The following is a 139,476-nucleotide window of genomic DNA, read 5'->3' on the forward strand; positions in this document are numbered from 1 at the left end:
AATGCTTGTATCACCTTGGAATTTTGTCTGGTGCTCACAAAGTAAGACAAGATACTTGCTCAGAGGAACTGAATGTTAAATACTACCATCTGCAAGGTAGAATGGCATTATGAATACTAGCACATGAAACAAAGCCTGTCCAGCTCTTGCAAGGCAGATCTGACCCCCAGGACAATTTTCCACAATCATGTAAAATTATACATCTCATTTGACAACCAGCCCTAGTGTAAATGGGACTAATGTAATACACTCCTAGTTGCCAAGAAGTGGAAAAGTCTTGCATTAGATTTATAACTTGTTTATTCTTACCAATTACGGAGGCCAAGGCATACTTCTGGTCCCATAAATCCTTATATAATACCCATGTTCAAGCCGAGGACATGAAAATAAGCAAAGCAAAGTGCTGGATATAAAACTCTACGAGTTACAGAAAAAATATGCACGTACAGCTCTTTGAGGAAGCATCTACAGCACAGCTAGTTTGTCCCATGCTAACTGTAATTGAACAGCAACAAAGTAATATCAGTGAAGACACATCACAAAATAGGCATTAACCAGCAGAACCTCCATGTCAGCAGCATTCATCCCTAATTGTATGTGCTCTCTAAGTGAACTCCTGCCTGATTTTCCTTGAAATAGTTTGTATGTACAACGTGCAGGGTATGACACAAGCACAAATGTTGTTGTATGTCCTTGGCGTACCATCTACTAATTTAATATTTCATGTGATTTATTTTGTATGATTACATACAAAATTGTGATTGTGATTTATTTGCAGGATTACACACGCAAGTGTGCTAAATAAGTGGATTTTCTTTAACAGTGAAATTTGTAAATTGTCAGCTTCTGCAAGCCCAACTGGCACCAGTAGTCCCAGGAAAGTTTGTGGAATGACAAGAGGAATGACTGATTGCTAATGTAAGTAAATCTTGCAGGATAAAAACCTTAAACTGCAGCATGTATGTCATTCTTCCAAGTGTAGAACAACTTTGAAATAACTATTAACCCTCTTATCATCATTAACAAGGAGTTGTAGGTTTCAAAATCAAACTGTTCTTTTTCCAACTGTGTGACTTAAGAACAGTGTCCTGTTTAATTATGCAGATTCCTTCCATTTGTGCCTCTTCTATCTTTGAGGTTTTGTTTCCTTGCCTTTGTTAAACTGATTATTTCATAACACACATACTTTAAGTGGTATATATTAAAAAAAAAAAAGAAGAAAGAACATCAGTGTGCTGATCATACTTTATTTTATTAAAATAAGTTACAAGACCACAAAGTACTTTCCATTTTAATGGACAAATGCCAGAGGCACGTTTTTTACTCTGCCTAGCCATTTCACAGTTTTATATGATGTGAATACTTTTCCATTCCTTTCTTTCCTGTATTTACTTTTAAATAAGAGAATAAGAATGCAGTTACTGCAGAATAACGGTACCTGCTGTACTACTTGCAGTACAGACCAAAGCACAGCAGGTATAGGTAGCTTTATGGTTACAAAGTGACTGTACATGAAGATCCTCAGGTTATATTTTCAAGAGGGTTGTCTTCCTGAAGTCTTCTTGACACTTGTAAATAATAACAAACCAAATGCTGTTCTGTAAGCTGTGCAACAAAATAAAGCTTGCTGAACACAATAAAAAATAATTGCTTCTGAAATATTATTTTGGGATCTAAGTAGAATGGTAGCTCAGACAACCTGCTGTCTCTCTTGATATGCTTGCAGCTTCTCAGACACTTCGTCTAGTGGTCCATTGTTAAGGGCAATACAATAGGTGGCTATGAGGTTTGGTTTACTTATGTTTCTCATTACTGCATTTTACACAGAAAATCAGATTCTAAATGAGATCAATACATGCTTGAACAAGAACTTTCAAAACATTTTAGAGAGCTGTCAAGGTCTGTTAACTTCCCAAATTTTCTCTACAACCCCAATTTCTTACAAGAAGTTGGAGCGAGTGACATTCAGGGCTGAGGAGCAGCAGATGCTGCTGCTTTTTCCAGTTTGTTTTGAAGGGAAGCTAGGGATACAAATTGCCCAGCAAAGAAGGACTTTGAAAGAAAGCATCAGTTCTTTGTAATGAAGTATACTGCTAACTTGAAACTACTACCATCTCATTTAATATTAGTGCTTTGGGGTAGAGAGATAGTCTGTTCTTTTGAGATAGATATTGTGCTACTGTCAAGATGGCATTACAGGGTTAATTAACTTGGCACTCAGTTTTAATTACTTAGACTCCCTGGAATGGTGTATGATCCAAGGAAAATTAGATTCTCCCCTTCACCCTTCCCAGGCAGATAAAGTGAATTCAAGGGACCCTACAAGGAGAGGGATTTACACTTAGACCTATAAAAATAACTTTAAATTTATTCAAGAACTGGGAAAGTTATGTCTATGGTAGAAGACTTCATTTGGCTTTCAGAAACCTTGGTGAACTGAAGAAACCATTTATCTGTATAAATGATGAGTTAATATACAAAACTTACTAGTCTCCCGCGTTGATTAATCTGAAATATCCCCCTTCATTGATTTTGAAGCCCCAGGGCTCAGGATGACAACCACAGACCTAGTACTCCCCTACATTAATTCCTATTTGAACAAGAGCACCTTTCACAGAAGAAAAGCATGTAGTCTCAGAAATTTCCAGCACTGAAAACCTACCACAACCTTTGGTAAACGGTCAACCGTGATCAACCACTCTCACTTTTAAAAATTGTGCCTGATGCTGAATCACAGCTTGTCCAACATCCAGTTATTAGTTCTTCTCATTCCATCTGAGGACATTTATGCCAGCATTCAGGTTTGCTACCACACCACAGAATTCACCATTTTTATTTTTCCTCCCACATGTTTGTGAAACGTCTAATCTGGGGGCCAGCTACATTTCTGTTTGCTGCCGCAATGCAATGAATGAAGCCAGTGAACCCTGCAGCCCACGCCTGAGAAGCGCTGCAGCCTGGATGCTCGCCCAGTACCCCACGCTCAGCACCCTGCCCCGCAGCCCTCCCACTCTGCCTGATATCTGCCTGATATATCCCAGCAGCTGGGTAGTAATAGGCTAGCGGTTTTTCACACAAGAGAACTTGCATGAAAACTATTTGGGACCCTGCCTGCCTGCAGAGTTGGAAGCCTAACCACAGCTAGTCAGACAACTGTCATGCTGCCTATGAAGGTGTCTTGAAAATTTGGGGACGTATACAGGCTACTAATAGCAGAGCTCAAAAGTGAGCATGTGCTGTAAACGCCATCTGAAAAAATTACAAATAGAGCAACTTTTGATGTTCAACATAACACATATTATCCTGGTGATGTGGGGATGTGCATTTTATCTGCACCTTGATATGAAAACACTTCAAGGAAATGTGAAAACGTAACAGTATTGGCAACATGCAAAATTTCACTCCTTGACATTAATAAAATCACCAAGAAAATACTTTCTGTTGAGAGGCATGTTTCCCCCTGGCTTGTATCAAAACAGCTACCTCCAAAATACCAGTAAAGAGCTGAACACATAAGAAAAAGGATATGTTTTGTGGACAGAGCTTGGAGGCGTGAAGTGACTGAGTCCTGCAGTGCAGCTATGGCTTCACACTTACAGGCCTCCTCAGTTGTTACAAGACTGCTTGTTGAGGCTCCTAAGAGAGAAAACAGCATTTAGAATACTTACAAAAATATTTAAAAGCCAAGAAAGTGCATGATTCTGCAAGGGGAGTTGAAGCCAGGCTGTAAGACTGAAGCCCAGGGCAGTTGGGAGGGAAAGGTGGCAGAGATGGTGGCCAACGTGTAGCTGGAGGCACACGTGTCCTATCTCCAAGAGCAGGACAAGCAAGGTACCACTTTTACCACTTTGTAAATAATACAAAATAGCAGGAACACATGCATTAGTTTGAAATAGTAAGCAATAGAGGTTCAGCTGTGTCATCAGTGTGTTTCACCTCCCAAGTACTCTTGGTTTATAACAGTGGCAATAAACATGCATAGGGAATATCGTTCCTCATTCATCAGGAGGTGTGGACATGAGCCCATCCAATGTCACATCAATATATATGGAGGGAACAACAATGGTCAAATGGGTTCAAATGAATTTCAAATCTAGTAGGAAAGCACAACAGTATTAATGGAGGAGTCAGTATGGAAGAGAAGTGATCAGCCTCTTAGGAAAGAGGAAGCAAACATTGCCATCCTTTGCAGTGATTCCATTTAATTTGTTCCTAGTTCTTGCCCTCAGACTTGCAGGCTTAACAAGGACCAGGGCCTCAACTGTCCTCAAGAATTCTTTTTTCTCCGTAATCCGCCACAAAACTAGGGATGTTCATAAACAAAGGGCTCAGAAATGTGATAATTTGACAGTGGCATAATGACATGTCAAGCATCAGCTGATGACTGTGAATTCTTATCTCTGTGAAAGGCAAGTTAACTTCACCTACTCCATAAAGAAAATACACAAGCTGCACCAGTTGCTTCAGGTTAAGAACAAACAATACCAACAACTACTGAAGCGCTGCTACTATAGTCAGATTACCATGTATGTCTGAGGCCAGAATACTAAGCTTCCAAAGGCAGCGCCTCTTTAAAAGATCTACAATTATGAAATGCCCTTTCAACAAGAGATAACCTGTATGCAATTGCTGTTTCCTTATACATGTTTTTTGCATTGCTTGGCAGAAGATTATTCAATTGTTTTTTCTCCAGATATATAAATGCATAGCTAATCAATGCTAAGCAAATTATGAGACCATTTTAACAGTAAAACAATAGAAATACTATACCTGGAGATAGTTTCTCTTTTTTTCTTAATTATTTTGGTTTATCTCTTTATTTATCATGCCACTGATACTTCCATTTTACATGGAAACTGATGGCTGCTTCAATTATAAAAAATGACTGAAATATGAATTTTAACTTTTCTTCATTCAGTGTTTCACTGAAAAAAAAAATCTATGAACAGATTCATTTCAAGCAGAGCAAAAATTCATTTGCGAATTTCACCACAGAAACTGGTGTCTTCTTGATTCCACTGAACCTGTATTTGTTCAGCTCCCTATTTTGAAACATCCTGCTGGCGTTATGGCCGATGTACAAAGAAGAGCTGTTCAAGATTCAGCTGGAGGAAGGCCAGTTCAAAATATCACACCAACGTGGTTGGTTTCCAACTGACTGCCAGTGAAGTCTGCATGTTTGCATTTAAATTCTTCAGTGACAGATACAGATCTTCCTTGAGTTATGTCTGCTTTAGCCAAATTACTTTTACATATGGCAACTGTCCAAGGGTATCCTGAAGTCTTCTACAGAGCTTCTGTGAAATTTAGAGTCTTCCAGTATTTGATATGCAAAATCATGGGCAACTCCACTGCTACTGGGACGCCCAACAAGTCACACAAAACATGCTAGAGTTGTGGTTTTTTTACACTGTTTAAGTCCAGACCTACAAAAATTACTATTTTGGTAGATGGTGTTTAGCTATACTCAACGCTTTTATATTTTGCTTTTACACAGGTCAACTTCATGTAATGTCAAATCATCCTTGCTCCGAGAAGTAGCAGATCAGACAAGACACCTCTTCAGGTACTTTCACTCTGAACAATTTATACCATTATAGCCCATGCAGTTGGAGGAGTGGAAAAGAGCATGGGGCCTAGCATTGCAGTTGTTCTTCTGACACCAGTTGTGTTCCCTTCCAGGCCCCCACTCTCCTCTATATGCTGGTACACAGTTGAGTCCTCTGCCCCAAAGACAGATGCCCCAACCTTGCCAGTACTCCTAGTTATTCAGATTTCATAAGGAAATGTATATTATAACAGATTAAAATAAAATAAAATACAATGAAATCCTTAAATGTGTGGTGACAGGTAAGAGTCGAGTGTAGTTTTAAATACAGTAAGTGCTATAACTAAAGAAGTATCAAACTAGCTCAAAACATTATTGGAAATGGACAGAAAAGAATGAAAAGGGATTGTACTTCTAGGGAGTTAGTGAGTTGATAAAAAGTTTCTTGTGGAGATTGAAAGGATTTAACACATTAAAGAGAGGTACTTTAATAAACATGTTCAGAATAAAAATAATAAATTATTACTTGAGCATGTTTTCTCATCTGGATTTAAGGTAAAGCCTTCGTAGCAGTCACAGGTGTACGACCCCTCGTTACTCACACAGACCTGCTCACAGTCATGGGTTCCTGGTGCACATACATCGATTCCTACAAAATGCATTTTGGAGAAGCAGTTATCCAAAAACAAGAAAACCTTTTAAAATGTTTCCCAATGGCAGTGCTTTTCCATGCTGGGAACTTACACTGCATGAACTCTCACTAGCAGCTACTGAGATGTGTAACTGATGTTGCCTTGGGGCAGTGATCTAAAACCAGTTGTTTTACTGGGGTCTCTCTCGGTCCTTACTTTTACAGCCTGTGATGCTGACCACAGCTGTCTGACCTGACCAGATGTGAAGCACCAGCTCACCTCCAAAGGCATGCTAGGAAAGGTTTCCAGTACACCGTAGCTTTACAGTGAGGATGCTGGGAAGGAAAGGAAGGCTTTTACAATAATAGCAATTTTAGCGTAACACAAAGCCACTGGGAAGCTAAAGAAACAAACAGCAAAATGAAATTCGGCCTGGAGGGAGGACATCACCCCAGGCTGTCTCCTGCATGATGGTATGCAGTTTCCGCAGCGCTGTGAAGTGTGTGACTGTGACTAACCCCAGCTCTTGTCTTTTCAATTATTTCTCAGTTCTGGGTTTGCTGATTGTTGCATAATTGCACTTAGTGAAATACAATGAAGGCCTTCATGACAGGGTGATAAGGAAGAAGCAAATGCTAGACAGTTAATGGCACTGGTGCACATGAAGCACCTTATGTATCTAAATGATGCTCAAAGAGGAAAAGGCAGAGAGACATAGAACTGTCTTATAATGCTTAAATGCACGTGTAAGTTTCTTAAATAGATACAAATACATTAACCTGCTAACGAGAGTGATTTCAATACATCTGCCTGGTTGGGGAGGGCATGGGGGGACAGGGGACAGCAATCTGGTCTTACTTGAGCACGTCTTCTTGTCTGGGTTCAGGGTGTAGCCCTGATAGCAGTCACAGGTATAGAAGAGATCGTCTCTCACACAGACCTGCTCGCAGTCATGCCTTCCAGGTGCACACATGTCGACAGCTAAGGAAGGCATTGGAGAAGAACATTAACCAATACCCAAACTTCAGACTGTTTATTTGGCATCAGTAGTTCCCATCTGGATTCAAACCAGGACGTTTTCATTGCACATCAGCACGCTATTAGCTGTAGTAAGGTATACAGAGTGTGTTCTTATCTGTCTGTCAACATCACGAAGTTCATATGATTTTTGGAACTGCAGCAACGCTTTTTTTGTGTTGTAACAGATTGCAGAGGAACTGAACTAGCAGTGACCCAGTTACAAAATAATTATCCAAAGGAATTCAGAGAACAAATATCTGGATTTTAAGAGAGCATTTGGCATTTTTTCAACTCTGATGGAGTTGGATAAGACACTGTTTTATTGGAGTGAAAAGACCATAAACAGAAGAGTATACATGGCTGCTAAAAAAAAGAAAGACGTGGCACCCGCTGCCAGTTACAAAGTGGGCACTTTATGTGTGAGGCAGAGGTTTTCTGCCAAATTTAACACATCAACTCCAAAAAAGCAAGTTGAGGAGTTCCTATATTTGGATATTTTTGCAGTAAGGAGGTCCTGTAAGGCAAAAGCAACTGAAGAAAGAAAGGAGAGAAATAAAGAAATAGAAAAAGGAAGAAAGAAGCAAGTAAACAAGAAAGAAAAGAGCCCCTCCTGGATCTGTGCTATTTTTATTATATCACAGAGACCTGGAGATTGTTGAGAAATCACAAGCAGCCTCATGCAAAATGAGATTCAAAAGAAAAAAAAAAAGGCAAGCATATTGGAGAAATAATCTGAAATTTGAGTATGCAGGGGGGTAATCATTGCTATGAAAGGAGATTGAGGACTGGACTCACAAAAGGGATGCCTCACTGAATTCACATTCCTTCACAGATGTTTGCAGTCTCTATGTAATACCAGCTGAGAGTTAATCTTAGGATCTGATTTACAAAATCAACTCCTAAACTAGGCAGGAGGAAATATCGAGAAAATGGTTTTGCCTCTTTGAGATGCAAGAACTGTGAATTAATTGGAGGGATTTGCGTACGAATTTCCTGGATTTGGAAGCCTGGGTTTGTCACACAAAATATAGTAAGGAAAGGGATTGTGATGAAAGTGGAAAAAAGGGTTTTATATAAATAAATCATCAGTGAGACATACAAGGAAATGAAGGGTGAACTTCAAATGCTAATCAAGTGAAAATGATACAGAATACATATTAAGCCATATGTACCATATATTTATATATACATCCTTATGTACCAACCATGTCAATGCTTCTGTTCTCCACAAGAGACCAGCACTGGGAAAGAACATTTCTCCCCAGTCCCTAGAGCTCTAAAGCCAGAGTGTTTTTTAAGTTTCAAACACATCCACCAGGAAGAGTGATTACACTCATGGTGTGATTACACAGGCTGTACTCTGTCCTCCAGCACAGACCCTGCTCTTCTTTGTCTCATTCCCACATCTTCGTTATGCTGGTTTGCTGAAGAGCTTCCTGACACAGGTAGTGCATGTCACATATCCCCACCAAATATATTATCCTTCCCCTCTCTCAGGTGGATATGGCAATTTGTGCCCCTTGAGAGTGAAAATATTGTGAAGTCCCCAGGGAAATGCCAAATGGCATTTTAATTACAGCAATTACAAGCTTCACACAACTGTAGAAGAGTCACAAGTCTCAAATTATTACTGGAAACATGAAGAAAAACCTGAAGTTGCACTGTGCTTTCAGGAGTTGTACAAACTCTTGCATAAGGTATTAGAAAAAGAACATAAGTTAACCTGACTTAGAAGAGTTATTTGATTTTAGCTGAACACAGTATTTCCTTGACCAGGTCCTACCTGAGCAAGTCTTCTTATCTGGATTCAGAGTGAATCCTTCAAAGCAGTCGCAGCTGTAGGATCCATCAGTTTGCCGACAGACTTGTGCACAGTCATGCCTCCCAGGTGCACACAAGTCCATGGCTGTGGAGGACCATGTTTTAGAGAAGAAACCAATTAATCCCTCACTGACACTCAAGCATTTTAAATACTTCAACATTTATAAACACAATTTAATTAGGATTCAAAATAGGATCCGACCAGCGCCTTACTGCATTATTATATTATGCTGCAGACAACTGAATTCGGTTACTGATCATTTAATGCAGGAGGCAGATATCTGGGCTCCAGGACATCACTATACCATGTCTCGCACAGTCTGATTTTCATCTGCAATTCTGGCTGCCCTGAATAACCCCACAAAGGCTGAAGCTAAAGCACCGCACTGAGACGGGCAATAACCTACCATGTTGTTGTTTCGTGCAATATTAGCGGTAACTATGATGAATCCAAATTCATACTCTCATCTGAAGGCAGGCACAAAAAGCTAGGAATGTCATGTACGAGTACTATTAAATGGCAAGGAGATATGAAACCTAGTTAGAAAAACAACAATGCCAAAAACGAAGCAGAAGCACTGGGAGGTTATAGTCTCTCTTCAGACATGAGAGGTATGAAAACTTCAGTGAGAGGAGTGCTTGTCTGTTCTCCAAAGGAGGGAGGCCCTTACCAGGTACAAAATAGCTGCTTCAATGCTGGTTCTGCTCAAAACTTCTGGATTTAAAAGAGCAACTCCAGAATATATATAAATATATATATATATATATATATATATTTGGGGAAAAAAAATCATAATAAGCTAACTTTTCAGAGTGACAATTCAAAGAGGAAGAAAGGACGAAAGTGCTTATGGTGAAAGGTTGGGGTTGCTATATTGTGGAGTCCTGCATAGCTTAGAAACAGAAGCAGCAAGTTGTAAAAAAAAACAAGCAAAAAACATCAAACAAACAAAACCACTGACTTTTGACAGGGGAGATGGAGGGGATATGGAAAAATCATCAGGTTTTAAGTTCTCTATGGACCAGTGGCACTCGGTCTCCAGTGGAGACACAGTGCTGGTGGGCATCTCTGGCATAGGTTCCTCCTCTCCCAGGGACTATGTTTATGAAGTACTATGAAGATCATAAAATGGTAGGTCGATGGCAATTTATTTATTTATTTATTTATTTTAACTCAAGATATTTAAAGAAAAGTACAATTTTATTGGTATTTGAGCCAAGGGGAAAGGCTACAGGTGCATTCTCATTTTAAGAGTTGATACCTGCAAGCAGTTTTTCAACTAGAAGCAATGAAGATAACTCAGAAAATATGTCCATGTCTCCATAAGTGTCATGTATTAAAGTAGCCTTTAATTCTTACCTGAGCAAGTCTTTTTATCTGGGTTCAGGGTGTAGCCTTCGTAGCATTCACAGACATAGGACCCGTTGTTACTCACGCAGATCTGATCACATTCATGCTTCCCAGGTGCACACACATCCACAACTGCAAAACACACGTGAGAGGAACATTTTCAAGTGCATTTCTATTTGGAATCAACTCAGAAATGGCAAGAGTAATTGAAGGAATTAGAGTAAATGGTAGGAGAAAATATCTATATGGTGTCCACATCTGGAGACTTTGTTTTGGCATCTGGCCCTAATGAACGGTTCTGCAGGCATAATAAAAAGGATGGTGAGGCAATCAAACTACTTCTCACCATTGCTTCCAGAAGACTTATTTATTAATTATTTATTATTAGATTTATTATTAAAGGGGATACAGACATTCACTGTTTCAACAGAAGTACAAAATAGATTCTGAAGTCCAACTGTGTTATTAAAAAAGAGATTTATTTTTGTTTTCTAATTTAATACATTTACCAAAGGAGTAATACCTGAGCAAGTTCTCTTATCTGGATTCAGCGTGTAGCCTTCAAAGCAATCACAGAGGTAGGATCCACCGTTACTCACGCAGACCTGCTCACAGTCATGGGTCCCAAGCGCGCATGTATTCGCAGCTACAGAGGGCGTTTACACAAAAAGCATTTCAGTCATCCCAAAGGAAAGAAACGTTCATTAATAATTTACTCTTACAAAAGTACTTCACATCTAGCACGGTTTGCTGGATCAGTAGTAGGAAATTTCAGTACTGAGTCACTATCACAGAAGTTGCAGTCATCTTTTGCATCATTTTGTAGCCAGAAGAAAGAGGCCATAAATGACCCTGAAATAGCTCCCCACCTGAGGGGGCAGAAAGACAAGACTGATCTGCAAAAGAAGTGTGACGGGGAGAGAGAGATTTTAAGCATTTAGGACCATTACGTTGGAAATGGGAACTCGGCAATGAAAAAGACCTGGTTTAACTTGCTAAACTCTGCTTACTGGCATACAAGCTGATTTATGAATTCCTGCTGTATTGTAGAAAGCCTCTCATGTAAAATGAAATGTGACGGCACAATAAAATAAACTAAGTTACAACAGAAGGAGCATCGAGACTAGGAGGAACAGAAAAACAACTCAGAGGCACTAGGATAACAGGCTGTCTCCTCAGGGATAAAAGGAGTGTCTGTGAGCACCGGTCCAGGCGGATCAGCCACCAAAGAACGCAGGCAGTGCACGATGGGCACGTGAGAGCTGCAGCTGCCTTGCTCCATCAGGTTTAAAAAGTCACATCCAAAAGAGGATACGGAGGAAAGCCTACAGTAAGGCAGCTTTACAGGCACGGCAACCTCCTGACTGAAAGACAATACAGAAATAATGCCCGAGCCTTAGAGAAAATGAAACTGCATGCTACAAAATGAGATGAAATTTGAGCAGACTGGCTAATTCCCCAGCAGACAGTAATGTTATCTCATCGGAATGAGAAAACAGTGATATGAAAAGCAGCGTGATGGATGGCAGCTGGATATAAGTTTGCTGTTATGACAGGGCAGACAAAATGCCTGTGATAACACTGGGCTGTCTCTGCAATGAGCTACATGTGCTGACAGTCTTTTCATTCACAAGTCTGACCACCAATCTAATTAACTTCTGTCCAATTTTTCTCAAGTGTATTTAGCTTTGGATATGCTGCCTCTGTGGATCACCTCAAGATGTGCCTGTAAAGAAAACCTAGATACTCACTTAAATTTATATAATTTATAAGTGACTACATTTAAATGAGATGAAAACAGGAAGAAGAAAGGGAAGAGGGAAAGCTGAGAAAATGAGGGAAGGCAAAAATGGGAGTGAAAAGGAAGAAGGAAGCAAAGGAGAGAAGAAAAATGGAGAGACAAGCCTGTTGAGTTATTACCTGAGATTTTACTTAGATGAGTAGCTACAATGTGGATATGGCATAATGGTAAAATCAAACTTAAAAGCAGTAGTGGTGAGATAAGAAATGACAAACAAGGGTTCTTGAATGTTCTCATTATTTCTGAATGTGAGGCAACATTTCTTGTTTTCTAAAAAGTGGAAGATTTAGATATCCCCTTGTGAGACAGAAAGTGTGTCTTGTCTTTCTATAGGCAAAAAAAAATAAAAATAAAAAAATCTGAAACCAAGCCAGTGTCTTTTCATTCTGTTATATTCTTGGGAATAAGAGAATTCATATGAATGATTTATGAACAAAATCTGTGTGTGATACTTTCAAGCAAACTGAGAAGCTCAGATTCAGCTGGTCAGATTTTTGTGGTAGGAAAGGCAAGCTTCCACTGACTTTGACACCAATTCAAGGCTAAGATTTTCCATCTCCAGGATGGTCTCACCATCCTGGTGATGCTCTAAATGCATCAAGGACCTGATCTTAGCCAACTATTTTGCCCCTGAACATTAGTTTTCCTGTTTTCAGTTCACACCACAAACAAACTTGTTTGGCTTGGCCAATGCAAAGAACATCCTAATTGTCACTGGTGAGTCCAGATTTCTGCCTGTCCAAAAAACAGTTCAGAGCTGGAAAAGACTCGGTTTGACCACACTATATAACAAGACTGTCTTAGATTCGTTTGGTTTGTAAGAGCCTTTTGAAATAGCATGCCCTTTACCCCGTTTTTGTTCATGAATCCTACAGATTCTGGCTAACTGCATGTAGGAAACTCAGAGTTACGCTGGAAATACGTAAGTATGAGCTCTCTTTGGTATATCCTCCAGCTTAACAGGAGAATAATTCCTATGCCTCATCACAATAAACAGCAGTATTGCATTTCAGAACAAGAGATTTTTCTTTGGTGCTATGAAAAGACTCGCTTTCACTAGAACATAGGTGAAAAATAAATGCTATTTTCACAGCACTCATACCTGTGCAGCTAGGTGGGGGCTTGCACCCGCTTCCAGCTAACAGAAAGAGGATGTGGTCACATCAGCAACACAACATGATGTCAAGCCAGACCTCAAGCATTTCCTATGTTAATTATTGGGCAAAGTGTCCTGCCTACAGATGGTCCTACACATTTATTTCATACCTAGAGAAAGAAGTCTATTCACTCTAAATGTATTCAAAAGGTACGGTGGTAATTTTTAGCAAGGCTCTGAAATAACGAAGTAACACATTCTTGCCAGCCAAGTTCCTGAGGCAATGGCTGCTACTTGAATTCTCTCACAATGTTCTTTGCACCTGATTTTATTTGCCAGAGACTTATTTTACAAGGCATTTCCTTAGAATTTTACTGGAAAAATCTACTTAATACAAATTGCTTTAATTGTCAAGAAGTCATTGTTTCTTTGTGGGTAGGGCTGTGGCATAGCTGTTTATAGGCAAACCTCAATTCTCCAGGTACACCATAGATGTTTGTCAATGACAATGACAACCCACGCTGGTCTAGCATTGTTAGTGGTGTTCTAGCCCAAACCATACACACATCCAGCACTCTTCGAAGACCAGCCCTCAAAGAGCAAAGCCCAGCCCCCAGGAGCTGCTGAAGCAGCTCTCTGTCAAAATCTAGTGGCAGAGGAACAGGGAAAGGTTGGCACACCAAAAAAGCCCAGGAACGCCTGCCCAGTGAAAGCCCATCCTGAGAGAACACGCCGTTGTGTTCAGGCACTTTGTCCTGCATCAAATTTCTCAAGCTAGTGTGGCAGTTCACCTGATTTTTGTAGTCTGAACCTATAAGGAGCTCTTCAGAACCACACTTCCACCCTCCTTCCTTCCTACCCAGATGGGAACAGAAATGAGCAGCCTGCACAGCTCCAGCGTGGGCTCTCAGCATGTCAGTAACAGGACGTAGCTGAATCCCAGCCAGGCTGCAGTGCCTTCTCATGCACTAAATCATGCCAACTGCACAAGAACATCCCCTGAAATCGGTCCTGTTCCTTGCACGGTGAGGTTACTATTCAAAGTGAAAGGCGATTACTCGGCCTCCACTGAATAAAAGGGTTGACTTGTTTGCCCAACCGATGGCAATGGAAATATGTAAATGCGATACATAACACTTCTCGAAATAAAAACTTCTTTCTTAGGGAGTGGAACCACAGTTGGAGCCAAAAGGAGCCAAATTACACTACCGTCTTGGACTGACCACCTTACCGCAGAAAGTCTCTCTGAACTTGGATGTCAGCTTTTCGATCACACCATAGGTCTCCACATAAAAGACGTGTTCATCCAGCGGCTCGCTGGCCATCACCCTCAGGGACTGCATGTCGGCACGATCTACCCCAACTGCGTAGATCTCAATGCCAGCTGTCCGGGCGCTCGCTGCCACATCTTGAACCTGGTCTTGTGGCCGTCCATCTGTCACAACAATGACCACCTTGGGGATATTGAAGTTTGCTGGCCGGGTACCCATCTCCTCGGTGAAGACTTCATCCATGGCAGTTTGGATGGCAAGGCCAGTCATTGTGCCAGCAGACAAAGGCTGAATGTGAGAGATGGCCTCCTTCATAGAGGCTTTATCAAAGTAGGTCCGGAGGGGAAACTCTACCTTGACAGTGCTGGCGTAATTCATGACTGCCACGCGGGTTGTTCTTTCACCAACGTCCAGAGTGTCAATCATTTTTGACAGAAAGACTTTCACTTTCTCAAACTCTTCAGGTCGGACACTACGGGAGCTGTCTATGATGAAGACAAGGTCTAGGGGCCGGTTCTTGCAAGCAGAGTCTGTCAGGAGGGAAGGAAAGCACATCAGTCATCTTCACAGGACTGTGAAGGCAAACTACCTCCACCAGATAAACACAGGCACCCTTCATTCTCTAGGAAGAGTCTTAAAATTATAGGGGCAACACACTGGAAATTCTTAAGTAGTCCTTTTGACAAGTAATACATGATTGAGCACTTTTAAGCTTTAAAAGATGGTCACATTGAGCCCCCAAAATAATGCCTGGCTATCCTTGAAACAAGGGGGTTGCAGTTCGCATGCAGCATCCTACACGGAAGTGTTTTAATATGTAAATGAACTTACTTTTTCTTCTTACAGATAAAGCTTGAATTCATTTTTATAACAACAGAAATGAAGCAGTAAAACAATGGGACAGATTACATAGTGAACAGATGTTAACAATATTTGTTAGCAGTAGCTGTTATAGCAGACTGACGACTGGAAATTATTTCTTGTTTGTAATTCACAATCCAAAGTACACAACAAGAAAAAATAAAGGCCAACAGGAACAAGATGCAGACCATGCTGTGATAAATGCTTCTTAAGCAGTTGTTACTGCGTTAAAGCTTCTATAGCAGTTATTATATATAGAAGTCATTATTCATGAAGCAATTTTACATGTCAAAATGAACATTTACACACATATTTGTAGCTTCTAAAGTTCCTCACTGACATAGAAATCTAGACTGAACATAAAAGCCATAGCTCAGAGCAAAGACAAGCATCTCTTCAAGGAAAACTAAAAAGAATCGAGACAGCAGCAGCAGGCAACCAAAGCTGAACACTCCCTGTCCTGGGAGCCTTGACCTTGATGCCACCATGAACTTAGTTTCTATCATCAAGGTATGGATTTGTAATACTGGTTTAAGAAAAACAGACTGCCCAAAAGCAGAGTGTTCTGTTCCTCCAAAGGAGATGCTCCTGCTCAAGTATCATTGTCTAGCAAAAAGTGTTCAGTCAGCTTGAATATACTCCATGAAGAGTAGCTTTTAGAGCCTGACACACCTCTTCCAGCTACTATCAGGTTGACTTATTATGCCATTCCAGCTTTAAAGTAAAAAATAAAAAGTAAAAATAATTTTAAAAAAATCATTTTCTTCAGAAGTCTCTTAAAAGCAGAGATGAAAACAACGCCTTTTTTCCAATATGTTAAAGAACTTCTTTCTCTTGCGCAAGTGAAAAAGGAGGGAAAATAACAAATTGCACAGATACATCTTACTTTGATCACGAAGCACAGTAGTAGAGTTGATTTTGCTTTGGGACAGGGAAATGGACTGCATGAATCTAAGATCCCATCCAGGTATATTATATATAATTCTACATGCATCCCATAACTCAGAGTTTGCATAAGCATTTAGAAGAATGGCTTTGTGCTCCTCGTGAAGCTTGGAAATATGAGGAAATATTTGTACATGCAGGTGTATCTGAAGACATAAAAGAAGAAAGATGCAAAATGGTCATCCTAAAAAAAAATGTATAAAAATGATCTTTTTTAGATTAGGGAACAAAACTTTTCAGGAGCCTAGTATTGCTATGAGTCTGAAGCAGAGATGGTTTGAAAACTAAACAGGTAGCTAGGGAGAAAAGAGGGGAAGGGAAGGGAAGGGAAGGGAAGGGAAGGGAAGGGAAGGGAAGGGAAGGGAAGGGAAGGGAAGGGAAGGGAAGGGAAGGGAAGGGAAGGGAAGGGAAGGGAAGGGAAGGGAAGGGAAGGGAAGGGAAGGGAAGGGAAGGGAAGGGAAGGGAAGGGAAGGGAAGGGAAGGGAAGGGAAGGGAAGGGAAGGGAAGGGAAGGGAAGGGAAGGGAAGGGAAGGGAATCACAGGATGGCCGAGGTTGGAAGGGACCTCTGGAGGTCAGCCGGTCCAAATAGTTGCCACTTCTGCCTACAAGCACACCCTTGGACCGCTGCAGCTCCAGCAAGACGTCCCCAGCACACACCTTTCCAGTCCCCCTTTGCAAAAGCAAGCAGGGAAGAAATCCCAAAGAGCAGCCGGGGCAGGTAGCACCCGGAGAGGCCGGGTAGCAGCGAGCAAAGCAGGCAGCGAGCGAGCTCCAGGCATCATCCCCGGGGCAGGGCAGCCCCCAGCAGCGGGCAGAGGAGGCAGCTCCGGCCGGGGGGGACCCGGGGGGCAGCGGGGCCGGTACCTGCCGCGCCGTGGCTCCCGGAGAAGCCGCTGCCCAGCGGCTGCCGGCGGAGGCGGTGCGGGACGCTCCGTGCCCCGGGCTGCAGGAGCAGCAGGAGGAGCGGGAGAAGAACCGGGCAGCAGCCGAGGATGCCGAGCGGCCGCCGCATGGTGCCCGCTGCCCGCCCGCCCCGCCGGCCGGCATTTAAAGCCGCCGGGAGGTGGCGGCTGCCCCCGCCTCGAACGGGGCGTGCGGCCCCGGGAGGGAAGGGAAGGGCAGGGCTGCGGGCACCGGCCTCGCCAGCGGGGAGCGGAGGGTGCAGATGGAAAGGGAGCCGTGTGCCCGCCGCCGAAATCTTCTGGCACGGGTCTGCTAACTTCACGCTGCGAGGCTCGAGTGAGTCCCCAAGGCAGAATTTGCAAAGAACGGGAGAGAAAGCTCACAGCAAGGCACACAAAGATGCCTTTGTTCTCAGTCCCAAACCCTAGCCGCCTAAGTCCTACCGTTTTCTGTGGGAAGCTGAGCAAGGTTTGGCAGAACCATAGAACCATTAAGGTTGGAAGAGACCTCCGAGGTCATCTGGTCCAACCACCCCCTACCACCAATGTCACCCACTGAACCATGTCCCTGAGCACCACGTCCAGCCTTTCCTTGAACACCCCCAGGGACGGGGACTCCACCACCTCCCTGGGCAACCCATCCCAATGCCTGACTGCTCTTTCTGAGAAGAAATGTCTCCTCATGTCCAACCCCAACCTCCCCCAGTGCAACTTGAGGCCATTCCCTCTAGCCGTAAGAACTATGGCTTAGGGCACAAACCTGCTCACAACACGCCTGAGCTGAGCCACAGTCGATGTGCAGGACTGCCAGCCCTTTCCTCCTTTAGCTGAAATGGGAACAGGAAGCTCCAATGCAGAACAGGAACAGGCCACCACACCCTCACAGCCCACCACACCCTCACAGCCCACCAGCAACAATCTTTGCTAAGAATTAATTCACTCCAGCCAGTGCCATCTTGACAACACCCTAGGAGAGGCCACTGTCACACCTGCAACACCCAGCTCAAGTTCTCTGTCCCCATCCAGCCCTTCCAAGGCCTTTCAGTGTCTGCTCACAGGGTACAAAGCTAACGAGGAAATTTTTGGCTTCATTCTGTTAACACCCACTGAATCTCCCCAGTGGTGATGGATCCAGGCCAGAATATATATGCTGGGATCAATATTGAGAGGTTATCGATACTGAGAGCTTGTGTAATACACAAAGTTTCAGCTGTGTGATTCTTAGACCATTCCAAACTACAGGAAGGAGATGAGAGCAAGGAAGGTGTCACTCTCTTTTCTCAGGTGACAAGTAATAGGACACAGTCTCAAGTTGTACAGGGGAGGTTTAGAGTAGTTATTAGGATGAATTTCTTCACAGAGAGTGGTCACACATGGGAATAGGCTGCCCAAGAAAGTGGCGGAGCCTCCGTCCCTGAAGGTATGTAAGGTGTGTGGGCACAGCCCTAAGGGACATGGTGATTTAGCATGGTGGGACTTGGTAGGTCAGGCTGAGAGTTGGGCTTGATGATTTAGAAGATCGTTTCCAACCTAAAATGACAGATTCTTTCAGTTTCCCTGCAGAAACTGAAACTGACTGCATTTTAGCAGTCTGCAAGCACCTGAAGACTCTCCTTTCTGGAGTCCAGACACACAAGAACGCAGAAACTGGGTGCAGTTCGGACACTTGTGTGCACAGGGTAACTGGAAACGCAGGGTGCAGGACAGCAGCACAGGACATTCATGCACTGGTACAATTCAAGGTGCTCTCACAGACTGCAGCTATGGTAAAGAGAAAACTAAGGAACCTATGGCTGATATTTGGTAATGACCAAAGGCATTTTTAAACTTCAAAGGGACAAGAAGGAGGTACGTACTTCAGGTGAGTAGAATAATCAACAGCCTGCATGCTCCAGTGTTAATCCTTTCCCCTAGTTTAATTACAGATCCCTTTCATCTGCCATAGTAGGAAGCCAGTTTCTCTTCAGCTGTATTAGCAGATCATTAAAATAGCTTTTATCTGTAACCACAAAGAAGGAAGAGCAGAAAGATATTTTTTTAAAAGGAGAACACTACTGATGTTATGGCATATGTCCAGCAACTTTGGACATTTTCCAGTGGAAATACTTTTTAGTCCTACTGGGTGTCTGTCCTGCTCTTAACATCTGAGCTTATCAGACATCGAATTTGCCCAGAGGGCTGGACACCTTGAGTACAATTCCCTCTTCCCAGCTTATGTGAGTAGCAATCAAAGAAGTAGAAGACAGTACTTAAACTGCAACAAAAGCTGCAAAATAAGCTTGTACACTGAAGGGAATCCATGTTCTCCACCTAAAGGAGGACTTCTACTGGAGAACACGGATCAACCACCAAACAACCCCATAGGAAATCAGGGTTCACTAAGCTGTATATATATGGGATTATTTTAAGTGCTTCAGTGTACTGCAGATAAGTTTTTTTAAACAGGAAAAAAGGCAGGCCAGTCGAGGCTACTGGTAAACATTTCGTAAAAGATTTATTTAAGTATCATTTATCACAAAGAAGAAAATACATATAAGATTAGAAGCATGCAACCATCATCTACATTTCTATTTATTTTTCTTGCACTCACAGCACATTGTAATACAACTCCTGTGCCAACCTCGCTTCTTCCTGAAAATACTATGTTTCAGGACATGGGATAAACAAAAAAACAACACAGGAAGGTAAGATAACATATGAGAAAAGTGCAAAGTAAAAAAATTCACGTATATACCACATTCAAACCCCTCCCCCTCCAAAAACTGGATAAAGGCAAACTGTCATTTTGCTGCACAATCAGATTGTCTTTATGAACTACTTTACAAAAAAATTAATATAAATTAAGGGCACGATCCTGCAGACACTTATATTTGTAGCTAACTTTAATCATATATTGGCTCAGTTGATATTAAAAGCCACAAGTTAGTCACACGAATAAGTTCTTGCAGTATAAAGCCCTCAGGCAATAAAATGTTTAAGAGCATTAAGGAGAACAAAAATTAAAGCAAACAAAATCACTCCCAGATGTTTTGCTTAGTAAGTTTATATCAAACATTTTAAACAGAACAGTTTGCTCCTAAAGCCCTGAATATTTCTATTACTTAAGCAGTTTTGCAAGATTAAAAGACAAAACCCCCAAGAAGCTGGTACAGATGTTAATTAACATAAAAGTTGCTTCAGGCAGGTATGTAGGGAGGTGGAGGTTCCTTCTCAGGCATCTTCACTGCCATTTCATAGGTTGGCAGAACATACTGGAGAGAAGACATTTTGAAGTGATTAATGCCGAAGGTTGAGGAAAAAAGCATAATAAAAACATGCATACCACATCAGCAATTTAATTCTCTGTTGCAGGCAAATATTTTTAAGAACTTACTGATACTTCTAGTAAGCTACTGAGGAAGTGAAAGGCACACAGTTTACTGCTTCACTGAAGCTAACCCTAGGTCATTAATTCTACCCCTCTCTCTTGGTTTTGCAAGACAGCAAGGAAGGTTTTGATGCATGCAATCAGAAAGCTTCCCTCTGTTACAAAACACTCTAAGACGTCTCTCTATAAAAACTCCTATTTTATGAATTATAAGGTAACTCAATCTATCTTAACGAAGTCAAAGCAGCTGACGTTAATCTTTCCAGTCTTAGTTTAGAAAACTGGACCAGATGTGTAAACATCCATGAATACTGCGTTTTTCTACTCCAGAATTAAATGTTTCTGGTTCCTTTCACCTCAAAAAGGTTTTACCTGTGGAGGAGCTTCAAATGCAGGGTACACAGCTATCTCCGGCAAATTTCTGTTGCTGATGTATTTATAACAGTTCCATACACAGTTGATTAGATACGCCTGAAAGAAAAGAGATTTCTCTTCTTAAAAACCTCACATACATTAGCCGATTCAGAAATTAGATACTGGATTACATTTTGATGACAAAAAAGGAGCATAAATCAACTAAGTCAATATATATCCAAGGGATGGTTGCTTATTAACAGATTTAGTCACATGTATATTGTTGCTGTTCAGTCTTGCTATCATAGTGACTCAGAGAGGATGAACCCCACACGTTTCAGCAAAAGAATTCACAGATCCATCCAATTAATCTGTGTGCCTCAGCACAGCTAGTCAAATTAATCCCTAATTGGCTTATGTTTCTGCGGATCTCAGTCCAAACTTGCTTGCAGGAGGATGGGCCAATGGCACAATCCCACTCATCCCTAAATTAGCATTGTTATTTGTCCTACGCGCTGTGCGAAGGAGAGAACACAGCCTGAGGTGCCAAGACAGCAGAGCAGAGCAGCCCAAACGTTGGGTTAATGTTAGCTGCTCTACAAGGACGTACCATCTAATAGAGCGTGATTATTTTTATTGCTATTAATCTGTATAGTATCACTCTATGTAGTTTTCACCAGCAAATTAGTACCTAGTTAATATATAAGGTACCAAATTAAGGTCCCAATAAATATAAAAATATTATCTACTATGTTAGGCTTCCACTGCCTTCCTCCTCTCAGACACTCCTCTGGGAGAAAACATTCTTTTTCATGACTTGTGTTCTTTTTCTTGAAATTTAATCTAAATGCAATAAAAGAATATTGTCATGGCCGATGTGTACCACGAACTCATTTGTTTAACTAATATGTTTTGCCTGCATATCATTTTTTTGTAATGCAAATGAATTAATCTATATTTAGATCTTCAAAAAAGGTAGTAACTGGTAATATCACCCTTCTATAGAAGGACAGTGCAGCTCTGAATTAATTACTATTTCCTCCTTCCATCATCTCCCTCCCAAAGCATGTGCACTGGTTTATTAGGCACAGTAAGAGATTTTTAAAGTTTTGTTTAGAAACCTTGTATGCAATAACTCAGTTCTGTTTCACTACAAGCTTATTTATAAATATAAGTAACTCCACACATGCAAAAAGGTGGTATTTGAAGTCTTTGTGTATTTCTACTCTCTACTCAGAAAGAGTAGAGCTGCACACAACATACAAGCTAGTTCAAGACACCTGTATGAGTGAAATCATATTTTAATTAAATATCCTAGCAATTCTGCTCAAAGAAGTTCTTAATTCAATACATTCACGTATGTTGATAGCATCTTAATATAGCAACTCATAAAATGGGCACAGTTAAATTGTAACTTACCTTTAGAATGATAAATAAAGCAAAGAATACCAGAACAATAAACAAGAGACAGCTGGAATCCAGTGAAAGAAGGTCATCTTTGTAAGGGAAATCCGGCTAGTGGAAACAAATAGGGTGGGGGGAGAGAAAGGGAGAATATGAGTATGAACAGCGTACATTGACAAATATGAAAGACACCCAAACTTCACACCAAGTGAATTGAGGCCTTGTGTAAACAACTCTTCCAGAAACAATGAAAAGTTCAGTTTTTCTGTAGCTTCTTTTCTTAATCCTCCCACGAATCACACTATTCATCCTGCCTCTGTCCTGCAAAAACAGATGACTACAGAAAAGGGCTACCTGTAAGGAAGCCTTGTAACTTCTACACTACAAGTCATTTCCTCAATCTCATGCTAATACAAACAGCCATGAAATTCCCTTTTTAACAGCTGCAGCACATTTGGCCCCCCACCTGACAACTCTTTACTTCTTATCAGTCCAACCAGTTACATGCACACATGCAAATTAGAAAGCAAAAAATTTGCCCCTAAACTTCACAAGGAGCCAAAACACACCAAAAAGTTTCTGCAAATTTCAGACTCTTCTCATTCCCTCACCACAATAACAAAGCCTCTCCCCAGCATCAAGCCATTTTTTCTGTTTTGTTTTCAGAAGAGTTTTTAAGCATCTACTTGCACAGATCTAAACACCAGCCAGAAAGAGTTTGTGATCCAAGCAAACTGCTGGTACATTCTACCCACTGAGTCTCCTAACAGTTAGGAAACAAAACAAAAATAGGCAGCACTAATGACTACTCCATTGCAGTCTCATCAGAAGGCCTTGCTGCAAAACAAGAGCCATATAGGATGTGAAAAGGAACCCGATTCCACCCCAACACGTTGCAGACCATACATCATATCACACTTGTGCCAAGTGTAAATTAACTACGGGCAGATTAAACCAACATCTCCCTTCACAACTATTTCTCTCCTCTCCCTAACTTTCCATTTAGGGAACACCACCACCTTTGCTCCTTCCATCTCTGATAAGCTCTCATTCTCACAACCATCCCAGAAGGTATCTTCTACGGCTGCTGCAGTCCGAGCTCCTCTTTTAGGGACAGGAGGATGAATACAGCTCTTATAGCACTCATCAAACTAAAGTTTAATTTCAAATGTAAATGCTAGCACGAGCTGAACAAGTACTTACCAACTGATCCAGGTAATCCTTGATTCTGGGCAAGTAGGTTAGAGAACTGATTGCAACCAGACAACTGAGCACAAAGTCAAAGAGCTGGTAACAGAAGAATGGGATCAGCCAGCCTACACGATGCTAAAAAAAAAAAAAGAAAAAAGCTGCTTATGAAGTATTTAGTTAAACTGAAGTAGCAAGTTAAAAACCATAGACTATAAGTATACTTACAGCAATTGCACCGTACACCATCATTGCACTGATTGTGAACATGAGGAGGGAGATGGCAAATAGAACGCAGGCATTTTCTGCATCAAAAAAATGCACAAAATTAAGTATCAGTCATTTCCTAAAGTTACCACACTGCAGCTGACAAGCACACAAGTTTTATCCATTATTATGATCTGTTCTCACTCAACTGTTTCCCCTGTGCAAAATGGAAGCTGTGGGTTTGAGTAACTCTGTCTTCTACTGAAGGAAAAAGAGCTGGTTCAAGAAAACCAGCAGGCATTCAGAAAAAAAATCTCTGCCTTAATCGAAAGCCTGAATAAAGCTCACACACATCAATTAGAAGCCTGAGAAAGTTCGACTGTAATGCAACATAATGATGCTTATTTGCAGTATATGTCAGTGTTGAAAGTATGTGGGTGATTAATTTTACAATTGGAAAGAATTTTAAGTGAAGTCAGCACACTATCAACCTTTCTACTTTAAAACGGTTTGATTATATAATTTGGTCATTGGCAGTGGGAACAGCACTGCTCCTTAAGTACCAGCAAGGAAAATAGGAAATCACTGGGTGGAAGGTATCCCACTATTTACAAGAAAAAGCAGCTGAAAAGAAGCCAAGTGCTAGCAGAATCCAGGACACTCATGAAAATTGAATGATAAAGATTCCCCTCGAGCATCAGGGTCACTGATGACAGAAGCACAGCTGCTTTCCACAAGTTAGATTATACTCACTCTCCTACAGCAGGCACACTTTACATTTTTAAGCACAGAAAAAAAAACCAGCTTGTGAGTCTATAGATGCTGTAAGCTCATGTTTTTTAATGAAGCTGAAGCCAAACTCTTGTGGTTCACATGCTTGAAAGAGTTGATCTGCAACCGATCTGAAAATTACACTACAGAAACATTTGCATGCCTAATTCATTACACGGTCTACATACACAGATGGCATCAAGGAGGCCCTCCTGTGTCGAGGCATCGCCTCGATCAGAGATCCTGAAGTACTCGTGAATAACCAACAAGTGTCATACCAGTAGTGACAGATTCTCAGAAGAAAACCCACACAATACGATTTTAATTGTGAGTATGAATGAAGTCCCTCCATACACACAAAAACTTTTAGCCCATATCAGAACATGGGGAACAGGAGTCTACGTCAAGGAAAAGGGAACAGCCATTTTACACTAAAAAGTACTGAAAGCACCTTCAGAAGCATCATATAAGCTTAAGGCTACTACATATTTCAATATTCACTACAGAACATACAACATTTTTTACAAATATCTGTTGTGATTTTACTTAATGTTAGCTTTATGAAGGATTTGGTCCCTGTCCCCTCATTTCATTACAAACGAACATGAGTCACAGTTACAGAAGTGACAGTTCCTCAAGTCAGATCATGAATGAGGAACGAAGATCGTAAACTGGAACTCTCAAAATCCAGACCTGTGCTGTGCATCTTCACTCCAACCCTTGCTAAGTTTTAGTATAATTTAACAGGAGACTAGACGTATTAGAAGTACCACTCATCGTATTGCTGCACGCTTAAAAACAAGCAAAAACCACATTAAAAAAGAGGAAAGTACACAAGATTACACATCATATACTACATTTATAAACCTTGGTCATTAAAGACAAGGGTTTGACAGCAGCTACACTTGTAGACATCATACACTTCATCTGTAACAATACACCAGGAAGTTTAATTTTGCTCGTAATGCAAAGTACTTCAAGTACTTGGCATTCTAATTTTTCCACTCAGAAAGATGGCAAGCTTTTCTCTTAGTAGGCTTACACACAACAGCTGTAAAGCTCTTTCCTCAGATCTGTGACAACCACTTATAAAACCCAGACACTTCTGAAAAATAAGCTCTATTTTTGGTTTTATTGACCCAGCAGGAATAGTAAATGTTCGTAGATAGTGCAAATTGTTGATGTTCCACATGTACTAACACTGAGTGTTGATGAAGGCCAAGAAATTTTTAGCAATCTTATCATTCAAGATGCTTAATAATACGAGGTAAAAGTAATATTGCACTAAGTTTCTTTCATATTCATAGTAGAACTCAGTAATAATTGGAAAAACATTCAGAAAACAAGAAAGCCATAATAAAAAGCTGCATGCATATATTACAGCTATGGTAAAGGCACACACTATGATACTGCACAGTTTGTTTTTTAATAGGACAAACGAGCCATGCACCTACCAGCCATTCTCTCGGAAGCATAGTAGTTCCCGATGACTTCATACTGGATATCAACAGTTGGCACTATGTTCGGATGAGTCACTTCCACAGTCAGCAAGATGCCCATCAGCAAATTCACCACCTGAGAAAGATCACAGTTACCTAGAAGTTCTTCACACAGCAACAGCTATGATTGTTTTAAGGACAGTATTAGATCTTTCATTTCAATTAGAAGTAAGCTCTTTGATTGGTGGGAGGGGGAGGGGGGCAGACAACAGAACCATTTAAGATTAAGTTTCAAGCTGATTTAGTTAAAACCCTACCAAAAAAATGCACTACACGGATGCTAGTTTTAATGAATCGTCATGAAGTAAAGCTGCAAATGAAGAGGACAGATAGGGTTTGTAGGGATTCAAGTGCCATGAGCTGATACTGCAACGATCAATACACAGCCATGTGGACTGGAAACTGGGAACAGTTAAAAGAAGCAGGAAGGAAAAGGTACAATGACGAACTAGGCACATTTGCAAAGAGTTTCTGCTTCCTCCAACAATCTGAAAGGCGGAGTTGATTTAATGCACAACTAAGGTACTGCACCCTACTCTTCAGGGCAAGCAGTGCAAGGGGAAGTGCAAACACAACGCAGTAAATACCGACCGTGAGAGAAAACTTAGGTTACAGCTCGAATCCTCAGCCGTAGCTTGCTTCCTGTTTCTCCCCCATATTAGATTTAATAGCCTAGATCATTTATTAAAACCTCCTCAGACTGCCTAAGCAAAATTAAAGAAATTTCACACAGAGACAGAACTCCAAAATCCGTAAGCATCCTGCACTGGCTACATGCACACCAGTCCCTTTTCTTACCCTGCTGTTGAAGACTATTTCTGTTTCTCCATTTTGGTACATACCAGAAATGCTTTCAGTAACAGTAAGAGCTCAAAGAATCAAAAGCTGCTGAAACCTCTGGAAAATTGCCTTCACAGCATTTAGAGCCTATTCAGGACTTACAGGGGCATAGTTTCTGTTACTAGTATCTGGAGAGACAGGCCAAAGAAAAAGGTTTCATAATAATAATAAAAAAAAAAACCTTCACAATGGTATTTTCAAGCCACAGTCATTTCTCCAATCAGTATTCAGCACAGTCACCACCACCAGCAGGATCTTTTACAATTAGGCTCCAAGGGGAAAAAAAAAAAAACAACAAAAACACCAAACCACCACAAACTGGTTTGCAGTTTCTCATGACGTAAGAACATTTGCCAGACATTTCTTCTTCTACTGCCATGGTTCCAGGGGTCTACAATACTAACAGTGGCAACTCTATGCACAGCTACTGAAGTTTTAAGTAAAATAGTTTTTGAATGTTTTAAAGGAGTTTTTTTTTAAAAGGAGTTTGAGCTTTTAAGACTCGCAGTTCACACTAGTTTCGTTATTGTTCCCCCTTGTCCTTTTTAAGTTTGAGATATCCTAGAGATAAGTTTACTTACACTTTCTCCAGAAAGAACCCTTCATTGAAAGCTGACAGCTTTGTAGAAATAGCACCATGTCATCATGTATTAGACAAACTTATTAGAAGCTCCAGCTACTTGTATCCTCAATTTTGTGCCGTGGAAGGCCAAATATTGTGACTAGTACAGCCAGCAGTAAATAATCACATTTAGCCACTAATACCTTCGGTCTTGAAGTACACTTATTTTTCCCCTCACAAGTCACTTCCCACAGGGCAAACTGTAAAGCTGCTCACCTGCCCTTTGCTTAAATCTTATTTTGTTTCACCATTGTTCAAAGGTAGAGAATATGATCTCTCACCACTCGTTTCCTGCTTCTCCACTCTGGCTTTCAATGCCTTTTCAAGCTTTTTATTTCCTCCTCCCTGCGAATGAATCAGAGGTATCAACCTATACTTTGGAAAATTACTTTTGTCTCTACTTATTTTAAGAAGCTTATGTCGAGGTCCAGGTATCTATCTGGCTGTTGAAACATGAATTTCTACTTTGTAAAACACAAACAGACTTGTTCAGTTATTGCCAATTCAATTATACGCAGTCACCATTTTAACTTAAATAGTGAAACAGTTCAGGAGCTTGAGCTGCTAGCTCTATCTTTACAATTGTAAGCTTCAGTGCCTTAGAATCGTGTCTCTGTCATCCTACGACTGTCACTGGTTTTTATTTTCATCCTACCCACAGTCCCAATTTAGCATACATAATTCTTAGTAATTTCACTAGTTAACGAGCACAGTTCAGAGCATCAAAGCTTTGTTTTCTCATCCGGAAATGGTGTGCAAGGAAAAATACAAAATTAGAGTCATTTGAAATCCAGCCTATGCGAATAGTATTTTTACTGTCTCATTGATCCTAACTTGAAACAAACAAACACCTCTGCCAATTAACGCCCCGAGGCTTCCAGGACGCCATCGCTGCTCTTTGTGAATCATATCACAGCGCTGAGCAATTCATCACGTACAACATATGGATCGCAATTAGGAGGTACTGACAACTCCAAATTAGCAGTGCTTTCAAGCAAGAAGCCAAAGCTTGTATTTAACTGCAACCATTCCTCTTTCACAGAAGCTTGATAACAGCAAGACCACAAGCCTTGTTTCAACTCTGCAGTCAGCACGAACAACTGCAAGAGCATGGTTTGGATTGCAAAGCATCTTCACAGTTTTTAACTGAATTTACTCACTGTGAATAAGATAAACGTTCACAAGCAGTCTGCACAGAACAGAAAATGTGGTCTGAAAACACACATAACACAGATAAGCCTGAGAGCAATCTAAATGTCAATAAATTAAAAAAAAAAGTAAGCCAACAGCCCTGACAAGCCAGCCCTCAATGGATGGCACACCATTTGGAGGTGACACCTCAGAAATCCCAGCAGCCCCCCTTGCTAGGCTTTTTAGTTAGAAAGTCCAAAAAAAAAAAAAGAAAAAGAGTTCAAATTCTTAATCAAAAGATGGTGTCTATTAAGGTAAAAAAAATGAATTTAGTTTTGTAGCGAGTACTACACTGAGCAGTTGGAGAAGTGTATTTTGCTTTTAAAACCAGGATAACTGAGCTCAACAGAAGTTTGGTATAGCTTATATCAACATAAAAAAAAATACAGTAGCTGGTATTGAAGTAAAAAGTCAACAAACAAGTAACAGAAATACTAGCTCTCCATACGATCAGAACTCAAAAGACTACAGAACTATGAAGAGCAATTAGCAAGCTCTTATCTCCATAGTGAATATATATATATATGGCTAATCATGCAAGTGCTTCCTATCTCTGGAGGCCTGAACATGAAGCCAGAGTTTCTCCAAGCACCCTAAAAGTGGAAATGCCTAAAAGTCTTGTACAGAAACAAGAATTCCTACTGACAATCTGCTTCTATAAACAAGAAGGGTTGCAAGAAAATGTAGTTGAGCCTTGCAACAACTACACTTTCCCAGTATTTTTCTTTAAATGCAGTCTTGAAGAAACAAACCAAGGTGGCTTTGTTTTGTTTTTCTTGCTGGTATACTGAAAACAGAGTATTCCAGAGCTTCTAGCACTGTCAGGATCTGATAGAAACCAGTTATATTTCTTTTCTTTTGGAAGTTTTGTTCAGTGAACAAACGTCTCCAGAGATCATCCTGACCCTCCCCGTAACCAGTAGCAATTGCATCACTTTGATTCCATCCCTGAAGTTTGCTGCCAGAACGCAACAGCCACTCCCTCCAAAACAATGCTCGTACTTTTAAGACTGTTTATTGAACTCTGATCTGATTTTGCCAATGTGTTCACGTTTCCGGTTTCTGGAAAGCACTGTGCCTAATAAGAAAGTTTACAGGAAGAAAACTTCAAAGCCACATGTTTGCAATTACGAAGCTGGGAATAGGAGGTTTCTTTTCCTTCCTACACAGGCCAGCAGCGAGCGTTACAGGGTAAACCAAACTATACCAGCCCTGAAACTCAAGTATGAGTCCTCTAGGAACACTCTGAACCCATTTTTTCGCTTAGTTTATCTACTTATCAGAAACAGTGGCAGAAGAGGACGGAAGCATGCTTAAAAGACTTAAAAGAGGGAGTTTAATCACAGAGCACCTACAGACTGTGAAGATAACGCTGTTGTTCTCTCTAGACTCTCAGAAGTACACAGAAAAGATGGTGATACAGAACTTTTAATGAGGAGCTAAGTTCAACTGATGCAAGATTTAGAAGTATACACATAAGCAAAGAACAGGAAAATGCCTAAAGGAACAGTTACATAAGAATAACGCACATGTATAATGGCCAGAACCCTTATCTTACTGAAACATCTGGAGTAGATTGCTACAAGACTCCATTTTATGCTTGGTATCAAATTCCTTCAGGACTGCAGAGCACGAGAACAGTGTATTCAGTAAATACAGGCTGGCCAAGATCTTCACTAACACGGAACTGTTGTGGAGCTAAGTATTCTCCTCCACAAAGGACTACCTCCCTCAAAAATGAAAAATGTTATTACCCTCTTGCCACCATAATTTACAGGTCTAGATTATTAAATTGACTTAGAAACATTAATTTCAGTCTTTCAGATGCTAGCTTGTGATAAACAATATGCATATATGGTTTGCTAATTAACATGTCTGAACAAACTGACACACCACAACCCATTTCATTTATTTAGGAAAAGTTTATCAGCAGAAACATTAGTTTTATTTTCACCGTCTGAATTGTAGTCAGCCTTCAAAAGGGATAAATTATAATTGTTTTGATTTAAAGCAACAGGCAGGACAAGACCACTTAGGAAATGGAACCTTCTTTCAGCTCAGACAGCTAACAGGTGGCAGACAGGTGTCTGTCACCTTTTCCCAGCTGACATCCCAGAAGAACAGGATAAAAGCTCCAAGTAAGGGCCTGTTGCGACAGAAAGCACAGCCATGCCCTTCCAAGTTCCTGGGTTTCCACATGATCCTGCTAACAGGAAACGAAAGTGGGGAACGCAGCAAGGTGCGTTTGTTTCATGACAAGCACGAGCGTCTCCTGACTGTTAAGGATTTCTGCTTTTCCTTGATGTACCAGAAGCATACAGTTGATCTCCTTCAATCAGCACAGGGATCTAATTCCCCAGGTTTTACAGGATTCCAGAATAAGCCAGATATTCAATACAGCAAAGGACTAAGTTCTAATATTAGCTCATGTAAGACAGAAATTAATCAACACTAGGTCAGCTTTCCAGTTTTTCAAACTTAATTTTTTACTCAAAAATATTAAGATATCCCTTTCCTTGAGTTTTGTTATACTTTTCACACCCTGCCGTGACTTTTCTTACATTGCTTTCTCCTGGCATTTTATCACTTCCCAGAACCACTTTCTATCACTGGAAGAACTGAGAGAGGGGCAGAAAAAAAGAGGTAAAAATTAAAGAGTTAATCTCTCAGTACTTGCTGAAGAGAGACCATAATCTCTCTAAAAGTAAATCCTCACTTATTTCTCCTACTGTAACAGCAGTTTCTGTGCATGGTTCCTCCGCACCAAGGCATAAAAATGCAACATTCGCTATTTTTACTATCTGGAGAAGGGTAAAAGAAAATACAGGCTTTGGTTACAGTTTTGGAGAATAGAAAAGCTAAGATGCAACATGTTTAAATCATCCTCACATTTTTACCACCCATGGGGGTAACAGGAAGGAAAGATGACTAAAGGATTTCAATAAAGGGGAACTTGCTCGGTCCACGTCTTAACTCAATGTTACTGCTTTCACATTTTTATTTCACTCTAGCTCAAAACCGTCTTTAATAGACGGGCTCTCTCAGTAAAAAAAGAGTCAGAAAACAGGAAGTGTTTTGGAAAAAACAGACCTGTTTCTATAGCTCCCCAACAGCCGTGCTGGACGACAGAGAGCTCCCCTTTGCCACCAAGGTGCTCGGGACGGCCTCGGTACCGGCTTGCTTAAGACCCTCACCTCCCTCTCAGGGGTTACATTCAGGTCAGGAAGGACGTTTCTTATCGCTTTCCTCCCCACATGCCCCACATTCCAGCCTCCCACAGCACTTTATCAGCTCTCCTGCCAAGGACACCCTCAGCACTGCCTGAAACGCGTCAAGACGCTACCCCCCCAGCCTCAGGAAGGGGACAGGAGCCAGGACCAGCACCAGGAACCCAAGCATGACGCCCCAGGGCTCTGCTTCCCTTTCCTTTCCCCAGCCACTCGCCGAGCCCTGAGGAGGCCCAACACCCCCCTCTCAGTGCCCCCCACCCCTCAGGAGCCCCCCCCCCCCAAGTGCGCATGCGCGCTGCCCCCTCCTCACACCCCCCCCACCCACCCCGGACCCGAAGCGCCGCGCATGCGCGCTCGCTCCGCCGCTGCCCCCCGCGCCGGGCGCAGCCTCTCACCATGTACCAGGTGCCCAGGATGATGGTGCCGGTCCGCACATGGCAGCAGCCGCAGCAGCGGGTGCTGTAGAAGCGGTCCCGGCTCCGCTTGAACGTCATGGTGGCAGCGACACCGCCGGCCTCCCTCCCGCCTACCGGGCCCGCCGCCGCCGCCGCCGCTCGCTCTGGCCGGGCGCTTCCCCTCAGCTGGGGGCCGGAAAACCCCCGCTCGCGCGTCACCGCCGCTCCGGCCAATCACGAGTAGGCAGAGGGGGCGCGGGGGGCGGGGCCTGCGGGAGGGCATACGCGTTGCCTCGGCGACGGGAGATTGGCGGCGCGTTGGGCCAATCGGCGTGCACAGGGTGCGGCGCCCTGGCGTTCACCTGCGGAGGGGCGGGGCGGGGCTTACCTGAAGCACGGTGTGCGCCGCCCCCCCACACCCCTCGTCCGCCATTTTGGGGCGGGTCGGGCGCCCCCCGGCCGCCATTTTGGGGCGGGACCCCCCGCCCCCTGGGCTCACCTCAGCGCCCAGGCTGGCCGTGGTACGGGGCGGGTTCCTCAGTTTCCCCTGAAATTCAGCCAGAGTTGTAGCGCGTTTAATTCGCTTAAACCTTTTTTTGTTATTTTTTTTTTTTTTGCACGAAATCCTCGGATTAAATCACTGATGTTGTGCATTACGTGCTAAGAGGGTATGGGATCAGGGTGTAAACAGAAGAGGCACGTGTTAGTTCACAGAGATGCTTTACTCTTTTTTTTTCTTTTTTTTTGAGTCAAAGTCCCTGTTCCTGAGCGTATAATATTAATCACAGAACCATAAAGGTTGGAAAAGCCCTCCAAGATCAAGTGGTCCAGCCATCCCCCTACCACCAATGTCACCCACTAAACCATGTCCCTAAGCACCACGTCCAACCTTCCTTTGAACACCCCCAGGGACGGTGACTCCACCACCTCCCTGGGCAGCCTGTTCCAATAATACTTCATTAGTCTCACTGAAAATTGCAGGTGCTACCAGACACACGTGTTAATTAGAAATAATGTGTATAAATCTGGGTGCTGCCTCTGTACGTGCGGTAAGAGGCTGCTCCTGCATTTAGGAGCAAAAGCTCCTGTTCACATGCAGAGGGGGACCCATAAACTTCCCCTGACCCAGTGACATCAGTGGGTTTTGCAGCCTTGCACTGTTGATACAGATACGCACACAGTTTATTTTAACCCTGGTGCAGCTGCGAGTATTTCCTTCTTGGCAGCATACAACTGATTTGAGACACTCATAGAACATAAATATTTGCTGTATGTGTATATACCAAGATGTATGTTATCTGCCAGTATTAATACAGTTTTTTTCACTCTGAACAATGAGAAGGTAACGAGGGTGACTGTACTTGTCCTATTGATATATTCCAGGTCCTACAATTAACGCATGTTATTGTTTTAGCTACTTAGTCTATTTTTAAACATGAACTGTTGCTGAGTCGTTTGAAATGATTTACTTAAAGGCTTTAAAACTGACCTTTTTATTTTAAATCCCCTGTGTTCCATAATTGGTGTTTTTCTTCCTGAGGGCATATTTCATTTTTGAATAAACATATTGTAAGTGCTGCTAAGACTGCTCTAATGGTCCTATTACAAGCTATTGTTTGTTTCGTTAGTGCTCCTAATGTTGCCTGTGCACAGATGCTTCGTAATCAACAGACTGATTTAATGTAACAAAACCGGACTAATTTTAATCAATAAACATGTACATATGTAAATAAATATAAAAAGAATGTGCATTTTGTTGGAATCAGTCATTTAAAAAATCATTCTCCTCACAGATGGCATGTTGGGAAGCCTAAGCCTACTATTTCTGCAGCATTCACGTCTGAACTGATCACATCGTTGCTGCAGAGCTGAGAGAGACTTTGCTTCCTGTCGGTCTCTCCCTGCATGAAAGACGAAATCACGGGACTAGAGTGAGTCACAAGAGAAAGCAGTAGTTTCTTGCTTGGGTTAGGACATTCACTCGGAAGCACCAAGATCCCATTCTCAGTTTAAAGAGGTGTTACGGTTTGTGAGGGCAAGTTCTTGAACAAGGATTTTCCAGATGGACACTTTGCCTTCACCAGTATCACTGGCAGCTCTCATGTCAGGCTCGGATCTTCAGGGCTATTTTCATGAGATGAAAGAAATCTTAATTAAGTTCATATCTTTGTCAGCCAGGCTTGGAATAAAAACTGATGCTATTCCCATGAGCTTCACTGCTTGTTATACCCTGCAGACAACAAAGATACTGAAAAGAATAATGTGAATGTCATTTAACATCACAAAGCAGTTTTCCACAGCTGGATAGACTGATGTAGAACTATTGAGTGGGCAAAAAATATCTAATATCTCTTCCCCTCCAAAAAAAAAAAAAAGATTAAAAGACTATTTTGAGAATGATAATGATTGCATTATTTTCTGTAAATGGAGGAAGAGAGGATAGGTTAATGACTTTAGTCCTACTCTCTGTGAAAGATACTCGTTCTTCCATGCCACAGGCAGCCCAGATGACCTCAGGCAAGACGCTTCCTTCTCTTTGAGCCTTAATTCTCTTCTTTTGCTAGTTCAGAGAGGATTTGTGAGGCTAAATGTATTAATAATTCTGAAGGCTCAGCTTACAGCCATGGCAGCCAGAGCAAAACTCAGAGAGACAGAAGGAATTCATGATAAATTTTTCTTCCTAATTAGCAAAAAGACCGTGACATTGTGGGAGCAAATTATCCACTTCCACAACGGTAAGAGCAAAAAGCATTACACGTGCTAGCTAGTCAGAAGCCGCTGCGAAAGGATTCTGATTCCTTTACCAGTGTGACACTCCTTCTCTCTCAGCAGGTATGGAGGGAAGGAGTTTTGAGATCACAGCATGGCTCATTAGCCAGACTAGTAAGGTGTTTCAAAATCTGTGTCTAGACAGGAGATTTTAACTTCTATCTTGAGAATGCATGGCGATGTTTTACTAAATGTAAAGTATTATTTTTGAATAATCATATTCATAGGTATATGTATTTGGATATAATCATATTAAAAATCATATAAAAACATAGCAGTATAGCTAGGATCATGTAAATGAGACGCCAGGTTTCATTCTCCTTCAATCTTTGTGATTCAGCTTCTTCAGAAAAGTAAATCCAACATCTGTAAGCTGCCAAAAGATCACTAAGACTGTTTCATGCAGATCTTTGTGAATCCAAGGTTTCTCCCTTCTGTTCCATTCTTCAGTCTATCCCTGGCTAAAAGATGTTAGTTTAGAGTTATGTTGTAATCATTATTTTTCATCTGCATGCACTGAATTACTGGATTATTGTCAAGTTGCTTATGAAAGATGTCGTGCTATTCTGCTTCAACATTTTCGGTTAATGTTTGTGTGAGGGAAAACCTGCAGACCATGATCTGATAATTATGTAGCCTCCATGGACATTGTTCATATCTCCTTATAATGAACATATTGTGCTACTTGGGGTTGGGGAAACTGAGGAACAGTGAGATGAGGTGATGTCACCAATAACACAACGGCTGGTGAAGGTGATAGGTACATCAAGCAAATCTCTTTTCCAGTGGCTTCTTTACCAAGGAAAAACGTTGCAGTGAAGGACATGTTGTAAGTCTTTGTTCCCCAAAGGAGGAAGGCGCTTCATTACAAGGGCAGTAACAGCCTAACTTTTTTTTTTTTCCATATCTTGACTCTGTGTTTGTGTTTGCTACTCTACCTTGTCAAAAAAAAAGAAAGAAAACAAAACAAAAAAACAAAACAAAACAAAACAAAAAAACAGGAAAGGTGCTTCTGAGACTTGGTTATACTAACATAACTAACATCTTTATGTAGATGCTGCAGTATAAAACAATGGATCCCTTCGACAGAATTTAGAAAAATCGATAGAACTAGTGCAGAAGATGTGAAAATACCTGGGCTGAGAGCATGGATTGGCTTTTTGCTTCTTTAAAAAGGATGAGAATGTATTGGAGTAAAAGCAGAGCCTTAACATATCAATGGGGAAAAAATAAATAAATAAAAAAACAAATTAGTCAGGAGGAAGGCTTTCGTATTGGTAACTCACACGGTGAAATCCTAGATATCCTGAAGTCAGCATTAACAAATTTTCCCACTGTTTTTCTCCAAGACGGATTCTGCTAGAAGAATACAAGCCAATCCAAAGATTCAGTGATTGATTATAAAAGAGATAAGAATGTATCACAATGAGATTTTTGGTTACTGGATTTCACTTTTGTTTATTGAATTAATCAACGTCACTTTGGGATCCCTAATGTAATGTTCCAATCATCTCTACTTTTTGTTCTGGTTGATTGCTGTTAACAATATGAATTATGTTTTATCAGCAAGAGTCAATTTAACTCAGTTACAAACTTTTAACATGTAACAGATGGATAAGAAAGTCAGGGTTAGAAAAGCAGCTAAAACATGACAGCAAGATGTAAAACTTTTATTAACACAAGAGTCTGTTACTGGGTTACTTGTTGTACTCTCAGGTTTTCTCAGTATCAAACACTGAAGAAAAATTCTCATATTCATTTACAGAATCAAAGTCTGCTAACCTAGAAGAGCCATAGTTCATTTACATCGTACAGCTGAGGAGCAATAAAAACGTCTAAAAATAACACAGCATTTTCCTCAATCTAAAATGGTACTTGCAAGTTCAGAATCTCAGTAATTTCACGTATCTAAAAGTGAGTGCTGGCTTCCTCTGGAGATGGGAAATGTCCTTTACTTGCTGGCAGTCTCCCCCTTCCAGCCCCAAGTCCAGAGGTGCCTCTCCATAAATTTTGGCAGGATTTAGAGAATAGCCTGGGAATCCGAATGCTGCCTGCTCAGGGAAGTAGGAAGAGTTACCTTCTGGTGATTTGTTATTTCTTTAAACATTGGCTTTTCGAATCAGTTTGCAGTCTGGGACATTGGAAAGGAGTTCCAGAAGGAGCACAGTGGCAGGCAGATGATGCAGTCAGAAGTGCTTGATAAAGTCATTTGTCATTCGTCTCTGTAGCTTAGAGCACTCAGAACCACTGCCAAAGGAAGACAGCGCAAGCGTACAGAAATCAAAGTTTGACATAAAACGAAGTTTACCAAATATTTAATGGTTTCTTAATGGGACATTAGAGGGGTCAGTTCTTGTTACAGTGATGTTTTCCTGAGAAGATGCAGGGAGTTTATTTCTGAGCCCAATGCACTAGTGTCCTTCAGTAAGGGGGGACGCTTCCTTCACAGATCAGAACATCTGCAGAGCAGAACGTCAGGGATGGCACACACATGGAAATCCAATTTGCCTTGGAAGGACCCCTGGGTCTGGGTCAGTACTATTACGGAAGAAGGACAAGATTTCCCTTGTCTAACCTTTGTGGCCCACAACTTAAAAAACCCTCTCTCCTCACCAGCAGTCAGCTATTTCGGAATTATGCAGCAGGCCTTTGTTGTAGGCACAGCTAATAAAAAGCAAATAAATTATTTTCTTCTGAGCAATTAGCGTGTCTACCTGATACTCAGCTCGTGCAGATGTGTCAGCTGTGCCTCTGATGTGTGGATTGGGTGGAACCTTGATAATTACAGATAACTACAATTATCAATTACAGATAATTATGGAGCAGTAGGCCAAATTTCTCTCTGTGGTTGCTCTACATAACCCTGACTTTGTAACACCATGGTTTGAGTATGAAGCAAAGCTTCAGAATCTGCATCTGCAGCCTGCCTGTGAGTAAACACAGCTTTGTAGGTCAGGAGTTCATCGGTTATGGCATCAACTAGATCCTAATGCTTGAGATTCTGTCTCATGGACCTGGCAGTTACTGCTATGGCCCTATCATTAGGGACACAGCCAACCTTCCATCTTCAAAAGGCTTCCCACAAGAAAAAGCATCATTACAAAAATAGAGCAGACTGATTTTAAGAGAAAGTTGAAACTTAAAGCAGTGTATTTCATCATTTGCAGCTGCTGCTGTAACAATTAATTGCTCCTAACCAGATCACAGATACTCTCCCAGCCACACTTCACCCCGCTTCCCATGCTGTGGCTGCCCCAGAGGCTGGATTTCCAGCCGCGGGTGCAGGGTGTATTTGGCTGTTACTGCAGCGTGTGCCACTCTAGCACCTGGTAAATCACTCAGGGAAAAGGCAGCTGGACCTGGCCCACGAACTGGCAATTGTAATACACTGGGTTAATGAACCACCAAGGAAGATACTCTAGATTTACCCCTCTAAGAGAAGTTATCTGGAGGATAAAAGCATCCAGCTGCAGCACAACCGATGCTGGAACTTGTTAGAGGGATGTTGGATCTCCTGTCTGAGGACTGATGCCAGTCTCTAGCTAGTAACGATCAGACAGAGCCTACAAAAATGGGAGTACCGACCACATTCATTTAACACTCCCAGTGCCAGCAGCAGCATAGCAGGCTGATGATCAGAGCAGTACGATAACACAGAAGAGAAGGCGAGAGATGTCTTAAAAGCACAGAAAACAGGCAGTAGCCCGAGCACGCAGTGATGAAAGGAAAGGGAATTTCATAAGGGACTCAAATGTCTGCTTTTCAAAGGCACTGGCCATCTGCAAAGGCTATTTGTTAAACTGAGTGATGGTTCTGCAGCCCCCGAGGACAAGGAAGTGAAAGAATGGAAGTTAGCAGCTGCTGAATGCTTTGTGTTTTTTTGTTTTGTTTTGTTTTGTTTTAAACTCAGTCCTCTCACTGAGGAACCACTCTCAGCACACTTTCTTCAGATCTCTAGGCCATCCTTGGGAGCCCATGTAGCAGCAGTACTGGGGGATGCAGCAGAGGAAGGCTCCAGACACGTTAACCAAACGTGATACCCTTTCTACTCCTTGCAGCAAGGGTACTGGTACAGCAGACGAATAGCACAAACAGTACGTTGCCACCAGATTTATCCTCAGTACAGCTTTGCAATTATTTAGGAAAGCCTACGATCAACAATATCTAGTTGTAGGGGTGTCTTTTCTTTGCTGAGCTGTTTTCTATGTTAGAATGTAGTACTAAATAATGTGCTGATGTAAACTACTGAGCCCTTCTGTATGACAGTGATGTCTTCCCATCTGTGAAACAGTGGAGCCAGAAGTAAAATAAGCATTGCCAATACTGCTGATGTCAGTAAGAGCGGTACTGATGAGTTTGACAGAAAAACTGGGTAATATAATTTGCTGCTTCTTGTCATCAGAATCACAGTCAGCTCGTCAAGTGTTACAGGATTTGAATGTTCTTTTATTCCAACAACAGAAGAAAGTTAAGAGGTTTTTGTAAACACAAACGTGATTGAGATGAAGGAAATCTCTTAAAAACCATTTACTGTATCTCCTTAGAAGCTCGAAATAAAATGTTTTTAGCGAAAAACGCTTGCTCTTACTTGTACACATACAAAGTAATTAAATAAAACTGCTCATGAGTGCCGTGCTTTGGGCAAAAGTTTTGAATTTTTTATTACAAAATCAATGAACACTTGAAATACTATAACATGTTGAAATAAAACATGATTACACTGGCATCAAAAAGCTTGCAAACAGATATAGAGAAAAAAGCAGAAGAAATGGGAGCCTACCAATATTGTAAGTTTCTCTTTATCTCCTTCATTAATCTTCTTTTGATTTTTTTGATGGCAGAGGTTATCTTCAATGCTAAACAAAGACCTTGGGCAACATCCTGGCTCCAAGTAGGTCAATGAATGTTTTCCACTGGCCTCAGAGTTAGAACTTTACTCATTACCTACATACTCATTAACACATCTTCTAAATCCTTGAACTTGCTGTACTTGTTTCTCCAGTGAGGCCATGCTTTTTCTTGTTATGCATTTGCTCCAGAACAGTTACTTTCCACATAAAAGCTATTTGGTCCATTCGTACATTCATAAATTGCCTATATTTCTCCTACACTGATATACAAACATCAAGATGGGCAGATTTTAGACAGTGAGCTGCTAAGTGGCATCAGTTAAGATTATCCCTCACCTCTCTGAAACAAGCCTGTTTTGCTAAACTTCAGGGCACACTGTACAGCTAGCTGCCCCCAGAAAAATCACAGCAGAAAAGAACTGTCCTTTTACTTATAATTCCAAGCACAAATACATTGCTGTGATTAATTGCTTTTCTGAAGGAAACAGCTGCTCTGCTATCTGTGCAAAAGATGAAGACCATGGGGTAAAAAGTCTGAGCTGTGGGTAAAGCTCAGACAAGCCGGCCTCAGGGTCTGGATGGCTGGGATGGCAGAAGCACAGAGCTCTCCTCTAGCTCGGTAATGCAAACGGGAGTGCTGCTGTAGCAGTTTAAAGCCAATAAAATGCACGGTTACTCAGTGTCCTATGTGAAATGAGTGTCATCAGCCCAATGCCTATGACGAAGCGCAGTTTAACATGCATTAGTAACTATCACCTTCCCACACAACCTCCAAAGGCACGAAGTCCAGTGCAGGTGGAGATTTGACAATCATTACCTCATCCTTCGAGGCAGCACTTCTAAGATGGGTCAGGGTGAGGCACAGTCTTGGGACAGCCTGAAGAACCCTCGCTGCTCTTGCCAGAGCTGCAGCTCTGCAGAGATAAAGGGCTTCAGCTCTCAGTGGCATCACCTTGGCGCTACGCACAAACCACAGCACTCGCTTGTAACACATTCCCTCCACCATGCCATAAACCCTCTGACAATAAAAAGTGCACGCTCTTCGGTAAATACTAAATGACATTTCTAAAAGTTTCATTCACAAATTTTGTTTATATTAGAATATTCAAATAACAAAATGCTAAAAACTTCCAGACATCAGATTAGAAAAAATATTTCAAAAAGTCACTTCAGTCTACTATAAGTACAAATGCAACATGCTTTGGACATACAGGCTTTACACTTCAGCCCACCACAAAAACTGGGAAGACAAAAGGGTTTATAATGTCTTTCTAAGTAAGTTTAAAACCTCCTTGAGAAATTTTCCCTTGTGGAGCAACCTAGCCTGACATGGGGTGAAAAGCATAAAAGTCTGACTGTAGCAGCCAACAAGGATTTAAAATATTTGGGAGGTTTGAGAATGATCTATATTATTCTCCTTTTGTCTCTGAACAATGCTTTCTTCTGTACATTACTAGCCTGTTGGTGAGCACATCTGCAAAAATGCCAGGGGAGACCAGACTAGCTGGTGGATCCTCCATGGAACTCAAGTTGCAATCACGGTTGGCCATGTCCCAACCAGTCCTACAATGGTATAAAACATTACAAGTTGACAAACAATGTGACAGTGAAAAACTGAAAGGTCTTAATGCCACCGGTCAGAACCCATTCAACATTTTTTAATCAAGGGCAGCAATTTGTTATTAACACCCATTCTGTTTCAACACCACCTCCGGAGCACAGTGTGCTCCTTCTCTCCTTTCTCTCACACACTCACACTCTGTTGCTCACTGTTCCTGTTCTCCTCTTCCCCTCGCTGGGAAGTCTTCTAGATCCTCTCTTGACTTTGGGCTCAGCGCAGCATCACAGAAAGGAGAATTCTTGCAGCTCATCAGCATGCCTGCCCCCATTTGGTTGTCTCTCTGGCAGTTACACAGCTCCCTCAAGTCTCTTTCATCTTCTTCCTCTTCCTCCTCTCCTTTTTCCCGGGTACATCTGCCATACAAACAGGGGACATTGCACAAACTTCCACTGCAGAGTCATGGCCCCGGGAACTGTTTGCTTTCCACCTGAAGCAGGCTGCTTTGTGATTCCTAGATGTGTTTTACAACGGCCACCTACTTACAAGGATACTACAAAGTCATTGGGAGGGCTCTGAATGTTTTAGTGGGCTCTGACACATGCATTTGCTTCCATTTCACTTCTACGAGTGCTGTGCAAAAATGACTCCCACTAAATTTAAGACAGTTTTTCTCATTAGCTCCGATAGGAGCAGGAAGGTATTTGTCATAGAAAAAAAGTATTACAGAGCCTCTGTAAGAAGTAAGACATACAGCTAAAGGAGAAACATTTAGCATATTCACTTAAAAATGCATTTCTGAACTCTTTTCAGGTTATGCATTATTCTGAAATCAAAATTCATGAGATGTACAAAGCCCATCACTTACTGTTAGTGTGTGGATTATTGGGAACGTCCAAGGATTTTCTGGAGGAAGCACAGACTGCATCACTGCTATGTTTCGTAGATATCAAGTCCCTTGGGCCTTCTTCCTCTCTTGTTTCCAAACCTTGCTGGGGCTTAATTGAAACAATATGCTTCACTAAGCATATGAGTTAAACGAAGCATATGCAAGTACAAAATATGGCAGAAAATGTAATTATTGTAGGGAATTGGTATATTTAAAGAAACTGCAGGACAAATTAGGTTTCAAATGATTAGACTATTCTGGCATGTCATCCACCTGCCTCCTGTATATTTGTTTTAGGACTGAAGTGCTGAAATTGTCTTTCATTACCATCTTTTCTCTGTGTTCTCTAGTGAATAGAAGAACAGCAAGGGGAAAGCACTGTAACTGTATAGTGAGCCTGAACACTGAGATGTGCCCAGTGACTGCTAAATGATCAGTCTATAGAAATACTAGATGTAGCACTGAGAGCGACGAACAACTTTATCTCTGTATCTGACTTCATAACTTCTTTTATTCTTTTATGTACATCTCCAGAGGATGAGCTTGCACGGCAGCAGACACCAGCATTTGGCGCTCGCATGCAAAACAAATTCCTCCTGGCTCACCATAAACATGCCAGTAGGAACAATGCTGTACTGAAGAGCTTGACCAGCACTGTTAAGATTATTCATTAAGGTACATAAAAAGCTAGAGCAACTAATTGGATGTGCAAGAGAGGGAGTGGCCTGGCAGCACTCTGGTGACTCACAGGCCGTCCCAGTGATCATTGGAAGGATTGTGGGCCATCAGTTACCTATGTTTTTCCCTTAAAATGGGGACATCAGGAGTTCAGGGAACAAAACTGTCTCAAGGATCAGAAGAGACCACAGTGGGTGTGAGGGAAGACAAACGATGCTACATAACCATGAGTCCAGAGCAACATATTCAGTGACAAATGAATGAAAAACAATTAGGACACTTTGGGGGGTCCCCTCTATGTCTCATTTCACTGAGCAGCGAGGACATTGCAGCCAAATAGACGGGTCCAAAATCCACTTAACATTCTGTTCTTTTGTACTTCCCATCCCAAATGAGCTGACATTTTCCACAGCCTTCCTCTGTTGCACTCTGAGACTTTTTTCTCTCAATAAGCTTTTCACTAGTATAACAATGCTCTCGTTTTATCTTCACTGCCTTTCAGGAACCACCTTTGCATATTGTTAAAAATACCTCCAGGTGACCTTTCAGCACAGATAAAACACAGCCGAGTTGTACAGTAAACTTGTAAAGTAAAGTAAAGTAAAGTAAAGTAAACTTGGAATACATTTGCCTGAGAAAGCATTTTTCTTCCATGATTAAAGCCATCTGCTCCTGTCTGCATTGCAAAATCGAAGTGTTTTGTAAATATGTTAGGGAATACCATGTTGCAAAAGCCCACCGGTCATTGTGTTTACCCTTCTTTTATGGGAGGGCAGGGAGAAAGAAGAGAAAGACATAAGTTGGAGAGGAAGACAGATCTGCCCTGGTCACATCATCCTAATGAAAAAGACACCCCCCTCCGCTCATGGAAAGCCAAATGCTACTCTGAGAATACAAAAGACTCACATGCATCAGTCCAGCTGCACCCCTTGCTTCCTTCACTTCATTTTTCTTCTTCTTCCGCTGCATTTTGCTTTTGAGTCCAGAAAGACAGAAATTAATGCCTTCTTTGCCTTTTGGCAAATCCTGAAAGCATGGGAGATTTTGTAAGAGGAGGCCTGGGAGAGCTGATTAACTGGCTACGTATTTTTTTTCAGTAACACTGATTACCTCTAGGAGTGTGTGCTGACAGTGTACAAGCTTCCATCTCTCTCGGATAAAGTACACACCTTGGCTTAACACAGCTGTTTGCAAAGAGCTCTGCACACTCTTCCCACTGCTGCCAGAGAGGGCTGTTTCCCTGGGTTTCTAGAAAGCGGCTAGATGGGAAGCCTTGTGCTTCCATCTCTCCACCCAAGCTATGACCATACCACTATCAACAAATCCTCTCACTTAAATAAATAGATCTGAGCCACCTGGGATGGTGTGAAGGCTGGTGTTAGCAGCGGACTCTAAACTTGTTAAGACCCAGGTATTCAGGAAAGTCAGCTGCAGGAGAAAGAGTTCACTTTTGCAGTATTTATTGCTGAGAACAGCAGTGCCACCTGGATGATAAACTCCCAGAACCGACTACCCCATCCTACATCCTGTGAGCTCTGGTTGCCACAAAGGGATCGGGAGAATGATCCCAAAGACAGCAGGTCTCCCTCGGTCACCAGTGCCACCGCCTCACCTTTTCTTTCTCATCTCCTGTCTGATGTTCCTCATCTCCTGTCCAGTTTCCCCACTCTTCTGTGGGCGCCTTCCAGTCAGAGTCCAGGTCAATCACTGAAGGATCATCTGTTAAGGCAAACATATGCATGAGTTACATTCAAATCCATACAACTTCCCAGACTCATACCAGTAATGGAAACACTGCAAAGAGTATCTGTCATCTTTCCTGCCTGCTGATGGGATGGTTGGGTGTGCATGCATGCACACGAATCTTAAATGCATTTTTAGAAAGTAAGTACCAACTGCTAATTCACAATAAGTGATTGCATTCTTCGGGACAGGAGTAAAATTAAAGAAGGGAAGAAAAACACAATCTAGCAACAACAAAAGCCCTTTCGGCCTGTGCTTCAGTAAAACAAGCTTTACCAAAATGATAGTAGCATGGCTTGTCAAACATTTTCTTTCAATTTTAGGAAGAAGGATTCAGGCATATCCAGAAACGCTGGCAGAGACTGCAGGCTCAGTGCTACATTTTATTAGCAGTACTGTTTCTCAGGCCATCTCCTCTTCCACTGGCTGCAACACACTGTCCTCAGGGCAATTACTTCTATGGAAGAGTACTATTAGTAAAGGATTTGTGCATTTGTTAATGCTCTTGTTGGTGTTTTCTTTCCTATAAAAAATAGTACCAAGTGCATTCTTGACCTCAGCTTCCTTTTCCATTTTTTTTCCCGAATGTAAGCCAGAAAAGCACCATCATGGTATAGATTTCCAGAGCTCCCTGACATGCAACTCTGAGCATGCACTAAGTAGATAACACCTACCCTGCTTTGATTTTGATCATTTCAGGGGGGGCAGGCAGAAAACGTTTGAAAACCTTTTAGGTTTCTGTATCTGCAGGCATCTGTTACTTTAAAAAACTGGCCTCAAGCCTTCAGCTGCCTCTCCACAAGGCACTGGCAAATGATTCTCAGACAAGAAAGCAAAACAGAGCAGTCTAACTTCTTTACCCAAACTGAATAAGTTGCAAAAAAGCAGATAAATCAGCATGAGATGTTGAAAGGACCACTTGATTATTTTTTAATGGGTCATGTCTAACAATCTTAAGTCTTATCCTAACAGGGAGAAAGACTTTGAGAACACAACATATAATAATAACTCTTAGCTGATCACGTCTCTTAAAATAAAAACAAATATAAAAAAATCCCAAGCTGGATGGAAAAACTTCTAGTTGAAGCAGGGCCAAAACCAAAAGCATGCTGGGGATGATAAAAGACAACTGTTTCCAAAATGCTGCTCTGTCCAGTTTGCTGCCAAATTTTATAAACATGATTATAAACATTGCTCAAGCTTCTCAGTTTAAAAGCCATCCCCTATACATAGACAGCATTTCCCTCCTCCTTCAAAAGGGAGGGGAGCAAGTACTTTCTAATTTATTTCCCAATAAAATACCAGTATTTTAGGCAAATGAATGCATCTACATTAGAGAGAGACTCAACATACATGAATAAGTTGTGCATATGAAGAACACTTTGTGCAAGCTGTAGTAGAGGATACCACCACCAGAAAGCTTCTGCTCCTTCTATCCAGGTTACATGAGATTTGGGCTCAAATTCTGGAGGATTTAGCTGCGGTGGTTGAAGGCAATACCAGCGAGCACGCTTCGCCCAACATCTCCAGCCCCAACAGTGAGTGGGGGTGAGGACACAGCAAGTCCCAGCTCTGCAGACTCTGTGCTGCGCACGCTCTGCCTCTGAACTAATATACCACTTGCGAGCCGTGGCAGCAAAACAACAGGCAAAATCATGCTGCTACTGCCAGAGAGGAAGCAAATTCTGGCTAACAGGGAGGTGCACGGTGTTACACACAGACCAGCACAATGGCACAGAGTCTTCAATCACAGTCCCTCCCAAGCTGCTGGCAGCAGCTCTGCCAGCGATGCTCTCGTGGGCGGGCAAGTAAAACGGGCTGTAACTAGAGGAACACACGCTGGAGGCCACAGCTGGCACTATTGCTTATTTAAGTTGTGATCTTTCGGTCTGTTTATGTACTTATTTTTAAGCATGAAATAGTTTTAATGGCCAACTTCCCGCAATGGCCTTGCATTCATGCTTTGCCCTCACCATGTGGGTAGGCACGAAGCTCAGCGGTGACTCTGTCTTGTCTCAGAATTGCTCTTCCCAAAGCATTATGTCCCGGAGGTGTTTAAATTCAACTCAGAGTAAAATTAAATACAATATAAGACTCTTTACAATTTGTTTAATTTGGTGGGAAAATAGGATTAAATGTGTTTATCCCAGAGCTCTGTTTTAAAATCTCTCCCGTTCTGTAGTGTATTTCCCTTCCAGCAGTGGGTTCTGGTCAAAGGGAAGAGTCAGCAGGTTCCCTGTGCCAATGGATAGAGAGGGTTGAGTAGCACATCCTACAGGCTGAACCTTATTATCTGGCCTGGAAAATAAAGCTAGAAAGTACTTCTGCAAAAGCCAGTTTGTGTCACAAAGAAGAGGATTAAAATTTTTTTAGTCCAGAGTTGTAGCGTTGGACTATATGCTGTCAGGATCTCTCTTGGGCATTCTCCACTCTAGTAGGGTCAGCAGAAACCTAAGGGAGAGCAGTTCTTCATCTGGCAGAGCAAAATCCTCAAGGCCCTGTTTACTGTTTATGGTGCCGACTCCTTCTGCGGCTGGTATTGCAAAGGGCAGGTGGCTGCATAATGTGCATGGTCCTTACCCAAATCTTTGCTGAGCCCTTGCGCATGGAAACCATTCAGTGCACACGGATAGGCAATTTCCGGTTGAAAGGTTACATTTATGGTGGAAATTTTACAGGTAGAAATTATTGCTACTACCAGCTGGGCGTAGAGTTCCTCATTTGGCACCTTCCTCTAGTATAATTCAGAAGATGCAAAAGTATCAAGTGAATCCCAGACTGGAGACTTTTAATCCGAAGACGCTGCTTATTCGCATGAAACCAAGGTATTAAAATTCAGTTTAACCCCAGGACAGAAGGAAGGAAGTCATGAGACGCAGAAGCTATCTGAAGATCCCAGGGAAAATGCGCCTCAGCAAACAAGACACATTTGTTGGGAAAATGCCAAGTCATAGGTAAAAAGCCAGCCCTCGTGGTAATGAGATGGACATGCTCCATTTCTGAAGAAGGATGCCAGTTCTCAGAAACTGCCCTGACAGACCAGCAGCCATTCAGGCTGTCACCAAAGCACAAGTCCTCTGCACTTGGTAGCAGAAATACGCAATAAAATTCATATTTTTTTTGCCTTGAAACCAGACATCAGAGCTCTAACACAACCCCGCCAGCAGCATTGTGCAACTTATACATTTTGTAACAGCATCACCAGCCACAACATATGGGTTTTGAGAGACAACTAAGCAGAAGTACAAAATACGTCACCAAAGGGGCAGAGGGAAACTGGTGGTAGAGACAGTATTGGGAAAGACATGCAAGCAGTAAAGCCCATGAAGTAAAGGGGAGGAGGCAGGGCAGGCAAAAGAGATGTCTGGTGGAACCAGGACAACCCTGCAGAGCAAGCAGGAAAGATGCCTGGCCAAACTGGAACAACTCCTGGGCCTGGAAACAAAGTGAACTATGCCAAGGGCGCTAGAAATGTTCACCCCCTTTCTCCTCTTTCACACGCACAGATGAAAAATATGCAAACAGTAGTGATGAGCAAGGAAAAAATGAGGAAGAAGTAAGTTGTCCTTTCATTGCCCCGTTCCCTCATCGAAGAGCCTGTGAGCCTGGCCACTTCAACCTCTGTGACCACCAGGGACTGGAGCCATCAGTGTTAACCAGGTGGCTCCAGCCCCGAGATACTGAATACCTCTAGCTAATTAAGGGTAAGGTTGCTAGGGACTAATTGTTTGAGTATGTAGAGCTGATGACTGATGACAGAATGAGAATTACAGAACCACTGAGTTCGGAAGGGACCTGTGGAGGTCGTCTAGTCCTACCCTGCTGCTCACAGCCAGGTCAGCTAGGCAGGCTGCTTGGGGCCTTATTCAGGCAGGTTTTGAATACCTCCAAGGATGAAGCCTCCACAGCCTCTCTGGGCAATCCATTCTGCAGCCTGATCACTCTCACCATAAAAACTAAAAATCTGGAATTTCCCATACTTCCCTTTGTGCCCATTGCCTCTTGTCTTACCGGGCACTAACAAGAAGAGCTTGGCTCCACCTTCTGTACTCCCCCATCAGCTACCTCTCTCCCCCTCTCCCTCTAGGTGTATATACGTTGAATCGCAGCCCTCTCTGTCTATATGTTTTGAATTGCAGCGAGTGGTAAGCCCCAGAGCCCCCATGAGAGAGTCAGGCCGTTGCTGTCACTGGCACTTCACAAGATGGCGCCCGCCCTCCCGCTCCCCCTGCTCTGCTCGGCCCTGCCACCGAACAAAGAGACTCATTAAATGTTCTGATCTGGGTTTGATAAAACGACCCCGGCACATATTCAGGTTATGAATGGCATTTTTTTTTTTTTAGTTCACAGGCCTGCAAGAGCTAACAGGCCTTGTTTGACTGTCAAAGAGCTCATTTTGCCTGCAGCGCAGGCCTTACTGCCAACCATTACCTCATCCAAATTCAGGGAATACACGTTTGCGACACTCCCCTCGACATCAGTATCAAGGCTGATGATTCAAAGGAAAAAACCTCCTACTACTTAGGAGAAAGCTGTAAAGCAGGCAGAAAACCTCCCAGTCCTGCTTTCAATCAAAATGCATCTGCTTAGACGTTTGCAGGAGCAAGCTGCTGAATTTGCTCCTGTGCGTTCTGCTCTCGGAGAGACGTGGCATCGCTCTGCTGAAGAAGAGGAGCTCTGCACAGCTCTGCAGAGCAAACCCAGGGCACGCCAGGGGTGATGTGTGCCAAACGCAATCCAAGGACACGCTGCTGAAGAGCTGCCGGCATTGCCTCCCTCCTGCCTGTGCCAGCAAGCCTGGGTTCAGGAGTTACAAAGAGCCTGGCACTCCCCAGCAGCCTCACAGGGGTCAACAAACACTGCACCAAGGGAGGAGAATACTGGTTTTTATTTATTTATTTTAAAGCAATTAATGTTATTTATAAAACCCTCTGATGGCCAAGCTCACGTGTCTGCTGAAGGATCTCAGTTACTGCTGGGCAGAGAAGCAAGAAGACTGCAGTTTTGTCTCCTCTCTGCATTCAGCTGCTTTGGGTGCTCCTTTAATTAAGCTAATCAGGGCTGCAAGATCAAGAAGGGGTCTACTGCACTCAGCAGGCACCATTCCTACAAGAGCAGGGTAAGGTCTCCCAACAACAGGGGTATAAATAGATACCGCACTCGATCCTGACCAAAAGGTCAACAGAAAAGGGCACCTAATGCTCATACTGTTCATGCCAAATCATTCCAGCACTCAGGACCTACCCTGGCCTTTCCAACAGAGGGAAAAGTTAAAAAAAATAAAAAATTACCAGTCCTAAAAAGACTGAAATCCCAGCTGCCACCGTACACTGGTGTTTTGTCCTGTGCTTCAAGATGCCCCATGTGGGCTCTGGGAGGGAGATTTACGTTTTGACAAAAGCACCCTGTGCTCCAGCAGTTCCCTGTTCTCCCCAGGGACGTGCCCCACGCACAGCACAACACCAGCAACCCCACTGGGCTGGCAGCTGCCTGGATGGAGGCTGCTCAGCTCCACCTTCCCAGCTGGACCATGGGAGAGGGCGAGACGCAATGCTTCAGTTATGAGAACCAAACCTAACTCTGAATTTGTTTTGAAAATTTAGTAATCTGAGATGATTGCTAACACGTGTTTTGAATTTTTTTTTGAAATGCAGAGCCCATATTGTTGCCTCTGGCTCAGGTTGTCCCTGAACCATTCTCTGCTGGGTGTGGAGAGGGACACAGGGAGTGACTGCTCTATGCTTGACCTGTTCCTGAGCCTGTCTGCCAGCAGCTGCTACGTACAACTGCAGGAGCGAGGACACCAGTCTATGGGAGCCCGCAGTCTCACTGCAGCTGGTCTTGCTGCCCAGAAGCTCTAATTACACTTTGCACAGCAAAGAATGCATACACAAAACAAGACTGTACCTACTTTCTCCCTTTTTTGTCTTTATCTAAGTAAACACACAAATAAAGTGCACGTTCTCACCACTCTCAAGGGTGCCACACAGGGTGCCTGCAGCTCTGTCTGAGCTCAGAGCAGTTCTGGGCACCTGCCCATAACCAGACCCAACCTGAGTTTCACCCTCACCTCTGCCAGCCTCATGTGAACGAGCCACTGTGGAAAGTGGGCCCTGATTTTTGCAGCTTACAAAACAGCCCGAAAAGGGCATCAGCATTAGTGTACCCCTCTTTCAATGGAAAATGAGCAGGCAGACATCCCCTGCTCCTGCCAGACATCCTCTGCTGGGAGGAAAGTCAAGCTGGTGCTCCAGCAGCATCTTGAAGGACTGTCCTCAGATGATTTACTCTTTACATTATCTGCATGCAGGAAAAGTGTGCTTTTTAAAAAATAAAGAAAAAAAGAAGAAAAAAAAACCTAAAAGATAATCACATAGCTATATTCCTGTTATTAAAACCAATTAATCATCTCTTTATCTGTATGTTATGCCACGATGCCTGGATGTTATGTAATTTAATCCATACATTAATCTGTGCCGCTCATCACAGTGGATTTATTAAAGAAGGCTGGACGAGGACACTACACACATGTTATTAAAAACAACCCGCTCAGGAGTGGCTACACTAATACTATTCAGAGATATAAATTCCAACAAATCTTTGTTGAGCATGTGAAAAGGGAGTTACAGTTCCAACAGCACAAAAGCCACATGAAGTGAAGCCAGCTCCAACTCCCACAGACTTTAGTGAGAAAACTTCTGCTCACTCTTAACAGTAATTCAGATAAAGCCATAAATACCAAATGAATTACTCAGAGAAAGAGCACAGATAACAGAGAGCTGGTGGAGGAAAAAAAAAGAGTTAAACATTTTTTGGATAATTATTTTCAGCAACTAAAGCAACCACTAGGATTCACACGTTTCCCTGAATGAATTCCTTTAGTCCCATTCTAACACCAGTACATAACAGACTAGCATCTTCTTCATTTCTTTCATACACAACCAATTTTTTCTCTACATCTTTGTGATTTTTTCTTTCTCATATTCACCTAAAGAATGTCGTTGTTTATGCAGTTTTTCTCAAGCACCAGCTTGATTTCTTGCTGCATAAATGCAGATGTGAGTAAATACTTGTACTTGTTACATTAGGAACTGCTTCATTCTGCTGATGCAGTGTTGGAAAACAGATGATCAAATATGACAAGTATTACATTAACTATAACGCATGGCTTTAAAATTGAATTCCATTGCTCTGGCTTACTTCACACCAACTAAGTTTTGTGCATGGATGTCCGTCTCTGTGTATCTATGCTTGCACTTAGCATCTCAGAACCATTCAGGATCAGATTCTGCACTCATCAGCCACTCAGACCTCCAGATGAATTGGGGTTTCAGGCAGGCTGACGGCATATGAAGGAATCTTTCAGAAATAGCCATCAGAGTGTACAGAACAGGTGTGCGCATCACATCACAACAGGAGCACTTGAAGCTGGGCCATGAGAGGTACCGACAGTTACAAAGAGGCAAAGGGAAAACTAAAAACAGGGCCCAAGATTAATGCAAAGCCCAGGAGACACTTCTTCCTTCTCCAGACCATGCACGGAGAGGCTCAAGCTGAAAATCTCTTGCTGCACAGGAGAGGAAACTGCTGGCTAAGCAACCTCTCACAGGGCCCCTCTGGCCTCAGCATTTGCTCCCTCCCTCGGTTTGAAATTCTCTGAATTTGCTGGTCATCAAAACTTATTGGAAATCTTCTGTGTGAGTAAATCTAACCAAGAAGGAATTTGCTGGGGGGGGGGGGGGGGGGGGAAGAAGTAAAGGGGAGGCAATTTTTTTTTATTTATTCCAATAAACAACGGTTTGGAAAGCATTCAGTAATACATTCTGACGTCACTCCCCAAAAGGCTGGTGCACTGGGCTGCAGATGTGAGCAAGCTCTAAAAGGGAGAGTGACTAATAAAACGTGGCTGTAAGGGAAAAGACCCATATAAGACCAACAAGAGTACTTTTAAGCCGAGCATCTAACAGAGCACAAGAACTCTGAAGGAAGCAATAAAAAAAAAACAAAGAGAGACCACTCACCTAACTCCTTTGACAGCTCTATTAATGTCCCAAAGGTCACAGGACAGGATTTTACTTCTGCAATATCCCATGTTCCTGCATTTCAAAAAGCAAACAAACAGTAACACAAAATGTGGTGTCATGTTCACAGCTGGCAACTGCAGTTTCGGCCTGACACTGCCCATCTCTTTCCATGTTCTCACCATCCCAAGCCTGCAGCCACTTCTGTTGCTAAAGAATCAAGGAGAAATTATCTTCCAGGGACAAAGAGTCCTGCACAGTTGCTATTTACACCTTCTCATCACTTCAAAGTGTGTGTCACACCAGCACATTTCTTTGGACTTAGTCAAATTCCTCACTCTCTTGGACTGTTTTGCCCTTTGTGCACAACTGGCAGAGGTTGTTGTCATACATCGGCCTGGAGTTTGGCCTTCTGAAGGCAAGAGAGTGAAAAATGGTACCAATGACCTTCTGACATTGACCCCGTACTCTGGAAAAGAAAGGACTCCAGCAAAGAAAGCAAGCAATATAAGGGCAAGCTAAGACCGCTTTCTGAACCGCCAGAGTCCTGGATTACTGCTACTGAAGGTGAGTTGTCATGTGGCCTTATACACCAATCAATCCAGTCATTAAGCTTGATCGATCAGTGAGATCTTAATGAAAACCAAATGCTTTTGGAAATTAACCAAAAAGCAGTATTAACTATTGTAACCCTCTGCCCCCAAGAAGTTAGGAAGAGAGTCTAAAAGATACAAAGGTCCAATTTCCACCCAGTTATTAATTATTAGCGTTGCTCTAGAGTCTGCAGTATCACCCACAGTAAAAATACAATGTGAGACACGGCTTTGCCATAAAAACTAAGCCATGATGGAAAAGAAAAGTCATCAAATACTAGTGAGAAAGCTGATGTTATCTCTTGATCTTTAGCCTAATGGGCTGGCAATCCATCCCTTCAGTGCCTTAAAGGAGTCTGAATATTTAGAAGCGCAGTTTCCACCTTCAGCTTAGATTATAGAGAGAATGTCCCAGCAGCACAACCAAGAGACTCGCAGTAGCTGTAAGTGATTTTGTTTGGATACCAACAGTGGGTTAATCAGCTGGGAAGCTGGGCAAACTGTGTCAGTACAATGCATCGCTGCCATGAACACACTGCTGCCAACTGTCAAATACCCAAGCTAGTTTAGGAATACCTTGTCCCATACTTCTTTGTAACACATGGATATACCCAAAGCCTAACTCTGATCACGTGTGTGCAACCTTGGACTTTGCTAAGGAACCAAACACTAAATACCTGTGGCTAGAAAGCAGCATACACCCACTAAGTAGTATGCAATACAGGAGAAATTCTTGTGCCAAACACTTCTCTTTTCATGTTGCCATCATGCTAGTGAATAAAGGACAGCTAACAGGGTTCAGTGCAAGTGGACAACACCATGTGTGCAGGATGAATGCCAGCAGGCAGGACTCTCTGAGGCAATGTATGCTGCAGGACACCATAATTCATGAAACTTTCCCTCTACAATGCTCCCTCTAGGAACACAGGCACTCACCTATATTGGAAAACACATCCTCTTCTGACTGGGAGGGCACAGATTCCTCTCTTGTAGCTTCTGAGGCCTTTAGCACAGTCCCACACTCTGCCCTGGTGATGAGAGCACCTTTTCCACGGCCACCAGTGTCCTCTGCGAGTGGCCACCCCGTTCCCTTCTCATCCCAGTCAACGGCCGGCTCCGCCACCGAGCTGCCCTGAGATGCTCTGCTGGCGTCTTCTCAGGAATAAACATTATCACAGGGTTATGAGCATTTTTAATTACAACAGAGTTTATACAGGGGAAAGAAAGCCTGATCCAAACTCATCAGACATAACGTCCAGATTCACGACAAAATTATTTACAGGTACAGTGGCAGTAAAGCATGCCCCTGGGAAAGGAACGCTGAAGCAGCAAACACGAAGGCCGTGTGAGAAGGAAGACTATAAGCCCTGCAGCAGATGACGCAGCAGCACAGAGACCTTGGGCATCGCTCCCTGACTGCAAGGGTGGCTCAAGGCCTCAAGGGTCCAGCTGGGACCCAGAACAGTAAAGGGAGAGAAACAGAACAGCAAGATTTCCAAGGGAAAGGAAAGCAAACCTCTTGGATGTCGGTAGTCCAAGGCTGCTGCTGAGAAATCAGTGCTAGGCATACACACGGTAGAAATTATGATAATTATCTCCAACATCTTTTGTTCCAAAGGGCTCACAAAGCACTTTACAACTCCAGCCTTCAGAATAGCAAAGCCTTTTCCTGATGCTCTGGTGGGCAGGGGACCAGTGCTAACATCAACCCCACCTTCACACAGCTTAAAGCTGCTGCTGCTGCTGCTTATTCCCTGCTGGGAAACAGCCATCAGCACTCAGCAGGGTTAGGGCTTCTCTCTGGAAGTGGGAAGAGCGCATTTCATTGCTCTGTAAATGTCATCAGGAAGAAGGCCCAGCACCATCAGCTGATTCAATCCATTGCACAACGCAGGCTCCTGCACTTCACCAGTGACTTCGACTGCAGCTTGGTCCTCTGAGCTCCCTCGCCCCGGGCCAGCAAAGCACCAACACCTACGTGGGTTTAGGGTTAATGCACACTTCCTTCTGCACAGGCAGCCAGCACCGCTGGTGTCAACAGGCCAACTGACATGAACAAAGCCAAATGTGAGCCCATACGATTTGCTGGAGACCATGTAGAGACCTCAGCACTTTAAGCCCTTAAGACTGTCATGCAGATATCTAACCCTTGACTTCTATAATCTAGATGATAAAGTAGTCCCAAAATGTCTGTGTATTTTTAGATCAAAATTTGCTGTTTACTTGCCCCGATCTTCAATTTTAGTAGGGCTTCTGAGGTACTTTAAGATAACGTCTTCTTGCTGACAGTGCACAAACATCCGTATTTACCCAGTTGTGTGTCCCAATTCCAAATTTCTTAGCTTCTAAATTGCTCTAATATGTTTAACTTCATAGGTTTCTCCATTACACTAATGGTTTTAACAAAGATAATTAAATTATCAAGACATTTCCAAACATGTTAATTCCATGACCTGCTTTTATACAGCAGTTATAATAACATAATCAGCAGAAATATATATAGGCATAAGTGCATGGCGGACACTTTGAAATCCCCATAGGAAAAGTGTGGTGTGAGTACATAATGCTGCTCTATTTTATCTCATTAAGATAACAGTACATTTCCCTTTTATAGCTGTTTATTCTGGGCAGGCCCGAATTAAAGAAGCTGTTTGGAACTGGGCATATAATGCAGGTTTCTATACATTCACTGTTAGAAAACATCTTTTGTCAAGTAGCACAGAATGAACTAATCCCATCACACCACACCTTTAGCAGATCTCAGATCTAATGGACATTTGTTTTCAACGTTTTGTGGTTAATAATATGTGTTCTGATGAAAGCCTGGAATAAAACACAAGGCTTGCCAACCTGTTTTTTCCTAAGTAGAAGGAGAAGGCTCAGGGGAGATCTTCTTGTACTTTACAGTTACCTTAAAGGAGGTTGTAGCGAGGTGGGGATCAGGCTCTTCTCCCAGGCACCAAGTGATGAGGGGAAATAGCCTCAAGTTGTGCCAGGGGTGGTTTAGGTTGGATATTAGAAGAAATTTCTTTACTGAAAGGGTTGTGCAGTGTTGGAACACGCTGCCCAGGGAAGTGGCTGAGTCACCATCCCTGGAGGTCTGCAAGAAACGTGTAGATGTAGAACTTAGTAGCGTGGTTTAGTGGTGGGCTTGTCAGTGCCAGGTTAAAGGTTGGACTAGATGATCTTAGAGGTCTTTTCCAACCTGAATGATTCTGTTCTATAAGTAAGCAGTCTAAATGTGTGCAAAGATTTTGCTCTCTAATGATGAACGGAGCAAACAGAAAGACTCTGGGAAGTTAGGAGGAGTAAGAAGCCCAGTCAGATCAAGGTGTGCAAACTCTCCGTAGCCTGTAAATTTACCTTTTTGTTTCAGCCTTTCCTTCCTTAAATGTCTCTTTTCTCGGCTGCTGATCTTGGTCTGCCAGACACCTACAACACAGAGCAAAGGTCATGGTGACTCATCTTAAGTTAACAAGAAACTTCCTCTACTGCCTGTACCACTTACAGGGTAAAGTGCTCTCTGCTTGTTTTCCATGCTGGCTGTAAAAGTGCCCCTGCAGCGGTGCTGCCCGGTCGCATGCAGCATCTCCCCTGCACAGTGCTTGCTGTCTCTGCAGAAACGCAGGCCACGTTACATAAGAAATCCCCATCGCAAACCTGTCTGTCATGCGTCCTGACTCATGTAACTGCACATATTCTTCTGTCCTTTGTGTCAGCCTGATAATGTGACACCCCTTTCCCTCGGGGGAGATGTCACAACAGAGCATCCACAGCCTTGTACGTCTGACAGCACAGGGAAGTTCATGAAAAGCTTAACCATCAAACACGGCTTTGATTTCCTGACCTTCTCTAGCCCTGAGCATATCCTCAGACCTGGTGTGTGATGTGAAGACCCGCTGCCATCCAGCTGACTTCCACATGCACTCATTCATACCAGTCAGGCCACGCTCTGCCTTCATCTCTGCTCTCCACAGTCTACGACATGACAGGAGGGACTGCCAGAAATGGTTAACAAAGAAAAAACACTGTCCCCTGATTTCACTGAGACAAACATCTTCTTTCTCTAAACATCCCTGAACACATGAAACAGTTCAGCTGGTTCATCTGTCCAAAAAAAACTAAACAGCCCTTTGAAGAAAGCCTCTGCTGTTTCCCATCGTTCTCCTGTGCCCTTGCAGGCACTCATTGCTCCTGACGCAAGCGCCCGCAGGGAGGACTCCAGCCCAGCAGCAGCGAGGGCTTCTCCTGCTCTCACCAGCACACTAATCACATTATAATCTTTTAAGCCCAGAAAAGCTTAGATTTGGTTGTTTTCAATATGACCCCTGGGGGGGGGGGGGGGGGGGGGGGAGACAGACAGGCAAGAATGGAGTGTCATGTATTTTCCTGTGAAATTATAGCTGCCTGACCCATGGTAGCCTCTGCCAGGTTTCTCTGCAGCTTTGCTTGTAACCAAAGATCTTGGCTCTGTTCATGGGTGTAAGGAATTGGCTGTGTACTATCCATGCGCCTTTTCCAGCCTCGTCCGCGGGCCCAACAAAAAGCTGCCTGGAAAGACCACAGCTCCAGCTGTGGATCAGCACGGCAAAAGCCACAGGACTGGAGCAAGAGCAGAAAGACAGGACCCTGCTCCCGAGTGGACCTCTGGCGACGTCAGATATTCTTTCTCATCCACAGATTTGCCATCTCTGTGAATGCAGAAAGGACCTGAGAAGTGCGGCAGGAAAGCACACGGCCCCCATCTGTAGTTACATGTAGAAATGAGCAGATGATAAAAGACTTTCTCAAACTGGCTGTTTTTCCCAATGACACAGAGCACAAAAACAGTGTAGAATGCCTCCCTTTAAAAATATTTGATCCCATGTTATTTTCTGGTAATAACAATCAGATAACAGAACAACCACAACTTTTCTTACCTTCCTCCTCTTGCAGCTTGTCTTTTTCCACAGAAAGCAGATCTTTCAACGCCTCCTTGTCTGAACACTGGGCTTTCTTCTTCTTCTTAGGCTACAGCATCCAGGAGATGTGCAGCAGAAAGATCAAACAGGTATTTGTTACATTTCATCATGAAGAAAAGGAGTCAGGGCAATAGTTTTAAAATGGAGAACACACAGTGCTACTCTGAGAGAGAGCATGAGGTTGCTGGATTCTCGAAGTGGGTACAAGAGTGGTCCTGAGCACATTTTCAGTAACTCTGAAATCAACATTAAGACCCTGCTTATGATTAACAAAACGAAAGGCATACAATAATCTATTTTTTAATGAAGGTATCTGTAGTGATCACTGATCTAGAAGGACACAGCAGTGGCTTAGGCCATTTTCATATGGCTTGATGAAACAGTAGAGCTACCTTTAAGTCTTCAAATTTGAATGTTTTAGATGTAACACACTGGTTCTTGACTTTTGTAAGGTGGGATACTCCCTGCCATGAACATGCCTCCTGCCCAGGCTGAGGGCTGCTCCTTGCTTGGAAGGGCAGTAGCTGCAAAGCAAAAATACTTTCTTTCCTACCACTCCAAGTGCACAATGCCCAGATAAGACCCTTGCCCAGACACAAGGAAATGTCCCATATTGGAGCTGGAACTGAAATACAGGAGATTCTAGCTCCTGGTTTGGGGTGCAGACCATGAGATCATCCCACCTGTGGTTGTAGTAACAAGCACCACAGTGTGACCCTGCCAGAGGGTTACTCGGTGTTATGTTCCTCACTCACCTCTTAACTTCTCCATCAACAGGAACAACAAATTGTCTTTAAAAAGGACTATCAAATATGCAACATTCTTAAAACAACTTTCTCTTGAAAGATGTTACATAAACTCTAAAGCTGTTACTGGTACCTTGAGAAGCTTTTTCTCTCTGATGTTGGCTGACGTTACAAGCTGCCCATTCACTGGAACCTAGAAGACAGACAGCAAAAAAGGCATTATGGAATACGTATGTGCCTGTGTGTGTATGTATAAATATGTACGTGCATAAAATTATGTTAATACGTATGATGTGCTGAAAGACATAGCCAAATAACACCCAGTACAAATCTGGACTAGAATTTATGGCCTTGTTCCAACTTGAGTTAATTTATTCCAAATTAATTAGCGTTAGCTAAGCCTTTATGAATGTAAATCCAGAAACACCAGGTAGGTTTATTCCAAAGCAGACATATTTGTGGTTTATCCTAAGATTTGTCTAGGATCAAAGTTGTTTTTCAGGTAGGGTAAGCCTGCCTTAAAAAAAGCAGCACAGACAGGAGAAGGCTTATTTTGATTCTTTTTAATTAACAGGAGCTCACTGCACAGCACCCCCCTCCCTGGCCCAGGTTTCCCTGGTCAGAAAGCATTACTCGGGAGATGTGCGCTCCCAAGTAACAGGGAAACTTGTTTCCTTTTCAGAGCGCCGGTGCCAGCTGGCAGACTGAGCCACAGAGGAGCGGTACGCGCGCTGTGCTGTCGCGGATGTGATTGCAGGACCGAAGAATGATGCTTGCAGCTCATGAGAGAGAGAGGGAACCCAGCACACTCTGCAGAACACTGCATGGTGAGCCAGGAAAGCTAAAATTTGTTCCTAAGAAAAGAGAAAGGTTCACTGGGTGGCCGCGTCCCTTTGGGCTACGGGGACACAACCCCAGATGTGACAGGCAACGACTCGGAGCCACCTTGCGACGGACGAGGTTACAGCTCCTGCATGGCCAAGCGATGTACCGAAACTCCTTCCACTGAGCAACAAGTTTTCATACGCTCTCCCAAAGGCGCTCTGCAACGTCATTAGGACTTAAAGCTAATTATTCTGAGAGATGAACCAGCATTATTTCTTCTATGCCAAATTCATGAAATAATCTCCCCCAAATTGTGTGCTTTACAACCTGCCACTCTCTGAACACACGGGCATATTTCTGGGTCTTCTGGGAAAACATCACAGTAACTGGAGCCAAAATACCTGCCCCGTTGCATCACCAATTCCACCAGCTTTCAAATTACAAGCTTAAAGCAAGTGGTGCACATCTCTTTTGTCTCCCTGAGCTATCATTTGGTAGGTTTATAGTTATATTCTTCTGAACAGTCACGAGCGAAATAACGACCTCTGCATTAAAACCCTACTATGTTTCGTAATAGTTAGCAAGGCCATCCTTATTTTTATCCGCATGAGCAGTCATCTCTCTTCTGAGACCCTCATATTCATCTCCTAGAGGTGTTCCACAAACCCTACCACAAAACAGACCACCTTCCATATCCTGCTCCACTCAAGGAAAAAATCCTGCTCTGCCTGCAGCAGGGAGGGAATTAGGTTCTCACACAGGATGGGGAACATAAAATGTATATTCAGGAGAATTTTGGTGAAAAAAATGGATTTAAATATGGAAGATCTTGAGCTTATACTACTCCTTTTTGAGCATATGCATCTGTCCAGTGAAATGTGTGAAAATACAAATAGATCACGTCTTTGTAAACAATTCCTGTGCAATATATTTTTTTGGGGGGGTGGGGGAGTCTCTGATGTGAAAACCTACTACACGACACAGAACTTCAGGGAAACTGAGTTTTATAGGATGGGTACAGAAACGAACAACTGAGGGAAGCTACAGAACATGTAAATACAATATCCCTTTCCAACTTCATAGAATCATATAATCACAGAATGCTTGACCACCCAGTTCCACCCCACCCCACCCCGCCATGGGCAGGGACACCTCCCACCAGACCAGGTTGCCCAAAGCCCCATCCAGCCTGGCCTTGGGCACTGCCAGGGATTGGGCATCCACAGCTTCACTGGGCAACCCGTGCCAGTGCCTCACCACCCTCACAGTAAAGAATTTTGTCCTTATATCTAATCTAAACCTACCCTCTTTTAGTTTAAAGCCATTACCTTTTGTCCTATCACTCCACCCCCTGACAAGGAGTCCCTCCCCAGCTTTCCTGTAGCCCCCTTTAGGCACTGGAAGGCTGCTGTAAGGTGTCCCCAGAGCCTTCTCTTCTCCAGGCTGAACAACCCCAACTCCCTCAGCCTGGCTTCATAGGAGAGGTGCTCCAGGCCCCTGATCATCTCCGTGGCCCTCCTCCGGACTCACTCTAATAGATCCATGCCCCTCTTGTGCTGGGGCCCCCAGATCTGAATGCAGGGCTCCAGGTATCTCAACAAACCCTGATGATTTCCCAGCACTCCTAACAAAACATTCACCGTTTTGTAAAGGCTTTGCCAAAGAACCTCCCAAATAAAGCTGCTTTCAGCAACACTGCCACCATCAACAACAGAAACTGCAGTACCAACTTAGGAGGCAAGAAGAAGGAGGCTTTTTTGCCACTTTTCAGACAAACGCAGATGATAGGAGACATCCCACCTCCTTCTAACCTCTCTTCACATCAAGACACTTCTGCAAGCCTGAGAGAGTACACACAGAGAGACGAGGAGGTGTCAAGATGAAGGAACTGCACTGCCTCCCTCCCCCAGACTGCCATAAGCCAGCACAGCCCGAGGCTGTACAGAACCCTGGCAGAGGCAGGGAAAACACCAGAGGGAAAATTTTGAGTGCAAGAGAGAATTAGGGAAGATGCAACCTCTACTTGCTCTGACAGCGTAGTCTCAGCTGGGGCAGGATCACGTTCCTGGCTCTTTCCTCCACATAAATGGGAGCAAGCAATAAGCTGGAAAAAATACAGGACTTTCTTTTAATGCTTTGCCAGTCTGACTGCTATATGCTTTTACCAGACGAGCACAACATTTCCTACTTAAATGATATTTCATCTGCTAGCCAAGGATCCCTCTTCCTCTCCATCCATGACTAAGAGGTTAAAAATACGCTGCTGACACTCATTTACTGCACCCCAGGGGTCTTCACACTGACTGGCTCCTCGGCCCCAAATACCCACGCAGGACTCCAGAACCTAATAACATCCTTCCTCAGGGGCTGCTGAGCGCAAGGAATACACCAAACCTGACCACTGACGGAAGATCCCCAAATAGCCCACCACTCTGGTGATGGTCTTCTCCCAGGCCTGTGATATCTGCTGCTCCTCCACCGTCCTTCGGTAGTAACAGCACCTCCCTTCCTTTCATCACCAAGGACTTCTACCAGGTTCAGCTTCCTTTCAGTGGAAAGGTATTATTTCAGCTTGACCGTTGTATTAAATCCTGCCTTTATCCAGCCCCTTTTCTTGCTGTAAGATGGCTGTAGGGCTGAGGAGCCCCACCCCGCCCTATTCTTCCCTTTGGAAGCCCTTAGGATACTGAATTAGTCACGCCTCTTTACCACGGGCGTTCGGCCATTCTGAAAAGAAAAAAAAAAGGAATTTTCATTATTTATTTCACTTAACTTAATGGACTCATTACGGAGAAATGAATTTTCTCGGGGTAACTTTTCCTTTCAGAAAAATGAAGTTTTTGTACGGGGAGAACACATCTATGCCCGCTGAATTTAGTGACCAGATAAAGTCACCAGTGCAAATCCAAACACATTAAGTATATGCAGAGAAATGTGATCAGGACTTTTGGTAGTATCAGACAGCGTATTAATTTGTGCTCGCATTCTGCGGAACAATAGAAAGATTATTTTTAGTTCATGGCCGTTTGGTTTGTGACCCAGTGGAACAGGATTTCCCCCCACACACCCTGCCTTTTTTTTCCCTTTTGACATAACCTAAGGTTGTATTTCTGACGATTGCTCTGAAACCTTCACGCTTTTGTGTTTAATTTATGTGATGCTCTTCATGTAGCTCGACATAAAGTCACAAAGAAAGAAGGCACAGACGTAGGTTCAACTGTTAAAAAATACCAGCTTTAGTCATGAAAATATAAACCGTGTGTTCAAAGCCATAAAACCATACCCCAATATGCTTACCTTTACACATTTCAATCATTTCATAAGAAAGACACTCTTTTTTACAAAGCCAAGCGCCTTTTTGTAAGTGTCTTATCAAATCAGGAAGTCTGCTTTCAACTCTCAGTGCCACCAGCTGGCCACAGGCTTAATTAAAAATGGCATGAATGTTATCTGCAGCTTCGTGCACTTCATCCCACTCGGGGAAGTGCTGAACATTGCCTGCCCCAGGAAGGCATGCAAAGGCTTCCCCAGCAGAGGGATACCGGGACAAAATAAACTCAGCGTAGGGAACCCAAGGGGAGCTATTATATGCTTCACACACTGGGAATCGGGGAATTCATTAAAGAACATGAATAAAGATTCAGAAAATTGTTATAGGCTACCACTTTCCGAACACTTGAATTAAGTGGGTTGGACACTGGAAATAAAAGAAAGCAAAATTACCCCATGCTGGCAAGGGAGTCTGTGAACAGAAAAACGTTTCCAGATTTAAGAAATAATTCAATTAAATTGTTTCCTAGTGCTCGTTCCCAGTGCGAAAGCTAAACTAGTTTTTCTCACCTTATGTTACGAACAAGATAAATGTGGGGGCTTTGGGCCAGCAAAAGAAACACCAACATGCACTGAAAAAAAAAACGAAAAAAAAAAAAGAAAAAGAGCAAACAGAAAAGCACTTTCTGAAGAACCTCCCTGAAACATGCTGTTACTGCTGAACGAGATATCACTGTGCTCTTCAGCTTTCTCAGTAAACCTTCAATGGGATGAAAACCGAGTAGGACAGCTTTGTTTCCCTCAGCATCCTCCGGGAGATGTAGCGTTGCTGCTGGCACCAGGCACTCTGGTCAGGATGTCGACCATGCCACTTGATGTCCAGCATTTGCTCTGGGAGCTCCTCTCCGGTACACAGGAGCAGAGGCTCCACCTCGGGGTAAGCAAACCGGAGCTGTGCTGCAGCCAGCCAGCAGCTTGCATTGCTCCACCAGCAGACAATGAGCAATCCGCATGACAAATGCGCTGGGAAATAAGCAGCCCTGAGTTTCATTAACTCCGAATCAGATTTTCATAAATGGAAGCAGACATCCTGGCCGGTCTGGCTTTGCCACGTGGTCCTGTCCCAGTGACAGGCTGCAATGTGGGAGACGTTTCCTAAATCAGTGGGAACTGGGTGAAGGAGAAACTGCATTTCTGAGAGGAGAAAGAATGGGGTTTGGGGCAAAGCAAGAGTCCACCAGAGAAACAGCAAGGTACCAGCGTCAAAAAAAAATTACTCAGTTGCCCTTAATAGCTAGAGAAAGGGCAACACAACGGCAATTTCCACTAAGGTGACAATGGGAAGCCACAAAAACATACTGTGCTCATTAGCAAAGGAAACAGAGAGGCTCTTCACGCATGACAGAACACAAAGACACTTCTTTGGGCCGGGCCGTCCCAGCACTACACGCACATACCTACAGATCTGAACAGAGGGCTGGAGCCTGGTCTGTGAGCTGTAGCACAAATATAAATCATCTTAGTATTAATGTGCATTAATACAAAGTTTTCCCTAACAAAATGACTTCAGACACGTGTTCCCAGTAGGAAAGAAAATTGTCTGTTGGAAGGGAAAGTTACATGGGAAACACACACGATGAATACACTGAATTATATGGGAAATACGTGCTGGCAATGGTGAATTTTTTCCACTTCTGTTAGGGAGGCTGGCAGAGGAAAGGAAGAGGTGGTGCTCCCATCACGCGTGCTCCAAGAACCTTAGGGAAAGGAGCTGGGCCATCAGCACGGAAAATCTGTTCCTCTGTACATATTCCCAAGGATGAATTTACCTGTAGGAACCCCCTGAGGAATAACAAATAACAATAACTTTTGTTACCTGAGGGTAACAAAAGCAGACCGAAGACAGAGGAAGCCAGAACTGGGGTTGCCTCCTTTCACATCCAAAGGCAAATGAAAGAGAAAAATCAGAGAAGAAGCCCTGAGATAACAAGGCATACGTTAGGTATCATCCTGCTGGCCAGCCTTCCCAGGGCGCAGGAGAGGCCACAGGCAGCAGCCACGAACCCAGGGAGCTGACACGTACCTGCCTCGGCTCGGCTGCTCTCAGCGCCTGATGAGATGTCTGGGGATGAAGAAACCAGTTTCCTGAGATTAGCTATTCTGATTAATTAGAGGAACATCGCAACAAGGGATCAGGACGCCGGTTTAAGGGGGCAGTTACCAAACTCCAGCACCTTCCAGGAAACCTACGAAATCTATTCTCGTACAGGTCAGCTATATGAAAATAATCGTGCAGTGGTGTTTCATTGGCACAAAGGGTACAATCTAATACGAAAGGCAGGAGTAGAAGGTCTGTTTGCACACCTCTGGAGCTGAAGGGACTGATTTGTATTTCTGCTGCTGTTAAGCCACTCCTGCAAGAGGCAAAAAGTATCTCCAGTTTACAAAAACACTTGGGAAAAGCAGAAAGCTTTCTTTTGTGATGTATCTGGTAATACACATTTTTACACATCACCTAAAGAAGATGATATCACTACATCTGTGCAAAAAGCTCTTCTTTTGAACTGTCTGATGTGAAAAACAACCCCCAAAACTTTGAATAAATACAACCCCAAAAACCCAATGGCAATTCAGTTCAAACAGATGTCTTCTGTCAAACCTTGTCAACAATTTCCTAAAAGGCTCTTTATTAGGTAAAAGACCGTGCTGAAAAGGACTAAAGCCTCTAGCATCATTTCTAGATGCTTTTTTGTGTGTCTGACAATAGTCAGAATGTAAACCGGTATGAGTGATGTATCATAGATTATATTCAAAATCTGCTTGTATGACTGCGTGGAGGCCATGCATACATTTGAACAAACTTTGTTCACCATACCTATTTCACATGGGCTGTGAAACAAATCCAGACTGTGTCTTGAAGTGCACAGCTTGCTCCGAGACCTGTGATCGTTCCACCGTGTTGCTCTGCTATACACAGCGCGATGAAACAAAGCTGCCTTCCACCAGCACTGATGCTGGGAGCGGCTGGTACAGTCCTGCACTGTGCCAGCATTTCTGCTTTTTGGTGACTGGGACCTGGGAAGGGTTCAGAGGTGGCTGGGAAGGGTTCAGAGGTGGCTGCGAGGCTGGGCTGGGAAGGAGCCCTGCAGAGGGCAGGGCTGCAGCTTCCAGCAGAGGCACCCTGGGCCAGCGTTGGTTGCCCATTGCCGTGGGGATGCCCTCTGCCTGCAGAAGAGCGGAGATCAGCCCACCACCACCATCGGAGGGACCTGCAGCCCTGTAAGAGCAGATGCCCTGCAGAGGCAGTCTCACAGCCCACCCATGGGGCAGCGGCTGGGAATCACCAGCAAAAACACATTCCCAAACTGAAAAAATAATTAACCACCTAGTTTCTTTTAATTAAGATCTTGACTTATCCACCACTCCAGGATACGCAGATGTTTGGCTGCTGGGATGTATCAACACACCTGAGCACTGGAGGCGATCTGTCTCTTGGCTTCGTACCTCAGCAGCGAGGGGCTCCCACCCTGCAATACCTGCACACCCCGGTTTTTGGTATTGGCCACATCTCTGAATGGAATACTTTGCTATTAATACCCTTTCTGATGCTGTGTCAGTAGAGATTTTCAGATGCAAATTTTGGCATCTGAAAGGTGTTCTGCTCTTCTGGCATTCTTGCATCAGCTAAGTGCCAAAGCAGCACGCAGTGTTTTACACTTCCATAAGGAGATAAAGTTTTTGCCTCGAGGACATGATGTTCCAAAGACAGAGATAACGTGATGGGAAATGACAAGGAGCAGTGGAGATGAGGGGTGAGGAAAAGGAAACAGTAAAAAATAGAGAAGAGAAAGAATGGGCAGGGTACTGTCATGGGAGGACAAGCCTGCCTTTTTCATTTCAGCATGGGAGATGTTTTACCCAGGTTATCTTTCTCTAGGAACTTATTTTCCTTGATAATACCTCCTTAGGACCATATTTTGCCACCTCTGCACTTACGTCACGACTGGTAGGTCTCATACAAGGGTGGTCATACTCAGTGTAGATGGGACTTGCTAAAGTCTGTCCCCTAAAGAGCAGGAATCAGCTCAGTGCAGCAAAAGTTGAGGTTAATGATAAAAATTTCAGTGACTGTAAACAAATGTATCCCCTTAGCTTGTCTCTTCCTCCTCTGCTTTGGTTTACGCTATTCAGGCCTGCAAGGTGCAGCATTTCTGATCAGAAAATATATATTGGAACCAATGTCTTCTGCTTGAACTATCAATCCTGCCACCGTTGCAGCATCTGGCCTGCGTCTGACACTAACGTGGGTGTCCACCCCTTCTGTCCCCTACTGCCCCCGATAATGGCTGGCTCTGCAAAATCTTAACTTGTCCTACAGCCAATTTATGTAGTATCAATGATTATAAAACCATAATTAAATTGTTTCTGAAATTTCTCTTCATCCCTTGACACAGGAAGGTCTATGAGGATTGGTGTTTCGTTCAATTGCTCTTTGCTAATTCAAGGATGTATATGCTGTCAGGCCAAGGTTCTGCTCACAGCGATGAAAGACCAAAAAAATAAAAAAAAATAAAATTGAATTTCCATGGCAAAGTAATAAAACCCTGAAAACCGGTGTTATGATGGGAAGCCTGACACATTTGAAGTCATGAAGAACAAAACCACTTATTTTATAGCCCACCTAAAAAAAAGCCTTGCAAATTCATTTTGTTTTGCCTATCTCAGAAGAAAAAGAAGATATAGCAACAGGTACAAGTGTTAGAAATGCTTGATGTATTCATTTTAAATACAGACTTACTTCTGTTCAGTGTGTTCTCCTGAGAGCTTACTTTGCTTTCCATACTGCAATATCCCCGTGTGATTTTTTTTTGTAATTTTTGCTGAGATTTTCTGCTGCAGACAGCTTGCAGCAAGTCAAAGAGACACAACCAACTGTGACAATATCATATGGAAACTTCATCACAGCACATCGCATCGAACCCTAAACATACACTCAGCAAGGTGGCTGTGGTCATCAATGGCCAGCGGTCATTGACGCACCTCACGGCTACTACCACGTATTAATGCAGTCGTAATGAAGCTTTGACTTAGAATAAAGGCAAATAATTCGTGTTCTTTATTAAGAGCAGGGCAGAGGGACTCTGCCCAGGTCCTCCGTCGTGCTGTGGCGAGCATTATCCGGAGTTTTCTTAATTCTTTGCAGGAGGGATGAAGCCCGGGTGGAGCTGGACAGGCGGGCAGCCCCCCGGGGTGCTGCACCCGGAGCTGAGGGAGGGGCTCGGTGAGGAGCTCGGTACCCCCCCCCCCCCCCAGGGGAGCTTCTCCTGGCCCAAGGGGGCTTCTCTTTCCCCAGGGGAACTTCCCCTGCCCTGGGGGGCTCGCTGGGTGACCCCCAGCCCCCAAAGGGATGAGCCGGGAGGGAAGGGTGCCGGAGACGGGGCCCTCCGGGCAGCACGCTTCACGCCCCCCTCCACCGCCCTTACCTGCGCCGAGCTCCTCGCTTCCTCCCGCTGCTGCCTGGGCTCTTCCTCCTCCTCCTCCTCCGCTTCCTCCTCCTCCTCCTCGGTGGCTGGGCCTCGGCGCAGCCCCCTGCGGACCAGCAGCGCCGCCGCCGCCGCCCCCAGGGCCAGCAGCGGCCAGAGCAGGGCGGGCAGGGCGGGCATGGCGCCCCGGCCCTCCGCCAGCCCCGGCTCCTCGGCGCCCAGCGCCGGCCCCAGCATGGCCCCCGGCACGGCTCCTCGCCGGGCAGCCGGAGCCCAGCTCGCTGAGGGGGAGCCGGGCTGCGGCCCCTGGCCGCGGTGGAAGGGCCTGGAAGCCGGGGAGTGTGTGTTGGAGGGGTTGTGGTGGTGGTGGTGGGTGGGGGAAGGAGGTCGCTGCGCGGAATTAATCTCGTCTGAGGTAAATAAATGGCAGGCGACGGTCCCGGCAGATGTGTCTCTTGGTCTCGTTATCAAGCAGCGTCCCCGTGATGGTTATAAGAGATGATGAGTTCTCATCTAGCAGCTATCCTCAGAGAAATAAACGTTTATTACGGCTATGCAGAGTGCCTCAAACCACACGCCTCTCTGCTTTGCTCCGAGGAAAATTTCTCCACACGCCTGATGAGTAAATGCCGGCAATAGTCTGAGAAAGTCACGTTTTTCAAGGTGGCAGAGCTTCTTTTAAAGTGACAAATTGTATTTTGTCTTGGCCAACCTAAAGGGACGGCTCCTGAGGGCTAAGAAGTGAACAGCACCGGAGGAACACGATGAGCCCCTACCTTGAAGCATGTCTCTGAGCCTGGCCTACACTACAGTACAAGAAGACAGCAGTTAAATCTTATTTACCTAGAACAGCATAAAAAACTGCATTTGTAGCATCCAGCACAGAGAAGAAGTTGAAAAGGGAATGGCTTTTATCTGTCATAGCTTTATTTCACAGCTGTTTTATTTTTCCACAGATTTCTGTCTCCTGAGTGCTGCTCGATGCTCAGACTCAGACCCTGGCAAACGCTCACCCTGTGGTGGTGGGTGGCCGAGCTCCACCACAACCGCTCTCTCACTCCCCCTCCTCAAAGAGGAACAGGGAGAAAATACAATGAAAAGGGCTCAAGGGTTGAGATAAGGATGAGGAGATCGCGCAGTAATTATCGTGACGGGCAAAACAGACTCAGCATAGGGAGACAGTAAGATTTATTACCTATTACTAACAAGCTAGAGAAGTGAGAAGCAAAGGAAAGAAACTAAAAGCACCTTCCCCGCCATCCACCTCCTCCCCCCGAGCGGGGAAGGGGAACAGGGGTGTTATGGTCAGTCTATAGCGCTTCTTCTCTGCCGCTCCTTCTCGGTCACTCTCGTCCCCTGTGCTGTGGGGTCCCTCCCACGGGATGCAGTCCTTGCTGAACTGATCCGGCGTGGGCTGCCCACAGGCAGCAGCTCTTCAAGAACTGCTCCAGATACGGGTCCGTACCACGGGGTCCATCCCTCAGGAGCAAACTGCTCCAACCTGGATCCCCCACGGGCAGCAGCTCCTGCCAGGTCACCTGCTCCTGCGTGGTCTCCTTTCCACGGGCTACAGGTCTGGCCCGGAATCTGCTCCGGCAGGGGTCTTCCACAGGCCACAGTCTCCGTCGGTGCAGGTCCACCTGCTCCTGTGTGGTCTCCTCCACGGGCTGAAACCCTGAACCCTGAACAGGGTGAAACCCTGCTCCACCATGGTACTCCACGGGCTGCAGGGGGACAGCCTGCTTCACCATGGTCCTCGCCACAGGCCGCAGGGGACTTCTGCTCTGGCGCCTGGAGCACCTCTCCCCCTCCTTCTTCACTGACCTTGGCGCCTGCAGGGCTGTTCCTCACTCCTGTCACTCTCCCAGCTGCTGTGTGTGGCGCAGCGGTTTTTTTTTTCCCTGTCTTAAATATGCTCTCACAGAGGCGCAAAACGACATCACTTATTGGCTCAGCTCTGGTCAGCAGTGGGGCCCTTACCAAACATGGGGCAGCTTCTAGATCCTTCTCACAGAAGCCACCCCTATGGCCCCCTGCTACCAAAACCTTGCCATGTAAACCCACTGCACAGCCCAATGTGTACCTGTGCAAGGGAGCAATAATGGAAGGCTCATTTATGGTCCTTCCATTGAGTTATAGATGCTTCAGGGAAGAAAGTAAATATTTGCACGTCCTGGGTCTAATTCTTGTTGGTTCTGAGCAGGTTTAGGTTTTAAAAGTGCATCATAGAATGCTTTGGGTTGGAAGGGACCTTAAAGATCTTCCAGTTTCAACCCCCCTGCCACGGGCAGGGACACCTCCCACTAGAAGGTGGAGAAGGCTTTATGCGAAGAAGAAGGCTTTGGGAAGAAAGGAGAAATACTAAATACACAGGAAAGGACCACAGGGGTATGGTGGTACTTGGAGCACTGTTGTTGGAATTGGAAGGTCCCGTTTAAACATGGATCCCACGGATTATCTGTCCTCTGTCTGCCTCTCTCGTCCTGCTGATCTCAAGTCTGGTGTTCAGCACTGACTGATCTTGCAGTCTGAAGCCTCCAAAATGTCAGTTTTTCTATTCCTAGCCCCAGTACTGATTTCTTACAGGAATATATCTATCTTGTACCTGTCTGGAGCCATAAAATGATGACTGAGCAGTCCTGTGCAAAGCCTCCCGAGACTGGGGCTTCCTCTGAAGTGAAAAGCTGCGAGTTAAATGATTGCTTTTATGACATTTTAATTTTATATTTGTTTCTTAACTTTTTCCTGTCTTGATCCCTCTGTTCCTAAAATGAATCTGTATCTCTTCAGATCTGAACCATTACAAAGCATACAATCTATACTTCAGATCATAAATAAATATCATTACTTTCAGTGCATGTAAAGTAATTATTTTTTCTTTTTGGCAGGGAAACGTAAGCTGAAAGACCATTTCAGGACTCAGCATTGCTTAATTGACTGTGAGATTACTGCCTTGCACTATTTCTTTCTATTTTTTTTCCCCACAAAATAAAGACAATTACTGTGGCTGGCCTGCAATTGCATTTATCCTCAAAGAAAAGCATCACCATATTAGATCTTTTTCTAATATTAATATGGGCTTATTTGACAGCATCTCCCTACAGCGTTGGTCTATGAAAATAGCACAAGTTATCGTGATGCCACGTTATATGGAAAGCCTGAAATTTTATTGCAAGCTCGAGAAAATATTTTTCTATTTAGGCATGACAGAAACTAATGGAAAAATTCTCATGGGAAGTTGTTCTCCACTCAGGCTCTGAAAGGCAGCCCAATAATCAGGAGCTGGAACCACCTATTCATCACAAATCAAACAGCACTTCCGTACACTGGTAAAATAGATGCATTCCTCAGTGGACCTGGTGGACCATATTTGAATCTGCCTGGTTGTGCATGTGGAGTTAGTCTTTTGCGGTGTTGAAATGATGAAGGCAGGCTTTGGGATTTTTTCTGGGTTTATCTAGTCTTGTGGTGTTTAAATGTTTGATGAAAGCAGTTTGATTTTAATAAAAGAGATTGCAATAAAAAAAAAAAGAAGCAAAAATGTTGTTTCGAGCAAGAGTTCATTCTGCCAGCAAAGCGGAGTTTTCTAGCTGAAATTACAGCATATACATTTATTTCTATTTTTAATTTTATATTGAATATTGAAAAAAAATGAAAATTTATGAAAAAACAGGAGAAAATATTTTAATAGCATTTCTCACTAATTATAAGATGTTGGTTTAGTATATTTGCAATAGACTTAAGGATTCGCCCACTGTAGCTAAGAGAAGTGCCCTGAACATCTGCAGCCTTGCTCATGTTTAATCAACAGCACCAGATGAGATGGAAAAATGAGTGATTTCAAACGAGGCAGAGATGTAGAGAGGAAGCTTTTAAACTGACTCAGCAAAAACACCTTCTGAGGGGCAGCAAGAAGACCTCTTTGCTGTACTTAATACATTTTTATCAGCTTCCCTGAGCTGACAGTTTAGAAAACTGCAGCTGTGGCGAGACAGGCAAGTTTTATTTGTAACAGCTGCTCTGAAGGCCTTGAGTAAAGGGAGAGAATGAGTTTTTCCCTCATTGTTAGAAAGCCCCAGCAGTGGCTGGGTTGTTCAAAACAGACTGTTCTCATAAAGTTGTCCTCCACATCCTCCCTGCTCTGAGACTGGGGGAATGTCGAGTAACTTCATGGACAACAGTGGGTTTGGCACCAACATTGAGCAACATGGAGCAGCTCTCCTTTCTGTAGCTGTTTTCTGAGCTCCATGCCAGGAGGTTTTCCTGGGTGACGTTGAGATGTGGCCGAGATCAAAGCTCAGGTCTGCGTTTCAGGCATTTTTGGGTAATGTAGCGCAGAGCGAGGATGTGTCCCTGGGCAGCAACTCATGCAAGCACCAATCTGTGCTGTCTCTTGATCTTGAGAGATCTCTTGATCTGCTGTAATGATGCTCACTTACAGGTTGAGATGATTTTGCACCCTGTGGCTTATTTACAGGCTCAAAGGGTCTCCAAATTGCAAGGTTCAGCTGCCAACGTGCAGGAGACAAATTCAGAACATTTTTGTGTTTTCCAGCAGAATCACCAACTTTTCCCCATTTTGTCACCTCTCTGAAGCCATGGTGCACTAGCAGCTTGCCATGGACACGTGTGAAGCTGAAGAACCACCAAGGTTGCTGAGCTTGTAGGTGAGGAAACTGAGGCACGTGCTGGCTGCACATGGCCAAAGTGCTCCCCACCAGCTGCTGCCCTTTGCGTGCTGCCCACACAGCCATTAAATACAATGATTAATTCCTTGACAAGTTGCTATCTAGCCTAGCAGGCCGGTGTTTCCTCTTGATATCTGAGGCTGTTTGAAGGATTGCAGCTTTTTAGATTTTTACTAATTATCTAATAGGTTTTCAACCTCTTGTTTCAGTACGTGGAACTGGTGTTAATTAGTTACAGGTCTTCAGCATATTGTTCTTAGCTGATTCCCCAGGTAAATTTGTTCAACGCTCGCCTTGGTTTCCTCTACATGATTCCCTCAGCTGGTAAGTGATCCATCTTTGTTGGCTGTCAAAGTCTTTGAGTTGGAAGAGGACTTTCATCATGTTACTATACGGAATACAGAGAAGAAATGGAGTCGAATAAGCACGTGGTAGTAATGCAGTCAAAGCAGAACCGCGACCTGGGTTTCTTTCACCAATAAAAAATTGCATAACCTTCCATTTCCCTTTCAGTTTCATAAGGAACACACTGGAAACATCTCTTTAGCCATACAAGTGAAATTGAAACAAAGAAACAAAAACATCTTAAAAGGCGGAAAGAAGGCATTTTCCCAGCTTATGCGTTAATTAAGACCAGTCAAAGAAAACGGCTTCAAAAGGGAGAAGGAAGCCAGCAGCAAGCACGGCTGCAACTGCTTTTAATAGGATGTAGCAATGACATGTGTGGCAGACAAAATCAGAGTAGGATTAATGCAACAATTTCAGTTCAAAGGGTACAGTGAAAAACTCGGAGGCAAAACTGAAATTACTGAATAATAAAATTGTTTCACTAGTTGATTTGTCAGCAACAGTATGGGACAAAGGAACTTGTTTAGCAGAACACGATCATCTTGAGAACTATAAACACTGCTGGTTTAAAGATAAAATCAAAGGCCTTGAGAGCAAAGCAGAAGTAGACATAAAAACATGCACGGCTGGCTTTCCTGAGGGCGAGGAGGTTTGCATCCCTGTGAAACGATGCAGAAAGAAGCTGCTGCATGACCCAGGTCACTCTTGCCCCCTTAGCATCCACTTTTCCCCTGGCTGAAAGCCTGCAGCAGTGTGCAGCAGCACTGGTGGCTTTCCTCTGCATCCCATCAGTGGAGGAGATCGGAGAATTGGGCAGTAGAATTTATTCCCTTCCCCTTAAAAAAAAACAAAACAAAAAAAAAAGAAGAAACTGAGTGCAACCTACCGCATATCATTATACATATTTTATACAATTAAAAAAAATGGATTTGTTTAGCAGCAGAAGACAGGACTGTTATTATGTTCTTTGCATGCATTTTTGGTCTCACTGCTGTTCCGTCTGTGTCTCTGATCCAGCTGTCTGAGAAACCAGCTGGTAATTTTCTGTTTCTTTGATGGGCAGTTCAAGCTCTTGCTTTAGGAACTTCCTAAATCCCTTAATCTGAGATCAGCAGCATGTATGAGTTTCTTCAAGATAATGGTGACGACAAGGGAGTCTCCTAAAATCAAGATAAGTGTCAGTCCCTGCTGTATTCCAAACTGGCATATGACACAGTGAGCACAGTAAATTAGTGATGACATACAGTTTACTGCTATCACACGTAGCACTTGGAGAGATGTGACTGGTACACTGGAGGGAAGCAACTGTTATCCTCGGGAAGGCTTTAGTGTCAAAAATGTATGAATTAATGGCCACTGCTAAGGCTTTAGTGTCAAAAATGTATGAATTAATGGCCACTGCTAAGTGTGTTGCTTACATTTCGGTGTTCAGACAATGCAATCATATTCTTGTGTGATTTGGGTAGCAGATGCCACCAAGTTTTATCTAGATCTGCTCACGTAACCTCTGCATCTGAAGAGGATCTTCCACAGTGCTCTTTAGATCTGAAAACATGCAGGTCTGAAAAAGGCACCACATCAACCGTATCTTTGTAGTTTGTCCTCGTGTTTAGTCACCCTTGACGTGAAAAACCCAGCATCTTGTTGCTAACTTAATGTTACCTCATTTCAGTTCCCTATTGACAATTTCTGTGACTTTCACTGGCAGATTAGATACCCTTCTTGTAGCTGCTGTACTCTTCTTGAGAATGTGCTCCCCAAAAGGCCTTTCCACCAGGTCTCATGCTGGTTTTGGAAGCTCTTATTTTGCACAACCCCCAGACATCCTTTTCTACATCATCATATGGAGATGTATACTCAGCTTCTTGAACCTATTTACTTGTTCCTAGCATACACATTCTGGGATCATATCAGCTCCCTTTTCCACATCAACACGTTAGAAGCTCCAGCGGAGCTGCCAGCGCATGTTTTTCCTGCTTCCTAGTCAGTTTACTAATTTCAATTCAGTAATTGTTGGGTTGCTGAAGTAAATGACATACACAACCAGCAGGACATGCTGCCTTCCTCTGCAAAGGAAAATTGATGTTTCTGCAGCCCTTTGTCCAGTCACTTTGGACAAATCTCATCACAACATTGGAAATAAGTTGTTATTTAATATTTTCATGATTAACAGAGGATCTGGATCACTGAAAGATCCGTCTTTCCCAGGATGCTGAGGAGATTTATGGTTGTTGCATAGACTGGTGGCATGGGTCAGTGTGACATTAGCAGAAAAATCAGTGATCTGCTAGCGTTGCTTCCAGGTGTTCTGTCCTATTGTATGTGTATATATCAGGTGTGGCCACTAGGTTAAAATTTGCTTCTGTACTATTAGCAGTAATGAAAGATTCAGTGAAAAGAATTATTATAAATGTATTTGAGTTCTTGTGTTCTTGGCATACCTCCTGAGAATAAAAGTGGCTTATGGAGGCCGCCTTTGCACGGTGCTCCGTAGGTACATGCCTATTTGTTCTACCTGCAGCTGGTTGAGCAGACCTGGCTTATGTTCAGTATTTTCACATTGGAGGGAAAGAAATCATGAGTTTGCCTGAAAAAAAAAATAAAATAAAATAAAATAAAATAAAAACCATAGCAAAGTACCCAGAGCTGGACCATCAGCAGCATAGTAGGCAGCAGTCTGGGTTGTCCCCAGGAGAGCTCAGCAACATTACCCAAACACTCGTGATTTTTCTACTTGAAAGCTCACAGATCTTGCTGGTTTCATAAATTATAAACCCTGTGGTCTCTCTGTGCTGACTTTCCATGAGGTTAAATCCCAGGCCAGGGATAGGAGCCACGTGAGGGCAGTGAAGGAGCTGCTGCCCATGACAGAGCTGGAAGCCAGCAAGAATTAAAAAGTGGGCACAATTCCTTCTTCATGGCAAGTTCGTGGCCATGTAATGTGGCCATAGATGGCTTATTGCTTTGTCTTTCCACCCTTTTATCTCAGGCCTACTTATACCTGACAGAGATCATTCTTTGTGGGCCTGACTGTTAAGACAAGCCCTAAAAATGCAGATGTTACAGACAGCTGTGTTCTCCTGGACCCTAGAAATGAGTGTCAAGTTCCTAAGTGTCTGATAACCAAACCCTGCATGCCCAGGTAGCCTGGTGGCCTTTGTGTAAGACAAAATGTGTGACCTGGTTCCTTCAGGGGAAACGTCACAGCAAAGGAACGAGTGCCCTCTGTGCTCTGCAATTGCCTGTGTGGGCTGTGGTAGCACGCAGGCTTGTTTTACAGCAGGCTCTGCTTTGTGAACAGCCAGCTTGAAGACCTGGAGTCATCATGGAGAAGTTTCTGGATCTGGCTCTGCAGAAGAAGCCTCAATGAATGACTGCACTTCATCCCCATTCACTTAAGCCCTCAGGGTTTGCAGTCTGCTGTCTTGTGTAGATCCAAGCTTATGTTCCTGAGTCTCGAGCTGTGCCATAAGGATGTGACCTGCAGGATTCATCCACTGGGGCAGGCTCTGACCCTGCTGCTTTCCCGGCCTACCCTTCTCCAGCACACCCACCTCGGGCCGGGGGTTGCTGCTCCTCTGCTTGCCCTGCCCAGGAAAGCAAGGCAAGCCTCTTGGGATGAAGCCCAACATTTTTTGTCTTCTTCCATAACCCGGGGAGCCATGACTTCACCATAAGGCATGTGACAATGCAAGCAATGACAGCAATGGCTTCTCATTTTCTAATTGCCATGGCAACTATATTGTAACTTTGACTGGCAACATTTAATTTCAGGGCTTGTCCGTCTTCATACATGACAGAATTTAGCATTTAGCATCCAAAGCCATCCCACCACCCGATTCTCGTGCCACCCTGTCAGCCACCACACAACAACGTGTTGTTGCTGCTGCACTATTGGAGTCTCCTCTGCGTGGAGTTACTTGTTCCTCCTCCTTTGTTCCCATTCGTGATAATGGAGCATTTTAAAAGGCAGGGCTGAGTCTGGAGGGTATTTTTCAGGAGGAAATAATATGTAATTTTCTGAGCTCTGCAGGAGAGTGTGTTCAAGCCAAGCCTAAGTCCTTTAGATGTTCCCTACACCCCAGGTTCCTCTCACTTAACATTTTCCTAAACTTAGGATATTTAGCTTCAATTCACTGTACAAGGCATCTCCAGAGATGGGAAGGCTCTTTTCTCACCCATCAATAACTGTGTTGCCCATACCTTACTCTGGTCATTAGACACCATGCAAAACATGCAATTCAATGCATGCAAAACAGGAAAATAAAATCTATTCCCCAGTTTGGCTTGGTCTCTAAGCACCTTTACCCTTTACCCTTCACTGGGGGTAAGGCAGGAGGGGTGCAGAAGACTCGGGGTGACCCCAACGTGAGGCTTGGCCTGGGGGTCCCTCTCCAGCAGGAGCCCACCTCCCCTCACAGCTTGCTCTTGCTGGTGCCCTTACAATCGAAAAGTCACAGCCAATTCTGCCTCTTATTTTCAACTCTCCTCTTTCATTTGTAGGCCCATCATTGATCCAAGGCCTGCTACGAAGACTCCTGAAGCCAGGGAAATTGGGAAAGATCGTCAGCATCACATAATCTCTTACCAGATCTCTTCTAATTAGGCTCAGGTTGCAGGCAGCATGGAAGAAGGCATATCACATAGAAAAAGGGGCTGGAGTGGATGCTTTATCCTGTGGGAAAAGCAAAGATACTGGAGGAAATGCTGGCTATCATTGCGTCACAGGTCTCTGCTGGCACACGACCATGTTTCTATCTGAAAATGAATCATTTGTTGTTACAAGCAAGTCCTAGAATGGTTAAACGAAGCAGGGTAGGGACAGCAGTATTGGACACATTTTCAGCCTGTGCAAGGATTTTTTTGTGTGTATGTGTGTGTTCTTCATATTTTCCATTTACTTCCCAACTAGACAACATGACTTTTGGGTTTATGTGCCACTCAAGGGCTGTGCTTCTGGCTCTGGCAGACAACTCCAGCCAAGCCATTTTGGCTCAGGAGTTAATAGTTTTGCTTTCACACCCTTCATCTGCTCATCTCCTCAGGTCAGCATTCCCCCAGCCCCACCAGCCCATGGGCTACAAGAGACAACAAGTTTTCCAGGCAGCACACAGCTTTGTTCTTCCTTTGAGCTTCAGTATTAATTTCTGAACTTAGTGTGCCTGTGAGTAGCATCGGAGTAAGCTCCCAATAGTAATTATCATTAGTATTTATAATAATAGATGTCTCTACTGTTCAGTCTAATGAGCCACGGGACAGTGTGCCCAGCAAGGTGACGCACCATTGCAGGAGGTGTTGATGTGAGGATTGGTACATAAAACCTTGGGTCCTGGTACTTGAATGAGCTTGGGTGTCGTGCCAACAGTGAGTATTAATGATGCTTATTGTTCTGGGAGCTCTTCATGCTGTGGGGGGAAAAACATGCCTTAAAAACTGCCTAAATCCTGACGCAGGCCAGGGCTGAAGGCATATGTCTCTTAGTATTTTTAACCAGATTGTTTAAACAGCTTTTTGCACAGTGTGCTGGCCTTTCTTGGTTTGATGCCTAGGCATATACCTCCTCCTTACACAGTCTAGATGCCAGGTCCTACAACTCTCAGTAACTAAATCCTCATATTAACTAACTATTAACATAATTCTGTGCCTGAGTAAGATGCGAGACGTTTCATTTCCCAATAGTGTCAGCAGATAAATATGCTAGTGATGTGAGGCACTCAGAGGTAATTACAATAGGAACCAAAGGTGGGATTTAAAAGCTTCAGGTCAGTTGTTTCTCTTGAAATATGACTTTGGCCCCCTAAAGAGCTCGGCTGTATACCAGCCCCCTGACTTCCTGAGCTGCCTGCAGCACTTCTGTTCTGTTCTTTCGTTGAAATTTTAAAATTGAAAGTATGTGTGGGATGATTTCCCCGACCAGTCCTCCTTCTGAGCTCAGAAGTGCTCCTGCGGACGCTGTGGGTTACCCTGTGAGGAAGCCAGCTACCCAGCTGCACAGTCATTTTCAGTTTCCCTGATGAAGTGGCATAGCTTTCATGTTGTCAGATAAGAGAGGTTTGTGGTTGAGTGTAACGTGTTTTCAATAATAAATATCCCTATTGTTCCGACTAATTTTTGTAGCTCTGTAGTCCCAGTAGTTTATGAAGAATGGGAAGTGAAGTACAATATAAACCAGTGGAGGGAGTTTGTTCTCAATCCTCTTGTTCTCACACACAGGCAGCCCCTCTAAGACACTGATCTATGAATGACACAAGTCTGCATCAGGCTCCAGGAACAGAAACTAGTACTTTATTTATTTCAATCACCAGCATCTAATTTTTAGGCTTGTTTTTCATGCTGCTGACCAAAGCACCATGCCACGTTAGCACTTAGGGGAGGACACTTGGATGCGGTGGTGATGGCACCACCTAAGCCCCAATTCAGGTAATACTCACCCCAGCAGGGTGTTTATCCCAAGAACTAATTTTTCCAAAAGCTGATGGCATTTTGAACTTCGTTAATGCTTTTTGACTAGGAATTCAACCTGCCCTGATGGTCCCGTCCTGCTGTGTGCTGACTGTGTCCCAGCCCTGATAAAAAACGCCAGTTCCCAGTGGAGAGCATTCAGTTTATGTCCCTGCCACATGATTAATTGCCGTGATAAAGCTCTCACAGCTTGCTCTGGATGCACAAATGTGGTGTCTATGTAGCAGGACAAAATGCTGCCCAGGGATGGTGCACTGCTGCTCCGTAGTGTGACTGCACCAGCTCTGCACGTGCTGACTGACTGCCTCCCAGCAGGACTAATGAGGTTGGCCGTAGTACTGTGATGATGTGCCTGTGCTGTTTCCAGATCAAGACATGGTTTGTTTGGTGCTGGCATGGAGGTCTCTGCACTGGACAGCCCAAAGAGGTACCTTGTGCTATGTGAAGCCACCAGCTGACCATACAGTGCATGGGCCTTAGGGATCGGGCACATGATGCATTCAAGGCATGATCTCCTGTGAATGCACGAAGAGCAATCTCCCGACAAAAACTGATAATGAAGAACACAGTCCCGCATGTTATGTGTCATACTGCTTTTGATAAAATTAGTTCTGAGCAAGATGGACAAATGGAGGCCGTTAAATGTCTGTGACAAAGTGGAACCCTTTAAAACAGTGGACTAAATGGTCCTGGGAAGGTTCGAGCCTCCAATGCGAATGGCAGGCACAGTCACCCTACAGCATCCGTCTCTCACTTGGGAACAAATTGCAGTCACTACTCAGCCAGACTGTCAGAGCCAGGGCTTGCACATAGTGCAGACTCAGGGAAATTTGCATTTCCAACAGCAGATGGCACAGTCCTAAAACTAAAATCAGCCTCCAGTGCAGCCATGGGGAAACGTTGCCTGAGCTACAAATCTGAAAGCTCCTGGAAAGGATCCTACCGAGTAAGTTTACTGATTTGTCAGTGTAAGCAAATGGATTCTGAAAATAGTGCATTTTCTCTCTACGGGAAATAATTTATAAAAGAAGTTGCATTTTTGAGACAACTTAGTAGAAGCTGAGTTTATTTTAAGACTTTCAAGTACAGCTGTCAGTTTGAATGTAATTACAGTTAAAAAAAAAAAAGTGCATCCATGCCCCATAAGACACTCTTTTAATTGTCATTATATGATGTAGAAACTATTTATAGTGGCTATAGATACAAAGAAATTCAATTTAATGGAAGGGAAGTGAAACTCCAGGACTATTTAATTGAACACTTAATTCGCTTCTGTGCAGAGCTAATCCTTTTGTGTTTCTTAGCCATCATCCAGCATCTTATAGAATTAGGCATGAATGAAATGTTTCTTATGTTTGGATTTTAGGACCTAAGTGAGAATGGAGTATATCAGCCCCCGAGCCCCTAGCCCTGTACATACGAGTGCAGCAGACTTGGCATTTTGGTTCCGTTAGCATCACCAAGATTGTTAGGCAACTGCTCTTATTTTGGCACTTATCCTACAAACTTGTGGAATAAAACCTAGAGATCTTCCCTTAATTGGCAGTATGGGAAGTCTGGGTGTGTAATTCAGGACAATCATTTCTTGAGGTTTAAGGATTTAAGAAGAAGCTAATCCATTTTTGTGATACGCTGAGGAATTGCTAGAGGAACTGTCTAGTGGTTAGATCAGGAAACTATGAGTCAAGGCATCTGTTCCCCACTTTGCCAGTGAATCATTTCCTCTTCTGCAGGTCCCACAAAACACCCAGACAGAATCTGTCCCCAAGTAAAATAAACCCTTTACCAGGTTCAATCCCCATGCAGCTCCCAGGCTCCTGCTTGCAGTAGAAACTCTAATCTGTGTTAGAACTGGAGAGCTTTAAACATCGACAGAGAGAGATGGGTTGTGGTCCTGTACGTGAATTCTGTCCCTCTGTGGGTTTCACAGAGTCCAGAACTCTGCTACCAGTTACCCTGTGGCAGCCCATAGAAGCAGCCATCTCAGCATGGTCCACCTTTTGGTAGGCTTTGTAGAAATGCAAAGAAAAAGACTTTTGCAGTGCTGAGAAGCAGAGCATTTATATCAGTAACATTTAAGGTCTGGACTATCCACCTTGGCCAAGAATCTGGATGAGTTTCTTGCAGTTAAAGAAGGCTGCTGCATTCAGGGGGCAATTTAAATTACTGACTTGAAATCTTTTTCTTGGGATAGGGTGAATAGTTTTCTGGAGCTGCCTATCTGTCCCCGCTGTTCGTAAAAGGAAATGTCAAGACATGTAAATCTCATTGTATTGCTCCAGTTCGGTGCCTGAATGGGGAGGATGAATCAATGCCAGGCTCCCACATTGCTCCTCTCCATCCGTGACTCCTGCCCTAGGTGTTAGACCCCATTAAGCACCAACTCATTAAGTATAACAAGAGTGTGTTTGCACTGTGTTGTGCTTTCAAAAACCACATTTGCTGCTGATGTTTTTGCAGTTGCCACACGTTCCCTGACCCTGCCACCACCTCATACCAAGGACTGCTGTTGCTCCTCTGTTCGGCGGTGGTTCTGCAGGAGCCAGCACCTTCCCAGGGGCAGACCAGGGCCTGCAGAGAGCCAGTGTGATGCTCGACTGTCTGGCTCATCTGTCATCCTCCCCCACTGCTAATCAACCAAACAAAAATATGTGTGCTCAGAGATAACAAGGATTAAAGGTCTTGCAGTTATTTTCCACAGGGATTCCAGGCATTCCCATATTTGCAGTAATTCCCAGAACTTTACTTCCCAGCTCCCTGCACGGGAAGAGCAGGGGTCTACGATGCCCAGAGAAACCCCAGTTCTCAGTTGACTAGCACTGAAAAAACATCTTGAACCCGAGGGAGGCAGAGAGGCAATTTCAGACGAGGAACGTATGAAAGAAACAATGCCTTCAACACAGGAATCATAATGGCCCATTCTTTCCTTCCACTGTTTGTCTTAAAACAATTAAAACTGCAACTTTCTCACATAGAAAGCAATTTCCCATGTCTTCAAGACAATTTCATGTCTTCATTTGCCCATCTGACTCTGTACAAATGCGGTTTGCGTTGGCCTGATACCTTCCAACTGGTGATTTTTTCCTACTTATCTGTCATCAGAGGCTGTCGTGGTTTGGGTATATGGAGGTAGGTATGTGGATTGTAGATGTTTACTTCTGATTCATCTGTTTTTAGTTCTGCTTTCTAACACTTGTACTGCGTGTTGTTTCTTATCCTAATGTAGAATAGCCCCAATGAACAGCACCTTGTGTCTCCCCACTGGTAACAAGGGCAGCCTGGGATCACTGGCTGTGGTGTAGATACCTGCACTGCAAACGCCTAAAATCAGGTGGGATAAATCTCATGCCACGAGCTTGATGCTATAAGCAAAGTTCAGCAAAACGCTTAACGACAGCATAAAATAAAGCCCAAACTTAGATGCTGGGCTTGGCTGAAGCCTCAAGGAATGAGCAATCAGTCTTTACAGATCACAGCAGTTAGGCTTTCACAAGGCTCACATCAGATTCCCACCGTGCAGCCCTAAATAACTGCCTATTCCACTACAGGAAACACTTTTCTTCCATCAGGCTCCTTCCCCCCAACATATTTGTTTCTGGTCCCTCCTGGTGCTCACTCTCCCTGGCTGAGTCACCCACGGTGCAACCCAAAACCAGGGGCAGATGAGCAGGAGGCCCAGCAGACTGCATGGGTTTGTGGCTCTTCACCACTGGCACATACCCTTTTTTTTTTTTCCCTTTTGCTTCAGTGTTTAGCATCAAAGTCTTCCCAGCTGAAAATTTTGCTCAAGAGTGTCCAGACTGCACAAATATGTGGCGGTGGGATGAGCGAGCTTTGCGTTATTCGGGCTTTCGTCTGTAAACTACCAGGGGTGGGTACCTGGAGCGGAAAGCTTGGCCTCCTCAGGTGTGGAGGCTCTCACTCTTCATTTCCTTGTCTTCTCCATTCCAGGGCAAGCTTGAGCTCAGAAATTAAAGCAGTGCAAGAATGTGTTGTGGTACGTGCAATTAAAGCAGCTAAAATGGGTGAGCAGAGCTGCACTAATTACTGTTTCATCAGCTTTCAGCGAAACTAAGTGATCTTTAATATGTTCACGTATATATTAATTTCCTTCTTTTTTTAATGAAAGAAGATTCTCGGTGTAAGTAATTGTATACGTATAAAGGAGTGAGCCTTGAAGTTTCTCTAATTATGTTTTCAGTCATCTTGCACCTTTGAGGCAGAGACCCAACCATCCCTTTTATGCAGAAAGAAGTTACTACAGTCATCTGATCATGGCCAAGGCTTTTGGGAGGAAATAATAAATAAGGATAGTGATTTTTTATTGTTGTGTTTATGCTGTAAAGCTGTTAGAGGAGATGTCAAAATACTCAAATCAAATTGACATGCGTTGTTTGTATGTGGCTGTATGAGAACTGGAGAAATAAAATTACTAGATTGAAAGCTGCGATCTGCCAGAACTGCCGCAACCAAAAGGATATGCAGCGTGCAGATTAAGAGGAAATTGGTAACACTGACAATACAGGAGCACAAATATGATATGTTTTTCCCCGTTACAACAATTCCAACTTTGTTCCCTGCTGATCAATAAAATCAATGGAGATGCAATCCCAAGCATTGCACAATACCGTTACAGATAATCACAGGTGCCTGAATTCTACTCTTAGTTTCACCTGACTAATTAACTAATAAACCAAATAAATAGATTAAAACCAATTAGAGCAACACAAATGTAATTAAGAATTCACTTAAGTCCAGTGCCTGTCTTTGCCATGAGCAAGGTGACTATATTAAGGAACTTGGTAGACTGGGGTCAGCGTTACCAGAAATGACAATCAGCAATTTTATGAGCTAAAACACATTGTGCTTCGTCCTGTAACTCTCCAGATCTGACTTTCATTTCCTTGTGGCAAGTGTTTATGCTATGTTTACAAATGGAAGTGTGAGTCATTATCAATTGCATTTTCACTTGTTTTTCTTCTGGTATTTTCCATAAAATGAATGGCTGCAGATGCCCATGTAGAAAAATTCAAATCACCATGCCTTTCACTCCATTAGCACTCAACAGCTTCGGAAGATAATGAGGCATACTTAAGTTTCTGTTTTTCCCTCTTGATGATACATTTAGAATTCTTAAATGTGAAAAAATAGTTTTGTTTTGTTTTGTTTTCTTTCATGGATTCTTTCTTAATCCATGTGTCAATTTCATTATTAGATTTTTATACATTCTTTTCCCCGTCCTTTATTTGCAATAAACTATGTCACATTTTCAGTAAACTGCAGACTGGAAAATAGTGTTTGTCTGTGTGTTACAACTTTCTGAAATGCTCTTTATTAACATAAATACATGCTTTTAGGGGTTCTCAAAATAGGAGATCCTTTCCCGTGAAAGTAGAAATGCTGCTATGTGATTGCTGAGAAACGTAGATTTAACCTTTTTGGCAAGTTTTCAGGGAGAAATGAGAGAATGAAATTATCTATTTTTTCTGGTTTTCTCCTTTATTATGTTATATATGAATTAAAATAGCACTGTAAAATAAGCTGTATACATAGGTATAATTTTCCATTATTCTTAAAGCAGTATCAAGGTCAAATTTACCTGCAGTTCTTATTTCTGATTTTCAAGTGTTCAAAATATAATGAGTAATTAGAAGCTACTAGCAGTGCAAAAAAAAATAAATCTATAAATTCAATAAAAGTAATTAAAATCTCTGGTTGCATAATTCACAAGGTTTCATAATTCTCTAGCATTTCTCTTTTATATAAGACAACAACTGAGTCAGAAACTTCAATGCATTTTGTTACGAGCTCATTTGGTGCACAGTCCCTGTTTGCTTTCTGGCTATGGTCATAAGATGATCTACATCCAATTACATCTCCCCGCCTGCAAATCAGATATTTGTTACACACCCCTGATGACTGCGTGCAGCCAAGTTGCATAATGTCTTCGTAAATCTTATTTGAATGAATGAGTCGTTGAATTAAAAAAAATGATGTAAAGCTTAGTCCTGCCCTTTTGTGTGCTATACTTCGCTACGCGCTTGGGAGAATTAGCGGCTGGGGAGATGAGCCTCAGCTTCCCCCACGACACCCGGGAGGTAATGACCGAGCATTCGGGGTCACACTCTGACTCAGCCGTCATTATACGAGCAAGGTACCAGCTAAGGAGCCAGAACGTAGGTAGTTTGTATTGAGGCCAGCGTTCCCTTGACATTTATTTCAGTTTCATAGTATTTATTCTGTGGGCAATAAAGCTTCTGCCCACAGAAGGGAATTATTAGAAAACCTGAAAATATGACCTTATGCATGGTAAGAGCCGTAAGCATAGGGAAAGCTGATTTTTGTCTAAATTTATGACACATGCACTGGCTGTGAAACTTGTGTTCCCATGTGCATCAGTGCATCGTGCTGCCACTGAAAACAGCACGTCTGATACAGAGGTCAGGCAAAACTTTTTGTTTCAGTGATTCTGCAGAGGCAGGAGTATGCGTTTAATAAAGTAACCTTGCTTCTTCATGCAGGTCTAAATCACAAGGCCCAGTAAATTGCCCACAGAAAGCTGTACCAGATCTCCGCATTACATAAAATCCCATCTCCATCGCTTCTCAGTACATTTCCAAGGGAGGTGAGAATAATGTTCGCTGACCTGCCTTTGGGTGTGAGCTGTGCCGAAAGCAGTTGCAGCTGTTGACAACGAGCCCTCAAAAACCTGTCCCACTTGAAAACCTGTCCCTCGCTTTTCACAAGAGCAAACAGGCAGAACAGATAAAGGCAACGATTTTGGCTTGCTGTCCTGAGTCTGCAGAAGTGGTGAAACAGCAATAAACCTGCTGATATTACTCACGATAGTGTAACTGATCTCCAGCTCAAGAAATTAAAGACATGTTTACCTACAGGTACCTCCCCTGGTGTTTAGCTCACCCGAAGTCTTTTCTTTATTATTGTGTTTTTTTTCTTTCTTTCTCTCACTTGGACAGCAAGAAACTGAAATCTGGAAGATAATTTTGGCTTTAATTCCCCAGGAATTAGTCCACAAGAGACCGTGCCACATGTCTTAGATTGGCACTTTCAGCAGCCTGGTGAGATGCCAGAGGACTGGGAAGTGCTCGTGGGTTTGCTGGCAGTGTTCCCGTTCATAAACTGCTCCTTCACCTTGGTCAGATTAATTTAGTGGCAAATCAGGTTTGCAATCGAGTTCACTCCTCCTGGGAGACAGGGCACAGCTGGCAAGAGCTCTGACTGAAAAACTGATTTCTTCTTTCATCACAGGAGGGAACCACAAATTTTAGAGATGGAAAAAAAAGTGAGGGAGAATCCCCTCACCTACTCCGGAATAGCCAAAGAGTCCAGGTCCCAAATCCAGATGTGGAGAGCATTTCACTGTTAATTTTGTAAATAGCACTTTTATTTTTTTTTTTTCCCTATAGCAGCATTTTACCTTTTTGTTCTAGGGGAAAAAATATGCTTTGGGGAAAAAAAAAATCTATTTACAGATCTGAGTTGAGTTTGGCCAAAAGTATTGACCCTCAAATTGGAGGATATTTTTATTTTTTAATTTTACTTCGGTATTTCTTCCTGGCATTTGCCAAACATAACTTTTCTATTTTCATTACAAGAAGGCATCTTGAATTTTGAAATTGTCCTAAACTTACAAAAGAAAGCTTTTTAGATAGTTAAGCTCTATCTCCTGAAAGAGTCTTAAAATATTTTGGTTTAGAGCAAATATATTTTAGATGGTGATAAAAGTATTTCTCCAGAAAACCCCAAATTTCTCTTTTCTGGTTCAACCCAAGCCAAAAAGTTTCCCTCTAATTATTCATTCAACCACACACTAACAGGAAATGTTTTTTTGTATACTCAGCACCACAAGGCAGACTAAAGGTCGAGCCTCTGTCCTAATGTCCAGCTCTTTGTGGAAATGTTATGTGAATTCTGTTCTAGTCCAAGGTCCCTGTCCCTGACCTACTAAGCTACCTTGGCAGAATAAATATTTTCTGAATTAAGCAAAAATCTCCCCCATTTTTCCCCGCCAAAGGGGATATACGTGTTCTAGCAAGTCATTTTGGTGCAGATTAACTGAAATCTTCAGTTAAAGAAGATTTTGGGGGGGAAACGTTTTACCTTCCCTAATTGCTGTGAGGGTGTGTGGGGTGATTTCTTTTTCCTTTCACATTCCACGAAGGAAAGAAGCAGCCCCAGAGGCGGTGAATGAATCAGCTGCTCCCCACAAAGCTGCCATGCTGGGGCAGTGGGGACCGACACCTTTATCCCTTGGGAGAGTTTCGGCAGGGGCAACGGGCTGTCTGTCTGTCCGTCCTCATGGCGATGCAATGGGGACTGGCAGTGAGCATGCTTGCTTAGAGCCTCTATGATTTACAAAACCACTTGATATCACAGTTATCTCCATGGGAGTATTCTCCAGAGGTAGCACAATGTGGGAGATCGGGAGCCCCTGCAGGGATAACACATTGCATTTCTCAAAAATTTTGAGAAGCCATGGGAGATGCTGAGGACAACCTGGGTAGAGGTTAAACCATTCATGGAAAAAACAAACAAACAAAAAAAAAACATCACAATTAAAAGGAGAAACTAGTTGCCTCACAGCCAGAAAGGACGAAGATCTCACTTGCTTTCCTCCCACGTAGATAGCAAAGAGAAATCAGGAAATGAGAATCTGAGAAAGATATGGCTGTAGTACTACTTTTATTCCCCTACATTGTCCGTCTTTAAGCAATACAGGACCCATGCACATGAGTGAGCTCATCACACTCATCTACACAAGGAAGTAGCAGAGGATTTGCCCAGAATGGCTCTTCTGGTGATAAAGAAACAGATTTAAATAGGAGGACTTCATGAAGAACCTACACAAAGCTCCAATGAAACTCCCAGCCTGATACTGCGAAGTCCCAAAACCTCATTTCCACCTGAGGGAGGAGGGAGGCCTTGTCACCCACACACCCAGGGCAGGATTTTTGTGTTTGCATTGTTTTGGTTTTTAAAAATCATCATCCTGAATGCAATGCACCTGACATCTCATGCCATGTGCTTTCCTCATCTTTTTCACACGTGTTCCTTGTGTTTCCTTTCCTTCCTCTGTATTGTGATCCCCCCTATATCTGAGCACATATCCCTTTTCTTGGGCATCAGAGACACACTGAAGTGCTGATGCCTGCAGGGTGGGCTCCTGCACCTGAACTGCTGGTGGACATTCCTCGACAGTCAGGAGAGGCACTCACGGGAGCAGTTCTGCCCACATTTCAGACATCTAAACATCTGGTTTGGGCTGCACCGCCACCCCTTTCCATCACCTTCATGGGGGTTCACTACCTACAGGATTTTTTTAGCTCACCCTCCTGTTTGCACACCAATCACTTTTGGCCATTTGGTAGAGGTACAGTCCCCTGGGGCAGGAACCATGCAGCATGGTATTGAAGCCATCATCATTGTTAATTACAGCAGTAACAGCTAGAAGCTTTACATTTTTTAGGTCCTGCTCAAGTGGAAGCACGTAGTATGAGACAACTGACGCACACGAGAAGGCTGCTGGACACTGTCCTGGGGCAACCGGGAGCATCTGCCTAGCCTGGGGACTCCGTGGGGACCTCCTTTGCTAGGAATGAAGCTGGGATTGTTGTCCATGGGATAGTCACAGCCCTGGAAGCGGCCTAACTGGCCACCCCAAGGAAATGCCCTGAGTGTGGGCACGCCACAAGGGGAGCATGACCTGGGAGGAGGGTGGCAGCCGCCTCTTTGGCACCGTCACTGCTGCGGGCAGAGGGCTGGGTCCAGGGTAATTCCTTAATAACCGTGCCTAGGAGCACAGATGGGGCTCGCTGGCTGTTAATTCAGCTTTCCCAGGCCAATGCTTCCGTCAGTTTCACGCCCTTCCCTCTAATAAAGTTCTGCTCATCCAAAGCACTTTGTTAAAGCTTGCTGCTGTGACCAGGAAAGCAATGCTCAAAGCGGAGCATGCAGAGTGCCATGTAACTTCCCAGGTTCTGAATGGGAGGCTGAGCCTGGGCTGCTCCCGTCTTCAGGAGGCATGGCTCAAAACTGGACACAGCTTAGCAGCACACGTCAAAAGCGATACAAAGGCAAGCAGATGAGGATGAAGGCCAGCAGAGGTTCAAAGTGGTGATGGGTGGTCCCAGAACCAGGCAGGTGGTCAACAGTGGGGTAGAGGAGAGGTCTCTGAGTCAGGCTCCTCTGCCTGACACGTCCCTTGAGAGACTGAGCACAGAGTGGACACGGACACATCCTGGCAGATGCCAGGTGAGGTTTTTTGGGCTCAGTTTGGCAAGCTGAATACGCCCAGTCAAGACTCATCCCCAGTCGTTTGCCAAGCCTTTGTCTCTTCTCACTAGTGCCCTTTCGTTTCTTCTGCTGGAAGCGCTCACATCACGGCACGTCCATCTCACGGTCACTGCTCTGCAGGGGCTGGTAACAGGGCAGATATGACCCAGGGCTTTGTTACCACCTTTGCTTTCTATACACTATAAAAACAATAAAAACAAATAGAGACCAGCACTGTCCCTCTTTGCAGACACAAGCCATCCACGGCCATCTCTAAAAATGCCATACCATCTCACAGTGACACAGTCTCAGCATCCAGAATGATACAATGAAGAGTAATACAAAGCATGGAAATCAACGCTGGCAGCCCTTGATATTGGTACCTCTGTCTGCTTTGAATAGGACACATCAGAGCAGTATTCTAATTGTTTCTTTATAATCATCTTAATTAAGACCAATATATCATTTTCTAGGGTGTCATTTTCTTTGTCTGTCTTTTTAAATTTAAAACATTTGTGAAATGCAAATTTAAATTCAGGAAATGCTTTTATTTCTTCAAGGACATTTAACTTGCTGTAACCTGTGGGGACGTGGTAGGGAGGAAGGAAAATCCAATTACATGTTACTTGTAGAATTTAAAGGAAAAAAACTGCAAGCGGGCCCAGGTCAGGAATGAGCGATGGCCAGCCTGTGGGGCTCTGTACACTTTGCTGTTATAATTGCATCCACTGTTCATAGTGCTGTTTCTCGGTATTACATCCACTTTTTATGACAACAGGAATTTCAAAGGCCAGGATAAAGTGTGACTGAAAATTTCTAAAATATATGTGTTCTGGGTAGTGAAGAGAAAATCACAACCCCAGTGTTGCTTCATTTAAATGAGAAATTTTTCATGGATATCGCGCAAAGGACAACATTACATTACTCTGCTAAAGCAAACTTGCAAAGCCCAGGAGTGCCAGGTTTTCTGAGAGCTGACTAGGTTTTGCCCTTTCATCCCACCTTGGCTTCACATTGTAAAAATGCAGATGCTTAGGAAATTGCCTCCAGGTGTTGAGTGATCCAAGTTTCACAAAAATAATAAACCTTAATCTGAGATAGATGACCTTGTTGTCAGAGGATGATCTTTAGGCTTGTGGAAGAGGACTGGAAAGGGTCTTTTTGCATTGCCTTGCTGCAGCTGTAGTGCTCTTTTGCAAGACTCTGGGAATCCCTCAGTTTTCTTGGGCAAAAGAGTTTTGTGATATACAATTTAGAGTACAAGGCTATGTTGGGTGTTTTGTGGAGATATGTGAATTTATGTTAAACTCCCCAATCCAGATCCTTTTGCTAAATTAATCCTGACACTGTGGTACTCAGCGTGGAGGAAAATATCTACTTCTGAAGTATGCAGAGCTCGTAAAGCTACGTGGTGTCTGTCCACGGCGATCAGCAACAGAGACCTGCCCTTTGGCTCTCCGTTTTCTTTGGACATCTTGTGAAGCAAAAGCACTTAGCCTTTCTGTGTTGATTTCTTCAACTAGAAAAAAAGATAATATTATTTCATTTTCTCTTGGGGACTATGTGTTGGTTGATTTATTAACGGTGATGAAGTCTGGAAGTGTTTAGGTAGAGGCTTCCTCTCATGTCAGTCTCCTGTCCCACGTCTCCCAAGAAACATGATTATGCATTAGGGACATCTGATGCACATAGTGGTAGTCCAGCTCCCATCTGTCTTTATGACCCATACAATATTTATTGTGCTCCCAGGTTCAACTGTGCTGGAAAACACACAGTGTAGATGCAGTTTCACTGTAGAAATTGTTTAGAGAATGCTAAAGCCTTAGTCAGAGTATATTGGATTTTTTCCTGATATAAAGAGCCTGAGGGCTAGTGTCTGTTTAACATTCAGGAGGCAAGAAATGCTTCCAGCACTTGGAAACAGCAAAGAGCACCCTTTTGGGATACCTGAGATGAGATACTAAATCTTGCGATGGACCTGCACTCCTCATTTTCCTGTTGCAGCAGACATTGAGGGTAGCAGTTGGGTCCCTGTACATCACCACCATCAGCAACAAAACTGATTAACTCCATGTTGCTAATAAGCACCGAGCGAGCACTGGAGTAGGAAACAATGTTGACATTTGAAAGATCCCAGTTATTAGGCTCCGTGTTGCCTAATTGCGAGGGCTGTGTGGGAAGCACTGTGTCTCTATCTAGTACGGACACGACCAGCAGGAATACACTACCCCTGTGGAATGTCAGTTACTGGAGGAAACAATTATCCTTTCTGAATATTCAAAATATGTCAAAACATTCTTCCCTTTTCCCTTTTTGGGCTCATCAAAGGTGTGAGCGTGTCAACATCATTCCACCTACTCGGAGGTGCTCAGGAATATCTGATTCACAGGCGTTTCGCTTGCTTGGCATTGAACCTTGTGCAGCCAAAGCTGACTGGGGCTTTTGCAAGTAATTCAAGCAAAAATGGATTTTGCCAACCAAAGGGTGAGCAGCCAGGCCTGGCAGTGGAAGAAGGAGCGTGTCTCCCACTGGGACACAGGGTTAGAGGCAGCGATTGCTGCTGCTGCTTTCATTAGTGACCACCCAAATCCATATCTGACAGGAGCAGCCAGAACCCCCTCCAGACCTTGCCGTAGTCTATGCAAGTAACAAGGCCCGGGCTGTTTTGCTGCCTTTCACATCCTGCTGAGCACAGTACAACATTCAGTGCCAGAAAGCTCTGCCAACTCTGGGAGGAGACGTGAAGCATGGAGGCCATTTTAGCATATCCAGAGGCTGAAAGGCTACTTTGCTTCGAAGACCAAAACAGTGCCAGAGCCTTGAGGCCTTGAGGCCTTCTTGGACCTTGAGGCCTTCTGCCATTGTCTGGTTGGCACATACTTTACATCCCCTTCCTCTCCAAAACAGGGTGCCCATGCCCAAAGTGCCTGTAGCCCTGGACTATGCTCATTCCCAAGCTGTGCTAAGTGTCTGGGAGAGGGCTAGCTGACCCAGGAAAGCAGCATGTGAGGGACTACCCTATGAATTTAAGTGTAGGTGATCACGTTCTGGAGTCTGGGCCTGGTTCCTGACACTAATTTACTGCAGAGCTAGAGTCAGTGAGTAGTAACAAGAGGATCATCGAGTCAACTGATCTGATGGTATATCGTGGGTTATTATGTCTCACCTTGCTTCCCTTTCATAGGGGTTTGCCTAGAGCATCTCTACTAGGAAGGCATCCAATCTTGATCTGAAAACATCAAGAGACAGAGAATCCAACCCTTCTTTTGGTAAGTAGTTCCCAGGATTAATTGCTCTTACTATTAATAATGCATGCCTGGGTTTCTTTGTATGAATTTGTTTGGCTTCAGCTTCTAGCCGTTGATTCCTGCTATGCTTTCTCCACCAGATGAAGGAGATCTTTTGCATACGGTATTATCTTGTTGTGGTGGTACTTGTACACTTTAATCAAGTCACGTCTCCGTCTTTTTGATAAGCTAAGCAGAGAGATCCCTTCCAGGCTTTCACTAGAGAGAGACATTTTCTCTCATCCTCTCTCTGACCTGTCTCCAACTTTCCCCATTTAAAATACAGGCACCAGAACTTTTTGCACTATGCCAATATTAGGCTTACCAGAGCAGTGGGGAGAGATAAGATCAGCTCCCCACTCCTACTCACTGCTTCCTTGTTTATACATCCATGAATCACATTATCCCCTTTCGCTTTACACTACGAGCTCATGTTGCCGCCCTTAAATCCAGTCTGCAGTCCTTGATTTCCAGGGCGACATGCTAGCTACAAAGCAGGCTCCATTCCCTCATCCTACAGGGCTGGCTGTATTAAGACCCATCTTAAAAATCAGGTTTTCTGCACTGCCTGTGTTATAATGTCCTGGGAGCGTGTTGCAAAGTTTAATCCTTGAGCTGCTCAGGTGAGATTCTTGGGCATGGAATGAAAAAATAGAATAAAAGCTGTTCCTGTAGAATGAATGACAAAACTGCCTCTAATGCTAATAGGAGTGGGATCAGCTTGTAACATTTGTTCCGCCAATATGAACCTATAACTAGATTTTCCATGTCTACAAAAGGTAAAATCCATGCTGCTCTAATCCTTTTCTCATACACAAGATCTTGCAACTGCTGTAACCAGTGAACACGTTGCCTCCTTCCTACTGCTGCTGATGGTATTTTCTCATCTTTAAAAAAAAATAAATCAAGTCTAACCTGTCTTTCCAACAAAGATTTTCTGCTCATTAAAATCTGAGAACTACTGCAAGGATTTCAGCTTGATAGGCAGAAAGTATCTCATTCGTCCCAAAGGCAAGTGTAGTCTACGTGGCTAAGCCAGCATTATGAAGGTTTTTTTTTTAAGCCAAAAAATCATAGTTACTCTTTGAAGGATTTGATTGTGCAATCATCAAGGCATTCTTCGTGCTGGCAAGAAAAGACACAAAGCAAACTGATCTAACACATTTTTAACAGTTTTTTTTTAGATGTGTAGATTGAAAGAACAGACCTGAAATGTTTATGTGAGGGATTTTTACATCTTTTGTCCTGCTGATTTTGATGAGAGCGTCTGCTCAGGAAAGGATTTCACGATTAGACTTGCGCCCATATTTTGCACTGGTGATATTTTCCATGTAAATAGGAGGTTGCACTGATGTTATAACACTGAGAAATCAGTGTTGTGGGCTAATTAACAGGGGACAGGCATCTAAAAGTCTACAGGCATTTGTGGCTAGCCAAGGATTATAGTGAAAAGCCAACTAATACATATATATGCTTGAAAAAAATAAAGTACATTGAAGTTTATGTGAAGCTCTGCACAACACACTTTATATTATACCCAAGAGCTCATGAACTCTGCCATTAAAACAGGGCTTGGTAATTCTGAGGAATTCTAAAATTTGTGTCTGAAACTACAATTGGAGACTACCTGTGATGAGTGATGGTGTAGCTGTCATTGTCAGGTGTTTACATTAAATTGTGTGGTTATAATTTCCAAAGAGCAGGGAGACACCTCACAGCGCTCAGGAAGAGGGATGTTTGCCCAGGTGATGGATCTTGGTGAGAGCTCAGCGCATTAGGATGTTTGTGGAAATTTTACCTGTGCAATACGCATTTCACTGTGGTTTATTTGTGCTGTCCCCCTAGCACACTCATCACTGTGGGATGTGGATGACTCTCAGTAATGTACTAAACTAACTAACTACCTGTCACGTGCATTTCTGACTCAGTTTTGTAGTCAAAAAGGAGAAGTCATCCCTCATTGATGGCCAGCTCAACATGTTCCCATGTGGATATGTTCTCTCTACTTTCGCTAAAAGTTTTAAACAACCAAGTAATGTCGATTCTGGTTTAAATAAATGCAGCAGGGACATAAACATGAAAATCTCTGTTCATAATAGCCTGGCCACAAAGTACACCATAAGCAAAGGGTGGATTTTCTTCTGTCAACGCAGTCATAGCCATTCTGGTGGCTGGGTGGCAATAAGGTGTGTTAGCCCGTGGGAAACCTGACCCGGGGTGTTCCCAGGCAGGGGAGCAAAATGAGGCCACACTGCCTGGGTATCTGCAGGGAGTCTGGTCATAAGACTCACTCTGCAAAATGTTATCTTCTAAAGTATTGGTGTCTGCTCAGGCTTTGGAAGACAGTGATCGGATTCCTCAGTTGCTTAAAAATTTGGTGTAATTCCTCCACGGAGAGAGGAACCAAAGCAGCTGTCTGCAAAATATCATCTACCAGCCTCAGACTTGCCTGGGAAGCCCACGTGGGTTATTCTGCAAATGGATCACTTGAAGAGACTGGGAAAAAACTGGCCAGCAGAGGTCAGATATGGTTCTGAACTCTCTGAGAGCAAAAGTTGTCCAGAGGTATTCATTAGGCTTGAAGTTTTCTCTCAGTGTTTGGGATGGAGTGTTGTTTGGTGCTTGTCTGCAGAGCTGCTCTGCCTGCCCTTGAGCCATTTCAGTTTACTGCTGCTGTGATTATGTTTCCATCATTATGGTATTTGCAGTGTTTCACTTCCTAATCACATTTTTTTAAGGTTAAATATCATATTTTGATTCTGAGGTGAAAATTAGGCTATGTGGAAAGTCATAATTTATAAACGACATGTAGAAATTTCCCTCTTTTTTTTTTCTTTCTTTCTTTTTCTTTTTCTTTTTCTTTTTCTTTTTCTTTTTCTTTTTCTTTTTCTTTTTCTTTTTCTTTTTCTTTTTCTTTTTCTTTTTCTTTTTCTTTTTCTTTTTCTTTTTCTTTTTCTTTTTCTTTTTCTTTTTCTTTTTCTTTTTCTTTTTCTTTCTTTTTCTTTCTTTCTTTCTTTCTTTCTTTCTTTCTTTCTTTCTTTCTTTCTTTCTTTCTTTCTTTCTTTCTTTCTTTCTTTCTTTCTTTCTTTCTTTCTTTCTTTCTTTCTTTCTTTCTTTCTTTCTTTCTTTCTTTCTTTCTTTCTTTTCCTTTCTGTGTCATTCCTCCCCCCTCCTTCCTCTTTTCTTCTCTTTTCCTGTCTGTCTCCCAGCTCCTCTTTCTCAGGCTCTCAGGCCTGTTTTGTGAACTTGGGTACACTGGATGACATAGTTACACCCACAGATTCACCCTCCCTAAAACCATTCACAGTTAGACTTGCCGCTGCATGTTGCTCTCCTTTCTGAAGCTGAACAAATTGCACAGAAAGAATTGAAACAACTTAGGTTTCCTTTCGAGAGTCTTCCAGCTGCCCCAGTAACCAAGCCCGAGTTATTCTGGACTATGCATTCTGCAGCTGGGCGGGCAGCACACGCTGCACAGAGGTGGGAAGCTGGGGTGGGCTTGTTGTAAGTGATAAACGGTGCTGGCATCCTGGGCAGGCTGCAGCACGGGCTTCCCAAGCTCGCCTGAAAGCATTAATGAGGAAAATGAAAGCAATGTGCTACTGTAAGCACCCGGTTTTATAGGTATAAGTGCCAGGTTACTGGTAAATATTATAACTAGAAGCCAAGGGCATCTACTTTTTGTATCTCCAATGACAGAATTGAAAACGCTTCTGATCCTCAGTGTGGCTTCCTTTACATTAACCTCCATCATATCTGCAGCTCTTTGTAAAAATATCTCCCAGCAATAGTTTTAAAAATCTCAGGGCACATTTCTACAGCAGCCATTTCCTACCTGGTTACGACTCAGCAGCTTTTGTAAGGCTTTAGGTGAACTAATATTTTTAGGAGAATACTCAGGCCAGGAAAAAAAGCACAGCAGGAAAGATATTTGTTCGATCTAGCTTTCCCCTCTAAAGCATGTTTTATTTGTGTTACACAATTCCCTGATGGACCAATGATGCCATATATGATGTCAAGAACTGGAAGAATTAGGAAGAATTAATCTGGAGGGTTAAACCTCCTGGGACATGTATTTCTGCTGCAAGTCACACTTCCAAAGCAACAGAGGAAGAGTACCCACAGTTCTGTGTCTCAGACAGTAAGGTTCGACACGGCTAAGAATGTCGTATCTAGAAATTTTAGAGCCTTGCCAAGGTCAGGGTGAGAGCCTTGCCAAGGTCAGAAAAGGAAGACAAGACTGTGCAGTGTGGTCAGCCAGGAAAACCTCTCTCTTCTCCACTTCTAGGCTGGTCTTCGTAGGCCATGCCTGAAGCACATACAAGATCCAGTGGACCTAATTAGTAAAAAAACAACTCCTGGTTGCAAGTAAAGGTCTGAAAATTACATTTCTAATAAGTGCCTGAATTGCAGGCTTTACTAATCCAGCACCTTAAACATAGATCTGAGTATTTCAATAGGGCTTATAATTGTATCTTATGCCTCTGCTAACAAAGGCTGTAAGTATGTGTGAAGAACAGGTCATATAATTTGCAGAAAGAAACATCTCTGTAAATGCCCAATTATACCTCTTAAACTGTGCTTGCCGGAGCCCTGGGCTATACTCCACTTATTGAATTTTTGTAAAACCTTGACATTACAGCTGCTTAAATCCATGCCAGGAGCAACACTGAATCTGTCAACCAAATTCATTGACGAAAATTAAAGATGAATGAAACCTCAGACAGCTTTTCAGTTTCAGTGGCCCTGCTTTGGTGTTGGAGATCCCGTGTGAGAGATCCAAAGGCCAGCTGAAGGATCATACCCTCTACTCATGTAATACATACAATAAATGTCACTAGTACAACATGTCTGGGTCAAACAGACAGAGCAAAGGGCCAGCCTGCTTGTGATTTTCTTCATGATATGAGGCCTCTGATCCTTCACCCTGAGCAAATCAGTGAAGTCCTGCCAGCCCAGGCCAGTATCTAAGCTTCAACTACATTAATCGCAAATATCTCCAGTACAATATTAGATGTGCTATCTGTGTAATTATCTAGATTTCCTTTGTAGTGTACCACCCACTATAGTTCTGGCTCTTTTACACAACTAGAAGAACAGTATCTTTTCATGGTTAGATAAATACTCCTAAGGTATCTTCAGGTTGGAAATATTGACTTAAAAATAATCCTGTGAGAATGACTATCCCACTTTCTTTTGGGAGAAAAAAAGGTTGTAGAAAAGGTGATCAAGTCATATGTTGACAGAAGAGTCATAAATGGCCATAAACAAAAGGAGTTTTGCCCTGATTTTTCTCCACAGAAAGTCTTTTGCCCTTCTCTGCATTTGTTAGACTACTAAAAGGATAAAATTCAGGATATGTTCTTTTTTCAGACCTCCCATTAAATGAAGACTTCTCATTCAAAACAGTTGGTTATTCTCAATTTCTAAAAACTGAGATGAAAAATAAATATTGCTCGTTCTATGAAGCTTGCAGTTGTGGGCCTTTGCTTTGGCAGTCATAAAACAAACAAGTCAAATATGCTTGGACACTGAAGATACCTTGGCATATTTTCTAGCTTATTCTCTCTCACAAGCGAGACAGTATTGTGGGGATGCAAAGTAATTTCAACTGTCTTTCTAGAATTCCTTTGCAGATGGAGAGTAATGAAAAATCTCCCCACTTCCTTGCGTGGTTTAGGGTTGCTGCACGCTGTTTGAACAGCTGCACTTGTCCCATCCCTGAAGGTGGCTGCAAGTCGGTGGAGGAGGAAACAATCCAAGTATATATCACTCAAAAGTGACAGACGGGATGAGCTATTGGTTTTCCCCACTGATAAATCCTTGTTTCTCTTTGGGATACTGAACGCGCTGTCATGACTCAGGAGACTGAGCAACTCATCATCGTGCTAAGCGTGTCTGTCATAGAACAGAAAAGCTTCTCTTCCTGCCTGGGCTCAAATTTCCTAATATACAGTTCTCTTTAAACTCCCAGGTTATCCAAGGAAGCACCATTTCTTCCACGAGAGGGAAACCTCGTCAGTCTACCATCGCGTTGCTACAAGACTGAAGTCCAGGTAATTCCCCACACGGCAAGCACACCCCCAAGCTGAGTTCTCGCGCAGAGGAGACTCTAACACACACTGCTTATTTGCACCAGGGAACCTTCCTGATGGACAGTGAGCATCTCTGTGGTGTGTTTGATTAAATCTGTGACAGGCATATGACAGTGAATTTAGGCACGTTGGGTTGGATCTGTGGTGTTGCCACCCATGCGGTCCACATCCCTTGCCCACTGTTCTGGGTCTCAGCCCATTGCTTACCAGCTTTCAGCTTTACTGGTCTCACTGGGACTCCCAGCTGGGGCTCATCAGGCACAGACTTCAGGTGGAATCATCTTCATCTGAATTTCAAAGCTGGTTTTAGGCTCTCTCTGTCGTCTGTGGTGTCAAAGGAACACTCCGAGGGGGTATTTTTCTCACTGAAAGGTAAACGTCAAAGGTAGATAAGAAGAAAAGTTTCCTGCGGGTTCCTATTTTCCCTCTAAAGATTATAAAGAATGCCCAGAAAAACAGCTGGTGATGAATTTTACATACCTGAATTTAAGCAGGGTGAGACGTATCTCTGTCTCTTAGCCCTTCACTGAAGCAGAGGCCACAAACCTGTCACAGCTCCCAGGTAGCACATCTTGATCATTTAAATACACTGAGAGCTATCTAGGGAAGGTGGGCAGTTTGTGGAGCCACACTGTACATTCGTAGGAGCACATTGAAAGCCCAGCACTTATACATCATTATAGGTAGATTTCATCCTGGGTTTCTGAATAGCCCTACTTTTCCTCTCAAAGATTAAAAAAAGGGAGATTCACATTGTTTAGAAAACAATAACCTTTATGAATGCTGTCGTATTTCCACCATCTCACCTACTGGAGGCCAGCAGAAACAACAGTCCCAGATTAGAGCAGTTCCTGTCATTCTGGCCTTCCCTCTCTGCTTCTCCCTGGCCAGTTACCACAGACCCTTCCTTCCCGCTTCCCCCACGGAAGTTCACATCTGAAAAGCTAGTTTGCACCAGGCAGTAAACATCTTTTCTGCCATTGTTTTAAAACCACAGAGGTTCAGCAACCCTCTGTGGCTGGTTCCATGCCATCACATTTTCCCTCCTCCTAGAAATCTAGCTTAAAATTGAGGCTAAAAAAATAGCAAAGGCCTCCCCCCACTTACATTTACAGGGTGACATTTGTGGTGAAGTTTGTAGACTCCAAGGTAATTTCCAGCAGCTGAGGGACCAGAGGGATCTGCCCAGAACCCCCAGGAGAAAGGTGAGCTGGGGGAATTGACATCACGTCACAGTGCCTTCTGAGGGCAAAATAGACTATCGAATCCTGGCTTTAATACAGTCATCTGAAAACCTGGAGAAAAGTAATCTTTTCTTTAAGAAATGATATATCTTTGGTCAGATATAAATTGAATTTCGCACATGTATACTGAATATTCCTTCAGTTTAAAGAATCTGTGAATGTATAGGCTGCACAGGAAGATGTGCAGAGAAAGCTTTACCCTAAAAACTTGTCGGAGGATCACCAAAATAGGGAAAAGTTCTAGTTTTAAGAAAAACATTGAAGTAACAATACAACTGTGCAGTCTGTTTTACCATGCATTTCTCATATATTCAAAGTCCTTGTCAACAAGTCTTCAAAGATTTCAGAGCCATCTATGGTGTACCATGTTAAGTACTGACAACGTATGTATATATACATAAATATATATATATAAATACATATATATATATATATAATGGGCATTTAGTTCCTGGCACAATAATTTGGGTATGGGATCTTGAATGAATGACAGTTCTAAATCAAAATCCTTAAGTCAATTACATTCGTGTTTCAAAGACATTTTAAAATCTGAATCTGAGTTCAGATCTGAACTATACCACCATACTGCCAGACTGGACTTCCTACAATTCCCATTATAAATGCCACATACACTTTGGAATATACCGTGATTTAAATCAGCAACTAGAAAGCAAAGCAAAAGGTATTTTTTGAAAAACTGACAGAGATAAATAGGATATTTTTATATGTAGAGATAAATCCTTTTATCCTATTTTGCAATATTTGATTTATATAACAACTAAAAGGCTATTTTACATCATAAAAGAAGGCTAAAAAGGCAAAACTAACCAGAGCTGACCATAGCTGAAAAACAGGAAAGCCACTGGGGAAAGAGAAAAAAGGAATTCTAGTTATTTCACATAACAGATGGCAGCATAACAGAAAGCAGCTGATGTTGGTAGCCTAAGGGAATTTTCCTGTGTCAGAAGAAAAATAAAATTTAGGATATACAGCACCCCCCATTAAATGAGTTCCATAAAAAGAGTGTTTTATTTACATATACATGTACAGACATAGACATATAGATGTATATGAACTTGCACGTAGTTGTATACACATTGCGTTTAGAAGGAAAAGAGAAAAAATACATATATTTATATTTTCCTTACCTGCTACAAAGGGTATATTGCTCCTTTCTTTGGAGCACCTCATAGCTCTCATTCTCTCCAAAACTTAGCCTTTCTCTTCTACCTTCTAGGGCTCTCTACATGTACATCTATATCCTCATTTGGGTTCCCATTTCCCTGTACTCCCTCTCTCCTACACCTCAGTTTTATTCTGCCACCGAAGCTAGTGTCCTGTATGCATCACACCCTGCTACTCCCCTCCTTTTTCCATGCTACCCTTCTGCCTGGAAATACACCTTACCGTAGAAAGCAAATCTCTCCTGGCACACAGGTTGTACCAAGCCTGCTAGGGCAGACCCATCAGACAAGAAGTGCTGCACCCCGTCTTTCCGAGCTGCCTCTGCATATGCAGAGAGCTTTCAGGGTGAATTGTGTTGCCTGTTCAGACCAGAGATATTTAATGTATGACCTCTGGTGTCTGTATGTCTTGCCTGGGCACTTTGTGGCTCACTTGCAATGACCCTTTTTTCCAAGAACAGTGGATGAAATATTCTGAGCAGTGGCACCTCTCTCCCACTCAGTGTGTCCTCAAACACACACGTCTTGCTAGGCTTAAGGTTTGTGATAGGGATAAGACAAACCATTAAGGCAAGTGACTTGATTTGCCTCACCAGGAGATCCTACGGGGCTAAGCACCATAAAACATAACTAAGAGACCTGCATCGGAGTATTTTATCTGAATAAGATCTGCAATGTACAGAGGAACTTAAGCTGCAGTGAGGAAACCTGAAAAAGGACAGCACAGAAGACAGAAAGGACAATAATAATAATATCTTGCAAAGGCGTGTACTAGTGCTGCTGGGAGCTTGATGGGCTCAAGAGATTTTGGGATGCAGGCATACAAACATGCAGGTACTGAGCCAGTGCCACTTGACCTAGCACTGAGCACGCCTCTGTTGTCACTGGTAGGACAATAAGTAGCAACCATTTTTCCTGACTACGTCACTGCCCCAAAGTAGCAAAACAATTATTATTAACTACATTCATTATTCACTACAAGCTACCTAAAGGAATTTTCCAAGCACCAGCCTAAATCAATTGTTCACTGTTGTTGAAATCAATATGTTTTGTTTTGTTTTGTTTTTTCCCATGGATTCAAGTAGAAGTAAATCAAGCCCTGAGGCCTTTGGAATAACAAAACAAACAAACAAAAAACAAACAAACAAACAAAAAAACAACCAAACAAGCAATAACAACAACAAAACACAAAAACAACCAAAGAAGGAAGCTTTATCTTGTTGAGAATTGTGTTTCTAGGACTCTGAAAAATATGATGTTTTAGAAGCCTAGGAAGAAAATAGATGGGATCAGAATAAAAGTTTTGATGCCCGTACTCCTAAATGGGAATTTCTTTCACCTAAATCCCAATAAATCATTGGCTGAAGCACATTATGCTCTGCTCTAAATTCCATTCTCAGCTGTGTGATTCTCATCCCAGATCTTATCCATCACTGAGATAAGGGATGAGCACACAGGTAGGTGGTGTAGCTGGCCATTTCCAAGTAGAAAGGATGAATCAATGTGATCCCTAGCAGCAATGCTTCACATGACAATTGCAAGGTTACACCGGCTCAAAGCTGACGTATCAGAGCAGAAAACATGACAAACACCAAACATGGGGTGTTTCTTTCCCCAGTGGTTAATTTTTCCACTCACTTTTTCACTTTTCTCCCCATTTGTTTCACTTCTTTACTTTTTTTTTTTTTTACTTTTTTTTTCCCCAGTTCAACTAGAAAACCACTTGGAAACAACATTTTGGTTGTTTTTGAATGATATTGCTGATAAAAATTGTGTCAATTTTCCAGAAAGAAAGAGAAAAAGGAAGCATAAGATGGACTATTTTTTAATGTCTCTCTCTCAAAAAAAGGCTAATTCACTTACTTGAAAATGTTGAGGATCAAATTCTCCTCCTAAGATATAACATAATCACATTTGCTTGATAGATTAAATACTGGTGAAGAGAATTGTTTGGGAAAGAGCCAACATCAGATATATTTATGGAAGTCCTTGAGAAACCAGATTTTTGGTGAAAGAGGAAGGGGACAACCTAGGCAGAGCAGTAGAGGACTTAAGCAAAGAAAAAGAAAAAAAAAAAGCTCTCATGTTTATTCCTATCTGGATCTTCAAAACTTGTCATCCTAGATATATTTAGGTCTCCCAAGTTCTGTAAGCAAAGGGGCACCTTCTCTTCCTCTTCCCTCTTGCACCAGCATCCATTACTAGTGTTTACTGGGGAAGGATGCCACAGTCCGAGTGCCTGAGCCACTAGCTCACTAGTCCACAGGAATCTCTGCAATATAGATAACTAAAGTATTTTGAAGTTTGGTCCTGGGTGTTTGGTATGCAGCCTTGTGCCAAGAGAGTGTGGTCTGGATTTTTTACACATGCCATTTGGTTTGACCCCACGCAGGCAGAGACAGGTCCTGAAGCTTGTCCATAGTGCCAGATTTACACAGGGCACCACAATGCTTGGATCTTACTTTTGTCTCACTCCCACCTCCAAAAACCAGGCATCTGTATAGGAACGGATCAAATGCTGATCATTTTAACAGCTAACAGGTTTGGAAGTGACACCCACAGCCAGATCTGTGGATGGCACACTCTGGTCTGCCAAAACAAATCGTGGTGCAGAGCGCCGGCTGTGCTGCCCCTACAGAGTGCAGCCCTAAGCTAGGACGTACTTTTCTCTTTTATTTGCTTTTTCTCATGAGTAGAAGATTGAAACAAACCCTTCCACACCTGATCAGAGTGAGTCAGGCCAGCCGAGCAAGTCCAGGCTGGCAAACACTATCTGATGTGGATCCTAAAGAAAATCTCCTCTGCAGCACGTTGAATAGCTGCAGAAATAAGTGTTGCAAAGGCTGCCATCTGGTCCACGTGTGTGTATTCTGGCTTTTGAATGGGACAGGGTAAGAATTGCTCTTACTTTCCTAGGTTTCAGCAGATGCTTTGAGCAGAGTTGCAGTTCTCACGTTGTATGCTCCAGCTGCCAGCACGGCTGTAGTGCACCATCTGTAGCACCACCAGCCACGAGGAATCACAAGGATTCCCCGAAATGACGAGCATTGCAGTAAAACTACCCCTAGAAAGCATTCAAAGCATAGTGACTCTGCCTAGCTTATGCAGATATTAAGGAGGCTGCCTGGGACAGCAGTCCATGAAACCGTGGAGGAGCTGGTGTCTGTGATGCTGCTAGATGTAAAAGGGAGCAAGAATGCAAGCAAAGGGGCAGACGAGTGAGAAAAACCTAACTGGGAAGATGCTTGAGGGTGATGGCTTCCAAATCAGATCGCTGTCATTTTACAGAGCTATCATAAGAAGTTAGTTGATTTTATTTCCAGTGAAAGACTTAATGAGAAGGTCCTTGTGAAATGGCAATGGCTGACTCCGTTAGGTCGATAAAATACAGCTGGAGCCTGTTTTAGGGGTAATGAGCTGAGAAATGGCATAGACAGAAACTATGCCTGACTGTGAAGCAATGGCAGCTCCTTCTCCTCTTCTGCTCTGTCATCTTTTTCCTGACTTCTCTATTTTGTTTCCTTTCCCTTTGCTTGGTCTTAATGAGTGATGCTGAATTACTTCCAGTATGTCACAACTGTCACAGGTGTTGTCTTCCAGTTCGCCTTTCGTTTCCCTTATTACACCCACGATTAACATGCATTAGGAAGGCTGCACAGATAAATCTCCTGCAATCTTCTGTGCAGATCAGATACTAAAATCCTTGCTTTATTTACCACATTTCGACACATTTATGTTCCTTAGATATATTTTATCTCTTTCTTGCTAAATCACACTGCAACATTTTAATCTCCAAGTGAAAGGTCGGTTCCATCAGATTAAGCAAACAGCACTGAAAGCACTGAAAATGGGAGTGAGTGAATTTGTCCTGCATGGAAATTGGAGAGGGTGAGCTGGCAGTCCTTCACCATTTCTAATTGTAATGTGAAATCTGAATTCTCATTTCACATCTTATTTTCAGTAGTCCCCATTTGGGGACAGTTCTCAGACACAGAATCTGTACTGGCAGAAAAATGGAGAAGACAGAAACGTCTTTCTAATTTCAAAATTTCATAAACATCTGGAAAACAACACAGACGAACAAAAAGTAAGGATTCTTGTCGGAGTTCTCTATCACTTCCTGCCACTAAAAATGCAGTCACAAGTTTTCCTCATGCTTTCTGCAAATCTCTCTCCCCTAAACCAGACCGTGCTTCATCCTGTCCTCTCTCTTCTGACTCCTTCTCCAGGCAGGCCCTGGGCAGTCTGATGAAGCCGATACCCAGGGGACAGGAATTTGGTTGACTTTTCAGCAGGCTTCCTTCCTCTGGAGTCCAGAAGAGTCGTGAGATGTGGGTAGTGCAAGAGGAGTGTTGCACATTCAGAAAATCTCACCCTCAAGACTTTTTTTTTCCCCTTTTGACCATGATTTCTCTGCTCTGTCATTGACATAATAAAGCCTATAATAAAGCCATCGTTGGCTGCCACCAGTGATGCCAAAGCCACTTAGGAGCTAACAACTCCATCTGGCAGTCGTCCTGCTGTCATTTGGGGTTTTCTACTTGGTCACCTTGTGTTGGGCCTCTGTGTGGCTGGTCCCCTCACGTTGAAATCCCCAAACTTGGAGTTTAAGCCTGTCTTTCCACCTACATTTCAGTCACTTGAGACATCCTGTGGGGTTGAAGCCAGGATGAGTAACCCAGATGTCTCTGCATCCTGCCTCTCCTTTGGCACAGTGTTTATCAAAACAGCTCTCCTCCCAGAAGACATCGCCTGGGGTTCGTGCAGCCTGGGGGCATCAGGGCTGGCTTGCTAGCAGGATAACCGTAGCTCCTCGCTGTGAGTGGGGCTGAGTCACGCTCCCCTTCCTCCAAGGTGCAGGGGCAAGAAACTGAACCCACAAAAGGCAAAGCATTTTGGAGCTGCAGGGTAGAGTATTACATCAAAAGAGAAAAATGGGGAAGCGTGGTGATCTCTTACAATCATACAGCCCAACGATGGGTGGCTCAGTTCTGGCCAGGAGCGTGAGGCAGGCAAAGCTACATCCTGAACACATGGGTTCAGCTTTGGTTTTGGATGCAAATGTATCTAGTCATGCTGCTGTGTCTGGCAGTCCCTCCTTTCAGCTTCCACCAGAGAAGACTGGATTACCAAAGTCGTTCCTGTTGGGCTTCTCCTTTCCTCTCTCCCTGCTCTTCTTGCTTTTTCATTAGCTGCTCTGCTATTCCAAGGCCTTGCACACAGGCTTGCTTAGGAGTGCTGCTCTTCTTTATTGTTGTGATACAACGACACAGACAGTCCTGGCCATAGACAAGGTCTCTGATGTCATAAGCTGCTTCACCAATTTTTCATTTCTAGAACTCATTTGGGTACCAGGGGACTGAGCAATCTGTGGGGTTTCTGAAGGAAGCACAGTCACAAACCCAGGATGACACCAGCCTTTTCTGTACTCTGCCCAAGCTTCGTGACAGCAGCGTCAGGAGAAATTATTTATAGTCCTGGACACTGCTCACTTTTGGTTTGGATGCAGTCCCTCCAGTGTGCCTCTGCAGTGAGGTTTGGTGGTTTGAGCACAATTTAAAAGCCAGAGATGTCTGATCCCAGCTGTGCTACTAACCCCTTGTGTGGCCCTGGGTGAACCTTGTGGTGTGTCAGCATCCCCAGCTGTAAAACTGGGCTGTAGCTCCTGCTCACCTCCGTGTGGGTGCTGAAAGGGCTGATTAATTTATGTTTGCAAGGAGCTTTTGATATGCAGAGCACCAAGTGTGGTTAGCATGATTAGGACCCTCTTATGGAGCCTGTGCATGAGGTTGTCTCATGAAAGATACGGGGGAAAAAAAAAGGTGAGGAAACCCAAGCGAGCTCCCTAGGAGCTGCGTACCTCCTAGAGCACGCAGGCAGATGCTGGGTGCTCAGCCTGTGGGGTACAGCTGTGGTCTGAAAGCTTTTCTTTGTATGAGGTGTTACTGCTGGTATTGCTCCGGGAGCAGCAGAACAAAACCAGGGACCCACAGCACCTGATGAACACACAGCAGAAGGCACCCTGTGCTCTGAAAGGACAGGTAGGCCAAGGGAAGGAGAGCGTACCTGGAAGAGCACCCCTTGCCCGTGGTGAAGCAGCAGGCTCACATTTCATGGAGGCTATAATTTTGCCTGCTGACGCTGCTAGAGCCTAATAACCGAGCTGGGAAGGGATTTTTTACGCCGTCCGAGGCATTCCTGATCCCCCTCCACATCTAGTGAAAACTTAATAGCGTGAGAAAATGCCTTCCTGTGGCGTACTGTAAACCACATGGAGACCAGCAGCAGATGGAGGGGCACGACGGAGGGGCTCCACCAAGATGCCCCCATCCCCGCCACAGAATGGAAACAGAAGGAAAGGGCACCTTCGTAGGGCGCAGCCTGCAGCCAACGGGGGTGAAAAATTGCGGAGGGTGCTAGCTGTCGGCGCTCAGAGGAGCGCACATAAAGGCAGGGGGAGAGCTGCTCCCCCGAAGCTGCTCCCCCGTCCAGCTGGTAGCAGTTAAGATTCCTGCAGGAGCCAGGAGCTGCAAAGTTAACACATCTGAGAAGTTTCCCGGTGCCTGAAGTCAGGCCGTGGCAAACAATGCTCGCTGGGCTGAGCAGGCTCTGCTCGGGCGCTTTTATTGCGCTTGGACCGGTTTCAAGCTCTGCTCTGTGATTAATTGCACTTTAAAAAATAAAGTTCAAAACACTTCCCAGGAAGTCTGGGGAGGACGGAGAGCTTCAGTGGCACCAGGAGCTCGGTGCGGGGTGCAGTTTTTCCTGAGATACGGCTTGCATTAGCTGCAGCCTGACTTGAGATAAGACCTTTCAACCCCGCGTTACACCACGGAGAGGGTGCTGGGCAGTTTTGTGTCTCTCCTCCTCCCAAGCCACCCTGATGTCTGCCAGACACTGCGGGGTGGCAGCAGGTTTGGCAAAGCTTTCTCCCCCCATCTTGTTTTTGCAGTTAGCTAGGGCTGGGCCAGGCCTGTAGCTGTCATATGCCCCATGGAAATTACTGTGAGGGAGAGAAGAGCCTCGTGCCCTTCCCTTAAAGAGCAAAGGAAAATGTTTCAGGGTGGGGGGAGGAAGAGCTTGGGAGAAAAAAGACATTTCAGAGGAGTTGGAGCTACAGGAGGGGTTCCTCTTGCTGTATGATGATGGTGGAGAGGACTCAGAAGAGGAGGACAGTGGGTACTTTGTGCGTACCGGGATGTAAGAAGGCTGGGACTCCTTGCTGTGAAAAGGAGAATATATTTGGGGTGGAGGAGGTGCTGGTACTAATGGTGGAGGAGCACAAATTACACTCCCTGAGAGGAACTGGCATGGGCTGAGCAGAGACCTGGAAACCAGGGTCACGGTAACTCATTAACACATAACGAAAGGGCCTGTGCAGGGCTGCTGCACATCCTTCACCACCCCTCCGGGGCATCCACGTGAGATAGCGAGGGGTAAAACTCACACATCCACAAAAACGGCCCCACTGCGGGAGCTGGGGAGGTTCCTGGCCGACGACGATCTGAGCGAGCTCCCTGTTCCCTGCAAAAGACAGAGGTCATTTTTTGTACAAAAAAGTCAGCAGGATAAACAACAGAAGATGTGCTGAACTGCTGGAAAATACCACAGGCAGGCAGCAAGCGGGGGGCCGCAGGCACCCTGTGCTTGTCTTGGCAGTGTCTGCACAGGGACAGCATGGTACACACAACACGGTGGGTTGCATGGATGCAATGCAATGTAACGCATAAATAAATAAATAAATAGATAGATAGATAGATAATAAAAACAAACAAACGAACAAACAAAAAAACACAAACAAAAAAAAAAGAGGTCCTGATGCCACCAAGCATCCCTGGATACAACACAATGAAGTACAAAAGAGGTTTCAGCTGCCTGAGAACCAGACAGCAGATTTGTCATCCTGTGGGCTTGCGGTGGGCTCTCGGCATCCCGGGGCTTATGGCATTTACCTCCTCTATCTGGTATGTCTGAAAAAACACCCGGATTGGTAACCATCGAGGCGGGCGCTCTGCTGGTCTGTTTTACAGCACAGCCAAAGCGCCGTTCCCCGTCTCCTCCCACCTCCTTCACTTCCTCTGCTACACTTTTCATCGTGTCTCAAGTTAGGACCTGATTCTGCAAATCACTTAACTGTTTGCTCAACTGTGAAACACTGCGAGTCATCGGTGTGCAAGCAGAAGGGCAGCCGGCTCTGTGCAAAGCTCGTCGGGCACAGCAGGGCTGCGCAGCACTGCAGGCCCTGATTGGGACGGTCTCCTCCAAGCTCCTGCTTCCAGTGATTTTTTGGCGGTGATGAGGCTGAGGGTGCTCTGTTTGCAATGCTACTGTACGATTTCATGGTTCGTTTGCACCTCCTGATGCTTCTGCAGTCTCATTTTGCCTCTTTGCTTCATCCGCAACCTCTTTGCTCTGTTTCCCCCAGCACCCCAGGGCTGGGCACAGGGCTGGTGGCACGGGGCACCTGCAGGCCAGTGCCCCACTGATGCAATGGCACGGCGTGCACGGCGGGCTCTGTGCTCACCGCTCACCAGCAAGAGCTTCCACATCATGGAGTTGTGTATTTTTAGCTGGTTATCCATCACACACACAGCTCATCAAGGCGAGGTCCGGAGGGCACAGGCCATTGGGCGGACAAGGCTCCTTTGGAAATGTTTTTCTGCTGAAAAGGGTCCAGAGAGGAGGATTCGCAGAGAGGCTGACCCCATTCAGAGCCCGGCTCCTGTCTCCCTCTCTGCAAATCCCTAGGCTGGATTTCCGTGTGTTTCAGCAGCAGCAGGGCAGCATCACAGCAGAATGCCCGGGTACCTGCTAGGTGTTGGTACAGCACCGTGCACAGCCGTGCCCCTTGGCACTACCACCGTGCTGGCAGCCATGGCAGAAATAACACCAGTGACAGCTCCAAAACCAGGGCACTTGGCTCCTAGCTTCTTTCTCTCTCCCCCTCCTCCACCCTTCAGATACCTGAAGCCCTGAAGGCACGAGTCCCCATGGATTGAGGCTACGTTGGATGCTGCTTTACATATATATCAAATAATGGATTAATAAGGGAGGGATTTTCCCGGGGCTCAAATCAAGCTTCTTACCAGCGGCATTCTATCAGCAATCACTACACACATGTAAAATTGCAGGTGGAGCAAGCCCACACATGGAAACACCACTCTTTGCAAGCAAGAAATTACCGCGCTATTTTGTTTTCCTTCTTCGTGTTCCTCTTAGGAATTTCCTTCTGCTTCCACGCTCTATCTTCTGACCAAATTTCATCATGGGCTGACGGAGGAATACGCGTGGGAAGCTCCCAGTGCCTCCCTGCACAGCCTCCCCTCCTGCTGCCTGGGTGCCGAGCCCATGCCACTGCTCACAAAATGTCACACGTTTCACCTGTGAGCCAGTGACGTGCCCGGCTGCTCCTGCTGTGGCTTGTACCTGGTTCAGGTGCCTTTTTAAAAATTTTTTTCCCCTTCTCCTTCTGATTCAGTGCCTGATTTAGGTGGCTGATGGCTTCTTGCTGCCGTTAGTCACAGCCCCGCTGTTAACTCGCCACCTTTCCAGGGGTGGGGAAGGGACGAGTGGCTGGAGGCAGAGGACTTGGCCTCCTCTGGGTGACACGGAGCATTTGGCAATCGGGGGCGGGCAGGTCTGGGAGGAATTAATCACCGTGCGATTTCTTGGCACCTCGGCCCCGCTGGTAACATCTGCCTTAGCGTCTCAAACATGACGTGCTCCAAACGGGTCCTGAGCTCTGGGGAGAAGTGTGAGCACCAGCACGCTGGGGGAGCAGGCTCTGCTAGGTGCATGTGGCAGTGAACTCCTTGTGCCACGGGGGACTTTCTGAGTACTTAGCCAGGTCCGGGGCATTTGGGAACCCCTCCTCAGCAGCAGAAGCTGCCAGCCTGTATACACGTGCCACACTTTGGGGCCGGCGTTGTCCAACGTGGGCCATAAGCAGCCCTGCTGACATCTGCTGAAGATTTTCCTGTTTTCAGGAAGGTCTGCTGCCTTCTTACCGACAGCAGCCAGCTGCTTCTTCCACCGCAGCACACAGAAACCAGATATCCTAACCACGCGATTGCATTTTTTTTCGTGATGTTTACCTGGGATTTCGGCCAGATTGGCACAGAAAAGTGGTTTCTGAGACCAGAATTTGGGACAGTGATAATCTAATCTGACCTCCTATGTAACCCAGGTCAGGGAGTTTAACATGGTAATTCCTGCAAGGGAAGAAATTAGTCTTCCTGGCTGCGCAGTGAACTCTGCTCAGCCCAGCAATTTGTGGTCGAATTAGGTATATTCAGACTCAGGGCTGAAGCAATGATGATTTTTCATCTCCCTTGGTGGATAAAGGTCTGGTTTGTTGCGTTAGATTTTCTCCCTGGCTACATTCGAGCAATGTTAAATTGGATTAGAGGAATTACACCCCACATGGTAGAGGTACAATTTGTATGTATACAAAAATATTGCACCACTAATAACTTGACCCTGCAAATTCTCGGGTAAAATGGACAGCGATTATGAATGCAGTGATTTCCTGCAGATGACTGTGAGCTATTTCTGCACACTGTTGTGATTCAGAGGCTGTAGGAGCTGGGTGCAGATAATACAAGGGGAAGTTTATGACTTCCTCCTCCACTTTACCCCCCTGATGCTGCTTCTCTCCTACCTCCACTTCTGATTTTATTTTGGTTATATGTTTATTTGTGAGTCCTGTTTTTTTTTTTGTTGTTTTTGTTTGGTTGGTTGTTTTTTGTTGTTGTTGTTTTTGTTTGTTTTTGGAGGGATGCTGGCTATGTTTGGTGGAGTCTCCACTTCTGAAAATTAAGTAATATTCTCCCACAGTCTGTTTTTATCAGATCCCATCTCTTGCATAATCTGAGAAGGAAAGGCAAATTGGCTAGAGAAAGGAGAAGGCTGAGTGTTCAAAGCCTCAGAGATCTCAATCTGACACCACCACTTGTTAAATGGCCAACAGGAGGTCACTCTTGATCAGAGTCCTTCCAGCAGAAAGTTTTTCCAGGGACTGCTCCTTGCTTGCCACTTGGGATCAATGAGTCCATATCAAAATATATCGCTGTGAATGCTCAGCTGTATGTGCATGTTTTGTACGTGTCTACACGCATACTTATATGCATAGTACATACACACTGCAAATACCTGCATCCCTGCATATACCTGGGCTGCTTCAGTTTGAACAGAGTTGTCAGTGCCTCATAGCTTCCAGCAGAAGAAGGAAAAATCTCTAATTAAGCAAATATCCGCACAGAACCCAGTGCTGCCCTTAGTACAGCCATGCCCTCCTTTTGTGTCACTGGCAGAATTTAGTCTGCAGAGCGAGCTGGCTTTTTTATTTTGGTCTTTCCTAGTCGCAGATCCAGTCAATAACCAGCACAAAGATCCCCTCCTTTCCATAACACCAGTGCTGTGTTTTACCTGGCAGGTCAGCAGTGCTCAGTCTGTGGCCTTCAGCATCTGGGCAGGCAGCTGAGAAAAACAAGCCTACTACAAGCTGGTTTAAATGCACCAAAGCAGAATTTTTCCCTCCACCAAGGCTAGCCAGATGAGGAAGGCTGGAGCCCTTCAGATACAGGTCCAAGAGCCAGACAGAGAGTGTGGGGCACCAAACAGGCGAGGAAGGAGAGGTGTCTTCAGCTTTCACGCTCATCCTCTTGCTCTTTCTTCTCCTCCTTCATCTCATTTCCTTTTCTGTGGTCAAATGGGGTGAGTGGGTCTCAGGTCTCCTGTGTCTAGCAGAGTACAAGGAAATCCTGTTGCAATATATATCACTTAGGATATATTTTGGTCCTGTTTTTGTGACATTCACGGAAGGAAGTGTCGTTTTACTTACAGCTGAAACTACCTAAACAAAACCAGACTGCACTTTCCCCAGCAGTCACTGCTTGTGGCTCACTGAACAAGAAGCTCTCATTAAAAGAACAGGCCCAGCCTGCAGACTAGTGATCAGCTGGAGTGGATGGAAATCAAAACCAGGCTGGTGTGTGTTTTTTTTTTTTTTTTCCCCCCCTTTGGAGCAGATAAATTTGCCCCCATGTAGACTAAATCAGAGCCAAGATTTTTTTTTTTTCCAGAGCTCTGAGACTACTTCTTTGCCTCCTCATACTTTTATTATTATTTTTTCCCAACAGGGTTTTATTTTTCATGATATCAAACCAATACGCAAGGAGCTTGTGGAGACCTGCTTACACGGAGAACAGAGGGGAAAACCCAAACCAGTATTGCTGCATCGCTAATGGCACGGAGGCTCAGATAACAATTACAGTTGCTGGATATTTAGGCTCTCTGCATGTAACTCACCTTCCTGGCTCCCTTTGCAGCTCACGTTTAAACAACACACACTTTCTCTTTCCCAAGGCTTTTCCTTAAGTGGATTTTTGTTGTGCTTTTTTTTTTTTTTTTTCTTTTTCCCATCTGTAGCTTAAGAAACTGTAAAAAAAAAAAAATCTTGAAGGAACCAGCACACCAGAGAATTTGGGGCAGGAATTACACAGTTTTCCTAAAGAGTCATTCAGCCTCTTATTGACGGGATGGGAGGGAATAGAGATGAGGGGCATTTTGTTCCACATGGGTTGGGGACGAATGTGAAGTACAAGTTTGAATCTGGAACTGGGGCCAATTTCCTCTCTGAAACCAACACCCGTGGAGGTGGGTCAGTACTGCTGCCCCAGCTTTATACATGGATGAGTTGTAAAGCATTTAAGAGACAGGGGGAAGGCTTTGGGAATGGGAGGACCATTATCCAGCTGACAGGCTGTCCTTATCCACGGTGTCACCGAAAGCATTTCCCTCCATAATAAAACCAGCCTCTTTGCACCAGCACAGCTGAGGGGGTGGTGAACTGCTACCGACGGTGAGAGCAAACTGGTGAGATGCACACAAAGGTCCTCCTGAAGCCCAACGAGCAGCATGTAGCTGCTCACTGCAGTTACAGCAGACCCCTGCAATAGCCCTTCAGTCAGGAAAGATGTTTCAAATGCTGCGCTGGGCACCCTGGAGCATGTCCAGAGAAGGGCTACAAAGCTGGTGAAGGGCCTGGAATACAAGTCCTGTAAGGAGCGGCTGAGGGAGCTGGGGGTGTTTGGTCTGGGGAAGAGGAGGCTCAGGGCAGACCTTATTGCTCTCTACAGCTACCTGAAGGGAAGGTGTGCGGAGCTGGGGGTCGGCCTCTTCTCACAGGTAACTAGTGATAGGACTAGAGGGAATGGCCTCAAGTTGCACCAGGGGAGGTTCAGGTTGGAAATTAGGAGACATTTCTTCTCAGAAAGAGCAGTCAGGCATTGGGACGGGTTGCCCAGGGAGGTGGTGGAATCACCGTCCCTTGGGGTGTTCAAGGAAAGGTTGGACGTGGTGCCTGGGGACGTGGTTTAGTGGGTGACAGTGGTGGTAGGGGGATGGTTGGACCAGATGGTCTTGGAGGGCTTTTCCAACCTTAATGGTTCTGTGATTCTATGATTTTTCACCTCATTGCATAGCAAGCTTTCTCGGTACTGATCTCCAAGGGGGAGCTGTCAACTGTCCACGCTGTGTTTGTTACCAGTCCCCAGGCAACATGTCCTGCAGAGGCCTTTCAATAAAACTAAGGTTTTTGCCTTTTTTAACAGAACTGCTGACAAGCACTTTGTATAGTCTTGCCTCTCCAAGATTTTCCCGTAGGTTCACAAATTCATGCATATGTTGATCCTCAAAGCAAAAATGTTTCTAAGAAGACAAGAGTAGCTCTTGTTCCACACTCAGTTCTGCCAGTTTTCAAACTGCACGGGTCTCTGAGTACCTCCTCTTTGGAGGAAGCATTCCTTCATGTGCTTTGAGTCGGAAATGCTGGTGAAGGAACGGTGAGATTCTTCTTGGGCTGTGCCAGTTGCTGCAATAGCAGCCAGGTTCAGACCTGAACCTCTGTTTTGGGGGGTGCAGCAGCACTCCCCTCTACAAGAAACGGTGATTCTGTGGGCATCCTGAAGCCAGAGAGTCCTAGAAAGCTTTTTTCTTCTCTCTTTCCAGAAAATTGCAGCACCGTGTTATAACAGCTGTGGCCACTGACATTAGCGAGGGATAGGACTGCTGCCAGGGATCTGGTGCTGATTTTCACTCCTTTTTTCTGGACGTTGTTATCTTATAAAAGAAGCAATCAGCTTTCTTGCAAGAGGACAGGGCTTTGCGTTATTGCAGCACTTCCCACTTCCAAATCACTTTACAGGCTCCAGGGGGCTGTGCATAGGCTTTATCTTAATTTTATAGTTATATTTAATCAAACAAACAGGAAACTAGTTTCTCATGAAGTCTTCATTTTTTTTGGCCCTTGGGTTAGACCCACAGGCACAGTCCCATCCTCTGTCTGGTTTGGGGTTGGTCTCTAATCCGTCTGGGATGGCATCGCTACAGAAAAACAGCCCAGGGAATAATCTAGGGGCAAGCCACAAATACCAGCACAAGGCTGCAGAGTGGCTGCATGTCATAGTTTACCTTCAAGTGTAAATGTTTAAGTCGGTGGCTCTTGAGTATTTGCAACCTTCTTCTTTCAGCCCATCCTACACAGAACATGACATTTTGCAACCACAGCTCAGCCCCTTTGACTTATTTTAAAGGCATCATCTACTCCCTGTAGCTTGCAGCCACACAGGCCAACAGAAAATGACCTGCTGATAAAGCACGATCATAATGATCTCTCTCAAAGCATATTTTCAGGCTCTAATAACTCTATATAGTCAACAGCAAGAATACTTCAAGGACACATCATGAAGGAGACAAAGCTGAAGGTATAGAGATTGGGGAAGCAGCAGTGGCACGGGTGAAATAGTGCCTGGGCACCAGAGGAGACTGAAATGCCCCATGTGCTGCCAGGCTGCTTTGGGGAGCCTGGTGCTCCTCCACCTTCACCCAGGGCAGATGTCACACTCTTCAGAGGAACTAAATCAGAATCATTGAATGGTTTGGGTTGGACAGGACCTTTAGAGACCATCAAGTCCAACCCCCCCCTGCCATGGGCAGGGACACCTCCCACCAGACCAGTTGCGCAAAGCCCCATCTAACCTGGCCTTGAGCACTTCCAGAGATGGAGCATCCACAGCTTCTCTGGGCAGCCTGTGCCAGTGCCTCACCAACCTCACTGTAAAAAATTTCTTCCTTATATTTAACTAAATCTACCCTCTTTCAGTTTAAAATCATTGCCTCTTGTCCTGTCACTAAAAGCCATTGTAAAATGTTTTTTTTCCACCTGTCTTTTAAGCTCTCTTTATGGATCAAAAGGCCACAACGAGGTCTTCCTGAAGCCTTCTCCAGGCTAAACAACCCCAACTCTCTCAGCCTTTTTTTTGTACGAGAGGTTCTCCAGCCCTCTGACCATTCTTGTGGCCTTGCTCTAGATGTCCTCTAACAGCCCCACATCCTTCTTGTGCTGGGGACACCAGACGTGGACGCAGCGCTCCAGGTGGGCATCACGAAGGCAGAGCAGAGAGAGACAATCACCTCTGTTAACCTTCTGGCCACACTGCTCTTTAGTTTGTTTTCAGCAACTGTACTGTGTCTTCTCACTTGCTTGCCCTGTGTGAACATGCTCATGTGACCATGTGAAAGGCTCTTTTACTTTCAGTTCTTTAAATTTTACTCAGTAAAACATGGTCATCTGTCCAGAAGCTCCCAAATAACCTTGTTATTGACCAAGCACGCTCATGGTTTACATCATGCTGCACTATGAGTTTTGCAGTGCTTAGAAACCTAAATGAATCACCAAAGCTACAGCTTTAAGTCCCATCCTGGTTTCTCATACCTGCTGGTCAGGATTCAGTGCAGCAAAACAAGCTGGGCTCATTTTCACGTTGCATTTCCCAGGAGATTTTGTAAATAAACAGACTGTGAAAGACCCCTGACTCTCCCCAGTGCTTTCATGAAGGCAAACCCCAGGAAGCCAGACTGCTTGTTCTCTATGCCTCACATGCAAGTAGCCTTCTAATAAGAGATTTTTGAAAAGGCCTATGACTTACTTCAAAGGAAAACTCCAGGATGGGATGGGAGCTCCTGATTGTCAGGGGTGCTTTAATCTGAGCATCACGGTGCATCTGCTGAAAGGTTAAATACAGGAATACTGTCCAGTTTTCTATTTAACAAAGGCCACATGTCACATCTGAAAACATGGCTCTGCTGTTGTCCTTGCTCCTTTCCCAGCCTACATCCAAATGTGTTTGTGCAGCACGTAAGACAAACAAGGGCTGGATGTCCCAAGCTGCAGCCACAGTGGAGTCAATGAACTTACAAACACCAGTGGAAAACATCTCCACATCAGTGGATTTCTTGCTTATGTAAGACCATGTATATGTCTGGATTTCCTACTGCTGTTGGGAATTATGACTGTAATCCTACATGAGTTGTTTTGCAGTGTTTTAACTGCAGCTAACCATCAGGCAGGCAAGATAGCGCAAGCCGCATGGACGGAGCTGGCTTGTGATCTCACTCCATTACACAACAGTTTCAGGAGCCCCAGTGGTGTAACATTGCACAGAACAAGATCCAAGGAGTTTGGAGCTTACAGACAGTCATGAGGAATTATTTTAAGTCATGGGAGAGAGAATGGGAATGAACAGGAGTTCAAAGTCCGGATTACCACAAGGCCAGCAGAGTACATTCCTATAACCTGTAACTGTATGAAGAAGACATCATACTTGGCTCATTTCCTCTTCTCTTGCCTGTAGCGGCCACAGTTTCAGCTCTGCTTTATTTGAACTCCATCCATGTTTCAATAAAACGTGACTATGGGGCCTGATCCTCACCTAGCAGGCAGCTCCTGTGAAGCCAGCACGTCTGTGAATGCAGCGAGGGCTCAGGCCGACTGTCCTGGACAGTGAGCCACTATTTCCATTACAGTATCTCGTTCTTTCATTGGCTGTATTTTCCCCCCTCAAAGGCACTCACATTTCAGTCATAAAATAATATGTTCAGACTCACACTCTTGTTCTGAACCAGGTCTCTTCCAAAAGGTTCATATTTTAAGTTTCTATTCAAATTTCTTATAAAATTGATATGCCTGTTCAAAGGAAAGCACTGTGAAGGGCAGGCTGGGCTTAACCACCAAATTCAGTCTGGGTTTATGTTGGCACTGAGCACTTGCTGGTGGCTTAGACAATGGCAGGCTGAAGGCAGAGGGAAGCACCGAGGACCTGGAGGACACTGAAAGAGCGAGAGAGAAACCAGAGCCTGCAGAATGAGGTTTCTACACTAATCACAGGAAGGCATAGAAGAAAACAGCATTGCTAACTTCCTGCTCTCTGGGACTGCTACCCAAGACACACAGAAGATATCTTGCTCTCTGAGCCTCGCTGTAAACCAGTTAGGAGCCCACATACACTTTTCCCACCAAGATATTGTAAACTATTGCCATTCCAGGATCCTTTAGGCCACATCAGAGACTACTTCTATCCGTTGCACAATATCTGCATTTTTTTTTCATGCTGGTTGACTGGATTTTTGATGACATCTCACATTTTACTGGGCTTTGCCCTCCTCCATGGTGTGCACAGTCTCTAAAAGAAACTCCACTCCCATCTGTGTGCTCAGTGCTTTGCAGAGCTTTCGTGTTTAATGAAATATATCCTCATATCCATTCTGCACCTCCCTGGGAGCCTGTGCAAAGCAGCCTCCTGGGGTTGTTTTGGTTAACTGTATACTTTTCTCCTTGAATCTGATGACTTCTCCCTTCCTAGACAGATTGCACAAGCTGTTACCCAGACACCATGAGTCTTTCCACCCCCAGAAATTGCCACACAGCTCCTTGCTGAGCCTCTCTTTCCCATAAATAATACATGCCTGGATTTCTTAAATTCTTGGTCATCTTCCCTTGATTCAGCTACATGTCAATGACCTTTGTTATGACAGCAATGTTGTTTCAAATGGGTATGTCTGCAGCTGGAATCTTGTTTAATAGCTTTTTTTTCTGATTATATAAATAGAAATATATATACTGCAGTCTTTCACAGGTGAAATTACCACGATGTTTTTGTGCTCCGTTAGCAGCTCTGACCTAACTTAACACCAACTGGCTCCCATAGACTCTTACTCAGCAGTTTCCATGGACAGGGTGTTGGTGAGCCACATCCACAGATCTCGTGGGTTTGTGTCATGTGTGAGGGGACAGGAGAGGATGGGAGTTCTCCTGTAACCACTGTTTAACATAATTCTCCTCCCAGTTTTTCCCATGTCACTCCCTACATCTGTGATACAAGAAGAGTTTCGCTGTAAATGTGGTGACCCGAACAAAGGCACATGAGGGTCACCCTCATGGTATGGATAGTCTTCATGGGCATGGCAGCAAACGTGAGATTCCCATGCTCAGCCCAGTGAAATCCAGTGACACAATGACATCAGGAGCAGAAGTACATGAGGCCCAGCCCAGTTTTACCAGAAAACCACAGGATGCTAAGTTAACAGCAGGATTATCTCTGTATTCAGTTTTCTCCACTAAACAAAGTTGCCTACAGAAGATGATCTTTATGTCCTCAACACATCCTTTCCCACAACATTCGTGTCTCGTGCTGCTTTAAACACTCAGTAATACACACTCCCTTAAGAAGGAACTTCTGCTTTGCACAACCTTTCTCCACTTGCTGGATCTGAGGGCTGAAGCCTCCTCCCTGTGCCACATTGCACACCACAACTGCAACGCAGCAAGCACTACCATGTTTATAATCAGGGGCTGCCGTTTTCACAAATCTTTGCCTTCTGCAGTTCTGCTGCTGTCTCACGCCCCAGCCTGCTCTATCCCCCAAAATATGAGCATCCTCCTGACCCCATCCCCTCCGTGCTGGTAGCTCATGGCCCTGCTGCACTCCAGCTCTTGTGTCTTGCGATTTGTGCAGTCCTGTGGAACTCCTGCATTCACTGTGTCTCTTCCTGCTACACGCTGTGTGTTCACACAGGATCTCCTTGCACAGCTGTGTGTACTGCCCGTGACCCTGCCGCTCTCCCCTGTTTCTGTTCCATGGCCCATATTTACGCCCTGTGACATTCAAGACCTGCTGCCTGCTTGCATCTTTCTCTTTCATCTGCCGCTCAGTGCACCTTTGCTCTTGTGTTCAAAGTTTAAAATGAAATGTAGTCACAAGTGAGAGATTAAAAAATGCAAGTGAAACAAGACACCCATATCCTTGCGTAGTTCTGCCAGTGTCCTTGATATGAAGTGATCTTTCCATCCCCCTTAATATGCAGCCAGTGGACCCTTTGTACTGCATGGGATGCAGAGATCAAAACAAGCATATTTAATGAGCTCACTTCTAACAATATTTTGAAGTTGTCTTTTTCTAGTGTGTCTCCTAAATTCTCTCTGGCTATACTTTGCATTTCTCTCATTAGAAACATGCTCTTCCAGTCAGGCCACTGACACTGCAGGGGAAGTTACTGTTGGAAGATGACACCTAATTCAAGGTGCCTAAACCCACATTTGTACATGCACACAGACTTACAACTCTGAAACATGCACTGACCCTTTAAGAAGCTCACCAAAATTCAGGATATTGTAGGACATTTCAGTTACAGAGAGAAACTAAAGACGGGTTCAACCCTTTTTTAAACTGATTGGTTTGCTGCAAGAAAGTGCAAAGCCTGCTTCCCTGAGCACGGAAGCAGTAGGTTAATGATTTATTTTATTCACAGCTCCCAAACTGTCTGAGCTTTTCCCAGGTCAGCTATGGTGCCCACAGCACATGGCCGTGGTTCCTCTGGCTGTCCTCCTGCCTTGCTGGTGGGCCCCTGGCCTGGTCTGCTGCTCAGCCTGGGGTTCATCCCTTGCTCTGTTTACACACATGAAGTCAAAATGATCCCCAGAACAATTTCTTCACTGGGATCTATCAACTTCTTATTTTATCAGTGCCTCTCTCAGTGCTTTTCAGGTTCCTGGTTTCTTACAAGAGCTAGCTTTGGGGGGCTGAAAGGAGATCAAGACCTCTCACACAAGAGGCAGATTGGACACAAGCCTCTCACGATGGGACTCGGCCAGGACGGGGCTGGACGGTCTTTGCACCCCCATGGCAGTGGCTGGGCCCACAGCCCTCAGTTCTCACTGAGCTGAACACGCCAGAATTCAATCAGCTCCGAGCTGCAGATGTAATGAGGATAATGGCCCGTGCTATGAAGAGCTTGAATTCATCAACATTTGGAGTGTGCCACGCTGTCAGACTCAATTATTACTGTTACACATTGTGCTGCTCTTTGCCCTCGCTCACAAATTGTTTCATCCCATCCTGCAGTGAGCTGGGGCTGGAGATCAATCAGGTTTTGTGAGCGCACAAAGGCTCCATGCTCGCAGGCGCCATGCACACCCCAGCCATGCACACCATGGCATTTTGCACGTCGCATTTTCATAGAATCATAGCATATCCTGAGTTGGAAGGGACCCACAAGGATCAAGTCCAACTACTGTCTCTGCACAGGACCACCCAAAAATCAGGCCATGTGTCTGACAGTGTTGTCCAAATGCTTGCTGAGCTCCGGCAGGCTCAGTGCCATGACCACTGCCCTGGGGAGCCTGTCCCAGTGCCCGACCACCCTCTGGGTGCAGAACCTTTCCCTCACACCCAGCCTGACCCTCCCCTGTCCCAGCTCCATGCCGTTCCCTCGGGTCCTGTCGCTGTCCCGAGAGCAGAGCTCAGCGCCTGCCCCTCCGCTCCCCTCGTGAGGGAGCTACAGGCCGCCATGAGGCCTCCCCTCAGCCTGCTCTGCTCTGGGCTGAACAAACCAAGGCACCTCAGCCGCTCCTCATACGTTTCACCCTCCAGACTCTTCACGATCTTTGTAGCCCTCCTTTGGACACTCTCTAATAGTTTTATGTGTTTCTTATATTGTGGCACCCAAAACTGCACACAGTACTCTAGGTAAGGCCACATGAGTGCAGAGTCAAGCAGGACAATCACTTTCCTTGGCCAGCTAGCAATTACATGCCTGATGCACCCTAGGATATGATTGACCCTTTGGGCTGCTAGGGCACACTGTTGACTCATGTTCATCTTGCGGTTGAGCAAAACCCCCAGATCTCTTCCCATGGGGCTGCTCTCTAGCCTCTTGTACCCCATTTTTGCATGGCAAATGTGTACACTGTAATCAGATTCATTTCAGTCTTGGTTTTGACAAGAGATTGAGCTTGTATTCCCCATTGGAAGTGCTTAACCCATTTCTATGACACATTTCTTGACTCCTCCAGTTTGCCAGTATATTTTAAAGAGGACACCAGAATTGTAAGAATTTTTCCAGAATCAGCTTTAGACCAATTAGAGAGGCAAAATATCTTCTGTCTTCCTACTAAACAACTTCCTTGCTTGTGCAAACAGAAATTGTTTTATCCAATTCTGTCACCTTGGGAGCTCATGCTACATAGCACCCCTAAATCCTTGCAGAGTTACTGCTTTTCAGAGACAGCCTTGCTCTGCAAATGGTCAGCTTTCTTTGCTATGAATTTTGCAATTTTCCATCTCTCTGATTTAAAACACAGGTTGTTTGAATCATCTCAATTTACCTCTCTCTCCAAATGATTCTAGATGACAACCTTATCTTCATCCTTATTTATCATTCTGTCAATCTTTGTGTCATCTACAGTAAATTAGCTCAGCAGTGTTTCTTATATTTGCTACCGGTACACTGCAGAAATGTTGAACAGCACTGAGTATGTACTGATCCTGGCACTTCATCGTTAGATGATTCCCTGTTGACAGTCACTTTTTGAGACCTGTCAGTTAGCTTGTTCTTGACCCAATTAATGTGTGCTTTATTGACATGGTAGGGAGTTCTTTTTAATTGCAATGCTACAGGAGTACCAAGCTTTAAAAAGCCCTGTTTACCACCACAAAACTCTGCAGTCCCTCCAGTAATGAAATCAAACTAGGTTGAAAAAGACAGTGAACCATGTGTCTGCCATTAATTATCTTCTTTTCATTTCTTACCTTGCTAATTGAATCTTGCTAATGGAAGCATTCCCATTATCTTGTCTGAGAGCGGCAGGGCAGCTGGCCTGTAGTTCCTCAAATAATCTTGACTGCCATGTGTGACTGCCTTCACATGGGCCCATTTCCATCCCTCTTGAACTTCCCAGCTTTTCCAGCGCTTATCATCAGAGAGCCAAGTTTCCCTCCCCTAACTCCTTTACGGCTCCTAAGTTCAAGTTACCTGGACCTGCTGATTCTCAACTGTGTTAGCCAATGTGCTGTTAACAGACTGAGACGCTAGAGAAATCTACCATTCTCTTGCCAGTACAGAAGTATTTATTGAATGTTTTCACTTTCTTCTGTGGAACTCCCCAAAACCGAGGAGGATTTGGATTGCAGTTTTACAAGGAAGTTACAAAGTCTGGTCCTCGTGCCAAGTTCCCCATTCATGTAAGGTGTTTTTGTCTGGCTCATTCCTATCTGGGTATAAGCATGTTGGCAAGTGGGACTGGCAGAGACTTGCTGTGAGATAATCAGGTAACCGTATGATATAATCCTTTTCACGAACTGTTCAAGCTTAAAAGTGACTGGGTTGTTTTGTTTTCCTGGGAAAGGCTCATAGAATCTCATTCCTCTGGAAGGAAGAAACCTTCCAATTTTCAGCCCAAACTTATTCATGGCTAGTTTATAACTGCTTTGCTGCACCATCATTTTCCTTTTTCTTAAACAGCCTTTTCCATCCCAGGCATGTACTCCTGTGTTGTATAACAGCCATATTATACAACAGAGTCTTTGATGTGAACAGTAAAGAGCCACGGTGTTTTGTTTTCTCCATGTCTAATAGACTGCCTGTTCTTCCAACCAGTCAAGCTATTCTTGTTCCAGTCTGAATTCCCCTTTCCTGACCTTAGAATGACCAAATGAGGTCTCATCAAAGCTTTGCATAACGGTACTGATATTTCCTTATTTTTGCTGGAAATGCTTCACCCAATGTGTCCCATTTCTCTCTCTTAAATGCCCTACATGTGTTCTCACTTTTTGTTATGGGATGGAAACAGTAAGAAGATGGCAAGAGAACTAAAAATACAAACACTTATAAGTTGTAGACTGTAGTTTCCAAAAGCTCCACAATCTTTTAGGGGCCTGATCCCATATTCAAGGGTGTTTCAGCTCTAGTGTAGTTCTCCATTGCACTTCGGCATGTGACACACATCCCTGTAAATTCAGATTCTGGTAAGACCCTACCTGCACCTTTAGGTGCCTAAACCATCCAAACTTCAGTATGTGTGGCACTTCTAAAAAAGGACTTCATTTGTAGTTTACCTGAGCATTTTTGAAAGTATTGCTTCAGAGGTCATGCAGTGGACATGGAGCGCAGCTCTAAGAGCATTGTAAATGGGATGTGTCAGTAGTGACTAACCATGACTGTATGGAAGGTCTTTAAAACATTTAACTAGTAAAATAAACAGTAAAGTTTTCCTGAAATAGTCTTATAAAAGGAAAAAGCAAACAGAAGATTGAAGTATAGCTCACCAATAGTCCTTGATACAGAAAAGGAACATGCATAGGATCCTCAGATTTCTCACTTGCACCTGCTCTAGGAGTTTAGTGCCTAATATTTTTATGATACTGGCTTTTCTCTTTCTATGTCATGCTTCTCATCTTACGTGCTGCAGAAAATGTCACATTTCACATTTGGTAAAGACTCAGGCCCTCCATCCCACAGAAGGGGAACACCCAAGAATGCCAGCAGAGACAATTGGAAGGAGAGGATGGTTACAACATGAGGAAGACCCATGTGTGCCTCAGCTGAGGGCTTTGAGATACACGTCCGTAAAATTACGAAGAAAGAGCTAGCTGGGCTTTTGGTTGGATCTGGCACAAACTTTTTCTATTCTCATGTGGTGTAGGTGCACACTTGCATGGCTTTGGCCATTCTACACAATCGAACATGGGCTGCTGGCCAACTTCTTTATAGTACTGCATGAACAGAACAACTTGAAAGAACACGGAGCTTTTGGTGGAGCTCTTGTTGTGTCCTGTCCATGGCAAATCAGTATCACGGCAGGTCACTGATATTGGCTGCATTTCTGATCACAACCAGTTTTTGTTGCCATTAATTACTTTCTCTTTGCTTGACTCTGTTGTGCCATGGTGCATGCTGACTCCTCCCTGTCTCTGACAGCTAGGCTTCCTGTTACGAGTAAACCAGTTTGGGGAGTAGCTGATATTGAAAATATTGCTCCTGGTTTGCTCTCTCTTCCATCCTTGTCTGCACAGTCTGTCCCCACCTCTCACCTGCCCTGGCACTTACCTGACTCCATGGTAAACTGGTTCAGAGAATCAATCCCCCAGAAATTATTCCTAATTTTTGGGGTTATTCTTCTAGCTTCTATTCTTCTAAAAGTTGATTTTGAGAAAGTGACGTATCTTTTCCTGTGTTTTCAGCTCAGACATTCATATCTTAGAAATAAAGACCATTGTTAGTCGTGTTTGTATGCAAGATACAGAGAAATTAACTTTTTTTTTTCTTTTTCTTTTTCTTTCTTTTTTTTTTTTACATAGGACTTTTTTTAAATTAATGGGCGTAAGATAATTAACCAGCCCATAATTAACTTCATGGTAATTTTTTTCCAAACAGATGATCAAACTTTAACTACACTTGCATTAAAATACTGATATAAAGCCTCTGCTCTAATAAGGTTAGATATCTAATAACAATTTCAAGCATTTAATTAGACTAGTTCTTCAGGTTAATAGATCAACTTGCACTTCTATAGTGCCCTCCATCAAATTATCTTTGCAAACAGCAATTAATTAAGCCTCATGCTACTCCTGCAGGGTCAATTAATAGTATTATATCAGTAATATGAGGCCCAAAGGGGTTTAGACAGTTTTCTTCTCCCCTCATGCCTCCCTGAGGAAACAAATCTGGCTGTGCTCCAACCTCGGGCACCTCCACCTGGTGCCAAAAGTTAGGTGACAGGAACCTGGGCCCAGGAGTAAGGTGCTCAGATTATGATAAAAGAGTCACTGATGGCACCAGCACCAAGATGGTGATACTGGGATGCTCTACCTGTCCACCTGCCTGTTCCCTTGCCAGTCAGGGAAATTTATATGGATTATGGGTATGGCTACCTACGTGCTCTAGGCCTGCTTGGGCAGACTGTGCTCTCCAGGAGGTCCCCAGTGGTCCCCTTCAGCTACCTGTGGAGTCCAGACTTTTCTCACACAACCATCCCTTAACCGCCTGTGAGATGCAGCCATCTCTCATGACGCTGTCTCTACCTTTTCACAGCTTCTTACACTGTTGTTTGTTATCTTCAACAGTTCCTCATGTCATGTCCTGTGGTTTCCCTTGTCCTGCTTAGTTAGCCTCATCTCAAGCCAAGGACAGCTCAAGGGCTTGGTTATTTACCAGCAGGCTTAACATGAGGCAGTAAGGCCAGGAGACAGTCCAGAGAAACCACACCAGAGCATCAGCAGCTTCCTCAGCACTTGAATGAGTGCAGAACACTGCAGCTCAAGGAGGAGCCGGCAGCATCCTTAGCAAGGGGAAAGCAAGGCTGGGTCTGACCCTGCCTGCACCATGAGCACAAGGAAACGCACATCTTTCCCTTGCCAGAAGCATTTTTTATCATTCCAATATGAAGAAAAACATAAAGCCGGACCAAGAAAGCGAACCCAGGCCTCCTCGACCGCAGCCATGTCCAGCTGCTGATAACTCACTTCTCTCTTTTCCTAGCAAAACATCTGTCTGACAGCAGTGGGTTGCCGTGAGTTTAAGACTCCTCCAGGGAGGAGAGGGGAGGGTTGAGCCATGGTCTTTTGACCTGTTGCAGTCAAGCAAAACAACTCTCACTCCCAGCTTTTCCATTGCTTACCTCTGAGGAAGCCTTACTCCTGTCCTTCTAGTCATCCATGTCTGGGGAGTGCCTTGCTCTGAAACCTGAATGCACAAGGTTTTTGAAGGTCAGTGCCTAACATCTTAGTGTCGCAACTCTGTGCTGGTTTGGGGCATGACTGAAGGTCTGAATTGTGCAGTTTTGAGCTTCCAGTCTCTTCCGGCTCCTACAACTAGTTGAATCTCTTCACTTTGGTCTGCTAACAGGGCTGTGACACAGCTGTCTAATCTCACTGAAGAGGCACGAGATGTAATGAATGCTCGCAAAGAGAACAAAGATGATTTGATGGAGGGCACTTGAGAAGTGCGAGCTGATATATAACCTGCAAAACTAGTTTAATGAAATGTTTAAATTGCTCTGAGTTATGTAACCACATTAAAACAGTAGCATCGACACCAAAACATTGAACAGAAGCTAGGATTTTCCAAGCTGAGGTAGTCAAAAAGTGGTAAGAATTCAACCTCCTTCCTGACATTACTGCATACGCAGAAGACAAGGAATTCCAAATAGCTGTTTTTTTTCAGTAAAGCACTCATTGCAATTGGGTAATTACTCCATTCGTTATCTAGTTGATAGTCTAGTTGACTTAGACTTTCTGGGGCATGATACTCCCCTTCTTCTGCTTTGGAGAAAGGAGGAAGAGGATGGAGGAAGGAACCATCCTTCACCCATCGACCTGCTTGAGCCAGAGCTTCCCCACTTCCTCGAAGGATTGAGAGACCCCCACATCATTGCATCATCATACGAGTGACTCCAAACAGCTGCCCAAGACGACCCACACTTCTCCCCCCATTAGAAGTCCCCCCAATCAGCCAAGGCCCTTTTGCAATCTGTTTACCTCAATGGCATAAATTTGTTCTATTTGGATTGGACTGACTGGCACTGATGAGATGTGAGACAGCGGAGAACAAGCACTTCAGGTTTTTAAAGTTTTTTTGGAAAGTACCTTTCCTGCACAGGTAATAGTCCAAATTTTGGTCCCACTGTCTAAATCCACATTCTTTATTCTGCTCAAAGCTCAGTGTTTTGTTTGTTACCTGAACATCCTCCTACAAAGGACTGCTGGTTTACATCATTGCTAAAAAGGGGATTGGCCTTTTAAAATCAGTTTTCCATATGGTGAGATACAGAGGGAGTCCTCATGCTCTGAAGATGCCATCGAAGATGAGCCCTTTCTGCTCTGGGATAGTCTAATTTAGAAGCAGGAAATTCCTCAGAATAAGCAGCTCCCAGTCCCAGCTGAGAGCTGGCTAATAAAAGTGCTGTGAAATATTTAACAGTGCATAGTAGCAGAAGATTAAGAGCAGATGTGGTCTAGCAAAGCAGCGACACCAAGGATGAACACAGACCTCCATACCACATCCCCAGCTCCAGCAATGCCCAGCATGTCCCACTGCCACCTGAGGAGAGCCGATGTTCTCCCTCCTTTTGGGATCTGCCTTTATATCCCATCACCTGTGATATAAAATCAAGTCACAGTGCCTGAGATTGCAGAGGGGTGACAATACTGCAGGAGCCAGTCTGCTGTGGCTGGTATCACCCAAGGACAGAGCAAGAGCATTGTGTATGGAGAGGCAAAGTGTGTCTTTAGGCAAGATGATAGAGCTGGAAAAAAAAAAAAAAAAAACAGATAGGTGGTGTTATCTCACAGACCATTTGCCACATCTCTTTGAAGAGACTCAGCTCAAAAATTTGCCTTTCTTGCTTGTTAGAAGGTGGGCTCAGCTGCAGACACGTGGTGGCATCTGCTCAGTAACTAAGGCATGCTCGTGCTGGGGACCTAGCTTGGGTATTTGCTGTCTGCTCAGGTTATCCTACCCTCCATGTGAGCTACAGCAGGCTGGTGGTCCTCCCTGCAGCATCTTCTGCTCTTTATTTACCTGGCAATGCCTCAATCCTTGGACTGATGTGAATATGAACCACACCAAAGTCTGCAACTGAAACATAATTTTAGGGTTGTTGTAGGAACTGTGAGAATGTTTTCATCAGGGCGCATAAACTGAGCGCCCAAAACTTGTGTTTAGGGTTTTGTGGCCAAAAGACATGGCCACACTTCCCAGGGCCCCAGTTATTGGGGTTTTATGGATACTGAAAGCAAAGAGCCAGTAGGAATCAATACTCTTGGGGTTTTATGGGTACTGAAAGTAAGAGTCAGTAAGGTGGCTCCAGCTGTATTTGCTCACTACAACATTTCTGAAAGTTTCATTTCTTTTATCCAAGTGTCTTGAATAAAGACTTTGGTCCTGGAGTTTGAAATTTTATCCAGTCACAATATTTCCTTCTTCCTGGCCGTCATTCCAGGGCCTCAGTTTTTGGATTTACGTTGCTTATTTTCTAAGCAGACCAACCTTCTATCTCTTACTGGTGAAACCCGGCAGACGTTTTTACAAGATTTTATTTAGTTATAACTCTCAAGTGTTTTCACAATTAGTTCAAGGAAAAAAAAAATAAAAATCAGGAGTTTAATTTCTCAGCACAAAAGTCACAGTTGCTCAGGGAAATCTGTGCCTCCCTATGACCTGCTGGCCGCGAGCGGGACGTTTTTGATGGCTGCCCAGAGGTGGCTGTCTGGCTCTGACTCACTGCAGTTTCACCTCCAGCCGCCGAAATACCCTGAGTCACAGAGGCACAGCAGCTGATAATGAGAGCTAATCATGCAAAGGATATTACAGCCATGAAGGCACGTTAGGCAGAGCTCCTGGTGGACGGCAGAAGCAGGACACAAGCATATCTACATAATTCTTAATTAACTACAAAAAGTGGCTGGCTCCCTTTCCCCCCCGTCCCACCTTCCCTCTTATTTCCCAGGCCATAAACCAAATCTTCGGCAGGTATAAACTGGCACAGGCTCTCTGACTTCAAAGGAGCTGCATTGGTTTGAACCAACAGAGATTCTGGCGCCATATGGCCCTCATTATGTTAATGTGAGGCCCAAAGGATGCAGTGCAATAATAAAAAGGAAATACTGTGTGATCCATCATAGCTTTGGCACTCAAGGCAAGACTTTCAAAGGTATTTAGGCACCAAAAGAAGCAGACAGGTGTGTAGGAGATTTTTCTGTGTTCCATTTCCCCACGATAAAAAATTATTTCCTTTCCATCCTAAACCAGCCTTGGGAATCCCTGCAAAAGGGGGGGAGAGGCTGCTCACCCGGAGCGCCCAGGGAGAGCCAATTCGTTGTTATCACCACGGAAAGAAGTGCTGTTTTTCCAGGCTGGACCAATAATTCAGCTTGTAGTTAGGGTAGCACCACTCCAGGGGCTGCTGGAGGGCAGGTCCAGAGCAAAACTTGGGCAGCAGGTAAGGAGCTCAGCAAGATGAATGATGCAAGCCAGGCTCACCCCAAGCCACGGGAGGAGGTTTAGGAGGACGAGTGCAGCATATTCCTGTGCTCAGCAGATGGAAACCTACCGCACCCAGAGTTCCCCCAGGCCCATCGGTATGGAAACCTTCAAGAGCATGGAAAGTTCCTTTGATTTTAAATCCAAACAACTAACCGCTGTTATTCTTGGACATTTATATTACATTTTCCTCATATTTTCCATCGCATGGATGATTAAAAACAAATTATTGCGCTAAGGTGTTTGAAGTTAGGATGCTCTATGCAGCACTTGTTTGTTTCTAAGTTCCTGTCAGGAATTTCCTGCTGATCTGGTTTTATGCTGTCTTTACCTAAACCAAATTTTCACCAGGGACTGAAATAGGCCCTAAATAGTTTGAAAAGTGTTCTTCCATCTCAGTTTTTTTTTAAAGCCCTGTAATCTCTGTCGTACCAAGTAAAGAAGCGAGATTGCTGAAAGAGTGCTCACGTTGCCCTAAAGGAGTGGGAAACAGATTTCTTAATATGGCAAGAGTCACAGCCCACGTAATAACTTTCAAGGGCATTTTTCATCACTCTAATGCCTTTATATTGGTGCTCTCTTGTAATGCAGTTAGGAATGATGCAACCCCATTGCTGTAATAACCTGGTGGGCAGCTGGATAAATTCCCTTTTTAAAAAAAAGTCACCACGTCATGAAGACTTCCCAGCATGAAACATTCTTTATTAGTTGCTTGCATTTTGCATAATTTTGTTCTCCAGGCACGTAACTGTTAAGAGGTTGGATGCAATACCAGTGCTCAGACATACTCCCTGCGCAGTGCTGCTGCCCTTCTCAAGAGCTTGCAGTGCTGGGTGTCTTTTCTTTGGTTCCTGCATGTGCTAATGCATCAGGAGCATGCACTGTCCTTGGGAGTGGCCAGAAAATGTGGGAAGTGAAGAGTAAGGTAAGGCTGTTCTCCCTGTATGTATGACAATAAGGTTTAAATCTCTACCTTGCCCGAATCAAACCAGTTAATGGAGTGGGGCTCCTGAAAGCAGGTTGTCTCTGAATCCCATCAGAATTTGTTTTGACTGCTAAGATCAGCTTTCAAAGCAAGTTTGCTAAAAAACAGCATATATTTGAAAAACATTTTTTGAATTTTTGCTTTTCTTAGTGAAGATTTCTGTTGTTGAGCCCCCAGTAAGTTCTGGTTAGCTGCAGCAAAACACAAGGCAGAGGCACTGCATTCCTTCATGTGAAGGTACAGATAGTCATCTGCCACCTGGGTACAGCAGAGCAGCTTCAATAATCCGCGATTAAATTACTGACGGTGCCCTGTGAGATCAAATACCCCAAATGATATTGTCAAAATGTCCACTGCTAATAGGATGGTGAATTCTTCTGATTTTAATTGCAGCAAGTGAACGATTACAATATGAAACCACAGTCCAGCACAATGTTGTGATTGCAGCTAATTTTACACATGTAAGCGATGTTTCCCCTTTGGCGTAAAGATTTGCAATATCAGAACACTGACACATAGCCAATGTGCTTTAGGAAAAAATGGCAACAAGTAAAAAACTGTCGTATATGAGTCTCTGTAGTGGCTGAATATTTCTATAAAGTACCCAAAGTTCATTCACACTGTGCAGCAGGGATCAACACACATCTGCCTTTACAAATTCACAGAACTTGTTGACTTACGTTCAACCGAGAAAAATGTGAAAAAAATATTTTTATAGCAAATTCCTCAAATGCTTATCGTGTGAGGCATCAATAACAAGACCTTAAACAGGCTCTTAATTCCCCGGTGAGGTATTTAAACAGTGGGTGGATATTCAAAAATGCTGGACGACAGCACTGCTCATTGACTTCTTTTCTGAAGATCAAACCACAGGCTTAGGTTCTTACCAAAATCCTAAATTTAGACATTCAATTGGAAAATTTTCATTGTTGCTTCCCTTATGTGACATTTCAGCCTTGTGTTTGGGCAGAGGATGCCCATGCAATTGACACAAATGCTTTGCGATGCCCAGCTATTGTGTTCTCGTTAACTCTCTAACCTTCCATGTTTTATAAAACACAGACAAATATTGCACTGAATATTTATTGGAGACCTGGACAATGACAGCTTGTTGTTACAAAGCCTAAGTGTATGTAAAAGTCTCTTTTGCACTTCCCAACTTTTGCAACCACTTTCTTTTCCTCTTCTTTCATCATAATCTCTGCAGAGGGCTCTGTGACAGATCCCCTAGTACAACCAAGATAAAGAATTTGTTATGATTCGTGCACAACAGGGATAACTATGTCCTAGCGTGGGCTTTCACCAAATATCAGACATCGCCTCCCAGCTTGCCTCAGGGCCCCTGAGGTTTTTAAACTGCATGGGCAAGCGTGGGCCAAAATTTCAGGTATCTCTCATTTCAGTGAGAGACTGGGGTTGAGTCCAGACCAAACACAGGAGTTTCACTTTTGGCCCCGCTCCTGGAAGAGCAAGGGATTTGTGCTTGTGTGTGACACAACATGATCACACCTTCAAATCTGACACCTGGAAAAAGGTAAGAGCTCAGGATGAATTGAGAAAGAAGGGCTGGAAGGAATCTAAAAGACAAGTAAATCCCGGCCCTTGTGTTGTCATCACGACATTATGTGATTTCCCTTACAAATGTATCCATTTTCATGTTAAAATCAGCTAAGGTTTTTGCCACTAATGGTTATACTGGCATGCTACAAGAGAGCGTAAGGATGGCTGAGCCCAACCAGACCAGAGCAGATGTCCACCTACCACCATGTCCTCTCCCCACTGTCATCCCTACTGGGTCCAGAAGCGAATGTCCCAGGCAAGCAATGGGACCAGGACACATTTGTGGCCAGCCTGTCCCACAGCTGACTCCAGCCCCTTTGGCTCCTGGCACAGTGCCTCCTGAGTCCTGTGATGACTGTTCATTTAATAACCACCATCAACTCTTTTTTTTTTCCTCTGAAACTGTTCAGTTTCTTTTTCGACCTCATGCGAACGTTTATGGTCTGTAAGGTCCTTTGGAAAGGGATTTCCCGTCTTAAATGCACCTAGTCCAGCGACCTGCTGAGGGGGCTCTTCCAATTCTACAGCATTCTTGGAAAAAATTGGAAAAGCTCTTTGTGGCCACCACTTTTTTAAAGCTTCAAGCCATGACCTTTCTGACTTCGGTACATTACGGGTACCACTGTGCCCACGGAAAAGGCAAATATAATCCAAAAAATATCGGAGAGAGACCGAAGAGCACTGAGGAGCCTGCTGGAGGCCATCACAAGAAGGTGCCAGGAGCTCGTGGAAGAGCTGACACCATCCAGGTGACCCACAGCAGGTAAATGGGTGCTGGCAGAGGTGCAGAGCCAGCCCTGGTGGCTGCTCGGGGGAAGGTGAGAGCTGCTGGGTGGGAGGCAGCAGCAGAGCTTCTCAAATGGAGCAAATCAAAGGCTTGGAGGGGCTGGGAGGGGTTATTTATGCTGAGGAGTAATGCTAGCTGAAGAATAATTGCTTTCAGACTGCTTTTGGACAATTGCTTTTAGGCTGCTCTTAAACCCTTGCTTTTAGGTTGACCTCTCCGGGTTCATCTGGTGCTGCTCTGCCTCTTTATTAGTTACTATCGGTAATTGTAGCCTGCAGTTGTGGGGCAAAGGAGCACCGGGGAGAAATAAAACATGGGGAGAGGTAGAGAGGGAAGGGCTCTGCCCAGGAGAGCCTGCTGCAACGTGGCCTCCGCGGGAGCCCATAAAGCCACTCATCCCTTTGTGCAGAGTGGGGACATCGCAGGTGGATCTGTGGTTGTGACCAGAGCTGAGACCATCGGACTGGTGAGATGGGCTCAGATGATGTGGCTGCACCATGAGCCACCAAGAGGAGCAGACGTGTGGTAGAGGGAGGTTAGAAATGTAAATGGTGGCTTTGGAGAGCTCAGAGGGCTCAGAGCAGGAGGAGCAGCAGTTTGAGACCTTTCTGAGGTTGCTTCTACTGGGGCAGAGGGAAAGCCCCAGGGGTGGCCCTTTGGGGCCAGGCAGTGGACTGGATGTTCCCCCCAAAATTCCAGCTTGTTTCCAACCTTCAGGCTCACTGTATGCACATTGGTTAGTGCTGATAGCCACCAAGATGGACATGTCATTTGGTTTCCCATATATCTGCGTAAGTGCACGAGGAACTTCTCGATTGCTGAACCTGGCCAGTTGAGTTTGAGAAATGTCCCCGCCAGAAGGATTTCATCAGTTCATGTTAGCTTTCGGTGCTCAACCTGGTTCTTTGCACAGGGAAACTCGATTGTTTCCCACAGCCTTGTGTAAAAAACAAAGCTGGGCTGCGGGGTCACTGGGACGTGGGGCCACCACTGGGCTGGTGGGAGGAGACTGGGGAAAGGGAGGGAACCACCAGTGTCTACATGTCTGTGTCAGCACTGTCCCCAGGGTACCTAGCATGACAGAGACCCTAAAAAGATCCTAATTCTTCGTTAAGGAAAAAGGGGCTCCTGCAAAGAGGCTGCAGGGCTTCAAGAGGAGGCTGGACAAGGGCTTGAAAGGGAGGCTTGCCAAACAGGCTCAGAAAATCTCTGATTTTGGAGTAGGAAGTGAGGAGGAAGGGATAGAGGAAGGGGGCGGCAAGGAAGGGAAAGGCGGGGAAGAGAGACCACTGGACTGCTCCCATACCCACCTCAAAGTCCTCCAATATGTTCCTAAGTCCCTTCAGGTGCTCAGTGCTTCTCAGAGTGCCCCTCATCTCTTACCAGAGGCATCGGGGGGTGCTGTTTGCCTCCAGATGGGAAAAAGAAATCTGGTGCAGTTCCCAGGGAGGACTCTCTTTTCATTTCCTCAACAATTTACCCCAAATTAAAACGGTCTCTTTAACACAAGCTGCAAGCATTGCCATTACAAATAAAAGTGGGGCTAATTCTGCTACAGGAACAGCTTCTTTGCATTACACTGCTCCAGCATGCAACCAAAAATGTTCTGTTTAATATATTGCCAAAATATAACTCTTAAGCAAAACAGACTCTGCGTTTTCTAACTGTTACTTCCTTTAGCTATGGCTGTAACAGCTCAATTATGATGTGTGCACACGTGCGTGTTTCTGTGTGTGCACGCACAGGTCTCTAAAATTTATTTTTAAACTTTTCTATACGAAGAAAACTTCTTTCATGCCTGGATGTGGAAAAAAAAAAAAAAAAGAAAGTAAAGAAAAAGAGGTCATTTATTTGCTGAACTTGTAACAGCTCTAGTTCCCAAGGAGACAAGCATGGACACTCTTCAGAGACCTCCTGAATCTAATTGCTTAACATTTTTTTCATGCTTGCTAATTGCTCTGTGCAGCTGGTTTTATTTAAGGGGCTAGCATTTAGAAGTTGAAATGAGGACATACTGCAAACTTTACCCCACAGCTCACTGTGCTGTACGTTATGCACAGCATCTCAGACCATTAACCAGAGGTGAGGGGTAAAAGACGAACTGATGCAACTGCAGAGAGATGCGTGAGGATACAGCTGGACAGAACAGCTCAGAGCTGCAAAAAAAGCTCCTGTCCCAACGGAGGATGTGCACACAGCAAAACTTATTAGCTTTTGAGGATTTCCAGGCGGTGAGCAAGGTCTGGCTGGCTGCGTACAGGAGGCGAATGTAAGCATTCAGCACATGCGCAGAGCAGCCTCGGCACTGCTCGGCTCGCCCCGATGGTCAGAAGACAGGGAGAGGAGCTCGCTCCTTTCCAGCTGGGAGATCTGGGGTGTTCCATAAAATAAATGTCTGCAAACAGGGGGAAAAATAATGCTGACCTTGGGAATATAAAACAGGAATAAACTGATGTATGCTGTTTTTTCTCAAGCACTGAGGGGCTGAAACATGAAGTATTTTCAGTATATAGACACCCTCTGCCAATATGCTTCCCATAGCTTTCAGTGAAATGCAATGTAATGGAAATCAAGCTTTAAAAATAATAGCAATTTAATTAAAAATTCAATTCTCTGCCAGAAGTGTTTTGAGGGGAAGTTGTTGCTGCTGAACGTGCCCATAAATTGCATTGTCAAAGAAGGTCAGTAGCAGCCACTGGGTGAGGAGGACTGCATATATTTAGTCCTCCTAACATAAATTCTAGCATAAATTTATGTAAGAAAACCCTCCCGTTTTCTCTCCTAGCCAAAGCTGCAACTGTGAAGGAGAGAGGTGCTGGTGGTTGCTCCTCCCGACAGCAGGGACGTGCAATGAGGGTCTATGAGAAGGTCGCAGCAAGGATCTGAGCTGGCCCAGATCTGGGACAAGCTAAGGGCCATTTCGATGGAGAGCTGCTGCCTTTTAACCTTTTCTAGCATTAAAAATATTTTTTAGAACAAACTTTATTATTGTGCCCTACAATGGACGCTTTACACACACCTGCAGAAGAGTCTTTGAATCGCCTGAGGCAGCCATCGGCTTGCAAAGTCCTTCTGCCCTCTGGGGAAAATGAGATCAATATCGAACCTTGGATCCTGACCCACTTTGAGTTTTCCCATCCTGCTTCACGCCTCGCTGCCATCAACAATCTCAGCAGAAAGGATCCTCCCCTTTCCCAGGGGGAGCTGTGGGATCACCCCAACCTCCCGGAGCGATGAGATGAGACAAAATGGCAGCTCTTGTTGGCACCAGTATACAACTCCAGGTCACATCCTAGAGGTTGGAGGGGGCTGCCAGAGAGGCTTAGGGCCATGCTGTCATTTATTTCTCCCTGGGCCACGTGCAAAATCTAGGAGGGGTTTTCTGCTCCGCCCTTCACTTACTTTCCCCCAACACTCATGAGTCCCTCACAAACTGCTTCATTTCAGTGGCTTGTTCTGGTGATGTTTCTCCCAGCCGTCTCACTCTGAATATCCGCAGACCCGTTAATAAAGGATCCTGGCTGGGATGCTGGCCCCTGACTCACATACGTGCTTAATGTGATTTATGTTCACGACCAGTAAAAGCAAAAAAAGCACCTTAGGCATTACATTTTTTTTTCAATAACGTATCTGGGAATGTAGAAGGTGCTAAATGAGCAGTAGGATTGCTCTCTGCCTTCAGTGAAAACACTGCCTATTACAGGTAAAACATTAATTCAAGAAATCAAATGCAAGTGGTAGGCAGTTCAAACAAAGCCTGCTTCCTGGTTCAAAGCCCAGCTCAGACCTTGATCTGTCTGCCCCCAGAATTTGTTAAAAAGGCAGGTTTCACTCTATCGGTTATGACTGGATGTTACGGTAAAAAAGTGTAGCAAAGTGTTTTGAATAACTTGAGCATTTCCAGGCTTTGCATGCTTGCTGTTAAAAAGGAGTGCTCTCTCTGGAACACACTGGGAGATTTTCTGATTAAATTACAATTCTGAGCAAGTGAAATGTTGTTTCACTGCAGCATAGGTTATTTAGTTAAAGATTAAAAACAAACAAACAAAAACCCCTAAAACTGCTACAGAATATGAATTGCCAGGGTTAAACTACTCTCAGGTGCATTGGTGTAAATCCGTTGATAACACCTCTGCTGACAGGGTTATCCTGAATTTGGACTGGTGCAAGTGGAGGGTGGGAACGATATTTGCAGTAAATACACCCCTATGCTTTCAAACACCCTGTATCACCCAGCTACGCAAACTACCATCAGCAGAGCATGGATGTGCTATTTTGGAACAAACGAACAACAACAACAACAAAGCCTATTACATTAAAACAATAAAAACAATGAGTGAGAGGGAGTTTAATCAGAGGGCAGGCTTGTGGTCTTAACGTTCCCACAGATCTGCAGATATAAACCTCCTCTCACACTAGGCTTCATGTACTCGTGCTCTCCTCTGAGGAGAAGCAAGGAGACTTTTCTATAATTATACTCATTAGTACCTGTCTTTTTATAATGCTTCCAAATTTTTTTTTCAGAAGAAAAATATGAGAATATGAGGCATGAGTTGTATGATGTAATTTCTATCATAAAATCTTCCCTAACAGCCTGCCTAATCAAGTACTGTTTGTTGTTTGTTAGTAGCCTTGTCTTTGTAGCTGCGAGAGGTAAGAATATGTGTGGCATGACTTTCAGGGAGA

At 44.0% G+C, this 139,476-nt stretch overlaps 3 protein-coding genes and 2 long non-coding RNA genes across 8 annotated transcripts in view; 1 reads left to right on the forward strand and 4 right to left on the reverse strand.

Annotated features, from left to right (window-relative positions):
* Positions 1–1,233: 1,233 nt before the first annotated feature.
* Positions 1,234–17,499, reverse strand: MATN3 (matrilin 3). Of its 2 annotated transcripts, none has more exons than XM_080585712.1 (9): positions 17,212–17,499; positions 14,501–15,070; positions 10,896–11,018; positions 10,382–10,504; positions 8,984–9,106; positions 7,039–7,161; positions 6,075–6,197; positions 3,529–3,636; positions 1,234–1,746 (listed from the first exon to the last, which is right to left on the reverse strand). In XM_080585712.1, exons 1-9 carry the CDS (start codon positions 17,357–17,359, stop codon positions 1,691–1,693), a joined length of 1,497 nt encoding a protein of 498 aa, XP_080441838.1. In that variant the 5' UTR covers positions 17,360–17,499; the 3' UTR covers positions 1,234–1,690. The 2 variants fall into 2 exon arrangements, with proteins under 2 accessions (XP_080441838.1, XP_080441839.1); XM_080585713.1 differs by lacking the exon at positions 17,212–17,499 and adding an exon at positions 17,005–17,168.
* Positions 17,500–19,718: 2,219 nt separating this feature from the next.
* LAPTM4A (lysosomal protein transmembrane 4 alpha) lies at positions 19,719–32,550 on the reverse strand. Its single transcript, XM_080585716.1, has 7 exons — positions 32,318–32,550; positions 25,995–26,115; positions 23,791–23,867; positions 23,578–23,700; positions 22,390–22,485; positions 20,989–21,087; positions 19,719–20,500 (listed from the first exon to the last, which is right to left on the reverse strand). The coding sequence occupies exons 1-7, from the start codon at positions 32,414–32,416 to the stop codon at positions 20,426–20,428; spliced, it is 690 nt and encodes a 229-aa protein (XP_080441842.1). The 5' UTR covers positions 32,417–32,550; the 3' UTR covers positions 19,719–20,425.
* A 487-nt stretch (positions 32,551–33,037) lies between these two features.
* On the reverse strand, positions 33,038–70,565 carry LOC308192298 (uncharacterized protein). Of its 2 annotated transcripts, XM_080585714.1 has the most exons (11): positions 68,704–70,565; positions 59,259–59,318; positions 58,338–58,428; positions 56,782–56,850; positions 54,355–54,570; positions 52,826–52,900; positions 51,006–51,104; positions 44,674–44,780; positions 43,968–44,087; positions 42,363–42,492; positions 33,038–41,910 (listed from the first exon to the last, which is right to left on the reverse strand). In XM_080585714.1, exons 1-11 carry the CDS (start codon positions 68,938–68,940, stop codon positions 41,858–41,860), a joined length of 1,257 nt encoding a protein of 418 aa, XP_080441840.1. In that variant the 5' UTR covers positions 68,941–70,565; the 3' UTR covers positions 33,038–41,857. The 2 variants fall into 2 exon arrangements, with proteins under 2 accessions (XP_080441840.1, XP_080441841.1); XM_080585715.1 differs by lacking the exon at positions 51,006–51,104 and having other exon boundaries at positions 68,704–70,561.
* Positions 70,566–97,336: 26,771 nt separating this feature from the next.
* On the reverse strand, positions 97,337–105,407 carry LOC308192302. The gene is made up of 4 exons (XR_013948709.1): positions 102,269–105,407; positions 100,984–101,171; positions 100,084–100,303; positions 97,337–98,117 (listed from the first exon to the last, which is right to left on the reverse strand). It is a non-coding gene; the product is annotated as an uncharacterized lncRNA (long non-coding RNA).
* Positions 105,408–139,367: 33,960 nt separating this feature from the next.
* Positions 139,368–139,476, forward strand: part of LOC308192301 — a 7,243-nt gene continuing 7,134 nt past the window's right edge. For both annotated transcript variants that reach the window (XR_013948707.1, XR_013948708.1), the window contains exon 1: positions 139,368–139,476. This exon is cut by the window's right edge and continues 1,017 nt beyond it. This is a non-coding gene — a long non-coding RNA (uncharacterized lncRNA).

This window comes from Anser brachyrhynchus (genome assembly GCF_964034855.1).
Source record: "Anser brachyrhynchus genome assembly, chromosome: 3".
Classification (NCBI taxonomy): Eukaryota; Metazoa; Chordata; class Aves; order Anseriformes; family Anatidae; genus Anser; species Anser brachyrhynchus.

What these genes read in the sequence shown, in the direction of transcription:
- MATN3 (XM_080585712.1), bottom strand. Translation starts at nt 17,359, where the DNA reads ATGCGGCGGCCGCTCGGCATCCTCGGCTGCTGCCCGGTTCTTCTCCCG. An exon ending in CGGGAGCCACGGCGCGGCAG is followed by an intron (nt 15,071 to 17,211) that starts GTACCGGCCCCG and finishes CCCTCCTGACAG; the next exon opens with ACTCTGCTTGCAAGAACCGG. An exon ending in AGATAAGAAGACTTGCTCAG is followed by an intron (nt 7,162 to 8,983) that starts GTAGGACCTGGT and finishes TGCCTTCCTTAG; the next exon opens with CTGTCGACATGTGTGCACCT.
- LAPTM4A (XM_080585716.1), bottom strand. Translation starts at nt 32,416, where the DNA reads ATGACGTTCAAGCGGAGCCGGGACCGCTTCTACAGCACCCGCTGCTGC. An exon ending in TGGTGTACGGTGCAATTGCT is followed by an intron (nt 23,701 to 23,790) that starts GTAAGTATACTT and finishes TTTTTTTTTTAG; the next exon opens with CATCGTGTAGGCTGGCTGAT. An exon ending in CTTTATTTATCATTCTAAAG is followed by an intron (nt 21,088 to 22,389) that starts GTAAGTTACAAT and finishes CTTTTCTTTCAG; the next exon opens with GCGTATCTAATCAACTGTGT.
- LOC308192298 (XM_080585714.1), bottom strand. Translation starts at nt 68,940, where the DNA reads ATGCTGGGGCCGGCGCTGGGCGCCGAGGAGCCGGGGCTGGCGGAGGGC. An exon ending in CAAGCTGCAAGAGGAGGAAG is followed by an intron (nt 56,851 to 58,337) that starts GTAAGAAAAGTT and finishes TCTGTGTTGTAG; the next exon opens with GTGTCTGGCAGACCAAGATC. An exon ending in AGAGCTGTCAAAGGAGTTAG is followed by an intron (nt 51,105 to 52,825) that starts GTGAGTGGTCTC and finishes TCCTGCATGCAG; the next exon opens with ATAATGTAAAGAGTAAATCA.